The following is a 128,403-nucleotide window of genomic DNA, read 5'->3' on the forward strand; positions in this document are numbered from 1 at the left end:
TATAATAGCGATGTGTTATATGCAGTTAGCTTACGCTTAAGCCTTAGGTAGCTTGGGGTGGGTGATAGTGACTGATCTCAGTGGAAGCCAGACGTATTTAGGGCCCTAAAGGTATCGGTACTAATATATCGAAGAACTAGTTATCTAGGATAAAAGGAAACGATATAAATAAAATTCCGGGGATCTAATATCTATCTGCCAGGATCTGTAAGGTACATCTCTTCTTAGGAGGGTATACCCGTGCCCGCCCATAGTAGACAAGGCATTAAGGTTGATACGGGCTGCTTCGTGCTATTAAGGGTGGTAACCAGTTACCTATTCTTAAGTGTTTTCGACAATCGGGTTCGTATCGTGCTAAAGCTCTATCGCCCGAAACAGTATTTAGCAGTCAGCGCAGTAGATTATCTGTTTATTACCCTACTATAGGAGGCAAGTTCACCGCCCCGGTCGGCAAAGTAACCCTTAGTACTATAATAGGACCGTATATATAGCCGTTACCTGATTCGAGAACCCTATAATTAGCATACTACCTATTATTAGCTCCTCGGGAACCCCGGGCACTTGCCTTAGTGGCAGTATATAGGTTAGTAAGGTTGGGATATCGTACACCTATAGTAGTTAGTCCTTATGGAGTATCTATATACGACCTAACCTAAAAAAGGACCTAGAGCGTTATATTTTTGAGTTCGAGTTACACGCAGGAATCGGGGGGAAGTGGTCAGGCGTTAGCGTTTACAGCGTCGGGCGGAAGTGGAGTCACGGACCCAGGGCCCCGAACGTTGACTCGTCGGACCTGAGTGCTTATGTGACTCGTACGGCGACGTGACCGGTTGGTGATATCCTTAGCCCACGTGTATTAGCGGCTACAGTCTCCGACCTGGTTCCGGAGCTTTCAACACCCCTACTAACACCACCGGCCTCCGAGACTGGCTTAGCTCTTTCTATCCCCGTCTATATCGGCGGCTACGTGCTTATAGGCCCTAAAATCAGCCTTTCAATTTAGAAAATTCTCTATTAGATTTTTGTATTTTATGTTACTAATAGCTGACCTTCCTCGAGGTCGGAAACTGTAGATCTCCTTTAGGCTCCCACGGCGTCTAGAGATCCCTCGGCTCGCATATACCGCTCGCGGCCTCCGCCGGCGTCGCTAGCGCCCTTACGCTGCGCGCTGAGTCCCCGCTTAGAATAGGGAATTTTCAGAGCACGGGTTCTTATTCTATTAGGCTTTCTGAATATAATCTATTAGAACCTCTATCGCTTACTACTTTCCCTCGCGTATTCGGTAGTGTCACGAGTAAGCTAGTAATAACATATATAAGACATGAAGCTATAATATGTGGCATAATGAATTTATGATTTCTGATACTGAGCATGACGCTCTGATAAAGTCTGTTAGGGACGGTTAGCAGTTAGCGTAGTAGAGTACCTCTTCGTTACCCTATCGTAGGAGCCAGGTACACCCCGATACTAGCTATACGGGAAAGGACGGCACACGGGCAAGGCTTATAGCCTTAAGCTAATCCACACGTCTAACCTTAAGCTTAACAAGTGTCCGTGTTCCTCTATACAAGGCAATTATCGAAAATATACACCGGCTTAGAAGGCTAGAAAATAATATAGTATCCCGTTAATACGCGTTACTAATAACTATATCGCCCTTATATAATTATACTAGTAGTTCTATTCTTAGCGTTATACTATTACTAGCAGCTATACTATTATAATAGATATAACTAGTAGCTCTAACCTCGTATTTCTATATTACTAATAGCTAGCCTTCGTGTATAGTATATTACGAGTAATCCTACTCTTACGCTACTAGTAGTATCGTATCGTGGTATCTAATTACTAATAACCGCTCTTCGAATATTCCTAATTCTAATAGCTAGATAAATATTTATTTAAGTTACTTATAAGCCCTTATAAATAAGAGTTAGATATAGGGAGGTTATATTACCTAGCTACGAAAGGCCACCCTCACGACTTAACAGGCACGCTAACTATCTAATCCATTTAATCGTCGTCTAGAATCTCCCACCGTAGCCACTCTCTGAGCAAGGTCGCCGCGCGGGAGACCGTGATAGCGGAGGCGACCTATATCCTTACTAGCTCGACTAACGCCGTCGACGACGGTTACGACTATAGCGGTCTCCGGATTAATGCATGCCGCTAAGCACGAGGGAATCCTTATCAAGCCTAGGGTACGATTAGCAGACTAGTATAACAGGATATATGTCTCTTATAATCTTATAACTAAATACGCTAAGGCTAATATTAGCGTTAGCTTACCCAGGGCTATAGTAGTCTTCGATAATTCATGGATTCTTAGTAACTAGGTCTTTATTCTATTTTTACTATACGCGAGGACTCCCCACGTCTCGCGAACTATATTTCCTATATATAGTTCTTTTATATACTAGAGCTGCCACGTTTAAAATTGATGCAAATCCCGTAATAGAAATGAAAACCGAATCTTCGACTATAACTAATGCGTAGAATCTAAACCGACCGCGTAGCTGCCGTAAAGAATCTAAGTCCTAACTTCCGAGTTCTACTCAAAATCTGTTAAAAGCATCCACCCACCTTCCTAGGCAGAATAGGTGGAGAAGGCGATAGCGATAAGAGACGTCTTACTTAATAGCACGTGAATATAGAGGCACCCAGACTAAGGCCTACTCTCCTACTTAGCGCCCTTTACCGTTATTACCGCCCTTAGCGTACTATAATTCCGGGTCGCGCTTAGCACGTGCCTATAATTAGACACCTTTTCCTATATATTCGTCTCAGATATTTAATATAATTCTATGAGCCTGTATTAGCTAAACCGTTACGAAGCACCTGATACGACGTAAATTATAAGAGGACGGGAAGGCTTATAGTCGAAAAGCAGGAAATTAAATTCCGGTGGCTTAGCTGTCCCTGAAAACCCGGCCGTATAACGACATGTATTAGTGGCGTAGCATACAAACCTAGGCTCGGGAAATCACGCCACGAACCACGTCCGATCAATAGGCAGGAGCGAGTCAGATAATCTCCGAGAAACCTTAGAGCATATTCTATTTAGCTAATATTAGGAATAGGAAATAAGGAAAGCGATCATGAATACACCGACACGGTGATTACTTATATAATAGAGGGATCTATCGTGGGAGAGTTTCTGGGTAGCGAGGCGATACGCTATCTAAATAGAGAGCTTAGTACTCTATTATATAGATTCAATCTAGCATTAACATATTCTTTGGGTGCTTTAACGTGCTAGTAGTAGTCCTTCTATATAGTTTAGCGCTATCCCCTGGCCAGCTAACCGAAAGTCTATAAACGCCGCTTACTACGAAAAATAGAGCAGGAATAGTAAGCAGGTGCGTTATACTAAAACAGGCCTACGGGCCTTCGCGTATAGGCTAAGCGCTATAACTATCCGAGACAGCACACTCACAGGGCCTATCCGCCCTATATAAGGCCATCCCAACGTTAAATATAACCTCTCTGAATATGTCTTATAAATCTCTAACGCTTTCGAACGCTCTTATTCTATAGCGAGATTAAGATAATACCTAAAAGAAATGCCCTAGACTTATATCAGACGATAACGAGTATTTCCGGCCTATACGACGGTTACTCCGGCTACTAGCCAGAAAGCGACGTCGGATTAACTTTAGCAGCGAAGAGCTGGAGGAAACCGATACCCGTATCCCCTTACTCCGCGGAGTGGCCGAATAAACCCGTTAACGAGCTCAACCCATAGAGTCATTCATCCTAACATCGAGGACCCTAAACGTCGTTCCTTTTTTAGGCACATGTCTGACGATCTCTTTCGCAATATGCGTGATTTATATCACCAAATCAATGTCCACCTCTCGGCACATAGGAAGGATAAGAGCGTTGGGGCTCAAATTACTGTTCGTCTTATACCCCTACGCCCCCCTTTTTTTTTTTTCTCCTTTCCCCTTTCTCTCTTAACCATGACATAGGTCCTATCACACTAACAAGTTAATAGTCGTTCTGTGTTTATAGCTACGGGTTATTCACGATGTACCTGTGCAAGTATAGGAAATAAAGTATATTCGTAATTCTAGATTCTAAGATAAAAGGTCGGATGATTATTAACTAGACTAAGTTTGCTCCGATGAGTCTATTATCCGGGAAGGCCCTAACATGCTACAGCGCTGCATAAGCATTCTCATAGGTTCTAAAGAGGTCTAGCCACTTGCTTTAAGGTGGCTCGAGTCACTGCAACAATTCTCCAGAGACCCTAAAGCGGCTATTATAAGCCTGGAGCGCGGAATAGCTAATAGCATACGTGATAACTTCTCCTAATCCGTCAGGCCCATCGGAGCATAGCTGTAAACGCCGAAGCCGACCTATAAGATAAACGAGATCCGTCTACGGGTTACTCCTAAAGATAATAGACTAAGTATCTGCATTAATAAAATCCGTTATATAATACCGCATATACGTCGACGAGTCGCTAAGCCGGTGCCCTATCGCCTCGTTTCTCTCCTCTAGCATTAGCGCCTCTAGAATCGGTTAGTGGTTTCGCGCGTGTTCTTCTCTAATTAGGGGAGGTCTCACCATTCAGTCTTTTACCGGAGCCACGATGGATATTATAAAATTCAAGCTTCTTCGTATATACTAAGGCTCAACCGACGCGAATCAAATATCCATATATTTTCGAGTACGTAAAAGGCTTCTCGAGAGCCACCCGGATACTATTTAATTCACGGAGGATCGGTCGCTCCCGCTACTCTTTCTTCTATATAAGCGGTATCCGATCTATATAGGCTAGGACGACTATTCCGTAGATCTATACGGGGCGGGTAAACCCGTTCAGGAACGCGTTATCGGCGAAAGCCAGGGATATTATATAGAGGACCGGGTTATATAGCAGAGTATCCTCTTCGTGAAATCCGAAGATCTTTTTCTCTACGACCCCCGCCAACCTCTTCATATACTCTAAGTTCACGACCAGTCCATAGTCTCCGTCCGAGTCGGTCTCATAGTCAGATAGGGAGCTAAAGACCGAGTTATAGGCGTCATTCTAAACCGGATCAGTTCGGGGCCGCGTAACTTATACTATTATACGCGGGTTCTGGCTCGACTCTAACTAACTACTAGCTATAGCCTTATTACGATATACGTTACGTCGCTATATCGCGTATCTAGAAATTCTCGAGGGTTAAGGCATTATGCTCTCTACGAGTATTTAAAGCTGGCGGTGGAAGAGGTTACGAGTGGCTAAGCAGACGAACACATACACAGAGAGAGAGAGAGAGAGAGCAGTGGCCAGCCAGGGGAGAAGAGGGAGTAAGAGGTACGGGAGAAGCAACCCAGGATCCCTAAGGGCAGAGCTATATACATCTGAAAATATATTATAACGGTAGAAGCCAAGAACCGGAATTAGGGGTCATAATACGAAGGGAATAATACGGATAAGCTATTAAACGTCCGTTTCTTCAACACCAAACAGTCCATGAACTTAGCACTCAGGGGACGAGATATAGGACATCCATCAATTAGGTAGGCGGTCGGAGCCGGACAGGTTTTAGGACCTCAATAATTCGGCAAGCGGTTAGAATATTCGACCATTTCGGAAAGCGGTCAGGTGGACAGATAGGAAAGGCAGTGAAGTGAGACGACGTAAAGGGAAAGCGGTGACTTAGCTCATACAAAGATACCTAATATAAAGGCACTACGCAATATTGAAAAGCCACTATTATATAACGGGCACTGCTAGCCAAAAATAGCGGCGTTTACACAAAGAATCAGTTACTAGTAGGTATATTACCCTGTATAGAACTAAACTATCGGGACGGGTCGTTCTCTTAGATTAGACGCAGGTAACAGGCCCGTAACACCGTGTAAACTCTGATATATACTATAGTTCTCTATATATACGTAAGCTATAGTTATATAATACTCCGTCACTCCATAACCTAGTTATATATAATCTCTTATTCTATGTTTCTGCTTATATGTTCTAGGTTATCCCGAGATATCAAAGACCTATCGTATCTTACTTATTATCTGATTTTATTAGCTCTTATATCCAATGGTTAATCCGTCCCCGGACGAGCGGCATGCTCGGCCAGTCAGCCAACATCTCGACTACATTGCTTACTTCTATAGCTGCACGCAGGGAACGGGGCGACGAGAGACGTAGCTGAGTCTTGGGTGCGGCTTAATCGTGTGCAGGGGTTCTGTGTGATATCTAAGGGACGGCTATAGCAGCAGGTTAATAAACTAAAGTGTCTTCTTAGTAAATGATCGAGCTTGGGTTTTTTCTGACTACTGGGTTCTTTCGTTCCTACTTACGACTCACTCATTAGTATCCATTGGCAGAGGTCAGAGCGACTAGTAAGGGAGACGCCTCGCGTGCCTAGCCTGCGGAGAAACCTGGACAGGATACGGCTACGAGACTGGATAAGCTACTAACGTTACGTAACTTACGATGCTAGCTCAATTCATAACCCGCCTTTTACAGGCTCGATATCAAAGTATACGGGCTCCCCAGTATTCTCCTTTTTCTAACGCAAGCTTAGCTTCAATATCTAATCTGGAAAGCTTTGCGGAGTCTGGCTATGCCTCGGCTAAGGATAATCCAGACAAGGTGGCCGAGTATTACGGCCACCTGTTAGCCTAGTACGAAGCAGAAGGTCCTATAATGGCTAACCACGGAGATAACACGGAGAAAATAATAGCGCCGGAGGAAAAGCGATAGAACAGGTACGTCCCGCGCCGAGTCTCGTGCTAAAGGAGGTGCATTGAATATAATATGACTTAGGTTCTGCCATGCCGTGCGGATCGACCTAGAAGAATCCATCAAGGCATGCAAAGCCTCGATTTTTAAAGCCTATTTATACTGGCGCGTGAAGAACTCCAGAATTCGGAAAGAGTTATCTATTATAACGTACTAGAACGTGCTTAGCATAATCTATACCGCGAAAACCGCTTGGATAGATGGTGGAGTGTTGTTTAATATCGGTAATATCGGTATTCCCGTTATCGCCGGCTATCGAACACTTTGCAAGCCATACGGAAATGGAGCATGCCATTTATTTTCCACAGTCCGTCATTCTAAGGTAGCTTTAAGCGCCCTAGTAACCGACCTAATATGTCTCCGTATTATTCGGGAAGAAAGGATATCTTCGAATTCTTAATATTCAGTTAATATTATTCGAGGTATACGCTAGTAAGCCTACGCAGGGTTAGAGTCGTATATATATTTCCATAACAGAGATAGGAGTTAATTACACGGATCCTGCTTTTAAGACAATACGTTCGGAGATAGTTATTATAGCCTGGACCTTATTTTATATTAGACTAATATTAAGCACTTAGAGGACTATAGTTGTCTCAAAGGTTGAAATTATATATATAGGGGGTGGTGGTGGACTTATAAAAATCTATCACCGAAACTGACGCAAAGCTGACTTCAGTGGCTGCCTTATATAGGAGCCACTGGCTAACTCTTGTTGACCTACTGGTGGCTATCTATTGAAAGCCACTAGTTGACTTACGAAAGGCCACCTTGCCTTGGGCTCCAAGGATAAATATAAAGAGGCACCTTTGGAAGGACTCCAGGAGAGGAGTTCAACGAGCAATCTCAGCATAGTACCCCCTCCTAAGGGTAACCACTGCCTATCTTTTAGACACCTGTTATCCATCTATGATTCTGTAACAGCCTCTCTTTACTCCTCACTATAATACCTATAATAGTAGGGTACCTTACCCTTTATAGACACTGAAAGACAGCTAGGAGGATTAGCTAAGGAAATAGTGGCACGAGCTTACTCTGATTTCCTCTTGGTCTGGTCTGCTGATTACTGACCGCTTTCCTGACTTGTCGGCCTGACCGCCTTCCTGACTTATCGGCCTGACCGCCTTCCGAAGTACGCCTAAAACTTATCCTTATTAATTACTTTTATAGTATTCCTGCCGTTAACGATCGTTTGATCTCTAGAACCGGATATCTTTCAAATATCCATAATCCCTTCTGACATTTCTGGTTTATGGCTCTGTCGAGCCTAGTGGGATTCGTAACACGTGACTGAGGTACCCTTGTCGCTCAGGGATGTAATTTCCTTTATTTTACCTGGCCTTTTCGCACTATGTACATAGCATCAAGACAACAAATACAATAAGGCGGTGTCCACGGATCTCGCGGCTTAGAGGAACGAGGTTGAGAGGAAATGTCACAAACAGCGTAAAAGGATTAAATAGAAGATACTATCGACAACTGTAAAATAGGCTCCATCCGTTGATTCAATTGAAGCTGTAGAACTATAGTTGTAGGAGGGAAAAATATGCCCCTGCGCGCCCGTTCCCGTCCAACCCTGATAGCTGTTCTACGGCTGTTCTAGTGACTGGTATAATAGCCTTGGCGGGCGGTCTATGCGACAGGAAAGAGGTGTGGGTGTGGGGTTTCACCATCGTAATGCGATGCTGCCTGAAGTTCCCTGGCTCCACTCTTAGTGAGAAACGGCATAACGATTTCCAACCGAGACACCTTGTTTAATATGTTTAAAACATGATGATACATACTATATGGGTCCCCTCAGAGAAAGAGCTATATTCAGAAAGAGGAAGAAACATATATTCGTAACTATAACCAGGCTGCCACTCTTTAGTAATAGGTTTGACCTCCTGTGCGTGACGAAGGGGGGTAATGGTGTTAATGGTTTTCCGAGGGTCGATAATAATGAGATTGGCCGGTATGATGTTACCTTCCGGAAGTCCCTTCCTTTGCCCTCCCTTCTTATCGGCACGATCTTTGCTATTCTCCACGCTAAGAGAAGGTATACTTAGTTAAGTAAGCTAGTAAAGAGTTAGAAGAGTCGTTCCTGTAAAACTGGCTATAGCTCTCGCTATACCACTACTAAGTATACTATCCTCTCCCGGCGCCTTATATAGGCTTATTATAAATATCGCTCTACGTACGTTCTCTATAATAATTAGCTTAGCGTTAATCTAGATAGGTATTTCCCGTTTCGATTCTGTGGGTTCCGTGTCCGGCACCGGTAAGAAGAGGTCGGTAAGTATAGTTTACGCTATCTCCCTATTATTATTTATAATTATCCCGTTATTCTTTATAATTTCTAGAATCCTTATAATCCTAGTTATAGTTATTAGATCGAGATATTTCGCCGCTTACTATATATTCGCTTAATTATCTAAGAAGTCTTTCTAGTATTAGCGTTTTTATTAATAGGCCGTGTCGAAGAAGACCTTCTTCGCTTACCTGGCTTTATTCTTAAGTTCCTGGGTGCTTACTTAAGCTTTCCGTGCTGCTCTCGCCAGGTTAGCCAGTATATATAATCATTCCGAGCGTTAGTCAGTTCGAGAGTCCACCACCTCTTAGCGAAGGGTAAGGGCTTCGCCTTTAGAGTATATCGTGTAATCGCTTCCCGTACGATGTCTATAAGTCTATCGTGGAATGCTTTAATCTGAGTTACCGGCGGTAACTCTTTTAGTCGGTCCCTCACGTCCCTACGGATTCCCTCCTAGTTTGCATGCTTTAAAAAGCAGCCTCTGCTCCGGTTCTACCGCCGTGATCGTAGTGTCAAAGTGCGTTTGGATGGCTCGGTGGTCGGACCCGTTTATTCGGATCCGCAAGTACACCAAACACTATTTAACAGGGGTTAGACTGTACGTTCCTGAGCGATAGGCGTACCTTAGTTACGTGTTACGAATCCGACTAGGCTCCACACATCGAAGAGTGACTAGTTGCTGCTACATATATTAGATCCACCAGCTATCGCACAGACCGCCCGCCAAGGCTATTATACCAGCCACCTGTAACAGCCGTAGAATAGCTGTGAGGGTTGGACGGAACGGGCGCGCAGGGGGCAGATTTTCCCTCCTATAACTACAGTTCTACAGCTTCAATTGAATCAACGGATTGAGCGCCCATTTTTAGAGCTGTTTTGACAGTATCTTCTATTTGATCTATTTGATTAGTAACGCTGTTTGTGACACCAACTGCCCCTGTGACAATATACTAGGTTGCTTTCCCATACCTAGTATTCTTATGCGTATATCTAGGCTATCATCCGACACCCAGTATTTTTATGCGTATATCCGGGCTATTACCCGACAATTCCCACGGGCAATATAAGTGCGTGTTTTCCGCTTCCCACCTTAGAAAATCTCTTAAATCGCGGCCCAGGTTAGCCCCTATGCATAATGCGGCAGTCTCGCTGCCGTTCTAGATATCCCTCGGTTGTTCCTCGGCCACTAGAGTCGCCTGGGCTAACCCGGTGGCCGAAGCTACCGATAAGGGCGTCTCCAGCGATGGCGGACTCTTGATGCTGATAGATTTTAAGGGCATCTCCACTATCTCCATTGTATGCGCGCTCTGTGTGCTCTCCGTCTGCCTCTCGTTATCCTCCAAGGCCGATAGCTGTCCTGGGCTATCGTACCCGAACCCGTCGAACTAAAGAGTAAGCTCCTGGGCTTCGGCCTTTCCTGCTTGATCCGTAGGTCCGAAGGATCTAAGTCTGAAGGATCTAAGAAAATATTCCCTTCGCTACCTAAGATAGCGATTTGGAAAGCCGTCTAATCTGACGCACTATCCCTCGCCGGCTGCCGTTGTTATACGGTTTAGTTAGCCGGATGGGTCTATGCCGGAATATCAGCACGTTAAAGGTATACAGCGTCGAGTAGAGAATGATATAGTTGTTATCCATCGTGGGCATAGCGAGCTAATATAGTTAGGTCCGTATCCTATAATGCGGCTCGTGAATTCGGCTAATAGCAGGTAACGACACATATCGTTCTATAAGGCTAAAAGGTTATATGCCTTCCGACCGGGTGCCCACCGAAATACTCTCCTCCGCTCTCGTCTCCCGTGCTAGTCCTCTTATTCTCGGAGACCCGTCTTAGAGTCTCCGGTATTCCTCTAGTGCGGTGAGCCTGTCACTCCCGGCAGACGATGGTTTCCGTACTCTGGTATATATACTCCCCGCCGCGTCGTTTACTAATGCCTTAGAGCGGTGCTATAGGCAGTCTATATCGCGAAGTGTAGACCGGCGAGCTCCGACTTATCCGATAGGTAAGGCTACTATCCTTCCACGATCGTCCGACTAACTTCTTCCCTTACGAATTCGCGTGCTCCCACGAAGAACCCCACGTAAGCTTTGGAGGGAAGAGGGATAATTAATTCCTCGAAGAATCGCCCTGAACCCATCTTCGTTAATCCAAATCGTCCAGTTTTTCTTTCACTAACGTTTTATAACCGCTGGCGTAATCCTTGTCCTCTTCTTGCTCTGATATCTTCCCATCCCCGTTTAACGGGGCCCTGCCATCCTCCTGTTCGTTACCCTTCTCCTCTTTTGCATTATCCTTATCCTTCTTCTCGCCCAGAAAGACCCTATATATAGAATCCTCAAGGAGGCGTCCCATTAAGGATTTATTGTTCTTATCGTTATCCAACATCCTCTGGACCAAGTCTGTCTCTATCCTTTCTAACTCGTTTCTTTTCCGCTGGATTTCCTATAACTCTACTACCACCGTATCCTCCAGCGCGTTCTTGTTTAGCTCTATGGCTTTGATCTGTATATTAACGTTACACCTTACTTCGTCCAGCTAACCGGCACGGAGGTTTTCTTAGAGAATTTATGCTAGTTTCACGGCAGCGTCGAGTAATTGGCTGATACGCCGAGCGATTATAGGTAGCCGGTGGACGGCGGTGTGTCGTAGATACGTGATGGCGGTAAGTATCTTATAGGCCTCCTTAGACGCAAACTCTATAGGAATTATCTAAACCGCAAGCTTGCTTTTGCCTTTCCGGAAGAGTCTAGTCCATTTAGTTAGCTCTAATGCTATAGGATACTCCTAATTCTTTTCCTGGAGCACCCGTGGTATAGCAGCGGTAGTAAAGTAGAAATATCTTCGAGAACTCGCTAGGCGGTCGTAAGGATAATATACTGAGTCTGATACGGCAGGTACGATAGGTATAGCGAGGGTAAGTTATGCCTAGCTGGATATGTTTCGGTCGCTAATTCTGCTAGTAGGCAAGTTAGAATAAGGCATAACTAGACTTAAGTAAGCACGTATGAGCTAAAGTTTCGACTTTGTTTTCTCTATGCATGCACTAAGCTTATAAGCTCGTCATGCTTATCTGGCCCGCTATCCTCCTCGTTATCAATATCCAACCCCTTACTGTGGCGAGAGGTGATGCTTTCTAAGGTCTCCTCTATCAACCTGGCCGCGTGTTCCTCAGAGGCCTAGCACTGGATATCGCGGAGGGATAGCGGGAGGATAAGGTCGGGGAACTCTAGCTTTACGTCGGCCTCCGACTTAAAGATACGGCTTGTTAGCAGAGACCGGAGGATCTCCATAACTTAGTTCTGGCCGATATTATTAAGCAGCGGCTAGAGCGGCGCTATACTGCTATTAACAAGTTTCTCTATCTTTTTCTTCTTCCGCACCTATACATTAACCCCGTTAAAGATAGGGCGGCAGTGAATATAGACGCGGCGCCTTTAAGCCGTTTGAATGGGATCCGGCCATGATATGACGATACACTAGGTAGTCTACTTGCTAGGGAATATAAAAGGCAGAGAAAGAATCCCGCTAGGCTGCTCGGTAGTAGACCTACGGCGGTTGTTTAAAGTGTAGTCTTAGAGAGCTGTATCTTAGGTTATTACCCCGCCTTATGACTGGTGAGCAGGTAGTATAATTATAGGCACTGTCCCCACTTTCCCCTCTGATTAGGCATATCCGACTTTTCCGCATTATTCCATTTTAAGCTTAGTGCGGGGCTACACACGGATACGTCAACATTAAACGCTATTTCCCACGGAAGCGTGGCTCTTCCTGATTTTCTTCCTTAGCGTTCGATTCGCAGGAACAGAGTCATATTTTGCATTATCTCGGCTCTTAGACGTAAAACATACTATCCCTCAATCTAGCATAGATTAGCACATCCTCGTTCCTCACCACCACCGGTTCCGTACTAATACTCCCCGCCGCCGATTAGCTCGGCATCTCAACGCCCCGCTTAGATAGCGCCTCGCCCGCTCACACACGATATCCGCATAGTATACCGGCGTGCACACGCTTACCGCCTTTATAGCCCGCCCGTATATATAACATATGCTCTGCGTTAGCACCTCGAGCACGCCGGCCGCGTTCTGGAACCTTAGCGGGACCGCCTTGGCATATCGCGAACCGGACTTAGGGCAAGTCTTTTGTCTTTGTAGAAGATCTTAGGTTCCTCGAGTACTCGTTCTAGGACGGTGATCAGGTTAGGACTGACAGAGATGCCGAACTGGTTCTATAAGAAACAGGTTAGATTACCTCCAGCTCTGACTTTCGATACGGTAGGTGGATATTACTAGCAAGATATTCGAGTTAAGAGACCGATAATGCTTAAGCCCTCGTGGATAATCGAGTTAGTATATTATCTGCCGGCTTACGGACGGTAAATCGAATCATTTACTGGGTTTAGCCGGGGTCTAGCTCGGAATCGACGCTCTGCCCTGGCATAATAACGCAGACCTCGGGAGGGAGGTAGCTTAGCTTCTCCCTTATTCCGACGTTAATAATAGGGAGATCCGGCTTTTAGAGAGTTCTACTATACGCTATAAGGTGTAAGCGGGATCTGGATAAGTACACGCAGGATAAGGCCGTGGGGCCGCTTACTGTCTAAGAAAAAGTCGTAGACACGGATATAGCGTCCTCCCGATAAAGACGACGTAGCTGGAACGTTAGAACATCCTCCAGTATATGCCTATAACTGGTCACTATTTTCCCGGACACCTATATAGTTCTCCCGGTATTACATTTTCTGTGATCCTGTGTTAGACTAACCTTACGAAGCACCCGGATACGATATAAGGGCAGAGAGTCCTAGGATAAGAAGCAGGGGAAAAGTGGGTGGATATAAGGTTATCTATGACTCTACACGTAGGCGCCGACGAAGACCCCGGCTCGCCCGGCGTCGGAAATTAATATCCTATAGCTTAGCTAACCCGAGACCCCGGCCGTACGGCGACTAAGGGCCCTCTAGCTAAAAATCGTGATATCTGGCTACGAGTAACGTGGGTAAATATATATCTAGCTTCTAGTATTAAGAATAAACGAATCCTATACTGCCAGTAATACTAGAATAAAATATAGGCATTTCATCACAACATAAACTCAGCTATAAGTTACACAAAATACGAAGAACGGAGGTTTAGTTATATATATTATAACAGCATAGCTACTAGTAACATAACACCACGAACAGAACCACTAGCAGAGTGGTTCTAGCTTATACGGCGGCGTGTATTCGCTTCGTTGCCTGCCTGGTTTAAAGCGCGTATAAGCCGATAACAGAGAAAACGTTATATTAACTAGCCTTGACTCCTGCCTCCTACAGTGCTTTTCTAAGCATATAAATAGCTAGAGCTCCCGGCTCCTGTACTCGACTAATAATATAGTCCGGGAATCTTAGTATGCCCTAGGATTCCCGGAAAGGACGTCTCGTCTATTAAAGGAGGCATATCCTCAGGGTTTACGACGAATCTCGGCGCACTATATATTTCTGCTAAAGTGCCTGGTAGTTAGTGAGTGGTGATGCCTAGTGGCAGGTTCTGATATAATATTGCGGAGTTCCAGTCCGAGTCAGAACTAAAGAATATCAGTATCTAAGGTCTTCCGCTTCTCTTTCACTAATCTTAGTCACGCAAAGCAATATAACGCGTGGGAAATCCGATATAAAGCGCACCTCCCTTAAACTTTACCTAGCTGGATTTCCGGACCACTACTACCGAAGGTATAGGAATGCAGTGCTATCTGCGGGTCTAGACTCTCTCTTCTAGGCTCCTAGGGCTTTACTTCTAATAGTCTGGCTACCACTTCGAGCCTTATCCCTCCTAGAGTCTGTCCACTTAATCTGGTGCTTAATCCCTAAAGCGGGATTTCCTTCCTCGCGAAATTATATAGGCTTTGCCCACGAACTACTATAGGGCGCGTAGTCGATTCTGTAAGCACTATCTTAGTGCCCGTGGCCAAGGTTCTAATCACTCTAAGGTGTAGTATAAAATACTGCTAAAGCTCCTTTCGTCGACTATTATTTAATATTGCCCTAGGTGTATAAAGTATTAGTATACGGGCAGTTACGAATGAATGCAGCTTGGGTCTAGCCTATATTCGAAATTGCAGACGTTACTATTTAAGCCGGTATACCGTATAGTCTCCGTCTTTTACTCTGCAGTTATCCTAGAGAGGTATTAAATAGAGTGACTATGGCCCTTATTCCGGGCTCCGTTTAGATTGGGATGTTCGTGCAGGTATAATAATCAACCGCACCGGCTCGTTACCCAATGATTTCGTTGCCGAGATAGTCACTTCTATATCACTGACCGGTATAATATCCCCCACTTCGGTCATAACGGATAACTGACTGCGGGAAGCGATTAGGAAGCCGCTAATATAGAAAAGGTTCTGTCGGTAGCAAGTCAGCTCTGGTTAGCAGGCGATAGTGGAGGGCCTCTCGCAGAGCAGGAATATCCCGTGCAGCTAGGCTAAAAGCTCGAGCTATGCCTTATAACCATGTTTGTCGAATAGGGTGTGCTTATTTAGCAGCTATTCGAAAAACAAATACTTATAGTTATAGTCCGCCCTTATTATCGAGCCACCGGTTTATAGATCTTAAGTAATTTCTCTGTATAGGGGTTAGAAGGATAAGAGCTTCGGGGTTCTACTGCACCTTTGCTAAGAGGCCAGGATGGGTTTATTAGGCATGTTCGATTTAGTCTGTAGGTATGGACTCTCCCGGGTAGGTAGGCAAGTAACCGGTCGTGGATCGCGGCTCTGATTAAGCGTGTTATTGATATATCGTAATTGTCTAGAATAGCACTTAATACTAGTCCTGTCCGTAACGAAGCTCTGACTAAGATTAATGGAAAGTCTAAGGCCCGGAACGGTCTAGTTGAACACGAAAGTAGAGGCAGTGTATTGTCTTGACTTGCCGGAGATAAAAAGACAAGGAGGACTTTAATACCTGGCTCGTGATTATTAGACGTTTCTCGAAGTTAAAGTTAGAGGTTATGGAGGATACGACTAATGCACGTTTATCAACGATCTCACTAACAGTCACATACTAACCTAGCTAAACTTAGAACAACGCTAAGTGCCACGAACGTCCGGGAAACAGCCAATAATATAAATCGCTAAAGGCGTCCTAGAGATTTAGTACGCTAAGCGATACAGATAATAGCGCCTTAGATAGATAGACCAAAATATGCCAATTCGTGAGCTATACCTCGACTTAAGCACTATCGAGGTTATAGACTACGACTAAGCAGCCTTATAGCCCCCGCTCCGGGTAAGGCCTATCTTCCGAACTCGACTTTAGCTTACTAACGGCCCCCGTTATACCTCTAGCTAGCGGCTCGCGTACCGAGTAACCCCAGATCGGTATTTCCCCGGTGCGTGCTAATAAAAGCCTAACCACCTTAAGGCCCGTTAGAGCGGTTGGAGTAGATAGAGAACGCCGTCGACAGAACGGCCGCGTCGGTCGACGACCTCAGAACACAGCGGACAATATCCCAATAAATATAACCGGCTGAATAGAGACGATACAGGAAAGCGTCACGAAGCTCAGACGCATAGTCTTTTTCACGAGGGAGGTATTCGATAGGACGTTGCCTTAGCCATTAGTGCTAGTGCATATAACCGGTAGGATCTGCGGGAGGCGCTAAGACGTGCAGGCCAGGCTATCTATTAGTCTATTATTTATATTAGCTAAACCTTTACGAAGCACCCGATACGATATAAATTATAAGAGGACGGGAAAGCTTATAGTCGAGAAGCAGGAAATCAGATTCCGCTTAGCTATCCCTAAAACCCTGGCCGTATAGTAACGGCCGTTAGTATATCTTAGCCTAGTATGCATTAGTGGCGTAGCATATAAACCTAGGCCCGGGATATCACGCCACGAAGCAGTCCGTTTCGAAGAGATTTTATCCCTACTAGCTAAATACAAAGGCTCCTATACCATGAATATCGAAGGATGATTTAACGTTTGGCCGAACCTACCGACCCTATTAGCCCTTATAAGCGCCGGGGAAAGTGGAAACCGGGTTTCTGTTCTCCGGTTCTAGGTGCTACCGAGTTCGTCTATATAAACTGGCCCGCGCTGTTGACTTAGAGTATATCACTTATATATTCGCCTTGCCACCAGTATTATGTTATATTAGTGGCTAGTATTAGCAGGGTTTATTTCCATACCAACGATGCTACGTATCCATTATTTTAGACCTAGCCTTTTTTCCTATAAGGCCTCTGATGGCTCCGGCTGTAAGGTGGTAACTGTTAAGGGATGTTCCCTCTGACGAAGCGTGAATTGTGTTTCTCCTTATTAGGCCAGAATTTCCCTCCCCCGCCGAACGTGCTCCTAATAAGTGCTTATATTAGATATAGCAATGAACTAATGCTATACTATTCCGTGGTGCCAAACTATCAGGACAGCTCTGCTGTATAAAGCACTAACGTACGAGGGAGCCGTAACACAGTATAAATTTCGGCGATAATAGACCAGACTTTCTCCTCCGAGACTGTTAGGCTATACGCTGGACATAGGCGTATATTACCGCTTGAAGTCTAGAACGATGCTGTTCTTAGAAAGGGAAAGTGGTATACGGGTCGATGTTACGCGTAACGCAATTCTCCCCTTGCGCCACCAGCCCCAGTACAGCGTCCAGATCCAGACTGGTACTATATCTCTTCTATGATCCGGACTCTCCGGTGCTATTCTACTACCTACGTGCTGCCTAGGCTTAGGAGAAATGGAATCGAACTAATGGATTAGATATAATATTCGCCCGACCTTAACGATCGAAATCCTTGGAAGTGGCTGAAAGAGAGGGTCTGCGCGTAGTATACTAAGTTCTTGGATATAAAGAAAAACGCGGACTGTTTAAATCCAGCTATTTATCCTGGCTATAAATGGGCTTTACTATAAGAGGATAGGAGTCCCGTTAGCGTGTTATCAGAAGTTAAGGAAGTGCTAGACCGTATCTGCGGCAGAGACGAATCAGTCGGAATTAGAAGAAGAAGTGAAATATTATTCAGAAGATAGAAGCTCACAGAGCTCTGCGGCAGACGGCTGATAAATGATGTTGCCTCCTGTTGACTTATCTAAGATGGAATGGTAACTATGTACGTGTCTCGTGTCCTTACCTGCCGTCTAGCAGGAAGGCTTTTTGGAACGAGATCAAGGTATATAGCCTATCGATCTCTTAGATGAACTACGGTCTTGTCTAGGTAGATAGTGACTGATTATGTCTGGGCGTTCGCCGCTTACAGGACGGCCTTGAGTCTAGCTCTAGGCGATATTTATAAGGGTTAAAGGACTCCATCATCTTCTCCCGATATAGAATGATTTAGAAGTTCTTCTCCTTCTGGATCTCCTATACCGGAGTATTAGATAGTTTCTGATAGACCGGCTGGATATTTATTTGAATTAGATAGTGGTCCTTCATTAAAATCGGATGATTTATATACTGTTACATCGCAAAGAATATAGGAGGCTATAGCTAATTCTCGTACTGTAGTACTAAAAAATGTTTCTAATCGTCCTTTTGAATTATTAAAGGATAATACAAATAATAGTAATAATAATCGTCCTGTAGAACTATGAAATAATCCAGATAATTGAAAACCTGTTAATACAGATAGTAATCCTTCTATAGATCCAAGTTCAGATAATAGAAAACTTATTAGTGAAGACAATATTCGTCCTTCTATAGAAGATTCAAAAGATATAGAAATGCAAAATAGAGATAATGTAGAATCGCAAAATAGAGAAAACGCAAGACTTAGATCTAGTGATTTATATCTATCTACGAGCTAGTCTAGTATCTAATAGAGCTATAATCTAATCTGTATAGAAACCGTTATATTAAATTCGATTTTTTTTTCTGTATAGAAGAGAAATATATAATTTTATAATTCTTATCCGATAACGTTATCTCTATCCACCTATTCTTAATATAAAATACAAAAGCAAGGACGCCTTGTTAATCATAGGCGGTATATCTCGATAGTTATCACCATCAGACAAACCATCGGAAATACAAGAAAAACAACTCCCGCCGCTTTCCCTTAGCGCTAACTAGCAGGTAGAAGACCTAAGCCGGACCGACGAACGGGAAAGAACCAGTATAGTCTCGGTATAGCTAGTCCACGGAGGTGTAGATTTTATAAGCAGAAGTTAAAGATCTACGCTAGCAGGTTACCTCGCTTTAGTAGCAGAATACGGGCTATTATTAGGAGATAAGCCAGAAGAATCGCTTTATCATAGATCTCGCTAAAACTATTAGAGCGGCTTGTATAGCCTATCAGAAAGAGAATACGGCATAGGATCGCCTATCTTTATATTCTTCGACTAGGTCGGAAGGATTCGAAGGAATCCGCGTTTATAGCGAGTTCGACTTTAACGACGAATACTAAATAGAAGGCTAGTGCTAGCCCGGGCGCCTTGGGCGCGATGGACCAATATTCTTATTCCCTCCGCGTGTATCTACCGGTGCCCCACGTAGGGTCTAGGAGCGTTAAGCAATCCCGCACTATTTAACGAGTCTGGACGAAAGCTGCATTCGTTAGTGCAATTCTCTTTAGTGCAGATCGTATTTAGAGGATTAGTAATGGAGATATGCGAATAGTGAGATGTATTTTAAGAGGAGTGTTGAGTGATGGTGTTAAGGCAATTTGTGTATGGGTACAGGTACTTACGAAATAGTTTTATATACGTGGTTATATCGCGACCCGCAGGGTCCCTGTTGTCTTATGAGCTAGTTATATTGCGTTGTATACGCGCTATCCTTTAAAACCCCGGTAGAGGTGTAGGGGTAGGTGGCGTATTATGCCCGTATTGGGTTAAGCGCGTCCGGCAGTTCGGTACGGCTGCGTTAGGGTAGGTTAGCCCGTACACAAACTATGTATTATAACTGGCTAAAGACAACAGGGGGCTCCTTTGGGTCTTATTACAACGACATACATACTAAATATACCGATTTCATAAGTACCTATATCCATAATAAAAACACTTCCCTCCACACCACCGTTCAACATCAAAAATCAGCAGCCTCCCTATTTCTCTCAATACACTAACGCAACCGAGAAAGCATCGTACGAGCTGTATACGGTAGAGGGGATCTTACTGAATCTAGTTATAAATCCGCTACCCTACGGGCGTACGAATCCCCTTCTTCCGGGCCTTAGACCTCTAAGGTGTTACCTGTTATTGATAAGCAAGCTGGACTTAACATAGCGTAATCTCCTAGCGGAGAGTTTAAGAGCGTTATCTACTATCTGACGATAGGACTATCCTACGAAACGACGAAGACCCTGTAGCTCTAGCCTTAATTTCTGAAGAGCTCTAAAAATGCCACTCTATAATAAAGCGATTCTTACGGCTTATCTCACGACGATTCTGCTACTAAAGCAAGGTAACCTACTAGCGCAGATCTTGAACTTCTGCTTATAAGATCTGTATCTCCGTGGACTAGCTATGCCGAGACTATACTGATTTTGTCCCTTTTATCCGTCCGGCTTAGGGCTTCCTGCTTACTAGTTAGCGCTAAGAGGAAGCGGTGGGAGTGTTTTTCCTCGTATTTATAACGGTCTCCCTAATAGTAATAACTATCGAGATATACGGCCCGTGATTAACTAGGCGTCCTTGACTTTTTACTTTATAATAAAATATAGGTGGATAGAGATATAGGATAAGAATTATATCGTTATATATTATTCTTGTATATAGGAAATAAAATTCAGATTTAATGCTAGAGCTGCCACGTTTAAGATTAATGCTAATCACGTAACAGAAATAAAAGCCTAATCTTCGATTATAAATAATACGCAGAATCTAAACTGACCGCGTAGCCGCCGCGAAGAATCCAGGTCTTAACTTTCGAGTTCTATTTAAATTCTGTCGGAAGCGTCCACCCACTTTCCCGAGCAGGTAGGTAGAGAAGGCGATAGTAATAAGAGACGTCTCACTCAATAGCACGTGAATATGGACGCACGTAGACCAAGGCCTATACCTCCACTTAGCGCGCTTTGCCGTTGCTAGCGCCCTTAGTGTACTATAATACTGGGCCGCGCTTAGTATATGCCTCTGATTAAACACCTCTTCCCGGAACCACATAAAGTTATCGTAAATAAATTTCTGCGAGACTGTATTTACTAAACCTTTATAAAGCACCCGATACGACGTAAATTATAAGAGGACGGGAAGGTTTAAAGTCGAGAAGTAGAATAGAAAGATAGAATTTAAACTCGTACGGGAGCTAGCTACTCTATACCACCGGTTATACGCTCTGCTACTTACCCTGGATTTATAGACCCGGACTAATAACCCACTTCCCCCTCCGACAGCCGCCTTAATCCTCGGTATAGCTAGCCGTCACCGTCTAAAAGACCGTCAGGGTGGAGACGAGCGCGCTCGACACCAGGGAGGCCGACACCTCGGGCGCCTTACTAATATAAAAGAGCGAGCTAGAGAGGGGATCGCCTGACCCGGTCGGTTCCCTCGACGTCTTAGCCGGGGGAGCCCCGGAGCCTGTTAGAGGTGGTAACTCGTACGACCCTATACTTAAAAGTGTTACGGATACTGGCGGAGATAGGGGGGTCGAAGAGGTTAGACCGCCCGGTAGGGAAGGCGGCGGGCTAGGCTCCTCGAAACTCGTCGAGGCGTCTATCGCTAAGGTTAGCTTAGCGGAGAGGAAGGTAGAGGATAAGCGAGTTACGGTGATTAGGGTAGTACTATTCCGAACCGACTCTAAAACGTAGCTAATATCGGCTTTTATCTTATAGGGTATAAAGGGATTAACTTAGCTATAGGTGATTATAGCATAGGAATATATTAGCGTTATACCCTCGTAATGCCTATAACGGGTTTAGTGTGTATTCCTGGCGTATATTAGCATAGATAATCCGGATCCTACTATATAATATATATATCGCTATTAGGCACCCCCGGCGGCATTATAAACCTAGTAATACTATAGCTAGAATAGGGATAAACTTCGAATAAGTAACGGATAGGCAGAAAGTTAGGGTCCTTAAAGCGTAAGCTTGCCTCGTAGCGCGTTTGCCTAGGCCCGTCGATTCTAGAACCTGGTTAGTGCGATAATAAGGAGAGCACGGCGATATAGTATAGCTATACGCCGTCCGGGAGGGAGAGTAAAGGGTTTAGCTCTTACTCTAGTTCCAAACTCACACGGTAGATATAACCGAGCTGCCCGCCTTAATAGTTAGGACGGGACTCGATATATAGATATAAGGGCCCGTGTGTAGGGGGAAGGCGCCGATATAAAATAAGGCTAGCGGGAGAATAAGAGACTTTATAGTTCCTTAGAGTATATTCGTTATAGATATTAATAAAAAGAGCTAGCTCCTTTATAGACGTAAGGAGTTATCCAAAGTCGGGATATCCTGTAGACTAAATACGCGGCCCGGCGCTCGGAGCGGCTCCCGAGTCTATAATATCACGGATAAGGGAAGGCCGATAAGGAAATTTACAAGAGAAGATTGAAAATCGGAAATCTAAATTAAAAGGGAGATAAAATCCATCCCCTCTCGCGCTTTTATAGCTACTTAATAGACGCTTACTTAAAGCTTGCCCCTCTATCTACCGCCGGCGGCGCGCTAATACGGCTATTATACGAGACGAAGTCGGAAATTATCTAAAAGTGAGCGCGATAGCTTTATAAGAAGCCGTTAAACGGAATAAGCTTATAGTCACTAGCGGTGATATATAAGATATACACACATATTCCATGACTAGGCCGCTAGAACTATTGGTAATAATAGCTCCCTCGCCTCCTAATAGCATTATTACCGCCGGCGCTGTACTTACCACTACGACTACCCAGGAGCCGATAATCCACGTCGACTTAAGCGCCCTCGAGGCTATAAACTACGGCTAGACTGCGTACTAGGTAGCCCTCTAGACCCCTCCGAGCTAGGCCCGTTTTCCCGAACTCGACTTTAGCTTACCGATAGCCCCCGCCACCCCTCTAACCAGCGGCTCGCGTACCGAGCATATATATTAAGAGATTATACAGTAAGCCGGGTAACGGACTTAGTTCTAACCCTATGCTAGTATTCTACCCGGTACGTGCTAACGGAAATCTAGCTACCTTAAAGCTATATCCTCGCGGCTAGAACGGATAGAGGCCGCTATAGATAGGACGGCCGTGTCGCTCGAAGATCTTAGGGCGCTAGTAGACGGCGTCTTAATAAACGTGGCCGGCTGGATAAAGACGCTGCAAGAAAACGTCACGAAGCTTAGGCGATATATAGGTTTATTTATAAGGGAGATAGTAGAGTATTTGTTTAGTAATACGATATTGGCTGATATTAGGATACTAGGTGTAAGTGACGATTAGGATCGGGCTAGGGTATCTGTTTCGTAGCCCCGAATCTTAATTTACGGCCGTCGGCGTCTAACCGTTCGGGGTATATAATATCCCGCCCTCCCCCCTACCCTTTTTTAGCTCCTAGCCGCGAAGTGACGTAACGTGACGTGCTATGCCCCTACGTAAACACGTTTGCTATTATACCTATTATGCCGGAAAAGGAGCTCCCGCCTACCCCGTAGAAACTAAAGGAGACCGGGTACGCCCACGCCCACTAGCGGTGCTCCGCACAAACCGGATCCAGGGATACTAAGGCCAGCCTAGCTAAGCGTCGCCGACAAAGGGGCCGATAGACACGAGGGTTCTTATCTCCTCCCTGCAGAGGGAGAAGGACGCCTTATAACGGGAAGTCTTGGCCTTATATAAAAAATAAGCCTCCGATTAGCGCCGGCTGGACTTATTGCATTAACAGAACGCGCACCTTTATAGTATCGTGCAGGAATAGGACGACTAGGTAGTAGCTATTGCCCGCACTATTATAGAAGTCTTCGATAAGTATAAGGCGTCGATACGGCGGCGCGGGAGCGAAGAGGATAGTGATACCGGTAAGACCGATTCCGGCGACGGGCACGGATAGCGTTATCCGTATTTATAGCGCTTTTAGCGATAGCAATAGCAGTAGCGAGTATTCTATATAGCCGGCTACCCGCCTGTATCTCTGTTTCTCGACTCCTAGTCTCTTCACGTATCCCTTCAAAGTATAGTCTAGGGGCCGTGAGTGACCCTTAGGTAGACGTCGCATTCCGATGGTAAGTCGAACTGGCATGGGGCCTTGGCCCTTGCTACGTTATCCCGACCCCCTGGTCGTTTTCTATTACGACCATAGAGCCCCTTAGCGATTATCGCTAGTAAACCGTGGCATCTAGTCAGCAACCAATGGATAGCTGTGGGCAGAGGGGAGACTGATCTTGGGTTTAGGACCTTGCGGTCGATGGACCCACTTAAGGGGTGGGAAATCCACTACCTAAGTGGGTCTATCTAAATAGGCTCCCGTTGGCTCGGGAGGAGTGTTGCACACCTCCACAGGCCTTAAGGGGATTTCGCGTCAATTGTCGAGTTGCCAGAAAACTATCTCTTATCTGACAAACGTCTTCGCCTGATTACAATATAAACAGAATCATTATTAGCATTAGTGTGATCGGTCTCTCGACGACCGACGACGTCCTTTAGTTATTTATCTATTATTTCTCAGCCCTCGCGCCTTGCTCCTAGCGACGATGTCTCGAAAATAGTTCGGGTTGATTATAATAACTTAGAGCGGATAACGGAAGCAGTCGGGGCTTAGAGGCAGTGGAATAGTAACACGAAGGACTTATGGTTGCTTTAGGCCGTATATAAATAATCCCGACCGCGTTCCTATCTCTTATAGCTACTACGATAGTCTAGAGAGATTCTGTAAGTTCCCCCCTCCTTACCAGCCGTGGAGCTCGTGCTAGCGTGCGGGTCCGTAACTAACCCACTTCCCCCCCTCCCTGCCCTAGGAGATCGCTTTACTTATCCACCTTCTATTTTTCCATTATTCCATCACTGCATCACTTTATTATTTCACTCCACTTATTCCCACGCCGGATACCGAGGCCTGTATTTCTGTAGTGGAAAAGGAGCGTATTTACTTTACTAAGACGAAAATAATTCGCTAAACGTAACTTACTTCCCTTAAAAAGATCGTTAGCTTATTTAAGGAGGAGAATTCGACTCCTCTGCTAGTAGCGATAAAAAGCAGGTATAAAGTAGCCCGAACCCTTTTAAAAGATATTCGTTAATAACTATGCATTAAGGTCTTCTTATACGCTTTTACGCTGCTAATAACCAAGTTAGAGACTACTAAGGCGCTAAATGGCTTTATTAAAAGGCTTTAACGATGGTGGTTAAGCGTCGGGCACTGCATGCACCTCAGTGAGCTTATCCCCGAGCTCATTAATAAGTTGCTAACTATAGGTACGTAGTCACGGGCATGTTTGGTGCAGAAATTCATTATTTCATAGTGCGTTTTAAGACGGCTCATAAACGCAGATATTCGGATTCCTTGATAGGAGCGGGGGGCTTACTCTTGCCGAACCCGAATAAGCGTATGAGAAACTCGGGAACTGAAAAAGGGTAAATGCTAGCTCTGGACTCGGAGACTAAGGAGAGCGAAGAAGGCTATAAGAGCGAAGAGAGAGAGGAAGCTGAGTAACCAGATTAGTTCGAGGGTAGGTGCTGACTATAACGACTATATATGAATTGCACTGACCGTTATGTAGCGCTAATAAACGGAAATGCTTACTAACTTAACACCCTGGATATAATCCGCGTTCTGACTATAAGTAAAGCTGTTCCGATATTGACTATTCCTTACTATTAAGGAGTTAAACCGTTTATCACATTACGGGTTCCCGAGAAGATAGCAATACAGCTAATAATAGGTCGTAAATAGCTTTTATAGCTACTTCCTATTAGTTAACCAATTGACTGTCTATTTCTTGTTTGTTCTCGCTAAACTATCCTAGCCTTGTATAATCCGTAGCACACGAATTTTAGCCCCGTCGTCCAAAGTATAATGACCAGAGACCCTCTAAAATCTATCCCAACTATAACCATATATTCATCATTATTGTCGTGGATATACAAAGAGTTCTTGGAAGCAATGCGCATGTCCATAATTACCATAACGTCTTTTATCGGCTAGACTATATCGAGATCACTATAAGGTCTAACTTAGCTCTAAGCATTACTTCCGGTCTAGCGGCGCTTTAGCCTTAATAAATTATTAGCGCCGGGTCCTCTCGCACCTCTTGCTCGTATTTTTTGATAGTCTTGTCTCTAGAAGAGTTTTTAACGCGGATCTTTTTTATCCCCTTTAGCCTGTGCTCGACTATGCTCCTTAGGAGTGATTTTGGTGGTGTCGGGTGTAGTTCGCGGCTAGGTGCAGGGCGAACTGAGATGATATATTATAGTTAGTGACTCGGGCATAAGAATTACGGAATACTCAGTACCTACTATCACGTTATTAACTCTCTGGAGATGGATTTAATGTCTGACGATAAACCCCGTATCGGACTGGATAAAATGTGGGATGATGTACAGCCCTACTGGTACTCGGTCTTAGTGACGGCACTGAGCGGATAGAAGCAGATGGAAATGGAAGTGGAAAATGAAAATAAAAATGGAAGTGGAAAATAGCAGAGCTTTACTAGCAGGATAGGGGTTAAAGAGATATCTAACCCCTGAAGGTGAACTAGGCATATCGGGTGGCCACCTGATATGGCATAGCTTAGCCCTGCGTCTAGAGCAGGAGACATAGACCGCTTGGATCGCAAAGACAAGTGATACCTATAATGACTCGGGTATGTCTGCTCGGATCATATTCATTAAGCCTATCCGAGCGCCCGCATAGCTTATACCATTCCTACCCTATAGTTACCTTGTTGTTACATGTTCCACTTGCACTATGAGCCTGTCCACCGAACGTAGAGACTTAGAAGAGAGGCGAAAGCCACCCCTCTTTTCTCCCACTATAACGCAATCTTTATCAGGGGGGTCTCCTAAGACCACTACGCAGATCCCAGATATTACTGCTAATAAGCGGCGCACTCCTTTCTCTTTTCCTTCTCTCTCTCTTTTCTTTTATTTCCTTTCTCTTTCTTCTATTTTCTTTTTCTTCTTCTTTTTCTTTTTCTATTTCTTTTTTCCCTCCCTCTCGGTATTATTTAGTACCCGTCGTTATAGTTTCTCGTGATCCAGGATATACTAAGTCTCTTCCCCTTAGGCACTCGTAGTATGGTAACCCTAAACCCGGATATAGTATTCAGGGAAATCAGGAGGTAGCGGCCTCTCTAACGCTTAGTCTTAAAATCTAATCCCTGAGAGATTTACACCTACGACGTATCTCTGGTAACAAAGCTCCTTTCATCTATCTACTTAATCTTATATTTCTATGTGCGAGGTACCTAGGCATAACTCTTTACGCTATACTATAGATCTCATTGCCTGTATAAACCCTATATCCTTCTATACGTCGTCCGGCTCTAAGACGTAGGGCATACTATCCTCGTTATAGTCAGGGAACTCAGCTTCCTTATTGCTGACGAGTTTCGACTTTTTCCTCGGCCGAGTAGCAGATATATCCTGATCTGTCCCATATTTCTTTACCGTAGCTTATACGTTAATATGCATAGAGATAGCTCCGGGGATCTTCCCTTTACGGTGGGTATTCCTTAAGTGCTATATCCACTGAGGTTCGTCCTCGATTAGGTCGCCCTATGCTCCCTGCCGCTGGTATTCGGGGTATTAGAACGGCTTTCTAAAGTATCCGACGTTAATATAAGAGCGCTTAAAATGTAGATTAAACCCACTAGACGTGAAATTCTTCTTGTAGAGGGCGTAGTATGCCGTTTTTTCTGATCGTGGCCGTAGGTCTGGGGCATAAAGCTTACCGTGGCAACGTTCTACGTGTGCACTCTATGCCGATAGTCCCTCCGGGATTAAGTGGCTCTCTCCGCGACGACGGCACTCTAGGCAGAAGAACGGTTGGTTAAACGTTTTTATATGCTTATTTCGGACGTGCCTAGTAAGACTGGGTCGATCTCTAAATAAGCCGTAACTAAAGAGATATTACGATCGATCTGTTTGTTTTTTCTGTTCCGAGCTCGATTCCTGAAGGTTGAATAAAGACTCGTCCCTATATAGGTAGGCAAGAAGCCTGTCGGCAAAGAGCTGTCCGTTACTAGTAAACATCGACTTAGCTAGTATCGTTACCGAATTACTGCTTACCTGATATTACTTTAAGGATTTTTAGTGTTAATATAGTATAGGTGCTAAGTCGGTTTTCCCTTAGCACGAAGCCGATCCACTTCGGCAAAATATTCCCTTCTTATCTCGTCGAGTCTTAATTCTTATAACCGTTCCTTAATTGCTCGCACCTTAGCGTAAATTCGATTTACCTCTCTAGAGCTACGGTTTAGGAGACCCTGGACTTTCTAACGTAGCGTGATAATATCGTTTCGGGACTCGAACTTATCTAGATCCTCCTTCGTAACATAGATAGGAGCTCGCGTGTCCCGACCAGTGAATATATTATATAGCTTGGTTAAATTATCACGATTCTCACTAGCTAGCTCCCTAAATCTAATACCTATTAGGTCTGCTTTCTGATATACTGGCTAGTAGCTTACTAGAAAGACGTTGTCGGTGTTCCTAAAAATCTAACAACGCGACTCGGTGGTAAGATAACCTAGCTTATACTATTAGTAGCAGCTATACTAGTATAATAACGAGCACTCTTACTCGCTAGCCGACCGCTAGCCCTAACTCGAACTAAGTAGGGGCGGAAACGTTTATAAACGCCCGTAACTATTAAGACGCGGTTCTATATCCGTAGGTACTGTTTATATTTAACGGAATAATACACTTGTTTATCATTTTAGGTTTCTATTACAGCGGGACATAGTCGATACCGTCTTCTATCGGGCCCGGGCGCAGCACCTAAGCAGGCGCTATAAACCCTGCCTTAAAGGCATCGTCCGTAATGGCTCTACAAACCAGCTTTCGCAACAGGTATATCTGCCAGTATAATGCCTCTAAGATATCAAACTCGACTCTATTTATTAAAATTAGCGGCGTACGTTATAGGTAAGGAAGATAGTATAATATACTTCTCACGTTAATCGCGGTGTATGCGGTTTATGCCTAACTTGACTTAGTGGACTAGAATATTAGCTATGGGAGAAATCTTTATTAGATCGCGGGTATCGCGAAACCAGCCTAGTCTAACGTCTCTGTATTTCATGTTCAGCAGACTAGCTGTCCTCTAGCCACCTATGCTACCAAGCAAAATCACCGTATTAAAATCCAATCTATCCGACGGGCTGCATAGGATATCCGATGCCCTACTCCACAATATCTTAAGGAGCTTAATAATACCCTTATCTGTTATCTCTATCTTCTTAAAGGTTTAATAGCGCGTGAGTCTATATTTATTGGCGATCTCTGCTAGTTTCTTTGAGTATATTAATAGTTACGCTAAATACCGGTCTACCTAAAGGACCTTACCTCGCTAACCAGGCCTATAGGACCGGATACTCTACCGCTACGGGTTATATACCTAAGTATAAACGTGTGTGCTTTATCCGGATTTTATAGGCGTTTTGGCTCTATAATATATTTATCGGTAGCGTGTACTAAGGCGGCCTATATATCCTAAAGCGTGGCTGTAGACGTAATTATTCGTACCTCTTTATACTCCTCTAGCCTAAGATAGATTTAGCGTATAGTGGTCGACTCGATATAGACTTTAAGGAAGGAAATCGCCACGCTTATATTATCGTTCGAAGCTCCTAGGAATTTCACCCAGAATTCATTTTTATTAATGCCCGCGCGCTCCGCAAAGCTTTATCCCGTTAGTTAATATACCCAGGCCCCTATCTAAGGCTGAACTTACGAGGTCTATTCGTTCCAGAGCCTTTCGCGTAGTGCTTTAGCCTTTATAGATATACTAGGCTATAGTTCTTCGGATATCCGGGTCTAATTATGCTGCAGAATTGTATGAAAGCGACTATCGGAAACTCGGTTTACACGGCCCTTCCTCTTTATTATCTTACTAAAGCGAAGGTTGTGTAAGCAGGATAAGAAGAGATAGATCGTCTTTGCTAGTGTAATGGGTTATAGGAAGAGAAGGGAGGGGAGTAAAGCAGGAAAGGAGGATAAGTGCGGGTTATAAGGATAGAGAGAAGAAAGAAAGATGAAAAGGGAAATACGAGAGGCGGGCTCGGGCGTAGGTGGTCCGCGGCAAAGAGGGTAAAGGACGCGGCTGGCTATGCCTTAGCATAAGACGGAATTTGATTTCGAATTTTAACAGAACGCGCTGACTCTAATTTGATTTCAGAGACTCCTAGCGGCTGGTTAGGGGAGGGGGTAGTGGCAAGGAGGAGGGGTGGCCGGAAAGGAAAGAGTGTCGGCGCTTGGAAAACGTCGAGACGGACGGAGGTGGCCCCACTCGCCGTCCTCGCCGTCCCCGCGATGCTCCGGACTCCGTTTCTCCAGAAGCAAAAACGGCAGAGTGGACGGCTAAGGTACGGTATCGAGTTCGCATTGCCGATATTTCGCCGTAGCATGATAAAAGTCCGGGATCCCGTCCGCTCTCCCCTAGATAAGCCAGTGAGGGCCGGATTAGTAGTTGGGTCGGTGACGACCAGCGAATACCCGGTGTTGTATGTTTTTTTTTTTTTCCTTCCTTTTTAAGGGACCGTCTAGAGAGGCACCACACCTTAGCTAGAGAGACACCCAAAAATGGGGCCGTTCCACTGGACCCATATTTCGATGTCGAGGTACACCTGCCCTTGGCTGGATATTCGAACTCATGCGCAAATGCCATGAGGGCGCATTCTATTCCAGTCACATCGTGTATACTGCAGCTCGGCCAACGATCCCTTCTTGCCGTGGAGAGGCAAATCGCATCGATGGACGACGTTCAATCCCTCCAGGAAAAATGGGGAGGTCTAACGTCCTTCCCCCCCTATCTATCTATACCTCCGAATGCTTCTTTTCCGACACAAGAGCCGTGTTGTTGTTGTCGCTACCCAACGTAGCCACCACCTTCTCGGTCATATACTTCTCCGTATTCGGCGCGAACCAGGTCAACCCGACAGCGATGACGCTGAACGCGATGGTGGTGAGGTAGACGGTCTGGAACGCCTTGGCGTTGGCTTCCTGGTAGGCGCGCATGCCAGCGGCGATGACGGACTCGGTCGCGCCGACCACGCCCTCGAAGGAGCCGAGCGCCAGGCCGCCCATGAAGTCGGCGACGGAGGACTCGGGCAGGCCGGCCTCCAGGAGCGCGGCGGGGACGTACTTGGGGATGTTCTCGGTGAGGCGATTGCTCAGGATGACGGTGTAGATGGCCAGCAGGACGCCGCAGATGGCGGCGCGGAGGGAGCCGGCCATGCCGCCGGCGACGCCGATCTCGCGCTGGTCGTGCACGCAGATGGTGGCGTTGGAGAGGCAGATGGATTCGTTCCAGCCGACCCAGAAGCAGCCCAGCGTGACGAGCGCGATGGCCGCTGCTTTGTCCTCGGGGCGGGTGACGATGGAGGCGCCTAGTATTTGCTATTAGCTGTGGATCCTTGGTTGAAAAAGGGGGAGAGCGGAACAAAGAGCTGAAACGTACAGCCCATGAAGACACCGCCGATGAGGAAGACGATCATGCACTGGTACTTGGTCTTGCCAATCTTGGCCGCGAGCAGGCCGCCGGTGATCTGTCCTCCGGTCATAGCGAGGCCGATGATGTTGGCGATGGCGCCCATCTTGTGGATGTCGCCGTCGGTGTTGTACATGACAGCCACTTGCATGGGCCCTGAAATCAATGTCAGCTAACATGTCTGCGGCAGAATTCGTGCCACTTTTTTATACGCACAAAAAAAAAAAGACAAAAAAAAGGGAAAGAGAGAGCTGAGACTCACAGATAATGGCGAAAGCATAGTAGACACCAGCGCCGAGACCGAGCAGAACGATGGCAGCAACCCACTCAGTGTTCTTGAACAAGTGCATGGGCACCAAGGGCTCCTTGATAGGCGCATAAATCTCCCACAGAACAAAGGCGACGAGGGTCAAGAAGCCGATGACGATGGTCGAGATGGTCGCGGCCGAGGCCCAGGGGTACACGGCGCCACCCCAGCTCAGGCCGAGGAGGAAGACGACCAGACCGGCGCACGCGAGGAAGGTGCCGACGTAGTCGAACTGGCGGACCCAGTACCAGATGCTCGACTTGTCCTCGCCGTCCGACTGGTGCTTCTTCTGGAAGGTGGGTGGGAAGTAGAAAAGCGTCCAGAGGGCGAGGCCGAGGGCGTTGATGGCGAGGAGGAACCAGTACACGCCGCGCCAGCCGACCGAGGGGTGCCGGTCAATGAAGGCGTAGGCGACGGACGGACCGACGCCCGAACCGGCAACGGCGAAAAAGTACATCAGGCCGTTGCCGACGTAGCGGTACTTCATAGGGAGCAATTCACTGGGGGACGCGTTACCATGTTAGCGGTCGATCGAAGGTTTGGAGGGGAGTGAAGGTATGAGATGGAGAGAGAGAGAGAGGGGGGGAGAGAGAGACGAACCCGACGACGAAATGGAAGGAAAGCTGCGTCGCGCTCGCCACACCGAGGAATACGTTGCCTCCGATCAGCGCAGGGATCGACGTGGCCGTGGCACAAATGATGCTTCCAATGACGGCCAGGAGGGCTCCGCCGATGAAGTAGTATCGGCGTCCGAAGATATCGGACAGACGACCGACGGGGGCGAGACAGACAGCGAGGGCGGCATTGTAGACAAGGGAAATCCAAGTGTACCGGGGATCCGGGCCAAGATCTTGGTTGATTTGTGTGAGAATCGGGGCTGCGTAGGCCTGTAGGGGATATATATACCAGTCAGAGATCAGAGGACATCAATACAACAGGAGAGGAAGCGATAAGGGGTAAGGGGTAAGAATGCGACGCGACCCGACGTACAAAGGCTGCGGTTCCGGCCCAGAGACCAACGCCAGTAGCTAACATGGTACCGATGAAGAAGCGGCTGCGGAAGTAGCCCTTGGGCAACTCGTCGGACGTGGTCTCATAGCCGACGACCTCGTTGTCCGAGTCGGACATCTTGTCTGGATGGCTCACATGGTCGACAGACGACGACCGGGCTTCAACTTGGGGGGTATTCCCCTCCACCTTATCTGTGGATGCCATGGTATCGACTTGGCTGCGCGCGTGCTTCTCTTGACGGGACGAGGGCAAGGTGAGAGAAAGAGAGGCAGACAGACGAGTCCCAATCCTTGGAGGACTGGGACATGGTCTTGATTATAAAACCAGATCATAGGCATGGGGTGTTTGTGGGACTCTCTGTATTCCATCAGCTACCACGGAGAGCTGCCGGGGACTCGGAGAGTTGCGTTACGCGACGGGGAGCTTGATGAGATCACCCGCCATGTTTCCCCCTCTACCCCTTGTGGTTCTCCTGCCAGCACTAGAAGAAGAGAGCTAACTGAGATTGGTTTCTCGCATAATACGCTGTAACCCTGGCTCATAAAACCGAGCCAAAGCATCACCTAGGTATGCTCAACAGTTCCTGTGGCGACAGAAGCGGCGGGGGTTGCAAGGAACGGATAGAGATATCCGTTGGGGATATCCGTGGGGAGGAGGATATATGCGAGCACTAAGACGCGACCTGAGATTCACCATTCCCACGATGGATCGAATCGAACGAGCTACTACTCATTCAACTCGTTAGTGTTGTGACTGACTCGCGGTGTGGAGGTTGCTTAGGCCTTACCCCGTGGAGTTCTACCCCATAGCCCGGGATGTTGGTATTCTTATAAGGCGCGACGTTTTCCAGGTCCGGCATTCGTTACCCGGGGACCCAGTTCGGTGGCTTTGAAAACACAATCCGACAGATGATCTCCATGGCGTTGCGTTGCTCTTGGGCTTATAATAATACACATGCAGCCTTGACTCGGACAAGCGGGTAGCTGAGCGTTGCGTTGCGCACTCAACATTACCTTTTATTTTCACCGAATTGATGCACTAGACCCAAGAAGGACAGCAGAAGCCAAGCGAACCAAGCCTTGCCGCTCATTACTTGTATGTGCAATATCAGACACGCTAGAGGCCAGACCCCCGGAGGGGTTTCCTGAGAGGCTTTCGGCTCTCCTTGGGCTGGTAGCACAGGCCCCGTGGTCTCCAAAAACCGATAGCTTTTCTTCTGTTACCCCATGACGGGACCACAGGGCGCACGAATATCCATTGCCCCGTCGTATCAGTTTGCTCTCAGTCGGCCGTCAGTAGGGGGCCGTCTCTAACTAAGAACGGCCTAGCGAAGACCCCGTGCGTCTGGGAGATCTAGGTTAATGATATGCATACCGACCCGCTGGGCTGTTGGCCACCCGTTAGCTTCCTCGCTGTGGATTTTGTTTCTGTGAGTGCGAGAAAATTGCCTTTCATCACGGCGTCCCAAAGGAATATTTAGTGTTGGAATACCATGATTATATCGAATTTCGGGATCTGAAGTGCCCACTTCGAGCCGTTTCTTTGGCAATCAACAACCGAGTGACCCTTATTACCCATCGGAAGTGAAGAGGCGAAGGTGCACGGAGTCCTGGATGACGGCTAGGCAGACGAGACGGGATAGATCAGACCGATCATGCATTGGTACCTTATAAGCTCTGCGTCAAACTATCAGGGCGCCTCTGCTGGAGAGCCATCTTTTCACCATGAACGGAAGGGGATTTTTTTGGGCCAGGGACAGGCAACACAGCAGTCGCCTCGTCGTCGTCGTCGTCGTCGTCGTCGTCGTGGTCTACGGGTATATCAAGAATCGGAAGCCACTTGGTGCATGTCAACCGGTGAGAGAGGCACAGCTCTTCAGATATGGGCATGACGATGAGCCAGTATCAGGCAGTATCGGGCAGCATCATCGTTCGTTCTTTTGTTTGAGCTTCTTTTTTCGATCATCTCTGATGTACTGCTAGAGAGGGATGGGGGATGAAGTTGGAGACCCGGGTTCTCGACTGAGGATGTGGGTGGGGGCGTCATATAATTACGTCACGTGATCCATATCGGTGCAAACGAGGTGGGGCCAGGAAGGAACTTTGCCATAAGTCACGTGCCGCATCACGCTCTCCAAACTTCACATCACCAAACCACATCCATCGAAATATGGCCATCCGCCTTACCACCCTTCTCACCCACAACACGCCACCGATCCAACGCCCAAAGGTCCATGTCTCTCCAAGAATGGATAGCTGCGGCCTTTACATATCTGGCCCTGGTCTTTTTGGCAGCCAGCGGCGTCGGGACCGCCGTCATTGTCTTGTATAGACTGTTCCTCCACCCCCTTGCCAGTGTCCCCGGCCCCCGGTGGGCGGCCATCTCAAGCTTCTGGTACGCGATGCAAGTGCGGGACGGCCGTATGCTTGTGCTCGGAAAGACGCTCCATAAAAAATACGGCCCGGTTGTAAGGGTGGCCCCCAATGAGGTCTGGTTTGACAGTCCAGAGGCCTTCAGGGTCATATACCGTGCGTCGTGCAGTCCCATGTTCGCCCCATGGTCATCGGAGGGCTGACTTGTTTGATAGGAGCTGGTAGCGGATATCAGAAGTCTGATTTCTATTGTAAGAATGCTGCCATGTTCATGTTTCACGGAGATATGAATTGATGAACTCACTCACCCTCTTCTTACAGTGGCCACGATACTGCAAAGACCTACAATGGATTGGTGTCTTCGAATACACTTCCCAGACACTCTCGATTTCCTCTCTGAGCGAAATATTGATCGATACCGTCTGCAAAGACGACTGGTCGGACCACTATACCGCATGGACAGCGTCCAGAAGTACGAGGACGCTGTCGACGGCGTCCTGGAGCGAGTCGTCGCCCGCATCCACTCTCTCGATGGCGCCGAGGTCGATCTGAAGGAATGGATGCACATCATCGCGGTCGAGTGTCTCGGCGCGATCGTGCTCTCCTGGTCTCCTGGCTATCTGAGGGATAAGACTGACTGGGGCACCAGCAGTCACGGCTACCTCAGCTGGAGGCGCAAGAGCGTCTTTGGCTTATTCCCTGTCATCGTCAAGGCGGAGCTCATATCAAAGAAAGCCAGCCATGCGTTTGCCAGGATGATGGGACTGACGTACAGGAGCAGAAAGGATCTAAAGCCGTTCTTCCCGGTAAGACTAAGCTTTCTCTCCGGTGCCGCCCAACAATAACGGGACAGATAAGCTAAGCATGCGCTTTTTACTCCTTAGGGTGTATATCGGCATTCTTCACGTCGGATCGCGAATGCGTTGAACTCGAAACCCACAAAATCCTCCAAGCCCCCCAAAGCAGCACCCAAGGATGCGCGCGAGGATCTCCTAGCTGATCTGATCAAACTCCACAAGGAGAAACTCGAGTTCAACGAGACATACTTACGGCGCATGGCCGTCACAAACTTTGGCGCCGGCCACGAGACCATGTGCTCAGCATTAACTTCGATCATGGCCATGATCGGATCGCGGCCATCCGTGCAGCGGAGAGTCGCCGACGAGATCCGCAGCGCCGTCGACCCCGCCCGCTTCGACAACGCGATTTTTTTGCGCTACACCCAAGCCGTCATCAAGGAGGCCCAGCGCCTCCACTCCGTGCTCGGCATGTCGCTCTCCCGCACCGTGCCGCCCGAAGGCCTCCGCGTCCACGGCTACTTCTTCCCTGCCGGCACCACGGTAGGCTGTAACCCCGTGGCGCTCCATCGGAACCCGGAAATCGTCGGCGCCGACGCAGACGTCTTCGATCCGGACCGCTGGCTGGGGGATCCGGAGTTGCGGAGGCGCATGGAGCGGTACAATCTCACCTGGGGCGGCGGCGGGCGGACTTGTCCCGGCCGCCATCTGGCATACCTCGTGCTGTACAAAGTGGTTCCTACGCTTCTTCGGGAGTTTGAGCTCGAGGTTACTTTGCCGCCGGAAGAGGAGGTTCGTTATTACTTCATGGCCATGTTGACGGGGGTCAAGGCGCGGTTTCGTCCCCGAGGAGATGCCGCGTCACAACAGAAGCAAACATCCAGGTGAAAGATTGGCATCGGTGACCATATGGCTGCTATAGGAAGGCAAAGATAGTGAGAGAACATCCAAATCTCGTGGGATCTTATGCTCATTCATGACTTGAGCCTCCGTGGCTCGCCACGTTCGTAAAGCTTGACGCCTTGGGGCTTGAGTTTATTCGAGTGGCGTCTTTTAATGACGATGTACCAATGTACTCCGTAATGTGTGGATAGCCCGGAATCCGGGGAATAAAACACCCGTGACCCCACACTGACATCCCATCCCACCTTAGGTACCTAGACCTAGACCCTTGCTGTCATTCACCATCAATCGTGTCCACCTCCAACCCCCTACAACTTCCAGCGTCTCCTCGCATCGGCGACTCAACACCTTCGTTCTATCGGCTTACTAGCCGCAAACCGCCATCATGGTTCTTCAAGACCTCGGGCGCCGTATTAATACGGCCGTCTCGAATTTAACAAGAGAGCAGAACCTTGACGAAAAGGCAAGCAAGCCACCCACCCCATCACCATCCCTCCTATGTCCTCCTCCATAGCATGTGGCGGCGATTGAAACGGCACTTTTGTCCTTCTTATCATGCTAACCGAAGCTACTCGTTCAGGCCTTCGATGCAATGCTCAAAGAAATCAGCGCCGCCCTCCTCGAGGCCGACGTCAACGTGCGACTCGTCAGCCAACTCCGCAAATCCATCAAGTCGACCGTCAACTTCAAAGACCTCCCGCCCGCCGTGAACAAGAAGCGCCTCATCCAGAAAGCCGTCTTCGACGAGCTTGTCAAGCTCGTCGACCCGCACTCCGAGCCCTTCCGCCCCAAGAAGGGCAAGCCCAACGTCATCATGTTCGTCGGCCTGCAGGGCGCCGGCAAGACCACCACCTGCACCAAGCTCGCCCGCCACTACCAGGCCCGCGGCTTCAAGTCCTGCCTCGTCTGCGCCGACACCTTCCGCGCCGGCGCCTTCGACCAGCTCCGCCAGAACGCCACCAAGGCCAAGATCCCCTACTACGGCTCTCTGACCGAGACCGACCCGGCCGTCGTCGCCCGCGACGGCGTCGACAAGTTCAAGAAGGAACGCTTCGAGGTCATCATCGTCGACACCTCCGGCCGCCACCGGCAGGAGGAGGCCCTGTTCCAGGAGATGGTCGACATCCAGGCCGCCGTCCGCCCGGACGAGACCATCATGGTCCTCGACGCCTCCATCGGCCAGCAGGCCGAGGCCCAGGCCAAGGCCTTCAAGGAGGCCGCCGACTTCGGCGCCATCATCATCACCAAGACCGACGGCCACGCCCACGGCGGCGGCGCCATCTCCGCCGTCGCCGCCACCCGCACGCCCATCGTCTTCATCGGCACCGGCGAGCACATGCTCGACCTCGAGCGCTTCGCCCCGCAGCAGTTCGTCCAGAAGCTGCTCGGCATGGGCGACATGGCCGGCCTGGTCGAGCACGTGCAGTCCCTCAAGCTCGACCAGAAGGACACCATCAAGCACATCACCGAGGGCATCTTCACCGTGCGCGACCTGCGCGACCAGCTCTCCAACATCATGAAGATGGGGCCCCTCTCCAAGATGGCCGGCATGATCCCCGGCATGAGCGGCATGATGCAGGGCATGGACGACGACGAGGGCTCCCTCAAGCTCAAGCGCATGATCTACATCTGCGACTCCATGACCGACAAGGAGCTCGACTCGGACGGCAAGCTCTTCATCGACCAGCCCTCCCGCATGACCCGCGTCGCCCGCGGCTCCGGCACCTCCGTCCGCGAGGTCGAGGACCTCCTCACCCAGCAGCGCATGATGGCCGGCATGGCCAAGAAGATGGGCGGCAACATGAAGAACATGCAGCGCGCCCAGCAGGCCATGGCCGGGCCCAACAAGGCACAGCAGATGGCCGCCATGCAGAAGCGCCTCCAGAGCATGGGTGCCGGCGGCGGTGGCCTGCCCGGCATGGGCGGCATGGGAGGCATGCCCGACATGAGCAGCCTCATGAAGATGTTTGGCGCCGGCGGCGGCGGCGGCGCGGGCGGAGGCGGAATGCCGGATATGCAAGCCATGATGCGACAGATGGGCATGGGGGGGGGAGGAGCCGGCATGCCCGGGATGCCGGGTGGTTCGGGCAGGGGAAGAAGATGAGAAGACGAAAGGGAGGGCCCTGGTCCGGGAAGACGAGTATAATTTTTATTTTATTTTTTTAAGGGGTGTAGCAACTTTCGCGAATGGGTTGATCATCACGACGATTACGATCTAGGTGGGCGAACAGTCAAACAAACATATCACGGCGGTCAAAAGGATGGGACTGGTTTTTCCTTCACTGCACGTATTATTACCTAGCATATGGGATGGCGTTCAACGAGGCTTCGGAAACCAAACCAATTCTACCTTAAAACCCAACCTCCATGCCCACTATGGATCGATGATGACCCCGCCTGTTTTCTTTTACCAATGTTCAAATAAATACCCATCAAGATGCAATAGACAAGCATCGTTGCTTTTCCGAAGGACTCCGTGAGAACCAGTCTCACCCAGGATACCACGCCCAAAGCATGCATATAGTCCAGCAAAGATAAGGAAGCACCAACTGCAACCGCCAGTCTGTCTTGACTATTCCCAGACGGTATTGCGAAAAATCAACCCATCCCGTTCCCCTTGGATTCTAAGAGATGCATCAGAAAAAGAACAACATGGCACACAACTCCTCGTTTTCTGGAAGAGATACTCTCATATATGACCCTTCAAAACGGCAAAAAAAATAGAGAACACCCCGGGGTATCTCGAACGAAATTGAACGGACGAGAAGACTAATGGGAGAAGGCTATTATAAATTCGAAGCCTGCCTGGGGCCGATATCAGACAGCTCGGGTAGCATTGACCCCGCCGTCCAACCCGTCCGGTGCCCCGGAGGAATCGCCATCAGGCTGTTGCGGCAGCGGCCTGGATCGAGACCTCGATCGCGATCGAAAGCCATTCGTCGAGTCCTTCAGCGAGAAACTGGCCCACTCTTTAAAGCTGCTGAAGGTCATGGACTTCTTGAACGACGGGCCCAGGCCCTCTTCGCCCTGGTTGAAAATTTCGTCATGCCGTACGGGGGTCTGTTGTAGCAGCTGCAAGCGTCGCTTGACGAACTTCCACGCTTCAATGCCCACGACGAAGAGAAGAGTAAAAGCCACCGACACGGCCCATTCCCACGAGATGCCGGTGTGCTTGAAAAGCTCGGTGCTCACATAGGGGAGGTATACGGCCGGGAAGACGGAGAGACCGCCGATGATAACGGCCCAAAACAAGAACCTGTTGCTGTACAGGTCCTTGAACAGGGGGAAACGGCTCTCGTCGTCGGGGTCGAGCCGGAAGACAGAACGCCGCAGGCTCTTGAACTCCCAGGCCGACAGTAGAATCATCCAAGTAAGCTCGGCGAAGACGCAGGCCCGAGCACGGAAGACCGGAATACAAGCGTCCGAGTAGGTCTTGTTGCACTCAACGCCAAGGCGGCCGTCGTTGGCGCCCCAGATGACGATGCAGAAGCTGACCATGGTCAATCCTCCCATCATGGTTCCGTATACTAACATGTCGACGATGATTTGGTCCGTGAATATGCCTCGCTTCTTGTCATGGGGTGGCCTTCGCATCACATCCGGCGCCGCCTCCTCCCTGCCAAGCCCAAAGGCAGGGAACGAAGATGTCACCATGTTGATCCAGAGGACCTCGAGCGGCGATATGGGGAACACAGCCAGGCCCGTGCTATCCCGGAAACCTAGACCTGCCACGAGGAGGATCACTTCGCCAACGTTGGACGTGAGTAGGTGAAGAATGAACTTTTGGATGTTGTCGAACATGCGGCGACCCTGGCGGATCGCGGAGACGATTGAGTTGAATTGATCATCCGTTAGCACAATCTTGGAAGCTCCCTTGGCCACGTCAGATCCAGACCCCATGGCTATTCCGACGTCGGCGCGGGCCAGGGAAGGCGCGTCGTTGACGCCGTCCCCGGTCATCGCCATGAATGCGTGTCGGCGTCGGAGGGCGTCAATCATGCGCGACTTGGTCTCGGGAGCACATCGAGCGATAACGAGAGGCAGTTCCGGTAGGCGGTCGATCTCCTCCTTAGTCATGCGGTCGAAATCGGTGGCCTTGAGGACAGCGGCCCGGGCCACGGCCTCTGGCCATATGCCCATATTCCTGGGGATGATGCCGACCTCCTTCGCGATAGCCTTAGCCGTCTCGGGATGGTCACCGGTGAGCATGTGGACCCTGATCCCTGCGGTCGCGCACTCTGCAATGGAAGCCTTGGTCTCCCGGCGGGGCGGATCATAGATGCCAGCCAGCCCAAGCAGGGTGAGACCTTGCTCAACTTCGGCGCGAATGGCAATGTCGCTATCCGAGCCCGAGCCCCCGTAGGAGTGAGGCATGACGAACCTGCCCTTCTCCCACTCCCGGTAGGCGATACCAAGAACCCGTTGACCCTGCGACGCCAGATGGTTCATTTGCTTCAAAACTTCTTCTCTGAGTTCATCGGTAAGGACTTGACTCGAGGTGCCAAAGCCCAGGTGACTGCAGAGGTCAAGGATCCGTTCAACAGCACCCTTGGTGAAGACGACGCTCCTATCGTTCGGGAAGACCTGAGATGCGCCTCCTTGGGGCGCATTGTAGACAACTGACATGCGCTTGATGGAGCTGTCGAAGGGGAATTCGCCTACTTGTTTCCACCCCTCCCTCTCGAGAGACTTCTTGCCGAGCTCGAACCGGTGCGCGAATACCTGGAGGGCAATCTCGGTGGGCTCACCGGTCACCTGCCACTCGGACTCCTCTCGGTCATACCGGACGGTAGCCAGGTTGCACAAGGCGGCTGACAGCAGGAATGCCCGAAGAGCGGGCGTCAAGACGGCGTCAACTTCGGGCGCTGTGGCGGGTAGGGGAATTTTCTCTTTTGGCTCGGGCAGGTCGAAGCGGAGGGTAGCCGCAGACCGTTCGCGGTCGTAATCACATCGGGAATCGTCCTCCTTCTCGTCTACCTCCATCGTCGCGGCGTATCCCACTCGCCCCTGAGTTGGGTCACTAGGACTCCGCGAGTCGTGAACAGTATAGGTGTGGTTCATCGGAAGCCAGGCTTTGCGAACAATCATGGCGCCCTGAGTGAGGGTGCCAGTCTTGTCAGAGCAGATGTTGGTGACACCGCCGAGGGCCTCAAGGGCTGACAAGTCTCGGACGACAACGTTGGCTTTACGCATGACTGTGACGGCCACTACCATGGTGATGGTGAGGACACTGCTGACTGTTAGCATAGATTCCTTTTTTTTTTCTTCTTCTTTTTCTCTTCCTCTTCTCATCGGCCGCCTTTTTTGTTGGGGGGGGGAATGGGAGGTTGAGGATAAAGTAGAACACTTACGCAACAAGAGACTCGGGGATGATGGCAATGCCCAGGGATACGGCATAGATGACGACTTCTCCGGTCAGCACGAAATGGTGGGCGCCAAAGACGATGATGGCGAGGATCACGGCGCATCCGAACAGGTAGTAGGCAAGTGCGGCAAGCTTTCGCTGCAAGGGCGTACCCTCGGTGAGGCCGAGGAACTTGCCAATGGCATCCCAAGTCCGCTTCGAGGCGCCGACGAAAGGCTGCTTCATGCCGTACTTCTTGTAGTTCAAGGAACGACCGGGCTTGCGCTTGCGCTTCGTGGTCGAAGCGGCGATCTCACCAACGGCGGTTTTCATGCCGGTGAAAACCACGATGCCTCGGCCACGACCCTTCCTGACGATGGTGGTTGCGTAAGCGATATTCAAGCGGTCGCCGACACCGACTTGGTCGGCCGAGGTGGCAATCTGATCGGATCCGGGAACGAGTATGTCGGCTTCGATGGACTTGTCGGCGGGGACCGACTCGCCGGTGAGGGATTGCTCGTCGCACGACAAATTCATAGCCTCGTAGATACGAAGATCAGCCGGAACTGTGTCACCCATCTTAAGGAGGACAATGTCCCCGGGTACGACCTGGGCACTGTGAACAGACGTAGGTTAGCAATTGGCGCTTTGGAAACAAGTGGAACTGATAACAGCCGATGCCGGGCAACCAACGGGTTTACTTACTTTGGGACGACCTGGGTCTTTCCATCTCGGAGAACGGTTGCGGAGGGAGATGAAAGGGCTCGCAACGCATCCATGCGCTTTTCGGCACGGAACTCTTGGTAGAAGCCAATGGTAACATTGACGACGACTACAATGGCGAGGACAACTCCCTCGATATAGTCGCCTATACCGAAGCTTAAACCCATGGCGAATATCAGGACCTAAAAAAGGCCAGGCGCGGCGAACGATTAGCAAATTGTCACTTTGGCGTCGGGACTTTGCATGACTTCCTTGTAACACACACGACCATTGTCTGGACAGAATTACAGCGTGTAACACTGACGTTCCGTATTCTTTGCGGTCTGTACAGGAGAGGTGTGGGGAGTGAAAGGGAGTGGGAAATGAACGGGGTGATGTGATCCGGAGTCAGGAGATGGAAGACAGCAGACAGGAGAAAGGAGGTTATAGAACTTACCAGGATCATGGCATTGAAGACCTGCTTGCTGAGTATGATGTACCAGGTAATGGACTTGGAGACCTCGAATTCATTCGGCGGATATTTCTCCTGGGCTTCATTGACCTGTTCGGGGCTGAGGCCTTTCTCGATGTTGACGCCGAGGGTCGCAACGACCTCGTCCACATGCAAGAGAAAGGGATGTTTGGGATATTCGGCCGACATGATGGCGAATGATTCCACGAAATATTCTTTCTTAATGAAATCGTGGGTCAAATTCGATAGGTGCAATATATCTGGGGGTCCAGAGAAGGGGTCCAGAGAAGAGATGGAAGACTTTGTAGAAGCGAGTCCAGGCAGGGTTGGAAGTTGGTTACCATGGACGTAAGCAAGCGCTCACCAGTCGTCTCTCTAGTATAAGGTAGGTGAAGTTGGTTGGATTAGATAGGGGACTGTTGGAAGAAGAACCTGCAGGGAATATGTTCTAAGGAAAGGGATGAAGCAGAAGAACTTGGGCGAACAAGTGGTGTGCCCGGTGTGGTGTGGTGTTGATGACGAGGATGGCGGTAGAAGATACGGAATCTGGGATGCGGCTTCTTGAGGTACCTTATATACCTTCTGAAGAGAAAGAGGGGACAGGAAGGTAAGAGGTACATGCCAGCAGCTACCTTACGTTACCTTATATATACGCCTTCGAGCCTTCCTTGACTGATTATTCCCTTAGGGTCTTATCATCGTGGCGGGTATTGGCATGAAGGTTACCTTAGACAGGTCAAGTTGGAAAATAGACTTCGGTCTTCGGCCATGTCATGGCTTCTGATTAGCGACTACCCCGGAACGGATACCTCCCGCTACTTGCTTTAGTCACGTATGACCTTGATGGGAACGCCATGGAAGCCACTTCCGCTTGTAGTGGTTGTAGTGCAGCGCACGAGTACCTTATACACTTCGTACCTTGCTGGCGGACCGTATCCTGGTGTGTACAAGTTGAATTTCGTTATAGGTACGAAGGACAGTAAGTACGAGTACCGCTTCTCTGCGGTACATTGGCTGGATAAGTGGCAGATGTGGAGAGAAAGGGAACCTTCGGTACGCGCCGCACGTGTAAAGTCAGAAGACCAGACCGGCCCTTTTCGAGATCTCATTGTTTGTGGCGCCATGCGATGAATCGGTGGCGAGACACATATCTGAGTAATGGTCGTCTGTACCTGTCGTATATTGCACCTCGCTGCCCGGAGTTATTCCAACTCATCCTATGGATACTTGATTGAGGATGTAATGTGTGAAGTGCCTTACGATGAAGTATAGAGGCTCATACATCCCGGAGATCCTCATTCCCGACCCTCTCCCTGCCCAAACCTCCGTCAACATTGACCCCTGCGCTCCTCTGCGCCTTGATCTTTTCTCGGGCATCAGCCTGTTCCCTCTTTTTCCTATGACAAGGGTTAGCTATGTTGAAATCAATCCATCACACCGCAGCTCGAGACAAATCATAGAGACGGTTGAGAAGTGGCTCAATAGAAGAGACAGAAAGAAAAGGGGCACTGCAATTGGACGAACCTATCAAGCTCCTCGGTAAAGTCGTGCTCGACAACTTCTTCCCCGGGCGCCTTCTGCGTCCCGCTCTTTCGTTGGACAGCATGAGCAACATCTCCCTCGGCGAACGTCTCGAGCTGTTCGTCGGCATCCTCGTTTTCGTTCTGAAGTTGGAAATTTTCGTCAACGTTCTCCTGCTGGGTGGTGTTTCTTGCTTCGGTTGCGTCGGAGGGGCCAGACGACCGGATCCCCTGACCTTGTGGTTGGTGGGTAACTTCGTCGTGTGAGTATGGGGCATAGCCCGAGGCGTTCCTATTCTCGGACGACATGGTGCGTGATTTGTATCCGTAAATCTCTCTTTTCTCGAGTCGTACGTTCGTAAGTTTGAAGAGATGGAGAGACAATAAAATGGTCGGCGAATTCGCGTAGTTTGTAGATGGGCAGAGAGCGATATGTGTGTGGCGCGTTGAGGCGTGGGAATGAGATGTGATGGAGGATAGCTTACCTTAAGGTAGCCTTGCGTTATCACCCATACGTTGCTATGACGTCATCTTGAAAGTGCATTGTACTCGAGGGGTTGGCAGTGGCAGTGGCAGTGGCAGTTCGGATGATCGGGGCCGGTCCTCACACCGGCCGTCTCTTGCTCCGAGTGGGTAGGACCCCTATGTCTCCGTCTCTTTTCTACGGAGTAATTGAGTAGTTCGTGACTTTCTTGTCGCCATGACTGTCGATCATGCTATATCTTGTCAACAAACGATCTGAACGTGGAAATCGCTGACCTCGGTGGCCCCCACGTGTCGTTGCAACCTCGAGGAGAGAGACGTTGAGTAGACGAGTGCTCGTGATCCGGTCCAAAATCACACCACTTCGATATGTGCTTCTCAATCCACCTTTCTCGATGCTTCGCCACAATGACTTTCTGTTGCACCGACCTACGCGTGCACCATCAATTTGTAATCGCCGACCGCTATCGGGTCTCGTGGCGAAGAGTCGAAAAATGAGACCGGGGTGGTGATGATCTCCATGTGCCTGGAAGCAGGCATGATTCGTCGATTGGACTTTGCGGGGTTGGTCGTCACGACCTCTTATCCCGCGACAATAGACGCGTCGTCACGTATTCTCATGGGGGAGCATAATCTCGAAGCGAATGATTGGTGTCTGGAGTAGTGAACGAGTGAACTGTGCCAAATTGACTCGAACTGATACTGAGACTTCAACCAAAAGCCTTTTGCATCTCTGCAAGTTAAGACAATGGCTCCATCTGCCACCGAGACGCCCCAAACCGCGGCTGAGAGTGTTCAGGTGAAGCAAGTTCCCGCGGCCGAGAGAGAAGCCGACAGTGGTTGAGGCATCGGAGGTGCAAGAGGAGCAGCTGCCCGAGCTGCGAACCGGGCACAAAGAACCCCTCCAACTGAGCGGCGCCCTGGATAAGTATGAGCACTTCGAAGTGACCCCCGTGATCGGGCGCGAGTACGTCGACGTCAACCTCGTCGAGTTGCTAAGAGCTCCCAACTCGGACGAACTGCTCCGTGACCTTGCTATCACCAGTAAGCACAGACAACTCACTGCCATCGCAATGCAATGTATCCATTTACCCTCCATGCTGAACCCCCCCGGGGGAAACCCCCCTGATGCATAGTTTCGCAGCAGGCGTCGTGTTCTTCCGGGAGCAAGACGACGTGACCAACGACATCCAGAAGGAGCTGGTCCAGCGCCTGGGCGAGCTCAGTGGCAACCCGGCCACCTCCAAGCTGCACATCCACCCCATCAACAATGCCGGCCGGGGCGACGACAAGGATGACGAGATCAGTGTCATCTCGTCGGTGCGGCAGAAGGAGCTGTACCTGGATTGCTTCCTCAACTATACCAAGAAGCAGAGCCAGAAGACGCAGTGGCATTCGGACATTACCTTTGAGCCGATTCCTAGCGACTATGCTCTCCTCCGTCTGACGCAGCTGCCGAAGACGGGCGGCGGTAGGTTTCCTTTTTTTTCTTTTCTTCTTCTTCCCCTCTCCTTTTTTTCTTCTTCTCTACTCCCTCCCCCTGTTTTCAAGGGGTACTGGCAAGACTAACCGTGTATTTCGAACTGGGCATGTAGACACACTCTGAGCTTCCGGCTATGAAGTGTACGACCCGCATCTCAGCGCCGCTGCAAAAGTTCCTGGAGACACTAACGGCGACATACGCGCAACCCGGGTTCAACCGAGCCGCCGAGCGCAACGAGTTCCAGATCTACAGCGGCGAGCGCGGCGCGCCGGAAAACGTCGGCGAGGTGCTGGAGGCGATCCACCCGGTAATCCGGACGAACCCGGTCACGGGCTGGAAGAGCGTCTTCGCGGTAGGCCACCACGTCCAGAAGATCAACGGGCTGAGAGACGACGAGTCCAAGCACTTCCTCGACTGGTTCGTGCGGCTGGTGGTCGACAACCACGACCTGCAGGTGCGGTACAAGTGGCAGAACGCCAACGACGTCGGCATCTGGGACAAACCGCTCGGTCTACCACGCCGCCACGCCCGACTACATCTCCGAGCCGGGCTTGGGCGAGAAGCAGGGCGCGCGGTCTGTCAGTCTGGGTGAGCGGCCGTATTTTGACCCGCAAAGCACTAGCAGGCGCGAGGCTCTCAGGGACCAGGCTATCGCTCTTGTGCGAGAGAAGGGGATTGAGGCGCTGCAGGTGTAGATGTGGTTCGAGCGTGACTACTCGGTCGTCAAGTACGGATAGGTAGCAATGTCATTGAACTGGTTGTCCATGGCGAGAATTTGTTTTGCAATAAGCACAGTTTCTGATTTCCGGAGTCTCAAAAGGGTCCAGTGTGAAAATGATAAATCCGGGGAATAACGACGGAACCTGGAGTGGGTAAAGTTGTGGATTGTGCCGACGATTTGGCGATGTATTAATGTATCGGGAGTAAGACGGCCCGGTGGCCCCTTAAGCCCCTTGCTTCGTTTGTCCACCGACTGTAAGTAGAATCTCCCCCGGTTCCCTTCCCCGCGGATAAGGTATCGTGGCTTGGGTAACATCCAATCCTTGGGCACAACTGCCAATTATAAACCGTCAAGCATAAAAGACACTGTAAAGAGCATGGATAGTATTCCATTTGTTTGGGGAAGGCGATCTAGTTACTTTCTCAATACTATAGCGAGAATATAGTATAAAAAGGTGGCTGAACACTATACACCCTAAGGTATGTTTGTCTCCTGACCTGGTGTCGTATTCCCAAATTGCTTGATCCTTGTCTCCTGGAGTAGTATCCTTACGTACTTTGGACGCTTAATATGCGGTACTCGCAGTAAAGCGGAGGAGCTTGGTCCAAACCCGCACTGCCTCGCTGTGTCTTTGGGCAGAGGATTTTCTCTCTTGTCCTCCGCATTGCTCAGCGAAGGCCATTGGCAGATGCGATGCGAGGGCTCTCGGTGAATTGGGTCGTACTGAGATCAGAAAGCCGTCGCTGTTAACCGATTGTGTCCCTGTGTCATCTCAGCCTGGGGTTCGTTCATTGGGGTCCGACTCACGCCTTGCAGATTCACTCATTGTGGATCTCGATTCTCGATTACCAGGAGACGTAGAGTATGAGACGCGTAACACGGCCATCACCATCGGCGTCAGGGACCCTGTCAGCTCTCTACCCTTTCCTGGCCCTCCTTGCGGCAAGCAGCACCATGGCGATGGCGGGCATCGCGCCAGCGCAACCAGCTGTCAACTCGGCCGCCTTCCTCTCCGTCCCAACCCCAACTCCCATCGTGATGACCTTGGAGCCAATTCGGGTCCTCGACGCCCGCGCCCCGCAGCCCAGCACCGTCTCCCTGGCCGGCTACTCGGCGGTCGGCTGCTTCCAACACGGCAGCAATCACATCCTGACCATCACATCGCTGACCGACACCGGCATGACGCCGCAGTTGTGCCGCAACTTCTGCTCGGTCGAATCGGCCTCCATATTCGGGGTCGAGTGGGGTATGAGGTGCTACTGCGGCAATGAGCTCGAGCCCTTTGCTGCTCGGGCTCCCGACGACGAGTGTACCGCGTCATGTTACGGCGCTACTAGCTACGTCTGTGGTGCGAGAAGTCGGATGAATCTCTATGCCCACACCGACATTCATATCTCTGGTGCGTCACTCTTTGCTGCTACTGTTACTGGCAATGGTACTAGCTCTTCCTACCTACCGTCACTGCATCCGAAGGGGATCGCGGGGAAGGAGGGGATAGGGCGGGTGCGTGCCGACAACAAGTATTAATGTTGCCGCTGCAGGTGGCACTTCCGCAACCGCGACCGGCGACAGCAACACTCCTCCGAGTCCTACAGCCGGTTCCAGTTCGGGATCTAGCAGTGACGACGGCAGTATAGACGAGGATGGGAACGACGCCGCCGCCGGACCCGACCCCGGCACCGACCCCAGTGTCAGTCCCGACACAAGCGCGGGCACGTCGCCCGGTCATGACGAAGACGAGCCACCCACCACTTCCGCCCCAGGAGGGGCCAACCTCTCGGTGGGAGCCGTGGTCGGCATTGCCATTGGTGCCGCAGCGATATCCGGTTCCATCACCGCCGCCGTCATGTTCTTCTTCTGCCGCCGACGCGGATTCCGCAATAAAAACGCTGCCGTCTCTTACCCGGCTGCCAGTTCGTCTGGAGGTCCTATGGCCGGGTCCTCTCCCGAGCTGGAGTACGCCCAGGTGACGACGACGCAGTCTGGGAGGCCGCGGGATCATCGGCCGTCAATGGCGATGCCGTATTCGCCGCAGAGCCGCACTCATGAGTTGGGCCATGAAACCTACGAGATGCCGGGTAACAGGTGGCAGGACGAGACGAGAGTGACCGATATCGGGAATTATAAAGAGGCGTAGTCGAAGAGTTGAAGAGCGCAGGGATAAGGAGGAGGGCTGAATTCCCGTGTTGTTCACGATTTTACGGAATCATCATCTGCGTAAACCGTGCCGCCCAGCGCTGCATCTTGTAGAGACGTCATGCAGACCGGAAAACAGGACCGCAACCTGTTCTCCTTTTGACTGTCATGTCATGCTCGTCCGTGACAACGTTGAGTCAACGGTGATTTGAGAACGAAAAAAGGTATCAAAGTACCTTATCCTTATTGGTACTCCGTACCTTAGGTACTCGGTAACTGCGGGTTATACGACGTATTCGGAATACGGGTTGTCATGTGTTCCGGCTGAGTAATCATTTCGGAGGTTCATGAGCCGCAACACCCAAAAAGGGAAAGTCCCCCCACTTCGCACAACTGTAATTTCCCACTTTCGGCGAACGTTCCACATTTCACATTCCCCATTCCACACGCGACGTCCACCCCCCTCGTCCCTCGTCCCTCGTTCCTCTTTTCTCATCCTTCACGATTCTAGCTCCGATGGAAGTCTTGTCAGACAGCCTGCCAAGGCTCTCCATAAGGCAATCGACCTTCACTTCAGCTCCGACAAGTCTGCGCCACGCATTAGGGGCGGCAAGGAAAATGATATTGGGCTTGCATTCGGACATGCGGAACTAATACCGGCGTCTGAAGCGAATGCTATCACGATGAGTACAACTGACATTGACAGTTCATTATACCTAGTGCATTTGCTGGTCTCGGGAGATTATCGAGTCCCCTGATTCCGGGCCTGGGATCTGGCGTACCAGGGACGTCAAAAGGATCGGCTTTCAGGGCTTGACCCCGCGCATTGCGTCTTCTTCTTTCTTCTTTTTTTCTTTCTTTTTTCACGTGGCGCTTGTTGCTCTGGATCATTCTATGGACCGTCAATCACATCCATCCCATGGTCCCCAAAATCTAATTATCTATCACGTGGAGGGGCGCCGGCTGGTCGACTCGCCCGAAAGTCACCCGCCGTGGGCCTAATATGGGGGATTGGGCAATAAGTCCGTGATTGACGACAGTGCGAAAGTGGAACACGTCGAATCCATCAGAACCTCTTGGCCTGCCGAGCCGGGCTTGTCGTTCTATCTCCGGTCCTCTTTCTCCACCAGAGTTCTGGTCTTCGAGAAGAGTACGAGGAAATTAACGAAGTACGTTGGAAGGAGACTCGGAGACTGCTCTTTCATCACCGATGAGGGAACAAATCGTCTAGGCTAGTGCCGACTCCTCCGCCGTGGCAGACGGAGACGCCAACATCCTGACAACCACCGTCTTCCTAAACTCACTGCCGGCCTATGTTCGGGCTTTCCTACTCACACGTTACTTCGTACCACTTCTCGAATCCGGGGTACATGTGGAGAGAGATGACCAACGTGTCTCTCCCGAGTGGAAGTCGTATAGACTGCTCCATGAAATGCCATTGTCTGGTTATGCCCAGCTGTCTATATTGCAAGGCATCCCATACTCTGTATTCAACCCACTCTTACAGCGCGATTCGCTCGATCCGTCCTCCTCGTCGGCTTATTCGATCATGACCAAACCAGAGTCTCAGTTTCTCCGTATCTTACAGAGTTCGAATGCATCCGCTTCCGTTGGCGGGTGCCCATGGGGCCCCACCCCGGGCAGCCACCTACCGAAGTTGCCTTTTTGACGAGTAGCTTAATTCTTCGCTTCGATGGGTTTCCCTCCGGCGCCTCCACTACCTTAGCCACCCAAGTCCCGACCTCTATCGACCTCTGGAAGCCCTGATGGCTACTGGGGGGCCTGCATGAAGTACGGATACTCCATGCGGAGTGCAGCAACCCTCCATCTTTCCTGTTTCAGTCACCAGTCCTTGTTCCCGTGGTTCATTACGGGACCTAGGCGCCAGCTTCCTCTTCGGGGGGTCAGGGTCCGTTCTTTTAGCCTGAACGCAGGCTGAGGAACCTCCCCCCCTTCGAGTCGCCGCTTTTTGCCTGGTTCCCAGACGTGGTCACCAGATGTCTGGATATTTTCCCCCTTGATCGCGGGCCAAGCCTCTTGGATCGGGCTTTGGTTTCTCTCCTACGGACCGTCAATGCGGTGGATGCCTCGTCTCAGTTCGCGTCAGTCCTCGTCATTTGCGCATTGCCTCAACCGGCTTGGGCGAGCCGCCCAGTAGTCCCTCTTACCCAATGGGACGCCGGGGTTTTCTGTCCAGGCAATATGGACCATCGTGGGGACGCCCCGATGACAACGACGAGCCCGTTTACCTACCTAGGTACTTGCCATCCGGTGCCTTGCGTTGTTGAGCCTGGGAACCTGGGCCATCCAGGTTTGTCGGACCGCTTCTCTTGCAGGGGGGGGCCGGTGGCAATGTGACTACCACATGCCCTTCGAAAGAAGAATGGGGGGCGCATTTCTAACTAGCCAGTCGAGGGGCGATCAGAGAGCTCGAGAGAAATATATAAAGGTCGCTCATCATTTCCTCCTTGGTCTTCTCGTTCGGCAGGGAACTCCTTAGAGATCGTCGCTGTCAACAAGTCAATCTCCTCCTTCTCCGTGTCGATCCCTCCTCGTACCTACCGCCTTCTCTCAACAATCAGACAAGATGGTTCTCAGCAAGCTCGCTGGCCTCTTCACGGCCCTCGCCGCCGTCGGACAGGTTGCTGGCCACGGCTACGTGTCCAACATCATCATCAACGGCGTCTCGTACACCAACTACAACCCCAACAGCGATTGGTACCAGCCTCCTGCCAGCCGCCCCGTCCGGTATGTGATCACCAGTCAAAGAGAGAGCCCGGCTGCAACTTGTCGACCTCCTCCCCCGATGTTACGGGACGCAAATATTTCTCTCTCCCCGTCCCAGGAACTCGGAACGCTAACGCTGACTTGTCTATTAGTGCCGGCTGGGCTGCTGAGCAGATGGATCTCGGCTTCGTTGCCCCCAACGCCTATGGATCCCCCGATATCATCTGCCATCGTCAGGCCACCCCCGGCCAGGGCCATATCCGCGTCGCCGCCGGCGATGTCATCACCCTCCAGTGGACTGACTGGCCCGAGTCGCACAAGGGCCCCGTCTTCGACCACCTGGCTCGTTGCGACGGCCACTGCTCGACCGCCAACAAGCAGGACCTCCGCTGGTTCAAGATTGACGGTGCCGGCCTTGTCTCGGCCCCCAACACCTTCGCTGCCGATCTCCTGGTCCAGAACAGCGACCAGTGGTCCGTCCGCATCCCCTCCAACGTTGCCCCGGGCCACTACGTCCTCCGCCACGAGATCCTGGCTCTCCACTCCGCCAGCCAGCCTAACGGTGCCCAGTCGTACCCCCAGTGCATCAACCTCGAGATCACTGGCTCCGGCTCCTCCACCTTCCCCGGCACTGCCGGCACCCAGCTCCTGTCCCCCAACGAGGCCGGCGTCGTCTTCAACGTCTGGGCCCCGGTCTCCAGCTACCCCGTTCCCGGCGGTGCCATCGTTCAGGGCGGCACCAGCATGATCCCCCAGTCCGTTGTCCGGGCCACCGCCACCGGCACCGTTACCCCGGCCGGTCAGGCTACTCCTCCCCCCGGCCCCCCTCCTACCAACCCCCCTCCCACCAACCCTCCTCCCACCAACCCTCCTCCTACCAACCCTCCTCCCACCAACCCTCCTCCTACCAACCCTCCCCCCTCCTCCGGCGGCGCTCCTCACTGGGGCCAGTGCGGTGGCCAGGGCTGGCCGGGCCCCCACACCTGCCAGTCGGGCGCTACCTGCACTCCTCTTAACGACTACTACCACCAGTGCATTCCCAACTAAGCGCCGCGCCAGGTCCCGGGCGAGAAAGTGGTTGACGGAGATGGCAACAACGGTTCAACGCTTCTATGTGTCTAAGCTTTGATGATGAAACGGGGAAAGGTTCACATGGCTAGAGATCTTTTTCTGCTGTGGCCTTCCCACAACTGTACATAACTTTGCATACATAGAGCACATCTACATAAATAATCCCAGTTAGGGTGCTCAATCTTCTACTGCTCGCCTATGAGTCTCTGCTGTGTTTCTGGTGATGTTTGTTCCCGATACGAGAGACGTGACTATGAAAGCAGTATGTGGTTAATTGCTTGAGCCCTCGGGCATAAATCAGTCGAGCGAAGGGGCTTTTGAGGATCCCCGATGTCTGTTCGAACAGTTGCCCCCTGAAGACCTCGCCCTGCCATCATCCCTGGGCCTGCCACTTGCACAATGTTGTCAATCGCACTTATGTCCAACCAACAAGGCATGATGGGATCGATGGGTAAATACCTCTCTGGGAAGGTCGATAAACCGCCACGGGGCAGGATTGTCGGACACAACCCACTCTTCTCACCACATACATCCCTCTTTCTGCTAATAACCCAGGAATCAGGTGGTCCACCACCGACCGCACATTGTCGAATGAAGCCATTCCCGGCCCACCACATCTTTCTTCCAAGCACTGCCAGAGAAAACCCCAGATTTCGGATCATGTCGTCCCATTTTTGCTGCTGGTAAACAAGGTCACTTCATCCGGTTGAAGTTACAAATTCGAAAGTAAGGAGTATCCCTACCGCGATGCGACTGCAAGTACGTGATCTATAGCTATACCGTTAACTCCCGCCGCGGCAAGTGGGTGTGTTCCTGTCGACGGTACGACCAACATGGAATTCTCAGTTGGCTTCGTTTCGAAGGATGAATGGGGGATGGGGATGTACTGGAAGTCATGGACGAGAAGACAAACTCGGTACTGACAGGAGAGATCCTTCGCCAACGAAGGAAGACCGATAACGAGAGTGTAGATCGCTATAATGGAAAGACGTCCCAACGTACAGAAGTGGTTGGGAGTTAGCTTCGCAGGGTTTGACACGCCTTGCAACGGAGCATTCCCGGAACTCGGAAGCATTGTTGAGACGCGATATATGAACATGTTCTCTTATACGGTATCAACAGACCCTACATATGTGACTCTTCGGTTTAGCACTCGGGAATCATTTCTGTGATCCCGGAGTCTTGCCCTCCCCCCCCCCTCTCTTCCCAGCACCCAAAGCGTCGTCTCCCTTATTTCTTGCCAGTTGGGATGGCAAACAAGACAAGCTTATCACCCTCGTTTAGGCTCTTGTCAACGCGGTAGAATCCCCGCCTCTCGAGCTGAATAATGTCGTCCTTCTTCAGCTGCGCAGTCCCCTCATCGCACCAGGCGTTCTCACTCCACGCGGTGTTGGGGTTGAGGAAATCCTCCAACTTGTCGTCCTCCTCCAGCTTGTCCTTCGTCAGGAGGTAGTCAAAGTCCCAGAGCTCGGCCGGTATGAGCTTGGTGCCCTTCGCCGACAGCCACGTCACCTTCTTCTTGGTGCTCTTGAAGTCGCCCTTCAGGTTCAGCTCGGCCGTGATGCCGGCGACCGGGTCGCTGCCCGTGATCTCCCGGATGATGACGTTGCCCCACGACATGGCCGTGATCTCCTCGTCCTTCGTGAACGTCTTGGCGTCCGCCTGGTCCAGCCAGATCTCGTCGGAGAACACCACGTTCTTCTTCCCGACCTCGGCGTTCTTGGGGTGCTTGGGACGCTCCTCGGTCCGCGGGGCCTCCGGCACGTCGGCGCCCGTGAGGGTCACCTTGACCCTGTCCTTCTCGGCGATGGCGGTGTGACGCGGCGCGATCGGGTCGATGACCTTCTTGTTCAGCGCCCAGAGGCCAGCCCAGTCCATGTTCACGACGTTGCGGCTGGGTCCCTGCTTGATGATAAACTCGCGGAGGGCCGGGATGGTCAGGCCACGACGACGGATACCGCGGATCGTGGGGAACCTCGGGTCGTCCCAGCCAGACACCTTGCCCGCGTCCACGAGGGAAGCCAGTTTCCGCTTGGAGAGGAACGTGCGGACGAAGTTGATACGGGAGAAATCCCACATGTAGACTTTGCGAATCTTCAGCGTGTCGATGAACCACTGGTACAGCGGGTTGCGATCCGTGTACTCGGTAGAGCGAAGGGCGTGGGTCACGCCCTCCAGTGAGTCGACCAGCGGGCAGGCGAGGTCGTAGGTGGGGTATACCTTCCAGGTGGTGCCCGTCCGGTGATGCGCGTCGTCGACGTTGCAGCGGTAGATGACGGGGTCCCGCAGGGCCTTGTTGGGATCGTCTACGGACACCTTGGCGCGGATGCAGTTCTTGAGCCCTTCCTCGGAGCCCTTGGTCATCTCCTCGAAGATACGCAGGTTTTCCTCGACAGTTCGCTTCCGGCGCTTCGATTCAATGCCGTCCATACGCTCGGCTCTCATGGTCTCCTGGTCGGTATCATCGGCGTAAGCGCGCCCTTCGGAGATGAGGCGCTTACACATATCGTATAGGTACTGGAAGTAGTCGGACGTATAGGTCAGGGTGTCGTGTGTGATGCCCATGAGATGCAGATCCTCGACGATGGAGTCTTGGAACTCTTCCTTCTCCTTCGAGGGATTGGTGTCATCGAGACGGAGGCGAAGTTGGCCCTTGTAGGCCTCGTGGGCGAAGTAATCGCTTAATAGAGCAGCCTTGGCGTGGCCGATGTGAAGATAACCGGACGGCTCGGGCAGGAACCGGGTAACAACGCCCTGATCGACATTCTGAAGCGCGAGATCGAAGTTTCCACCTGCCTTGCTGCCCGCCACGATCTTTGCCTTCCTGGCAGCTTCGGCGGCTTGGATTTCAGCCTGAATCTCGGGATGTGTTTGTTCGATGAAATTGAACCTGGGAAGCAAGCAACCGAGTTAGGAGGAATTGTCCTGGAGTAAGGACTGGCTTGGATCAAGGGATGCAATCTTGCGCAGTCTGTCAATTCGATTTGACGCACCATCTGGTCAGGTTGGCAAGAGTACCCTTCCGCAGGATTCCGACGGTAGCCTTGTTCGTCTTAAGGGTCTGCCAAATCTTCGTTTCAAGCTCGCTCAGCTTGTAGCCCTCAATGTACGTTCGCAAGGTCAAGTGTTTGTCGAGGGCGCGAAGGTGCGGTTCAATGGACCTGAAATCCCCCGCGAGAATCGTCGGCAAGGCTTGAAGCTCGTCGGGCGTCATGGTGGGCCAGTCGAGGGTGCGTGGAGGAAAGGAGATGGGGGTTGAAAGGGATCAGAAGGGGAAAAGGAGTGGTCACGAATGTCTCGTGCGTTGGCGCGGGGTGTTGTGTTGGTTAATGTCGGGAGTGACACGACTGATATTTTGTGGCGGGGTCGAAAACCCAATGGAGGGGTAAGTGCTGTGCTTTGCGTACCAGCCAGTCACTAGGTACCTAGCCTGCGGAACAGCCCACTTTGCCGATAAGAAATAAGATAACCACGATAAGCAGCTAGTAGCTCCTTCGTACCTTACCAAGGAGGTTACTAATAAACTGATATTAAACTCGGTGGCTGAGCTAAGGGTAGGTATAGGGCTAGTAGGGCGACTTATTAAGCTAAGGATAGGTGTAGGGGGTAGTTAGTGCTAGGTTATATAATATACGTGTATGCCTTAACTAATCTTTAGGTATTAATAGAGGGGTAAATAAGTAAGGGGTAGTATAGTAAAAGATAGTGATAAATTAAGGCGATAGGAAACGATTCGGAAACGATTCGGAAACGTTTCGAAAAGTTTAAATAATTTCTTTAGTATAGATCTCGACTCGGAAATACATCCTAATAGTGAGATTTAGTAAAGGGAGGACTTACTAGAGCCAGAAAGTTAAGAAGACGACTTTTATAACTTAAGATTTATTAAAAATAAGAATCTAAGACTATATCTTTATAGACTATATCCTAATCGTTAACCTCCTCTAGATATAATCTAAAGGAATTAAGTATAGCAGGTATATATATAATAAATCATACTTTATAGTATTCTTTACTAACTAAGATTAAATTCTATTAGATATATAAAACGACCTTATTCTTATTTCTATAGCCGCGTATACTAATAGAAGACTTACCCCGGGTACTCGAGCTATAAAAGTGTAAAAAATCCTATATATAGCTAGGATTTCTAAGATGCCTAAAAGCTGTGTTAGAGGTATAGCGATTATTATCCTATTAGATATTTTAAGTAACGAAGAGAAAAATACTCTATAGAAAGTAGTAGGTAATACCTTTTATCGCGTTATTTATTATTAGTACTAATATACTCTACTCTAGATTTAGTACGAAATAGCTTAAAAATATCCTACCTTATAAACTATAAGTGCTGCACTTAGAGACACACCGGTATAACGACATATATACACCTATTAAGGGGGGAAAGCTTATTAATATCTTCCTACTATAGACTTCTATCACGATCGCGTCTTTAGTTAGCTACTTAATTAGATTAGTTAACGAAGAGTATAAATAAAAGACCTTACTTTATAGAAAAAGGCCGTTAGGTAAGTTAGAAAGCGTATTAGAATACCTTTTAAAGCAGAACTAATAGAGTCTTAGATAAACGCAGGTAATATAATTAAGATTTAGTAAAAAGTCTACGTATTTTAAGCCGGAGGAAACTTATACGCTTATAGTAGATTCTAGCGGCTACCACGTTAGTATTACCTATAAGACCTAAGATTATTTTAAGGTATTTCTAATTAATTAAAGTATCTTACGGATTTCTAATAATATCGTGTACGGTGCTAGTCTTAGACCTTAGCGGATACGACGCGTCGTTATCTAGTTACTATTATTCCCTCGATTTTTTACCCTTATCTTAATCTTATTCGATAGACTCTTAATCCCACTTTACATGGTATTCTTATAAATCCCGATAAGATATACTATTTTTTCGTATCGAATCGTAGAAAACGCCGGATATATAGTACGTTAGCCTGGAAACGTTTCGGAAACGATTCTAAAGACCTATCCTGATATTTCTAAATAGACGAAGTGTATATCGTGGGCCCTAGCGAAATCCAAATACGATAATACGATATCTAGTTTAGATTTTTTATTCTATACGATTTTAATATAATACTATAGGTTATTATAACCTCCTATAGAATATACACCTATCTTCCCCTACCTCCTTTAAAGGCTCCCCCGTCTATTATTAATAGAATTACTCGAGTCCTCGCGAAAATTAAGAATCCGATAATTATATTAAATATATTCCTTAAATTAAGTGAACTAAAAGAGTTTATTACTAAGTATAAAAGGAAAATAATTATAGATATTTATATAAGTCTTACGAATACGGACTACCTTCGATATATTATTCGTAAATAATAGATTATTCCTTTCCCTTAAGGCGGTCGGAGTCTTACTTTAGCTCTAGAGCAGACTAAAAAGGCTAACTAACAGTTATACGTAAGATTCCGCTACTATCTTAAGATATATATATACTAATCTATATACTATATTCTAGTATATCTAGTACTTATACTAATCCGAGCGTAACTATATAGTAATCTGTTTTTTTTATAAGTAAGTAAAATAATAGACTTTTCCCGATATAAAGTCTTTTTTTATCGATACTAACTATAAACACGTTAATAGTGTAGAGTAAAAGGAAATTATTTAGGCCTAGTATAGTTAAAACTCAGAAAGAGATTAGTCCCCGAATTATTACTAAATCGTTTTGGAATCGTTTCTAAACCGTTTCTAATACCTTTTAGTGCTTCCTCTAGCTAAATACTATACTAACTCCGAGATAGCAGAGATATATCTTTATATATTCTACCAGGTTTTTAAGATCCTTGGGGATAAGTATAATATATACGTAAAGTGGAAATACCTTCACGGAACTAGACTTCTTAGGGTAACCTTAGATTAGGCTTTACTAGTAATCCAGGGGTTTAGTAGATACCTCTAGTAAAAATACCAGCTAAACGAATCCTAGGAAATATAAGTCTTTTATAGTCTACGTCTTTATATAGTTTATTTTAGGCATAGTATTAAGAGTATTCTAGGCGGTAATCTAGTAAGAGGAGAAGGCTTTACCTACCGGATTATAATAACTCTACTAGAATACCGGACACGGGAGGACTATAATAAGTTATATAACGCGATTAGCCGTGAGTTTTATCTTTAAATAATTCAGAAACGACTAGGAAATGTTTTAGAAACGATTCGGAAACTATTTAGGATACTTATATATCTTCTAGGGATAATACCGTAGTTCCGAGACTAGACTACTTATAAGCGCCTCCTATGTATCGCGATAGGCTTTTATTAAGCTACCTCGAATATCCCGTATAAGGATTAGAGACTTATTTCTGATAATTCGAATACGGTCGAGGTTATATATTAAGCCTTATACGCGTGGACTAGGCGAAATATTTATATCCTTAAGGTTATTAAGGGGTAAGTTTAATATAATCTCTCGTATACCTACCTTTTAACCTTACTAGATATCACGATTACGATTAGAATCTTATCTTAAGAGATTTTACGACGCGTTCGCTATAAATCCCCGGCTTATAGAGAAATACTAGTATTAGCGGTCGGCTTAAGAGTTAAATGAATCGGAATAGTAAGTTCTATTCTTTTCTACTATATAAGGGAAAAGTCCCTAACCTAAGAATATTATAGAAAGAAAATTTCTTTAGGTGGATACCGACTATAATAAGGCTATTCGTGATCGTTTACGTAGTCGTCCTTTAACTATTAGCCGATTAATTTCGAGATTACCTTTTAACCCTCCTAGCGATTTTAGGGGCTTTAATAATAATAGTATAGAATCAGATTCGCGAAGTTCTCTAGTAAGAAGCGTAAGGAGTATATCGTTAAGTGGAGTTCCTTTAAGACGCTCTCGAAGTTAACGCTAAAATACACGTAATCTTTACTAGCAGGCTACCCTTAGGCAGGTTTAGGCTTTATAAGCTTCCTTATCCTATAAGGAGAGAAATCTTACTATAGAGGAATACCATCGCGAAATAGAACGAAAAGATCGTGAATTATAAGCGTAAATTAAGAGGCAAAGGCTTAAAGATAAGCGGCGTTTCTAGCTAGAATTAAGGTGTATTAAGCTAGAGAGGGAATTATTACTTTATTCCGATAGTTAGAGGTAAATAGAAGGAAATTCTTTAGGTATCGTAATCGTGGTTTATATTCTTATAAGAACGTAAAATAAAAAAAGACCTATTATAAGTAAAAAACTCCTCTATATATACTAAATTATTATTACCGTCGCTATAAAAATAGAAGCTCGGCAGCTTAGAAACGTTTCCTAAATATTTCTAGGATATCTAGTTACTCCTTATTATTAGGAGTACAAGGACGGGCTCTATTAACCCGATAGTTATAAGGGGGGGGGCGGGCAGGAGCCGGGAATTCAAATATAAGAATTATTAGCTAAAGACGTCTAATTTATATAGGAGTTACTAACTTACTAGACACTATTTCCCTATCCGCTATATCTTTATAGCGATATTTAGCCTAGACCTTATAAAAGTGGTCGTAGTTAGAAGGAGGGTAGTCTAGAGAATATATCCTATTAGTTAAGTATAGTATTAGGGTAAGGAAAGATAATATACTACGGCCGATAGAGTTCTAGTCTGTATAAGCCTAGTAACGTTTATCGTTCTGCTAGCTAAAAACGTCTATTTTTATATAAACGATATCGGGCTAAGATTTCAGATATATTAATAATAGTCTCTAAATCGTTTCGGAATCGTTTCCTATATTTCTATTATTATCTTTTAGGATAACCCTAAGATATATATCCTTAGCCACTACTTTAGCCTTATAAGAGGTATTAAGCTATTTATTAATACTAAGGGCGAGGTTCTATATAGTCTTATAATATTAAGCGGTGCGAGAATCATTATAAGCGTTAAGAGAGCCCGACACGGAAGGAGTAGCTTAAGTATAGTAGGTATAGTAAATATATTTCTTAAAGGCACCTAATAACGAGAATTTAAAGCGCTAAACAGATACTATTAGCTAAAGCTTTTAAGCTATCTCGTAAATAATAAGCGACTTATATTAAAACAGAGCTCTCTATTTTCCTTTAGGTATCAGTAAAACAGCTCTCCCGCTACTATAATAACCTTACCTGTCTTAAGAGGACGTTAGTATAGGATAAGGTATTAGAATACTATATATACTTATACTATTAGTCTTAAACTCAGGAAGACTATTATAGCGTTAGCCACTATCCTCCTTAGCTATATACTATTAGTATATAGCCGTGCGTTTATAGTTCGAGGGTATCTTACTAAAGATAATAGACGTGGGTATTAGAGGGAATAAGGGTGGTTAGCGTCTAGATCAGAATCGTTTCCTAATCGTTTCCTAATCGTTTCCTAATTATTTCTAACGAATTTCGTTCAGAAACCTAGTTCGAGTAAGAAAATATACCTAATTATAATAGATAAACTAAAAAAAGTGATAGAGTTAATAGAAAAACTATTAAAAAATAGATATTATAATACTATAAAATCACTATATATAAAGATATAGAGTGGTGATAATAGGAAAAGGTCACGAAGACGTGTAGGCTACGAAAAAGAGGGGAAAAACACGTTAACCTGTTATAACGCGACTCGTGGCTATTAAGAAAACGTTTCCCTATTACCCGAGCTAATCAGAATTTACCCCACACCTATCCTCAGCTTAACAAGTCGCCCCACTAGCCCCACACCTACCCTTAGCTCAGCCACCGAGTTCAACATCAGTTTACATATAGTCTCCTTACCTAGGTAGGTACCTGAGTCTATTTGCGAAAAGATCGATACATAGGTACATACTGTACCTTATTAGGTACTGACCGAGTTATGGGTTCATTCCTCAAGCCTTAGTAGGTAAGGTTACCTTAGGTACGATTCGATATTAATACATTCCATAATGTATTATACCTTGGGTCTCACGAGGTACTTATTAATAAAGAAGTTATCCTCGCTACCTGGTATATTCGGCGCACACAAGAAGGCTTTGTGGGACATAAAAAAAAGCATAGAGTATGTACACCTTGCAGTATGGGGCAGGCCTTTGAAGTATTGCTACGCGCGCCACGCGCAATAGGCATTGAGAAGAAGAAAAGTAAAACCCAACTCCCCCACGGGCTGAGCCCTGATCTCTACCTTATGCTGCCCATATTTCCTCCGGCAATGTCTGTCGACATGCCTTTACGCAGGCCTGCCAAAGAATAGCTCACCCCTCAGTTCCACAGCTCCGGCCCGGGGAAGGGGTACTCGGTCAACCCGCTGTAGACGTTGATGTGCATTCCCGGCTCGGCGGGATCATAGAAGGTCGTCGGGGAAGTCCCCTCGGTCATCTTCCTAGTTCCGCCGTTGGTGACGTTGAGGTTGATGCACTGCGGGTACGCCTGGGCACCGTTGACGTCCCAGGCGCTGTGCAGGGCAATGATCTCATGTCGCAAGACGTAGGTGCCGGACTCGATCTCGGCGGGGATCTCGACGTCCCAGAGGAAGTCGTTCTTGATGAAGTCGTCGACGACCCAGGCCTCCAGCCAGTTGGTCTCCCAGGTGACGTTGGGCTTGAGGCCGGCCTGGGCGATCTTGACGAAGCGCAGGCTGGTCTTGTCGTCCGAGGCGCAGCCGTTGGCGGAGCAGGGCGCCAGGTAGTCGAAGATGGGGCCGACGTGGCTCTCGGGCCAGGTGAACCAGTGCAGCCTGATGGTCGAGCCGGCTTCTACCTGCACGTACTCCTGGCCGGGAACGGCCGACTTGTGGCAGATGATGTCGGGGTGGCCGAAGCTCTGCGGCTCCACGAAGCCGATGTCGGGGTTGTCGGCGGACCAGCCCGGGATGCTGGGCAACGGGTCCTGGTACCGGAAGCCCGGGTCCCATCCGAGGTACTGGGTGGAGGCGGAGGTGATGTATTGCACGAAGCCGTGGGCCGCGACTGTGGAGCTGAGGGCCAAAGCCGCGCCCGAAATCCGCAGGAGCTTGGTCATCTTGTCGTGGAGTGGTGCCTGATTGACTAATAAGGTACCTAGCTAGCTGCTGAAGTCCCCGGGGAAAATGGATGCGGGAAGAAGAGCCACGGACTTTATAGGAGTCCATGGCCCATTTCATCCCCTTCTCTGAGGCCGTTCGGGATACCAAGCATTGCCATCTTTGATCTCGACATGGACAAATCGAGCTACGGACGACAGCGCTCCCGAGTTGCCCATAAGAACCAGGTCTCCGTGACGCAATGGGCTGGATGCGACACCAAAATGGACACAAGTGCAAACGTCGGCGTCGTGATGTTGTCGAAAACTGGAGGACACAAGGTCCGTCCACAACTGCCGATAATCGAGCACGGGGCAAGTCAAAAGCGTTTAACCCGACTTGGACAGCGCCCCCGAGGAGCGGGAAAATGGCGCTGTAAAATCACGGCGACTGGCGGAAAATCAATCCTCGATAAAGTGTTAATATATTGTACACGTACCTGTAGGACGTCTTGGTGGAGGAGGAACGGGTCGAAGTGTGTGTGTCAACCATCTTGATTCTGCCTTCTTTCTGGGGAATGATTAAATGATCATCCGTGTGCATGTGACAGCAGAGCCTGCCAACTCGTTCCAAACGCCTTGCGTCCCTGAAGCGTTATTACGTTACGTTATCCACTCGATGCCAACCCCATTACCTACCTTGTCAGCGACTGACCGCAGCTCAAAGCCGAACCAGAGCCTACATTATGGGAAAGACGGAACCACCCACCGAGACTCATCCACCCCCCCTAAATTGGTACCAGGTAATTATACTGGGCTCCTCCACTCCTCAGGACCCAGCACCCAGTTGCTGTCATTCATGGCTCGCCATAGTAGGGCGCATGATATCTGACCTGCGCAAGGTGCATATATATCACAGAAGGTCGATGTTTCTCAGACCTTCCATGAGCACGGCCTGATGAGTGCGTAGGTTAAGTAGATAGAGGGCATCAGTGGACGGAGTGCCCTTTTGGAGACCTATGTTCGTATACCCTTTCGCCAGAGAAATATATGTCTCGATGTGTGGATGGAGGTGTTCTTCTCGATTCTACGACATTTTATAGCGCTGGTTATTTAGAATGTATAGTCTTTATAGTTGATAAGGCGCAGTGTCCGGTGCGTATACGTGTCAGGGGGTAGTGAGGACCGCGTAAGAGAACGTGGTCAGTGATTTGGTTTCGATCTGATTTCTGGCCCCAGGTGTATGTATAGGCGCTCTATACTCTCTTCATCACTCATGCCGAGGGCATATATGGGTCCTAATCAATCTCTCTCGCCGAGCTAGTTGCACTGAGAAGTTGCCCAGACGGTTAACAGGGCATTGAGGGATTTATTGCCTTCTCCGGGAAAGGGCATTCGTTTACCTGTCTAACATGTCTTGACATCGCTTCGTTATCATGTCCTGCGGGTTATGTGGGTATGCACCAGCCTCCCCAAAAAAGAAACCACGAGTTTTCCCCTTCTCGCCCCCCCCCAACGGCAAACGACGGGACCGGAACCTTTGTCCATGGGGTCGTAAATTCAAACTCCTGCGAGATCGCTTTAATTTCAACAGACGCTCCTTGTTTGCTTGCTTCCCAGCCCACCATCATCTCATCTTCGGTCCACTAGGGAGACCGCCTCCCCTATGCCCCCCCGTGCTCCAAGGCGCGTTCGCCCCGACGTAAGGCCTATCACCACCGCTGCCCGCCGCTCCTCCTCCCCCGGGGCCATACCCGCTAGACCCAGAGCTAGGTGGCTGAAAGGGACCTTGCGTCCCGGACCCCGGGCTCGTCGTCCTCGACCCCGAACCCCAAAGCCGCTGCTTCAGCCTATCCTGCGCCGACCCGCTGCCCGAAGGGTTCGTCGGCGGCGCCGTAGCCGTAGCCGTGTCTCGTCCATATATATCACCCCCCGAGCTAGCCCGGTCGAAGGGGCTCGGCCGCGACGCCGGAGACGCCGCAACCCGGCCGTGACGCAGGCTCTGCGAACCTGGCAATGGTCCTTGCTGCTGTTGTTGTGCTTGGGTCGGGTTCGAGTCCCACAGAGAGCTGAGCGAGGCGGACGGGTTCTGCTGGTGCGTGAGACCCCCGTAGCGGGATCCCACTTGTTGTTGTTGTTGTTGTTGTTGTTGCTGCTGCTGCGAGGCGACGGGGGCGGCGGGCGGCGGGGCTTTCGGGTCGGGGGGCAGCCAGGGCGGGAAGGGCCGGCCTTGCTCGGTGTAGTATTGCCTTAGCACGCGGCACACATGGGTGTCGTCTTCGGTGTCGCCGTCGTTTTCGCTCGCGAGGAGGCGGCTCTGGAGGCTGCTGATTTGGGAGGTGGTGTTGGTCAGGATCTTGCTGTACCACGACATCGTTTTGTCTTGCTCGCCCTCCAAGGGGCGTTTCTGCGGGGTCAGACAAGAATGATGTTCAGACGTTTGGGGGGGGGATCAGCTGAGTGGTTTGTAGTCGTATAAGGCGTAGTAACGTATTGGTATGATTGATTGTGTAATGGGTAGCGTAGTGTGGAGGAAACTTTGGTTTTAGAAGTTGAGATGCAAGCAAAGAAGGGCGAGGGGTTGTGGGCAAGATGATTATCGGTGTTTCAGTGTTCATTAAGGCGCAAGCGGTACGTACTCCTTAGCGTATCCGCAGCTACCAAGGTACGTATTTACCTGACGTCCCTTAGCAGGCAACGGAGAACGAACGTCATGATGGATGGACACCACGCCGACAACCAGATTATTTCCTGAATGAAAGACGTAAAGGCAGGCAAGTTAAACTCGTATTCAGTCGAAGAAGTTCAGGCGCGCCTTTTGCGACTCGTTTTACGATCCCTCAGTGGCTTCTTCCACCGGCGTCTGGAGGCACATGGAAACCTCAGAGGCATGAAGACGTCCCTATAGCATCGCACCACTAACACCAAAGGAGTGTACATGGCTGAACGAACATTGACAACCCGAAAGCCCAGAGACAAATCATTCGTTACGGGTATAATTTGCAAGGCCAACGAAGAAGGAAAAAGAAAGAAAAGAGAAAAGAAAAAAAAAAGATTTGCAATGCCCTCCCACTTTTGTTACGCCAGGTGTATAACGAGTTCCTAACATAATTCGGAATACCACCTCTTACCAGGTCAACTCCTGGGCAATCTTGGGCCGCTCGAGTGCCTTCTGCTTGGCTCGCTTGTTGTTCATCTTGATAGCCTTGCCACGCTTGCGCTTGTCTCCCGCCTTGCGCTTGGCGTCCTCCTCGTCCTCGTCCTCGTCCTCTTCGTCCTCGTCATCATCATCGTGCTCCTCGTCGCTGCCAAGCCAGTCCTCAATGTCCTCAAGTCCCTCGTCCTCGCTCTCCTCAAAGTCGGACACGTACTCAACCTCCTTCTCAAAGTCGTCCTCGGACTCGGCCTCGCTGTCCCTCTCGTCTTCCTCCTCCTCCTCCGACTCGATGCCAGGGTCCATGTCCTTGTCCCGCTTGGCCTGGCCCTCCTTCTCCATGGCGCCCAGGACGCGCTTCCAGATGGACTCGCTGACGTTGAGCGGCTGGTCGCCGTAGGCGCCGGACCGTAACCGCTCCACGAGCTCCCGCTCAATGGTGCGCTCCAGCCGGGCCGCCGCCTCGGCCTTGCGCTCCCTCGCCTCCTCCCGGTTCCGCACCTTGTTCGGCAGCTTGGGCACCAGCTTCTCGCCCAGCCGCGCCTCCTCGGACGCGATCTTGCGCATGCGGATGTTGACCTGCGTCAGGCGCGTGAGGCGCTGCTTGCACTTGTGGACCATGAACTTGGGCCAGTAGATCAGGCGCTCGTCGATCATCTCCAGCGCCTTGGCGTAGTTCCGCGGCAGCTTGATCTTCTCCCAGAGCCGCGACGGCATGTGCGCACGCTCGATCGTCTTCATGTACAGGTAGAGAGTGTCCTTGGTCGGATGTCTCCTGACGGTGGCATACCGGGAATTGGCAAGCGGGCAGGATTGCCTGTTGCAGAAGCCAGTGACGTTCATCTCATTGCGGCAGAATGTCTGTTTCTTGTCCGTGCTAAGGCATTGTGTCAGCAAAGAAATAGGTGGCTGGCAACCCAGGACGAGACGATCAAAACTTACTGGATCTTGAAGGCACAGAACTGGTTGTTTATAATCTCCCAAATCACGCTGTCGCTCGCCATGGTGGTGGTATTTGAGGCGTATGAAAGATTAAAGAGGAGAAGAGTAAAAAGAGAGAGCAAAGAGGGTTTCGTATATGTATACTGGAACAGGAACAAATCTGCCGCTGTCAAACTGTTAGAATGTTTAATTGTGAGAAATGAATTATTTTGTTGCCCACCTCGACAGTACGGAGTAGAGTAGGTAGAGGTGCCAGAGATTTTTCTCGCTGGAGGCTGGACTGAACGGGCCAAGCAAGTAATTAGGTACTAGAAATTTTCGAGAGCTCACAAGACAGTGTCAAAATGATTGCTTGGAGATAAGATAAGGATAAGATACAGGATAAGATAGAGGCGAAGCGGACCAACCATCCAATGAAGACGACCAGAGGCTGGAGCTCTCCACAAATACAAAGGTACCTATGATGTGCTTCACCAACATCGAGTGTCCACGAGTTTCATCCTCGTCCAAGTTAATGCTGTTTATATAATATATTTTCTTCCTTTTTTCTTCTCCTTTTTTCAAGCGATTGGGCTGCGAACCGCGGTCAATGCTGTCCTCCCGTTGCTGGACGCTGAGTCTCGGCCGGATCGGGAACACCTCTCAGCAGGCATGGCGATCTATGAGCATCGCATCAAACTCTATACCCGGAGTATCTTCGAATTCTAGACAAACTAGACGGGTTGCTTCAAAGACGACGGCAACATGGGCAGTTCGTTTTCTAGTAGGAACATTAAGAGGAACACGGGCTGCACCATCGTCAACATATTCTCTGCGGAACTATAGACGCAATTATTCAACGCTCCCGGCCAAGCAGAGCTTCGCCGAGGACACTATATATGCTTTATCTACGGCCCAGGGACGGGCTGGCATCGCCATAATCCGTATTTCAGGTCCAGCTTGCCTCGACGTAGGTTTTGCCCAACTGCTAACTCATTGTCAAAGACATACCTCACACTCTTTAACTTAGATCTATCGGAGCCTCTGCCCATCCAAGGCGCCGCTCAAGCCCCGTTATGCCACTCTTCGGACTCTCATCGACAGTCATGCGCAAGACGGCCCGAATGTCCTCGATTCTGACGCCATCGTGCTCTACTTTCCGGCCCCGAAGACCGTGACGGGCGAAGATGTACTGGAACTGCACGTCCACGGCGGCCCAGCCACCATCAAGGCCGTACTAGCCGCCATCCCCAAGTGCGCCGAGGGCGTCCGCTACGCCGAACCGGGCGAATTCACCCGCCGCGCCTTCCTCAACGACCGCCTCGACCTAGCCCAGGTCGAGAGCCTGGCCGACACCCTCTCCGCCGACACGGAGCAGCAACGCCGCGCCGCCGTCCGCGGCACCTCGGGCGCCCTGGGCCGCACCTACGAGTCGTGGCGCGCCCAACTACTGCTGGCGCGCGGCGAGATCGAGGCCCTGATCGACTTCTCCGAAGACCAGCACTTCGACGAGCCCCCCGCCGAGCTCCTCCGGAACGTCACCGCCCTCGTGGACGGCATGCTGCGCGGCATCCGCCACCACGAGGCCGCCAGCGCGCGCGGGGAGCTGCTGCGCGGCGGCATCCGCATCGCCCTCGTGGGCCCGCCCAACGTGGGGAAGAGCTCGCTCATGAACCTCGTCGTCGGGCGCGAGGCGTCCATCGTCTCCGTCGAGGCGGGCACCACGCGCGATATCGTCGAGGTGAGCCTCGACATTCGCGGGTACCTGTGCTCCTTCGCCGACACGGCCGGGTTCAGGGGCGGGTCGTCATCCTCATCCGGATCGGGCGCCGCCGAGCCGATCGGTATCGTTGAGGAAGAGGGCATCCGTCGCGCGAAGCAGAAGGCGCTCGAATCCGACCTTGTCGTCGTGCTGGCCGCCGTCGAGCCGACTGTCGAAGGCGGGTTCGGCATCGCGTACGACGAAGAGACACTGGAAATTGCGGCGCAGGCGCCGGAGTCCCTTTTGGTGGTCAACAAGCGGGACGCCGTGGATGAGACGACGTTCTTTGCCCTTCTTGAGAAGTTCCGTGCCGTCGTACGTGCTCGAGCGCCGGCGCTGGAGAAGACCGAAGTGATGGCCATATCGTGCAAAGAGGCCCAGGCCGGCTCGTCGGTGGACAGTGGCGGCGTGCACGCGTTGACCGACGAACTGGCAGGCTCGTTTGCCGGCATGACGTCCATGCCTGCCGACATGCAAGATCTTCTGGGTGTCACCGAAAGGCAAAGGCAACTGCTGGAGCAATGCCGGAACTGGCTCGAGGAGTATCGCAGGGTGACGCAGCCATCGGACCAAGCAGAGGAGGAGCCGGACATTGTACTTGCGGCGGAGTACCTGAGATATGCTGCCGACTGTCTCGCCAAGATCACGGGCCGAGGAGAGTCTGGTGATGTTGAGGAGGTACTAGGAGTTATATTCGAAAAGTAAGTCTCAACCCCCTTCCTTTTCTTTTTCTTTTCTTTTCTTTATTTTTTCTCCCGGATTTTGGGACCTGACGGATCAACAATTTGCAGATTTTGCGTGGGAAAATAAAATTAAAAAAAGAATAAAGAATATGTAAGATATAATGGAAATCTATAATTCTATGAGGAATTAGATTCTGTGAACCGGGGACGGTGGCGTCCTCACAGATCTAGCTCTACATGTCTATCTATGCTCCTGCGCCACCCATGCTTCGACCGCCTCATGAAAGTGCAAGCAAACGCCGAGTTTTGCGCCCAAGAGAAGACAGAACTCCGCCGTTTCGCGCCGTTGCTTATCCCCTCCATCCATGCAAAGGCAAGAGCTCAAAAACCAAACGTAATCCAGGCGTTGAACAATAGAAAGAAGACAACATGAGAAAGGGAGTGGAGGAAAAACTTTTTTGGCGTCTGGACAGTCTTGGTGTCCTGGTAGTCTTTGGCCTCTCCTCCTGGGAGCGTGGGAGGAAATGCTGCAGGACGCTAAGACGGCTCTCCCTCGGGGAGACCAGCAGACTGAGGAGATGCGACATCGTGTGGGTGTATAAGTCGAGAGGCGGCAAGGGAGGGAAAAGGAGATGCCGTTCTGAGTTGAGAAGCGGGTGAAGGGGGGCAGAGGAGGTCCTGAGGTGCCTCAATGCCGTGACATGTATCGAGGGTTCAGATGTTCATTCGTCGTCATCGTCGCCGTCGCCCTTGTTATAGCCAGAGCGGCCTCGGTTCTGACGTTCATCGTCGTCTCCGTCTCGGTTATAGCCGCTACGTCCATAGACGGCCACTGTGGGAGCAGACTTAAAAGCGAATGCAGCCATTGTGTCTGAAGTAGGGAGATATATGGGATTCGATGTGTGGAGTTGGATTGTTAAGCCTTTGGTCTAACTGGGAGAGGAGCAGATGGGTAATATGTCTTCAGTCGTTGCTTGGGAAGAGTGAAGGAAGATGAAATTCCGTAAAGGCTTTGATGATGGGGTGAAGGTATGATGGTTGTCGTGTGTGTGTGTGTGTGTGTGTGTGTGTGTGTGTGTGCGTGTGTGAGAGAGAGAGAGAGTGAGGATATATTCTGAGGAGCGGTAGGAGAAGCTTAAGACTTGAAGCTGAGTGAAGGCTGTGATGTTGTTGGTGATAGGGATATCTTTTCTCGTCTGGAGGGGGCCATCTCGGGATATTATATAGACGAGATGGATGATCAAGCATCTTCTCTGACGACCTGGACCCTTGATGTACGGTATGTACCTCATCCGTGAAGTCATCGCCTCGCGTCTAGGAAATAGGGCCGGGGACATTGATCGGGAGGAAGAGGTTCTGGCCCCCGCGGCCACGGCCACGGTCACAACACGGTAGATCCCGAGCGCGAGACGTCATGGCAAGGATGCCACGAGCCAGGCAGAGAAGTCCTATCGGTAGCGAGCGGTCAAGATGCTAAGCCCTGTACTCTGGAGTGGTGGCTCCTGCTCACCCAACCTAGAATCCGCGGATGCGGGTCGTCCGGTTGGATTTCGAAGAGCCCCAAAATGGAACATGGGGCCCAGGCCCTTGGGAAGGGTAGGGGGTCGGTCCCTGAAAGGGTAACACACCCGCGCCATGGTACGGCAGGCGGCCTGCGGTCTGCGGTCGGTAAGGATGGAAAAGGGGGGGCTCGGGATTACGGCTACTCGAGCGGGATGACAGGGAGCAGGGGTTTGAAATGCCGTGAGGAAGTTGACTAAGGGTTGACTCCCTCGAAGCTAATAAGCAGAGTCCTGAGAAATGTGAGGAATCCCAGAGGGTGCAGGTTGACGGACAGGCATGGTGTGAGATTCGACTGGTCCGCTGCAGATGAGAAGGGTGAGGCCAAGACCAGCAGGTAGGCAGAAGGAACAGAAAGAACCCAATCACTAATCGCAGGGCATAGGGCTGAATGAAGGTGAGAAGTCGAGTCATGGGTAATTTAGGTGGCAACAGACAAGGGAAGGGGAAGGACAACGTCTAGTCGCACCATGATAGGCGGTGCAGAGACCAGGATGCGAAAGTGCTAAATACGGACAAGGTGCTCTAAACGCGTTTCCGTAGTATGACGTCGGATAAGACCAAAGAGAAAAACTTATCAGAAAAGAAGCCGAAAATAATAACTATACTTAGTAGATGGTGTCGTAGGCAGCAATGAGCCAAGAAAGAAAAGAAAAGAAGAAGAAAAAAGGGACCCCAAGGACATGGCCACATGAGATGTTTCCTTTTCGGTTGTTTGTAAGGTTTGCCACAGATCTACAACTTCGTGACAAGTCAGATGTTCGGTGTTGCAGCAGACGTTGGTACGTTGTGTAAGCTTGCGATCTATGCTTACTTCAGCGGGCTTCGACAATGCCGAATTTAGAGGAAGTCGAAGGAAAAGCATAGGCTGATAAATGTCGCATACAATAGGTAGGTAATAACCCGGGATTTGCGCCATTGGATTCGGGATTTGAGATGACTGAATTGATGCATTTGTCTGGAAAACTTTGGAAAGAGTGACAAAGAGAAACAAAGGGAAGGGCGAAGAGTACCTACGGTAAGGTACCTTAGGTAGGTATGTAATTACTGATAAATCCGGAGCCTGCCATAAGGTACCGGTACCTAGGTAGTCGCGAGTGCACGGCCGAAGCTTAGTCGCGAGGTACGGCCGAAACCACGGAATGGAGGTAACTAAATCCGAACCCACTCACTTGAAGTCCTGCCAGATACAGATGGATTTACCGGTATTCGTTGCACACAAGAGGTCGAGTTTATTCTCGGTGCCTGGATGGGAATTCATTACCCAAGACGAGCATCAAGGACGTCACGCGACAAACTGCAGATCGGTGGGATACCGAGTCGGCCGGTGACACGAAGAGTCAGATCCACACCTTGATCGAGGCACCGATCCTCGTCCGAGACAACTCTGGACGTACACTACATTACAACGTATGTACTCTGAAGATGGCGCACCAGATGACTGCAAGTTGTCTATTTTCTTTTCTTCCCAGTCTCTACGTTCTCGGTCTTCGCCGTCACATGATGACAATAGGCACCGCATCAACGTTGGCTCGATGCATCTACGAGGGAGGAGATGCGCTGCTGTTGACCGCCTCAATTCGATGACGGACTCGCATTAGATCAGCCAAGGAGGCGGTACATTGGAAATCCCCGGAAGACCGGAGGCCTGGTGAAGATGTTCTTCGTCATTGCGGTGGCAGTTAACGGGGACACTCCAATAACGAGGGGAATACCCAACCAGTGGGGATCTCAAACAAGGCGCAGCCAAGGGAAAGTGATGGTACTTCGTAAGCGCTTGGCAGAATCCCAGTCAGAACAGCCCAATCCGCTGGCGAGGGGAAAATAGGTAGATTGTTTGGATTCATGATGGATGGTGATGGTGGTAGGTATGGTAATAGTGGCATGCCATGCACGGCTTCATCCGCGTACTTGGGACGGAAGGGTCCATTGTCCATTTCCAGGCCAAGTACAAGTACACTTACTCTGGTCATACATAGGTGAATAATAGCGGTCTACTTTACACGTGTAGATGCAGACGGCATACAAGTGAAGAGATGGAAAAAGCCCGGTTCGTCCATTGGATTGGATCGACGTCAAAATCCCCCCTCCCCTTGTCGGTGGGTCCACCAACGACCTCTTTGCCATTTCAGGAGAGGTTCCACCTCGGCAAGGGGGATATGGCGTCTAACAATAGGAACTCTCGAGAGTCGCGACGCCATTGGCCAGGGAAGCATCGCGACTAATTTGGGTAGTACCAAACATTAAGTACCTTACCTTACTTACACTACAACGTACTGTAATCTTAAGGTACACGTTATCAAGTATTTCTCGTCAATATTCGGCGTAAAAAGCATGGGAGCGACTTGCTGTTAAGTACCTACCTGATCTGAACAGCTATCCGTCATAGCTGACAAGAACCCTGTAATGGCACTGCAACGGTCATCACAGGACCTTTTTATTTATTTATTTTTTATTGTCGTTTGTCCGGCTCCATCCGTCTCCATGACTTCTATTCTCCGTTCTGTTTTACGAGCAATCGCCTCACCAGCAGATTCAGGAACCAAACTTGACACTCGTAACATCCGCAGCATCCGTCCCCTGAGTCACACGTTGACGCTCCAAACAGAACGCCATCTTCGCATCCATCCGTTCCGTCCCCCTTCTCTGCATCCACAATATATTTCCGGGTGGTAGTTTATCGACGCCCACTTCACGAACTACCTTAGTATAGAACGAACCGAACCATGAGGCCCTGGCCCCCAATCCCATCTTAGTGTTTCTTCGAAACGTGAGGAGGGCCTTCCAGAAGGCTTCGGTACTGCTCGCCACATGGAATTCCTGTGGATCGACCCCTGGTAGGATTCGCCAAGCCACACCGATCAGATCCCTTCCCAACCAAGTTTCATCCTGGTACACGTGTACTGCCATGAGTACGCGTACAAAGTACAACGCAACAGAGAACGGACGATTTCGTTCGTACGACCCATGTTGGTCGACTCTAGCTCTGATTTGCGTCGTTTTGATTAGACCGGCTTCCGCCGTCCGCGCGTCTACGACGACATCTAACTAGGGAGTTTACCGCGATCACCGGCCCACACGCATCTGTATCGCCCGCCCTCATGTTGAACGCTTTTGGAGCATCAGGATTCCGCCACAACCTATTTCAGGTGAAAAAGCCCCGAGCCCTTTTTTGTCCGTCTCTGGTTGAATCACTTGGGAGGATTCGCATCGCAATCGCCCCGGATGCCCTTGTCGACTTCTTTCTTTACGTCTTTCGTGGGAGTGTCTTCGTTCCCGCACAACTTTGATGAGATTGAGGTCCGAGTGTGTCGTGCGTTGAATGCCCCCCATGCGGCTTATCCACCACGTGGAAGTGCGACGGTATCAGCGAGACAGTGCTGCATTTCCCCGGGAGGGAAGAGGAAGCTCCCCAACTCCTAATGGGTTCCCTCCTCATTTCATCGATCGTCCAACCCCATCGTGCAGTTTACTGGCAATCATTCTAAGCCCAGACCCCGGTCATCTCACCCGCTGCATTAGCGTCACTTCTCTCTGCTTCAACCCCTTGGCACTTCATCACATCGGCCTCAAACTGGCACCTTACTGTACACGTACAGGCGGAAGCCCACAAGACCCTGAGTGTTCCCGATAACCTGCCTCCGTTCCATCTTCCTCACCTCACAGCGGTCCTAAAGAGGATCTTCTTCTCACCCCTGGCCCGGCCGAGTTTTCGGATGCCTACCTCTGCTGATAGCTATTGGTTCAGTGGAAGTCTCCGTACTGCCCCCAACCCACGTGAGCACTAATGCTGCTGTCGACAATACGCGGGTAGTATCCGTAATCTTATTGTCATCACTGTGAACCGGGGTATAGGCAGCAGCAGTGCTTGCAGGCAGGCAAACCCTCCTCCCCAGAACAATACGCAGAGATTTAGATTTCTGCAGGGCCCTCCAGGCTTCTAGGTTTCTAGGCTTCCATTCCGAAGTCAAGGGTCTGGGAAGCACCCCCCTTTTCACCGGTTAAGGGCGCTGGAGCCCATTGAGACAGTTTCGCTCCTCGTGTCGGCGCAATCTTGTCAGCCTCAAGTTCTGCTTGTTTTGATGGCTTTGCGTCTAGCGAAAACTCCGTTCATCGGTTCTTGACTATGTGGACTTCAGCTGTGTCTAGGCAATTGCCCAACGACTTCTCTAAGGTTTTCTTCCACTTTTTGGTGTTCATGGGGACGAGTAAGCAGTCAGTCTTCAAAAGGGGTTGAAGAAAGGAGCCGCCCGTAAGCAGAGACATGGTTCCCCTGACGCCGCGGCTTCTTGCATAAGGTAGCATGGGGCCTAGCAAGGGAACGCAAACTTCTCTGCAAGTTGCCCTTAGTCCTACGCTCGAATGAACCCGATTACGGCCTCAGACTCCGAAACGAGTGTCACTGGTAGGGTTACGACTACGCACACGGCCGAAATACCAGTGACGCCAGGGAAACCCCAGTCGTCCTCGATACGCGGTTAAGACCTTTTATAGATGCACCAGGATACACAGACAACGCCACAGCCAGGCTTCACCTGCTACAGGCTCTGTAGTGCGACCCATACGCCAATTCAGACGTAGGGGCAAGACCTGCGCAACAGCAGTCACAAATTCAGGGGCAGAGACACACTCACCAAGAACTTGAATGAGGCCCCAACCTAGACAAGGGGAACATATGATGGCACTCGGGGGCCCTCTCCGCTCTCGGCTGACGGCTTCAGATCCTCAGGGTTTGCACCACACCCGGCGCTCCCAAACGGCCGGGCCACAGGGCCCATGCTGTGCAGTGCAGGCCTACCTTCCCAGATCCCCAAGGGGGACCTGGTTCGGCGCGATCGAGCCGAGAGCAGCCCTACCTCGGTCAGATACAGCCGAGTGCTATGTACCTGAATGTACAGGGGTTTTCCTGGAAACTCGTACCTTTTCCGCGTATTTCTCGCTGTCATTCATGCTTTGTGCAGTTTCCGGGGCCGCCTCATCGGGCCAAACCACGTCCATTGGGTGTGCCCGGGACCGTTCTTTTCATTCGGATTGCTTCACGTGTTATGAGTGTAGACGCACCAGCGAAACACCAGTTTCCTTTTCACATACATGCCCAAGTTGTTATTCTCCTGGTATAGCCACATATATCAGAAGCGTTTCCCGTCGACCTCCCAGTAACCTTCCGTCACTCATCCAGGGAGTAGCGATATCTGAAAGGGCGGCACAGCCCTAGAAGCTCCACCTACGCATTCCTCAAAAGCTCTAGAGGTCAACGGCGCCCACGGGTAACCCCCTATTACAACTACAACTAAGACTCAGGAACATCATTCATCATGAAATGTGCGTCAAATCATTCGGTCACCTATTTCCGGTGACATGGTCTATGTCCAGGCTTCCCATGCCAGCAATGTGAAATGTGTATACGCCCAGAGATTGGCTCTCTTGCTGAAGCCCCTTTCTCATCCAAACCCCGTTTTACAGCTCATCTCTAACGTGTCCTGCTTCGCCAAGGTCATCCATGGCCATGATCGAGACGACAAGACTGGTCCAGCCAGTGAAGTGCTGCGTCCTCTGGCCTTTGCCGTTCTCGGGGTTGTACTGCTCCCAGGCAAAGCCAGTCTCCTGCCAATTCTTGAATACGTTGTCCACGACATTCTTGCGGAGGCGGGTGTATAGGTCCTTGGCTCGGTCCTGGAAGGGGCCTTCTTGGGTGGCGACGTTCTGCGGATAATGTATTAGAATCCAACCTCGTCCCGCGCAGAGAAGGGTGTTACTTATACAATACGTACCTTGAGTTGAACGATGACCATGTAGTTGATGTTGATCCAGATCGGACTCTTCCAGTAATTCTCCCCAGTTCCGTAGAGCTCGTGCTTCTTGCTCAGGCTTCTAATTCCGTAGGGGCTGAATAGTTCTTTCTCATCGCCGATGAGATCCAACAGCCTGCCCAGTTTAGGATCATCGGGCTGCAGAAGGCCGACGAGGAACGGGAACAGAGAGATATAGCCCCTATGGCACACCAGGGCGTGTTCCTCGAATTCGTCGATGGTTGCATCGCAGTAGCAGCCTTCGTCCTCGGACCAATGCAGGTCGTTGAGATTGTGTTGAATGGCAGTCAGAATCTTCTCGTACTCCGCTGCCTCATCTGTGAGGCCAAGAGCACCGGCAATGTTCATGAGCGACTTGGCCATCAAACCCACCCAGGACATCAAGTCAACGTGCAGCTCGCCGGGATGAGGAGGCAGCGGACGGGGATAGTCATCCAGGCCGCTGGTCAGGAGGTGGCTTTCGGTCCGGCCGCGCCATCGGTAAGCCTCCTTGCTCGAGAATGCTTCACGGTCATAACCCTTGACCTCACCGCGCTGCGTATCTCTAAACCAGAAGAACTGGCGTCGAAGCAGTGGGTACAGATGGCGCAGGTACGATTCGCCGAGCTCGACATTATCGAGAAGAGCAGTTCGCAAGTTCCCCGCTGTCAAGGGCTCCTCTTTTGCCACTGGCTGTGTCCCATTTGCCCTGCGCACGCGTTCCATGAAACTCTCGATGATGAGGAAAAGGGTGGGCGGATTAGCGTAGTGAGGGTACTGAACCTGAAATTCCTCCGGAACCCTGCTTCGGGCTTCGTGTCCAAGGATCATTTCCCGGCCAATCCAGCCATCCTCATCCATGAGATTGTACCAGCTACTGACAATATCAAGCGTCAGATCTATGTCCCACTCGGCGATGGGGACCAAATGGAAGCCCTCATCCCAGAGAAAACCACGGGGAAAGAATGGGCGAGAAGGGACACTGGTGTAAAGTTCGAATGGACCTTCGGTGACCGGGCGGTTGCTGGCTCTGGCGGCCGCGGCCTCCTCCCAGAAACCTTCATTCTCCTCCTCGTATTCGGGGGCATTGGACCGGTCAACCAGATGGTCGCCATAGAAGTATCCGATGCCGCCCATCAGGTTGGAGAGCATGGTCTTGCCGAATGTTTGATATTTCTCGGCAGTAAAGGGAGCTTTCAAATCGAAGATGGAAGAGAACCTGCTGCCGAAGAATTCGCTGTTGGTTTTGATCTCACGAGTCACATCCGCGCTCGTCAATTCGGACCCAGCAGAGGCAGATGAGAAGATGAAGTCAAACTCGAAAGCGCCCTCGAACATTTTCTGCACAATGTGCACATTGCCCTTTCCTGGGCTATTTTCCAGCTGGTATGTGACCCAGGGAGGGAGAGGTTTTTCCAACTCGTAGTCAGTCTGCAGCGCTTTGACCGAATCTTGAATCTGCCGGTACACGACGCCGCGTGCCTGCCAGATTAGTTCCGGAGGAAAGTTGAGGGATCGGACTGTTGTCAAGGCACCGTTCCTAGTCTTCGCGAGAGGGTGATCGTTAGGTGGGCGGCCGCCCTCGCCACGGGTGACGACAAGCTTGTAATTGCCTAGCTTGTCCGATCGACCTTGAAAAGTGACATCGCCCTCGAAGCCAGGCCCGCTAGCTTTCTCGTTGACGAATAGCTCAGAATCAGGCTCTTCTTGAGCAATGTAGTAATGGACCATGGTCTTTAAGTCGGCAGAAGCACCCTCTCTGGGAACGCCTTTGATTCTTGCTGCCCAGCTGCCGCCATGAGCACCAGCAGGGACCTTGACGAACGAGGTAGTGATGTCAATCTGGTTGTTTTCGTCGTGGATCGACTGAATTCCGCCTCGTCGGGCATCATATTCGTCCCATCCGTAGCCGTCAATTTCGTGCTGCTCGCAGGTGTACCGGAAGCCTGGGAGAGGAAATGTCAGCCATGACCAAGGTGGGTTGCCTAGGAATAACAACCAACAGAAGAGACCGACCTTTTTGAACATCCTGGTAGTCATCAACCTTGGACCACATCAATCCGGTCCAAAGAGCCTTAGGGATGCGGGGCTGAACACCAAAGTACAAGTTCGGCTTGTAAGGACCCCAGAAAAGACTCTCATTGTTCAGGCGCGCAATTTCGCTGTTCAAGATGGAGGCCGGCCCAGGTCCTGCCTCAGAAGCATCCCAATCCAGCTCAGCACCATCAGCAGTCCCCGCTGCCAGGGAAAGGTGCAGTCCATTGATGTGGAGGAGGATGAAAGCCAGGAAAGCGGCCAACCGTCGCCTTTGGGCCATGTTCACGGCTGCGCAGGAAATCAAATAGGCAACATGTGAGCTCTTTAGTTGTGTGCGTAAACCCAAGAATCTTCACAGACTCAGGTTTTGGTTGTACGCGTTAAGGTGTTGGGAATTGATAGAGCTCAAGATTGGGGGAACACGTTCAGCAAGAGCTCCAAGGAAGGAAGGCACGAGGCTAGAAGGTGGTATGTGACCAAGGTACCTAGGGCAAGGCTGACCAATCAAGTTCCAGTTTGAGAGCTGAGCTCATCGTAAGGCGAGGGCCTAGGTACCTTAGTGGAATCCAAGCTTATCGATAAGACTATCCCTGATTCCTTTAATTCTGAGGTCGTTTTTGGTGTGAGACTACCAAGCTCGGGCCCCCAGGACTCGATGCAGCATAATGCGAGAGATCCTAGTAGCCTCGTCGCATCGCGTGAACACAGTCCAGATCGCAACACATCGATCAGGAAGACATTCGCCCAATTTTCGCCGACGGATCCTATCACTCTGCACATACTGCATATTTCTTGCAAGCCGGGTTCCGTTTTATTCCTTTAACGAAAGACGCTGCGCTGCCATCCTGGAGCAGCAAAACACGTACACCGACTTCTGCGATATGACCAGATAATTTCGTGATAGCTGTGCTGGACGAAGATGCTGTTGGGCATACACCTATCCTAGGATGAGCTCGGATCCCCTGCTTCCCATTGCCCCCGCCAGGGTTAGGGCATTGGCTTTGCCCGTCGGCCGCATCAAGACCGAGCGCTTCGCATCTTTCGTCGAACGGCTTCGAGAAGAACATGTTGTCTACTTACGCGATGTCAGCCCGGACGGGCGTCCGAATAGAAGTCTGCCTTCTCCCTGGACCTTCCCCTATGTGATAAAGATGATAGGACCCTGGGCTGATTATTCCGACCTGCAGACATGTTTTCACCCTTGGCCTTCCCGGACGGTGCCATGTTCTACGACGTTGTCACCCACCTACCGCCCCCCTCACACCTCGCCTTGTCACCCTTCGACCTATACCGAGAGCCCCTTGCAGTTATCGCGATAGCAGACGGCGCTGAACTCGATCGGGGCGTCTTCAACAAGCGCAACTCGCCTATGGCGCCGACCACTTTCGAACAAAATATTCGGGCGCTGTATCAAGACCTTGAAGACCTCCGCGATGGCTACGCGAAGGCGCTGGTTCATAATGTCGTTATATTCGATTATATGCCCTCCACCGAGCAGCCGCTACCCCTGCCGGAAGGCATCATGACTATTCCGCCGCCGGAACACTGCAAACGGACGACCATGAAAACCGTCATGTGCGACGTGTCGTCCCTTCTATTGGCGGAAATGACGACGCTGGCCAAATCCTTCGAGGCCATGACCGTGATCGAGTCCCCAGGCTATGCCTCGTCTGCTAGGCCCACGAATGGTTCGGCATGGGGGGGGGATGAATCTGCCTCGGCCATGAGACGGAATTCCCAATATTCCCTGCCGTCCAATCCACAGCGATCGAACTCCACAAGCGGCTTGCCCGATCGAAGCCAGGCTCGCATGTCCATGCCCCCAGTCCCCTCCAAAGGGTCCCCGTTGCCGTCGAGCAGCTCGACGCCCCTTCGTCCCTCTACCCCCGTCCGAAGCGGGCTATCTAACCCACCGACGACTTTCGACGAGATATCGGGCGGTAGTTTCAGCAATCCCCCGAGTCCCGAGCAGAAGGGCGGTCCGCGCCCGGGATCTGGTGAATACGCCGGTAAAGCAGCGATTCAGGACAGGGTCTCAGTTCAAGGCTTTGGGCCTGGTGGGTTGAATGAACGCTGGAGGAACAAGGGCCGGGGAAGAGTCCTTGTCATTCTGGGTTCGCTCTACCTCCAGGCTGGTCGTTGGAGCGACGCATTGAAAGAACTCTCAGACGGTGCCACCGTTGCGAGATCAATAAACGACCATATTTGGCATGGCAAAGCTCTGGAGCTGATCGTGGTCAGCTTGTTACTTCTGGGATGGGCGAAAATCGAGTTCCAAATCCCAACAGTCTGTCTGCCCCAAGACAAAGCTAGCACGGCGATCCTGGCGGCGCAGGAAGCTGCTGTGCCCGAGGATCCATTGCAGCCGAAGCACCTGCGGCGCCTACAGCTTGCTTTGCCTGACCTCCTGGACCGCATCGTTGGCCTGTACTCGCGACTTACTGCTGAGCACCTACCCCCCCTCCCCATGGCAGAAGTCACTATTCGATGTTGCAAGCTCATGTCGGCACTTCATCTGGCGGACGGGAAACTGGGGGATCGTGCATTCGAAACGATGGTTCTCGGCAGGCTGCCGACTCAGTCCCTGACGACGTCTCCTCGGCTGACGATAAACCCCAGCCGCCAGCAGATTGTGACTTTGCTCTTCCGCGCATTCCCTTCGTCGGCGTCGGAACTTTTGACAATTGTCGACAGGGCGACCATATTAGCGGGCATTGCTTCAGTCCTAGGACCACTTGGCCATCAGCGAAAGAAGGCAATGGTCATACGCGAGCTCGTCTCTGTGCTCATCAGTGGTCTTGTGGAGGCGCGAACGCGCGGCGCGGCAGACGTCGGCATCCATCCTGCCGCGGGCTTGGTGGCCCTCAATGCCGCTATCGGGCGCGGCAACGGCTCCCTTGCCCTTGAGCTCGGTGAAGGCGACGTGGAGCAGGGCGTGGATGCCTTTCTCGGCATGCTCTGCAAATCTTATGGTGTCGTGGGCTTTGACATGGCGCGGAAACTTGCGCAGAAATCTCCGCCCGAGGACGGTGATCAAGGCGACGATTCCAACCAGGCTGTTATTGCTAGGATTGAGGGACAATCGGCAGCCCGGTTTTTTGGTTTCACGGGGGTTAAGCTCAACATCCTCAGAGCATGCATCAACTTCTCTGAGGCTCTCCCTGATTTCAACGGGGTATTGAAATACTCCAGCGATCTGCTTCGCTCTGCAGGTTCGGGTATCGCTCCAGGTCCGCGAAGGGAAGATGCGTCACCGTGCATCGCAAGGGAAGAGCAAGTCCGCCTTGCCACCAACATTTCGAGGACGTTCTCTCTAGCCAACCGATTGGGACTTCATCATCTGGTGGCGGAGTATTGGGACGAGTTCTTAGTACGGGGGGTAACATTGGTAGCGCGCCCAAGCACGAGGGTGCCAGTTCCACATGCCAAGGCCATCTTGCCCGGGGCATCGGGCGCTCGCACATCTCAAGACGTGGACCCTTTCATATATAATCCTTTCCTCAAGAAGCCCGATGACGCCGTCGTCGAGCACATACTCGTCGCCAATGAGCCGGCGACGTTCAAGGTCACTTTACAGAACCCTTTTGACATTGAAGTGGAAATCGAAAGCATCCGTCTTGACGCCCAGGGCGTCGAGTTTGAGTCCTACGCCCAGGCCCTAGTCCTTGGACCCTATCGGACCCAAGTCGTCAAGCTGGTAGGAGTGCCCAAACAAGTGGGCGCTCTCACAATCACGGGTGCCGTGGTTCGCGTCCATGGCTGCCGGGAGAGAAGCTTCCCCATCTTCCAGCAGCCTTTCACCCCCAAGAACGAAGCAAAGGTCAAGGCTATTGGGCTGGGCGCTTTGGAAGAAAACGTCTCCACCGCCCTGTCTCGGGAACCTTTGTTGACGGCGGAGAAGATCGGCTTGACTGTCATCAGCCAACAACCGGTTGTCGTAGTGAAGTCCACGACCTTGCCGCAATCCTCCATGATGGTCCTTGAGGGCGAGAGGCAGCTCTTCTCCACCACGCTGGAAAACCTGTCGACAACAGTGGCAGCCGACTTTATGCTTTTTTCTTTCGAGGACTCTACGCAAAGCCCGTTACAAGCCGCCATCAACAATCGAGAGGCATCGCCTGCCGAGCTGTATGAATACGAGTATATCCTTATGAAGCGACCGGCTCTGAGGAAAGTGACGAAAAATAGCGCAGAAAAGCGGTACATCGCTCCTGGAAGGACGGCCACGTTTGACTTTGAAATCCTCGGCAAGCCCGGATTGACAAAGGCGACTTTGCAAGTCGACTATGCGCATCTTGGGGTCCCCCCCGACGAGGTCGTGGACAAATTCCACACACGACGGGTGTCCCTGGACCTGACCGTCACGGTCAACGCAAGCGTCGAGGTTGCTAGGTTCGACGTGCTACCACTTCACGGTGTCATTCCACGCAACGTGTGGGCAATGGCGGGATGCGAAGGCGGCTCGCAGAAGGAGGCCTCGCCTGAGGATTACTGTCTACTAACAATGGATCTCCGGAACGCATGGCCCAGCCAGATGCAGGTCCGGATTGAAGGAGAAGACGGCGTCGCAATACAGGAGCACATCCTTCCGGGAAACACCACTCGAGTCATGGTCCCCGTCCGACGACTGCACTTGGAAGACCCCCATGCCTCCATACCAGCGCTGAACCCATCGCGACAGCGCCAGTTCGTTGTCAGCAGCAGCAAGATATCCCCAGACATGGAGCGAGCGAACCGGGAAGCGTTCTGGTTCAGGGAGAAGCTGCTTGACAACCTCTCGGCCAAGTGGGAGACGGTGTCGGGGCCCAAACGAGCGGGTTTCGTCGAGCTGCGGATGATCCGGCTCATACCTCGTATGTTGGAAGCCCTGAAGGTGGAAGAGGTCGGAATCGACATTTCCGTGGCCAGTCAAGCTGCGCAGGCGTCGGAAGTGTACGTCGACGAATTCGTTCCGCTCAAAGTCCGAGTAACGAACCGGACAAACCGCCCTATCTACCCTATGCTACGACTCATGCCTGCGCTCTGCCATCGGCCGCTCAACGTCGCTCTCGACTTTACACGGAAGTTGGGGTGGAACGGCACGCTTCAACAGCCACTCCCGCTGCTCGATGCGAGGTCGAGCACAGACGTCGAACTCTGCATCACGACGCTGTGTAGGGGCGAATTCGAAATCACGGCATCGGTCGAGGAGATCCAGGTCTGGGAGGAGCAGCCGAAGAAGGAGGAGAAGGAGGAGAGCGGACGCCCAAGATCGGATACGCAGACCATGTTAGAGGCCGCCTTGGGTACTAAAGAGCGTCGTGTCTGGCACTCTCGGCAGCCGTGTATTATCACGGTCAAGGACCGCCCGTAGATGGTCCTATTTTCGAGCGATGACACCTGCCTTGGGATTGCCGGGGGATGAGATGAATATACCCTAATCTCAAAATTCCCTACCACGACGTCCACGCACGATACAGCTTCTGTGCTTCAGCATTGCAACAAGCAAGGGGCGTGATATGACATGATTCACCTTGTGAATTGCCCAACTCTCTTACTAAGCAGGATAAGGTAGCTCAGACAATTTATTACCTACCGTAGGTACTTTGATGATTCCGAACTCGGGCCCGCGGGAACAGAACCACAAAAATCCCCCGCCCTGTCTGTCACGTTATCGTTCCGGTGCTAGCCGATTGATAAGATACGCCAAGGGACTTCCGGGTTCGCCCCCCTGGACCCGGAGATTTCATCTCAAAAAGTTCTGATAAGACGCGCATGCTTCATATGTGCATTACAGGACGTAGGGTCCCCAGGGATAGCAACTTGACATCCTCGCCGCTCGCGAATCAAGGGCATGTCAACGTAATTTCTTTTTCCTCCCTAAAGGGTCAAACAGGACGATTCGGCCCGCCATAGATTAAAAGGTACAAAAAATGTCTAGGCCTCAGGTCCTGTTCCTCGATGCGTACGACTCGTTCACCAACAACATCGTCTCGCTTCTGACGACCTTGCTACATGCCGATGTCCACGTCCTCCCGATTGATAACCCCTCACTCGACCAGAACTCGCCGGATTTCGAACGTCTTCTCCGCCTGGAGCTCGCGCAGTACCATGCTGTAGTTTGCGGGCCCGGTCCAGGGTCTCCGGAAATCGATCGCGATGTGGGGCTCATGAGGCAGATCTGGAGTCTAAACGAGGACGATCTCCTTCCCGTTCTTGGTGTATGTCTTGGTTTTCAGAGTTTGGTGGTTGCTTCAGGCGGGAAGGTAAGGAGGCTGCGGAGGGGCCTCCACGGCATGGTGCGGGATATCGAGCACCAGAAACCACCAACGGCACCGTGGTCTCTCAAACGAGGAGACATTTTCCACGGTGTTGATGCATTCAAGGCAACCATCTATCACAGCTTGTGTGCCGATGTCGGCCAAGACGTCCTTTCCGAGGATGAGTGGAGGGTCAAGAAGTGGGAGGCTCCCAGCGACACTCCTGATTTGCTGCCCCTGGCATGGACTCTTGAGGATCGAGAGGATGGCACTGAGCGTATCTTGATGGCGGTCAAGCACCGGACGAAACCTTTTTGGGGGCTGCAATATCACCCAGAATCCATCTGCACCGAAGTCGAGGGCCATGCTGCCATCAGGAACTGGTTTCGAGAAGCTCTCAGGTGGAATGTGGAAGCCGGTCGGAAGGTCGTGACGGGAGAATCCAGCTTGGCACGAAACGCCACGAGAGCAAGCCTCTTGTCCGAGGTGCGACTCCTGCGGGATACTACGGCAGCAACTGGCTCGGCGAAAGGCGCACCGTGGACCGAGTCCATGTCTCCAGTTGCAGCTGTCGGTCTAGATTGCGGGTATACGCACCGGACGATTCCACTGCCGGCGCATATCAAGATCCCCGATGTAGTTGAGATCCTCCGTCGCGAGGCGTCGTCGGAGCATATCATCCTGGATTCGGCGAATGCAGACAAGATGGCTACGGGGGCTGCGGACGTCAGAGGCCGCTACAGTATCATTGCCCTGGATGTCGCGGAAGCGTTGCGGATCGAGTACCATGTGGGGGACGACTTCGCCACGGCTCGAATACCCGCCATTCAGGGTGTCGCTGTTGATCTTAAGGAGACCATACCGTTCACCTACCATCAGAATATCTGGCAATTGCTAGCTGATTTTCTGGAGAAGCGGCAGCTAACGGAGAGCATCCCCGTGGAATCGCCGTTTAAGGGCGGATTCATGGGCTACATCACATACGAGATGGGGCTCCAGGGTATGGATGTCGAGGTTGGAGACCGAGGACACAGGAGACCTGACTTGTGCTTCGCATGGGTCACGAAGAGTATCGTCATGGACCATTTGCGAAATGTGGTGCACGTCCAGCACTTGCAGAAGAAAAAGCTCATTCACGACTTTTGGGTCGATTCCATTGTGGAGTCGCTACAAACCTCAGATCTGTGGCGGGATACCAACCACGACCTGAACGGTTTATCCACGAATGGCGGTATCGAGACCTCACGTGCGGTCATCACGACCCCCATGGCGCACGAATATGAGGAGAAAGTCCGTCAATGCCAGGATTACATCGCGGCGGGGGAATCCTACGAGCTGTGCTTGACCGACCAGACCACAATCACGTTGCCGGCGGCGATGACGGGAGCTCCAGCCATGCGCTGCCATCCGAGAGCAGCGAACGGCCAGACCCAACCTTGCACGAAACCCCCAACCTCGGACACCGCGTGGAACCTCTATCGCACCCTGCGCACGCGCCAACCAGCGCCCTTCGGCTCGTTCCTACGCCTCGGCGGCGCCACCATCGTCAGCTCCTCGCCCGAGCGGTTCCTCGAGTACTCCTGCGGCGGGCTGTGTTCGATGCGACCCATGAAGGGCACGGTCCGCAAATCGCCCGCCGTGTCGACACTTGCGCAGGCGGAGGAGATTCTGCATGTGCCCAAGGAGGAAGCCGAGAACCTGATGATCGTGGACCTGGTCCGGCACGACCTCCATGGCGTGTGTGGGTCCGGTAACGTCACCGTGCCGCATCTGATGAAGGTCGAGGAATACGCGAGCGTCTTCCAGATGATCACCGTCGTCAACGGACAGCTCCCGGAACCCGAGAAACAGGGCCATGGAGGAGCGAGGGGGGAGTGGTATACGGGACTCGACGTGCTGGCGGCGAGCTTGCCGCCGGGGAGCATGACCGGGGCGCCGAAGAAGCGGAGCTGCGAGCTGCTGCAGGAGATTGAGGGGCTCAAGGAACGAAGCATCTATTCCGGCGTGGTGGGGTACATGGATGTCACAGGCAAAGGAGACTGGAGCGTGACCATCAGGACGATGTTCCGCTGGGATGACGAAGTGGCGGCTCCCGGAGAAGGAGAATCGGAAGGCACGGAGGTGTGGCACATCGGGGCAGGTGGTGCTGTGACTATACTCAGCACCCCCGAGGGAGAACGAGAAGAGATGTTCACCAAGCTGACCGGGCCCTTGGGAGTGTTCTCGTCGGGCTCATAGGCCGACGATTCCGAAGCACGCTCTTTTCTTAGAAAATTACTGTGTGGCGCTTTAGATGCGGTACGAAGATGGCGGGGACTTTAGATATTGGGGTTTTCAACCATGTTCGGGGGGGGTATGGCGAGGGGAGCATTGCATGGCGTTATAACGGAAGGATACCTCAACGTATCGAGCTCCTGGTTCGAATTAGATGGGATAATGCCAATCAGCTCACGCAAAATATCGCATTCCCAAGCGAAGTGTCGTTCGAAGGAATTGATGCTTGGTATTGCTTCCACACCTGGTCCGCGTCAATTAATCCAGTCATGAATTATCATGGCATACCCCCCCCTTGCAACTGATGACTATGCCCGCCTGTCCCTCCAGCCATTCTGTTCCCCACCACAAAACCAGAAGTCGCAACAACAAAAGCGGTGTTCCGTATTGTACAGGCTCCCTCCTCTTGGATTGTCGCCAGAGTCCCCTTTCTCTGACTCCTACAGCACGAATCACGGTGTCTGAGAGACACGGTTCACAGTGTCCTTTGCCTTTTCATCCTCGAGCCCCGATTTGCGCCAGGTATTAGAATTAGAACTCCTGATCCTCCTGGAAGAACATGCCGAAGCTGATGATGGTGCCGTAAATGAGCAAGCCACCGGCTATGGACATGATCATGGCCTCGACTCGGATAAGGTCGGAGTGCGCAAGGACGACGGGCAGAGCTGAAAGCGAGGGTGTGTTAGCAAAACATGACTAGGCGTACGAAGCGAGACGAGACCTCGTGGTGACATGGAGTTGTGCAGAGCCAGCATCACGCAGGAGCAGGAAGTGTGTGCAATGACGAACCAATGCCCATGACAACGAGGAAGCCAGTGCAGAAGCGGCCGAGATCGATGATGGCTCCGCCGGAGCTCTCAACGAAATCATCCGGGTTGGCGCAGCGAGAACAGATCCAGTTGGGGAGGGGCGCGATCACGTAGGTCGCGACGACGATGAGGGGATAGTAGACCTTCCATAGGGCGCAGGAGAGGATGACGAGGAGGAAGCCGATGGCGAGGACGAAGGAGAGGGCGATGATGGTCTTGAGGCCTGCGTTGGGCATGGTGGGCGGATGGAAAACCCCCTTGGTAGGGGTGCGAGACCTATTGAGGCTATGTGATTTTGTGTTCTTCGAAGAAATGGAGACGACGAGATTCGAATGGTAGTGGTTCTGTGTTGTTTGATTGTTCGCCTTTCGTGGGTTGAATGGATTAGAATGTTGACGACATATGCGAGACCGGCGGTTCTGGTGCGAGTAAGAAGACCAGAAGACCAGGCAGGCGATCAACAAGGTCCCGGGTCCGAAAGAGGCGGCCGGAGTCGTCACAGTGCAGTTGCATAAGTGGGTAAGGTACGTACCATAATTGCACGGACCACAATCTTGGGCACTTCTGCCGCCAGCCCGGTAAACTCATATCGCTAAGGTGCATACGGAGTACGCAGGGGCACCTCCGAGTTGGGATTTGAGGTCCATAAGGTAGTTGGCACTGTTACTCTGTATATTGCCTAAATATATTATACAAAAGGGAGATATTTGAACTACTTCGTAAAAAACGCACGGAATGACATTGTTCTTTCAGCAAGTAAAAGTGTATCGTATCATCCCAGCCCAGATTACGACGTATAATGTATAATCGGTTATCCCCCATATGCACTACCAGCTTTGCAACAACAAAGCTCTATGCAGATAATGGGGCACTAATACTACTTCGGTATGGTCACCCCACGACCAGCACCCCCCTGCACCAGGCTGAAGGTGCAACGCAAAGCTCAAGCTGCCTGCTGCTGAGAACCAACCACTTACGGTGATGGAACGAACCCCCCAAGCTCTATCAACCATCACCACCGACTACTACAACAACCCAAGTTAACGCCCGACTGTCGCTGCACCCGGACCACACGACCTTCAAATTCAACGAACAAATATTCGCTTTCGATAAACGCTTAGTAGGCCGCAGGGAAGAGGACCAGGATGTTCAGGAACAATTACGACAACGACTCGGTCACATTGTATGTCCTCCTTCCGTCGGCCCTCTCGAATAGCCTCCTGGGGAGCAATCCGCTAACGGGGAGCCCTCTGTGCGCCTTGACTTCTAGCTCGCCGCAAGGCAGGATATTCCAAATCGAGTATGCGGCCGAAGCCGTGAAGCAGGGTTCAGTGGTCGTCGGTCTCGTCAGCAAAACACACGCCGTCCTAGTAGCAGTCAAGGTATGCATAATCTCCGGTCTTTTGTGTTTCGCGCCTATCTAACACTGCCGTTTCCTTTCCTCCTTCACAGCGCAATGCCGAAGAACTATCCTCCTACCAAAAGAAGCTCTTCGCCGTCGACGAGCACGCCGGCATCGCCATCGCAGGCCTCACCTCCGACGCCCGCGTCCTCTCCAACTTCATGAAGCAGCAGTGCCTCGGCCACCGCATGACCTACGGCCGGTCCATGCCGCTGCGCACCCTCGTCGACCTGATCGGCGAGAAGGCCCAGATGAACACCCAAGTCTACGGCAAGCGGCCGTACGGCGTGGGGCTCCTCGTCGCGGGCGTGGACGAGACGGGCCCGCACCTCTTTGAGTTCCAACCGTCGGGCATGACCGAGGAGATGTCCGCCTTCGCCATCGGCGCCCGGTCCCAGATGGCCCGCACCTACCTCGAGCGCAACGTCGAGTCCTTCGCCGACTGCAGCCGCGAGGAGCTCGTCCGCCACGGCCTGCTCGCCCTCCGCGAGAGTCTCGTGCAGGACCGCGAGCTCACCGTCGATAATACCAGCATTGCCATCGTGGGGCTGGAGGAACCTGCCGATGCCGAGAAGACGAAGAAGAAGACCCTGCGCCCGTTCCAGTTGCTCGATGGGCAAGATGTCAAGGAGTGGATTGATGCCTCTAACGTGCCGGCTGAGGGAGAGGGTGAACAAAGCGGTGACGGCGATCGTATGAATGTTGATGAGTGAAAGACAAGCGGAAAAAGAAGAGCGTTGGGGAAGTAGAAGAGGACAGTAGGTTTGGCCAGGGCAAGGCGAGGTTGTCAAAGAGACGCTGATATCTCGAGCGATTGGTACCACTAGATGAGGCTGTCGCGCTTCTGCGTCCTATCAATGCAAGCATGCATTACTACGGCCCATTCCTGCGCAAAGCAGGTGGAAAGAAGGAGTCGGGGAAACTCGAAAGGCCCCCATAGGGTCTAAATCTGTCAACTATGTTCTGCGATGAAGGCTGATCAGAGACATCGGGACCGGACGTTGACCGTGGTAGCCTGATGCGCTTTCGTGTTGCTAACCGTCTTCTCTCGCGGTCTTCCATATACACTTGTCCCCGTTCCCGACTATCGGGGATGGACATGCAGCCTGACAGCCTGACAGCTATCTAGATGAATCAAAGAAGATGATGCTACCAGACCCAGGCCTGACCCCGGTGCAAAGTACAAGTCTCATAAAGCACCCCTTCTATTTTCCCGTCTTATATCGTTGCGCCTTTTGCCATATACATCTAGTAAGCGTTACAGAAAAGAAGGAATAACCCAGAGAGTTAAGACGGACCGAGGAGCACAATGCGGTGGCATAACACGACCTTCACCTCTACCGCCGCCTGATAAAAGCACCCAGATGCATGCCCAAACATGATCTAATCCCATCTCATCCTATCTCACCATGCTGGTACTTCGCCAATGGATTCGGACAGATCCAGGGAGACCTCTAAATACTGACCATCTAAGTCTTGTTCCACTCGAGCTTCATTGTCGATGACGGCACCTGGTATACCTGCAAGGCGCGAACAGCCTCTTCGGCGGTTGAGGCAGTCACGAGGATGTCAGCGTTGCCACCCTTGATGAAGCCCTCGTCGACGGCGCGACGGACCCACGCCAGGATGCCATCGAAGAAGCCGTCAATGTTGAGGAGACAGATCCCGCGCTCGTGGATGCCGAGCTGAACCCAGGTGGTCGTCTCGAGGACCTCCTCGATGGTGCCAAAGCCGCCGGAGAGGGCGATGAAGCCGGAGCCGGGGCCGCCGGCGATGACTTCCTGGGCCATCATGCGCTTGCGGGTGTGCATGTCCTTCACGACGGTGGTGCGTCCGTAGACGGACTCCTCGGGGATCTGCATTTCGTTGGCATCGACGCTCTGGTAGGTCCCGTCACGTTCGTACTTGACGAGGGCTTCGGGGATGATGCCGTGGGCCCAGTCAGGGCCGGATAGGGCCACGAGGGTTTTGGCGACCTCCCCCATCAGACCTACGGTTCCGCCGCCATAGACTGAAATTTGTATCTTGTCAGCTGAGGTCAAGTGGGTGCAAAAGGTGTACACATTGGGTCACCCCGGGATGGATGTCGAGGTGCCAAAGGAAAGAAAACGATAAAGAAGAAAAGAAGAAAGAAGAAAAAGAAGAAGAAAAAGAAAAAGAAAAGAAAAAAGCAAGGCCTTGACATGTCCACTACCGTGGGTTTGGTCTGCTAGCGAAGGGGAAGAGCGATAAGGGCGAGAGGAACATTACCCAGAGCGATTTTGTTTGCTGCCATAACTCTCGCCAGCTGACGAGCCGCTTCCATGTGCGCCGGGTTGTAACCAGCCGATGCTCCGCAGTACACACAGATCTTTGTCCTCGGCGTTGTGCCATTGTCGGCCACCGTGGTTTCGCTTGGGTTGACTTGCGATGCCGCCGCGGACGACCCGTTGGTTGCCATGTTGAATTTTTGCTTAGGTATAGTGCAGCTTGAGATTGGTGAAATAAGACGAACAGATCCAATAAAAGTAAAGCTGGATTGGAACGAGCAAGATTGTTCGCGACTGCGGGTGGCGATTCTAGTGTGTTTGGGAGGGGGGGGGTGAGGTCTTGAAAGTGGTAAACACGTCCAACCCCTGCGCAATGGACAACCAACCACACTTCTGGCTATAGAAAAGGGGTATCTGAACTGACGGAAGCCGGCTTGCGTCGCTGCGGGAGCTGGTTTCCCAAAGTGAACTCTGGCTGAGAGAGAGGTTCGATGGTGAGGTAGAGTGATGTGGAGGAGATACGGGGACACGCAGAGTGAGTCAGAGTGAGCAGTGTCAGGCAGAAAGGGGGGATAGTAAGCCGCGAGTGAGGTAAGGGCTTCTGAGACGGGAGTTTCGTGAGAGCCAGGCAACCCTGCAAAATGATAACAAGTCCCTGGATGCTTAGCCGTTAGAAGGTGTCAGAGAGGAAAGGTGAGTAGTCGTAGCTCTAGCGGTGAACGGACTTGATTTGTCGCAGGGTAATTACACATTTAGGCCGTGGATACCCAGTGAATAAGTTGTTGGTTGAAGAAAACGGGCGGTCAGATCAAGTGTGAGAGGACAAGGTTCTGGCTAAATGGCACGTTTCGTAATTGAGAGACGAGTCTTTTTCAGAAATGTTATTGCCTAAGAGTTATTTCTTGATTGTCTTGCCGTCGGGGTTCAGAGGTAAGAGAGTGAGAGACTTCTATGAAGTATCGGGACAGTGACGTCGCCATCTCGGTGTAATTATCGCACTCGAAGGCCCGGGTTTTGTGGAGACAAAGGCACCGAGCAATGCAAGGTACAGTACCCCGGATTAGGTACCTATTGTTGATATTACCTAGGTAGTTTAATGGTCCTAGCACAGGGCTCGATTCAACCCACAGTCGAGACCTTTATTAATCGGGTTCAAAGCTACTACTACATCTACAGTTGTCGGTGATGAAGCATCGGGAGTCAACGGTCGAAGTTTGATCCTCTGGTTTAAGAAAATTACAAACCGCCAAAAGGGTATCGGTCTTGCCGAGCAAGGTGCCACCGCTGATTAGACGTCGGTCGGGTGGTGTTTCGACTGTGTAACTGGACGCCCCTGAAGGAGCACAGTTGCGTGGATGATTCGGTATTAGCCAGTTTACGTTCGGTATTCCCGGACTCTGCTGTGCTTGTAGCGGCTCCGCAAAACCGTCCTCGTCCTGCTCTTCCTCATTCATCAGGAACCGGAGGATGGGTAGGGCGATGGTCCCCTGGGAAATTGGTAGGTGTTGTGTCGAGTTCACGGCGGGATCCCGGAACTGATTGGCCCCGCCCCACGTGCAAACGAGCGGGCGACCTATAGGTACGTATTTATCGATCCTGGTCCGTGCGAGCATGCATCGAATGACGCTAGGTATACCCGATACGCATGGGCGTTTTTCCTGGATTGCAGCAGCATGTTTCTTCCTGCATTACAACATACGAATACAACGTGCCTCCAGAACAACGCTTGGCCGTTCTTTTCATCGCAACGTACCTATTTCACGACGACAAGCGATCGGTACCGGCCTAGGTATCGTTCATCTGGCTGTCGGCAACCGCTATAGACCAACTTTACGAATTGTCAAGCTGCTTTGCCGCAACTGGGTCTAAACCATGCCTCAACCGAACAACCCGGCTGCAGCTGGCCAGCAGCAGCAGCAGCAGCAGCAGCAACAACAAGAGCAGCCATGGGTGCGTTTTCTCTGCTCCGAGACCTCCTCGTACCTCGTAGCAGGCGTTTTCCTAAGCTGATACTGATTCTGATGGTCGTCCGCAAACAGGGTATCAGCAACACTCAAAAGCTCATCATCGGTGGCGTGCTCTGGCTCGGCATGAACATCGCGAGCAATGTTTACTTCAAGAAGCCTGTTGGTGTCGGCACCCAGGTCACCGACCCCAACGGCAAGGTCTACACCGTTCCGGACAACATCGACGATATTCCTCCCTATCTCCTTCGCCCTCGGACCCTGAATGAAGGCGCAACCTACAGTGCGGTGCCCCGAAAGCTGGCGCCCATGTGGCCCATGGACAGCTACATCGACATCACCGTGACGGTCTCCGAGTCGCCCAGGCCCCGGCCCCTCGAGGCCACCCCGTCCGAGAAGGTTGTCATGCAGGAAACCCGTTTCCACATGGGAGATTCCAGCGATAAACGATCCGTCGACACGACCATCGATCTGCCCCAGTCTGTTCAGAACAATGGCACGCTGTGGGGCCATTTCTATGTGGGCCTCACGGGAAGCCCTCTCGATCCTCTCGGCCCCGGCTTCGACTTGGCCTCTGCCTATCATTTTGCCTACCCCCTGACGCAATATCTCCCCAAGAAGAAGGAAGTCAAGGCAAGGTCTTTGCTCGAGGGTGTCCCGGAAGATGCCAGCGAGGCGGGAGAGCAAGAGAAAGAGATTGACCGGGAGGAGAACGTCGGCCCTATCATCGCCAACTATTATCACCCCAACTTTACCCTGTCCATCATTCCCGACTCGGGCGTCTTGGACTACCGGACTCTCCATCCTGCGACCCGTCACTTCTTGCGAACAGAGCCCACCGGCGCTCGGGACGGCACGGGTCAGAATTCGTGGTACTGTAGGTTTTGATTTTGATTTTGAGTGGTTGTGGACCCAACCACACGCACACACACACACACACACACACACACACAATGTTCACTCGCCTCCCTGGTGCGAATCCTTGTGCTGACTCAAGAAATGCTTAGATCCCGTCCTCTTCGTCAACAACTTCTGGCAATTGAAGAACCATATGATGTTGCTCAACGAGACTGTCACGACCGTCCCCATGCACATCGACCTCGGCAACCTCCGCCACTTCCTATTCGGCATAATGTCGTCCCTCGAGCTCAGCAGCAAGGAGAGCGCGCGCCAGGTCGCCTTCGGCCAGTCCGTGCCGGGCGGCGGCGACGGCTCCGAAATGGAGATGGTGAAGACGATTTTCCTCGACTCGAACCCGTACCTCCTGGCCATAACGGCGGTCGTCTCCGTGGCGCACATCATCTTGGAGATGCTCGCCTTCGGGTCGGACATTGCGCACTACCGCAAGAAGAAGGACAACGTCGGCATCTCGGTCCGCTCGATCCTGGCCAACGCCTTCATGCAGGCGGTCATCCTGCTGTACCTCATCGACAACTCGGAGAACACGAGCTGGATCATCCTCGGGTCGCAGGGCATGGGCATCGTCATCGAGCTCTGGAAGATCACCACCGTGGTCGACGTCAAGGTGGAGCCCGGCGGCCCGGGCTCCTGGCTGCCGTTCAAGATTGTGTTCGCCGACAAGTACAAGCTGAGCGAGACGGAAGAGAAGACCAAGGAGTACGACGAGATTGCGTTCCGCTACATGTACGTGGCCGCCGTGCCGCTGCTCATCGCCTACGCCATCTACTCGCTGGTCTACGAGACGCACAAGTCGTGGTACTCGTACATCATCACGAGCCTGGTCGGGTCGGTGTACGCGTACGGGTTCCTCATGATGGTGCCGTCGCTGTACATCAACTACCGGCTCAAGAGCGTGGCGCACATGCCGGGCAAGGCCATGATGTACAAGTTCCTCAACACGTTCATCGACGACCTCTTTGCGTTCACCATCAAGATGCCCGTCCTGCACCGGCTGGCGACGTTCCGGGACGATGTCATCTTCTTCATTTACCTCTACCAGCGCTGGGCGTACCGCGTCGACTACACGCGGGTGAACGAGTTTGGGCAGGGTGGTGATGAAGAGGTCACTGCGGCGGAGAAGGCCAAGGTGCAGGAACTGTTGGAGCAGGATGCGGCCGCGCAGGAGGGAGAGAAGGAAGCCCGGGAGGGAACGGCGAAGAAGGCGACGGGGGCTGACACGGGGAAGGCGAAGAAGAGGAGAGCGTGAGGTTGAAGGAAGCAAGGGGAAAGAAAACATGTTCCAATTTCCCCCATTGGGTTATTTCTGGTGGTTGAGAAAAGTAATGGCATAACAGGGGGGATTTCTGCACCATATTTATAGACTAAGGTAGGTAGGCGGTCATTGTAGAAGAGGAGGGATTGTGCCTTATGGAGCTAGACAGACGGCAAGGCAATGTGCTGCAAGCTGATATTCTTTGCATATAAAGACCACCTCTGAAGCCACATGCACGTTTCAAGTGTGGCTCAGCACCACCCGCAAGAAACGGGCCTACCTTAGCTACTGGTCCTGGGAGGATGTACCAGGTAATTAAGGTAGGTACCTACCTTATTTAAGGCAAGGTACCTAGGTACCTACCTTACCTGATGTGGGTTACTGAACGTGGTACCTTAGGTAGTCCGTAAAGACGGAGACTGAAGGGACAGAATCGAAGGTGTTGACGATCAGAGCGACAGTTGTCTCCTCGACTTCACTCACGTCCCATAGCTTCATGTCCAATATTGCTGCGCCGCCACCGCTCCACCATCCGGGCGGTGCAACAGACGGCAGGTACCGCTATACTATAAGGACCCAACTACCTTAGGAATACAAACTACTCAGTAATTACTGCGTATCTTGTACCCCATACCTTCCTCTTACTCTGTAATCTAATTAAGGCTGCGGGTTCGTCATCTTCCCCACCCGCCTGTCAGACGACAGGAACGGATCCTGACACCGAAGGGGACGTTAGCATTGAGCTCAGAGCTAAGCACAAATCTGCTCCGACTCGGGAAGCGAACTCCCTCCTCGCTCCTCCCTCCTCGCTCCCCCCTCCCCTTTCTCCTTCGTCCGTTTGGTTTTCTCGTCTTGTTGACTCCTTATTCACCCCTTACTCTATCCTCTCCCAGTCTCTGCCACGATCCCCATACCCAGTCCTCTCTCTCTCTCTAATTACACCAGACGTCCATCTGGCTCCACGACAACACGGCCGCCTAGCGAGGGGCCCGTGGCCCACAATCACGCCCTCCTTTCCCTCAGCATGAGCAAGGCCACCGTCGGGTCCTTGCTAGCTGACACTGCAAATTCCATTACCGACAGTCTACGCATTCTCGATGGGTCCGACAAGAGCCAATGGGGCGCCGACGAACATGAACAGCTCCGACGCCTCGAACATGCCCTCGACGAGGCCAGGAAGGATTTCCAGGAGCTTTCTCCCTTCCTTGATGGCCAGCGCTACTATATGAACGACCGCCGACGTGAGTCTTTACCTACTGTTTTGCTTTGCTTTGCTTTGCTTTGCTTTTATCGCCCCACCTTCCAGTTTCACTGCCTCGTCGACAGTCGAATGCGCCCAGCTAACCCTTTCCACCAACTCCTCTAGCCCAGTCGATTGAAGAGCTATCCATCTTGAATACCAAGTTCCAACACCACGCCGAAAGCTTCCGCCACTGGGCGCATCAGGGCGGGCCCATCAATCCCCTCTGGGCCGTCGAGACCTCCACCCTCAGCCGCGAACTGCACCGCGCTCAGTGTCGCGCGGCTCGTCGTATTTTCGCGTCGAAACAAGAGCAGGCCGCCCCGCGCTGTCTCGGCGCCTTCCTCGTCTTCCGCAAGCAGCGCGAATGGGCCCTCAGGCGAGCGCAGAGGAGACGTCAGCAGCAGAAAAGGTCCAGCGGTGGAGATGCCAGTCACGACCAGGTTCCGGTCCAACAACAGCAACAACAGCAACAACAGCAACAACAGCAACAACAACAACAACAACAACAACAACAACAACAACAACAACAACAACAACAACAACGACCCCCGCCCACCCCAACAGCTAGGGAGCTTCACCGGCATCGGAGGAAAGGGTCGAGCTTGGTCCCCGCCGACGATCGCGCCGCCGATAGCGCAGCGGACGATGAGTACGAGGAACAACGTTTCCGCATGGAGGAGCTAGCACTGTGCAATTCCATCGGTAAATTCCAGCGGTTCGGCGACCGCGACATTGCTTTCGTTTGCGACTTTTGCGACGGGCACATCATATGGGAGGACCTCGAGACCATGCCGTCGATGCGAACCGTGGACGAAGAGACCGCGGCGGCGGCGGCGGAGGCGCATCCGGGAGCCGTCGACGGCGGTCCCGCGACGCAGGGGCACGATAGTACGGCCGTCCCCCGCGCCACGCGACCGCTGCCGCCCGAACCGCCGGGGATCCTGCATTGGCAGGCCACGGGGTTCACCGTGTCGGGACACGGGGAGAAGAGCGTGGTGTTTCCGCCGCTGGCGATCGCGAACCATGTTGCGCCGACGACGCAGATCGATTGGGTCGCGCAGCTGCGGTGTCCCGCCTGCGATGAGCCGCCGGCCGAGGGCGGGGAGGACGAGGGGACGGGCGTCTGGCGGATGGACGACGAACTTGTTTTCGATGACTTGGCGGCGTTCGAGGAGCATTTATACTGGCAGCACACACCTACATACGTGCCGAGTATACCCGTGTCGTTACCGCTTCCATCGACGAGCTGCCTGTTAATGTGACCAGAGCGGAGGAGGGATGACTCTACGCCGAGACGGATGGAGCGGGAATGTTACGGAAAGGTGCCCGTTATCGACAAGCAACTCACCTGAGGGACACGTTTACTAATGGGCGGGGTAAGACAAATTCGGGAATTCGCTGGCGACACGGCGTTCTGAGGGTTAAAAGGGAGGGGAAGGCTTGTGGAGAGAAGGGACATGAAGCCCCGCCCTGTGCTGTGACAGGGCGGGAAAGGAATGGCTATTTATGATGTTTTTGACGCTTCACGTTGTGACGACTGGGCTTTTTGTGAAGAAGCATTGCATACATGGGTCTTTTAGAGGAGGGCCGCTGTGGAGGACTGTCCATATACCCCTGTAGTCGATTTTTGATCAAGATTTTTGTTCCTCTGTATTTCATGACCGAATAGACAGCGTACTTCGGAGTATTTATTTTCCTCTCCTGCTTTTGCAGCCCGTTGGATAAGAGGAGACAGCCGCTGGTGTCCGGTTTACGAACCCAGCTGTACATTTTTCGTTCCATGGTAAACAGAAACAGAAGGCAAGAATGTCTCCTGTGATGATGCAGAACTATATGCAACCTGTTGAAGCACAAAGATTCGTATACTCGCTTGCCCAAATCTTCCCGCCATCCGCCCTTGCCGAAAACAAGAAACAACAGACTCGTTACACTTCAAAACACCTGAACCAGACAGGGGATCCCATAGGCTATATAGTAGGGCAGTGGTGGAGGAGTCTCCAGATCCCCCCCGGACGAAAAGACGCGCAACACTACAAAAACCGCCACCACAAAAAGAGAATGATAAAAAAGCCTAGCCCGGCCACGGGACCGTATTGCTTCAGAAGAAGCTCCCAGTTAATGCGCACGGCGGCGCGTCGGTACTTCTTGCTGTCATCACGGAGGCGGGAGCTGATCTCGCCCATGCGCTCGAGCGAGTCGCCGCGGTAGAGGAGGTCCTCGATATTCTTGGTCATGATCTTGGTGACGTCGCGGAGCTCGGTGTTGAGGCGGTCGAGGTTGTTGGCGGCGCGGGCGTCGGCGTAGGTGGCCTTGGTGCGGGAGATGAAGGTGTCGAAGTCCATGAAGGCGTAGGGGCGGAGGGTGGGGCTCTGGACCTGGGCGGCCGGGTGGGTCTGGTGGAACTCGCGGGCGAGGTCGGCGAGGTAGGTGAAGGCCAGCTCGCGCGGGTAGGAGCGGTCGGTGATGGTGAGGAAGATGACGTCCCCGTCGATGAAGTAGTGGAGGGTCGCCTGGCCCAGCTCGAGGCTCGCGCGGGGTTCGGATTTGCGGGTGACCTTGCGCAGCACGGCGCGGATTTGGTCCTTGATCTCTATCACGTCGTCTTCTTGGTGCTCGTCGTCGACGGAGGCGCAGAGCATTAGACCTGGAAAGGGGGAGGTCGGAATGGAGCCCGAAGGTTAGCTTGGTTCCATGGCTCATGGATGGTGCGATAATAGGAGGGCGGAGAAAGGGAAAGAAGAAAGAAAGAAAAATTGGGAGATCGGAGCTATGGCATGGCCTACATACCATCGAGCCTTGCTATTTGTGTCGACCGGATAGCTCTCGACATGATGGGCTATGGGCGTAGATAGAAGAGTGCGACAAGATCGATTCCCTTTGGGGGGGGCAGAGCGTCGGTTGAGGGAACTGAGGCCGACGTTGCGGGTATCGCGTGTCGTGGGATATTCCCTGACTGTCGACAAAAAAAGATGAACGGGAGAGAAAGAAGTAAAATATATGACGTGTCCTCAAGGCTGGAGAAGCTATGTGTCTTCCGCTGCGTACCTAGGTAGAAGCTAGAGTTGAGATATGATCCGCGTTTTGTAGGCAGCCAGATGAATACCGTCGCCTGGCACGTGTCGTGCTGTGTAAGGTACTAAGGTGTGGCTTCTGTTGAAATGGTGATTTCTTGTCGATGGGCGCAATTGAAGACGTCCTGCCTTTATTAGCATCTACGAAGTGGTACGGGGGTGGGGGGTGGGTACTGGTGGTAAGGTACCTTATTATCCATGCAAGTGAGGCTGATGCGGAGTTTTATACAATACCGTACCGTAGTTGTGGCTTGTAATGAAGCTTTCCCAGCCTCCATTTGCGACAACGGCGGACAGGAGCTCAGAGCTCTCCCCTCAATCGCCAGAGCTGTCCCCGAGACAAGAAGGAACATCTCAGATCTCACCATTTTTCAATATCTGCTCAATCTTTTTCCGAAGCTTTCATTTCCTTATGCTTTATAGTTGATTCAATGTGGCCAGTTCTTATACACCCTGGGAATTGTTAATCGGGGTTTTCTTCTGGCTTTCACCACACATCCATGCCCTTGCTTTCCCCAAGTCTCAAGTTCTCAATATCAGCGGATCAACGGTCTCTGGCGTCTACCTTATATTGGCGAACGTACTACCAACGGATTTCTCATTAGGCTTCTCATTCGTCCGAGTCTTATGGAGGCTCAAAGTTCGATGCTGAGATCATATTCCTGCCACCGACCTACCCTCGGGTAACTATGCTTGCCCCTTGGGCCCCCAGGATTCTACGTGAAACCTCTTTAGCGACACCGGGCCTTAGAGACACAATGAACAGCATAAACAACGCAATGGAGACGCAACACAACATAGAAAGGCCCGATGACAACATGGCCCGGCCTCCAAGCCCTACCTCCAGGTCTTCTAGTCTTTCTCCGCCACCATCTTCACCTTTGGACGAATTGCCCATACCCTCACCCCCACAGAGCCCTTCCCCTGAACGCCACGATATATCTCTCGATAGTATTACAATATCATCGCCGAAATCCACCATCGGTCTCCCGGATATGGCACCAGTAACACGAAGCGCTTCGCGGAAACTCGTCGCCCAGATAGACCCTCAAGAGCCCCACGAAGTGGAACAGGAAAAGGACACTAGGGACACGACTTCCATGTCCAAGCCTAAAAGCAGCGGAAAGGGCATTATCAAGAAGATTACCAATAAGGTTCCGCGACAGAAATGGACACCAGAAAGGCTCCTGGCTGACCCAAAGTCTCCGGTTGCGCGAGCGGACATCAGAGTACGTCACCCCTCTCAAGGCCTGTCATTCTCAGCGTCGTAATCGTAATTATAATTATTTCTTTACTTGTCTCAAGTCTGGGTCCGTCTCCATTACGTTGGCTTCACTTGATCCACGCCGATGACTAACTTCAACAAAGAGCCTCCTCTGCAATAACCCACCGGCATGGGACATCCTGACTCCGCAGGAGAAGACTGAAATTCTTGCCCTCTTTCCGTCGGGGACCCCTATCATCAATGCCGGTACACCTGACGCCCGACCCGACATGGCTCTTCTCGCTTCAGACGACAACTTCCGGCACGACTGCGCACGATACGCCGAGAACCTGGCCGAGGGAAAGCACGATCCCCAGTGGTTAGCCGAGGCTTGGGCCGCCTCCGAGCAACGTCGGGTCGGGGAGTTCGAGAAGTACCTCGAAGAGAAGTTTGAGGAGGAATGGGGCGTCAAGTTGCCGGACCACATGAGGCGTAGTACGGATCGCCCAGCCACTTCACAGGCGGGCAGTCAGGACTCTGCGCCCTCTAGCCACCCGGGCAGCCAAAATGCCGACAATGCGCCAGACGATAGGAACGATGCGGGGGATGCTGGAAGGGGAGAGGTGAATGGTGACTGTGAATCGGGCGGCTCTTACGCGGCAAGATCTCCCGCTGCCGAAGGTGCTTCCCCTGCTAAGAAGCAGAGGATCTCCTAGGGGGTTGCGGGAAAACGGCTACTGCTCTGAAGTTTTTGGAGATAGTTATCGCTATACGAGGTTTCGCCAGGGCACAATGAAGTAAGAGCATTTGATGGCCGAGTTCTGAGACCGAGGACTGTTTTAAGGGAGGTGTGGACACCCAGCACAATGTAGCGATCATATGAAGCACTAATGCTAATTTTCGACAGATTGATGTTCTCCTGAACGGTTCCCAATGCGCCACCAGAGAACTACCAACCCCGGGGGTGGCTTAGATTCAATATCCGAGCTTGTGACCCTGGACCGCTGGTATTCCCACGCTTCTTCGCTGGCGCTTACATGGCCCGCTTCCCATTGCAAAATTCTGGGCGCCATGTTCGTCACCGGGGGGGCTTGTGAGGGCTATGAGCATCTAGAACTAACTTTTGACAGTATGCTATGGACCGTCACGATACGAATTCGCTGGAGGATAATGGCAGACGCTAGAGAATGTCCGCTACCCCTGGGTAGCGTCCGGTAGGATATGGTTACCTTGGCCTTCGTGTATCAATGAACTGTTCAGTCCATGTGTCCACGTGAAGGAGCAAAATTGGCCTGGCCGTTTGGGTTTGCATTTGCTTTGTTTGTTTGGCAGGACCTATAAGTCGCACAGTTCTTTATTTCCCTGTATCGAACGCGCCGAGGCACAATCAAGTGACGTTGCTGAGGAAAGACCAGAGATCTTTATGCTTTTTCGAGGGTATCGTATATTAAAGTCTGTTCGGAACGTCTTTGACAGGCATCTCTACGGTAAGCCGCAGGGGGCTATGTTTGACCTTCTAAAAATAGTAATCCGTGTATGTATCTAAGGTAGGTGATCGTGCGTCGATCTCCGCCTTTGTACCAACCGTCCAAGCCCCCCCGCACCCCTGTTGTCTGACCATGATCGCATCTTCAAAGTTCTAGATCACCTACTTCAGACTCCGAGGGATAGGTATTTCATACTTCGCTTCGTAGCCTCAGCCTCATTCTCTGTTATTCATCTGTGAGCCTTGTCAACACAGGCTTCGGCCGATGTGCCCTCCTTCCATCAACTCCTAAACATATTGAATGAAGACGCTGGTTGTGGAATATAACAATGCAAGAATGCAACGTTTCGCAGCCCGGATCCGGTCTCGTCTCTCTAGATTCGCTGATTCCACCTCGTCCCAAGAGCCAGCCATGCCCGTGTTGCTTTGATTTGGATGCGCCGACTGCTCTTCAAAACACCAACGACTTGGCTTGGAGCCAGAGCGAGTCCGTCATCCGTCTAAGCCGGAGTCGGAGAAACCTCGAGAGCTCGGCAAGATACGGCTGTCCAATATGCTCGGTTCTTCTCGAGGTATTGATGTTCTTTGGCTTGGACTCCCCAGGTGACGACAGGGCCCGTAACATAGAGCTGAGAGTGCCTACCGACTCGGGAAACGTGGAGATATCGGTCGACGTCTACTACATGGAAGTCTACGTGCAGTTATATATGTGTACGCGGCTCTGCTTCTCTTTGGCTTGGGGAATACGGTAGCTATGCTGACACGGGTAGTTTGCAGCTCATCAGAAGTCATGGAATCGGATTCGACCCCTGCCAGACTTAAGTACTGATTATCTGTCGGAAGAAAGTCTATCGTTTATCAAGTCTCACCTACAGACATGCCTTGCTAGCCACCGCCTCTGTTGCCAGGGCGACGGTAGCCTGCCAGCTCGGCTTCTCGAAGTAGGCCATCGTGGCGATAGCCACATACGTCTTATTGACACCGACAGCGTTTCCTCTGCAAGGTACATTGCTCTTAGCTATTGTTGGGGCAATGCTATCACTGTGAGGACTACATTGGCTAGTTTAGAGGATATGCAGTCGGGTATTGACGTCTCCATGCTGCCACAAGTGTACGTGGACGCCATCGCCTTGACGCGAGAACTTGGAATTCAGTATCTCTGGGTCGACGCACTCTGCATTATCCAGGATAGTATCGAAGACTGGGAGGCCGAATCCGCAAACATGTCCGACATCTACGCCGGCGCCTATCTCACCATTGCGGCGGCGTCGTCTGGGTCGGCCGACAGAACCGTCCTTCGTCGCCATCCTCGCGCTGAGTCGTATGCCGACCAATACTACGGGCGAGTGTTCACGAAACGGGTAGCAGACGAAGAAGGCGCCCACATGCTGAAGGCGAGGGTCATCCCGGAAGTCGGCGTCCATTCCAAGTGGCAAGACCGCTCCGATGAGCGTATTCCAAGAGAGCCATGGTCAAGGCGAACATGGACCCTGCAGGAACAGCTGCTTTCGACGCGGTTGCTCTCTTTCTCCACGGCAGAGATGCAGTGGACCTGTCTGGAGGCCGTGGCCTGCGAGTGTCGCTCCCAACTAAACCACCGTCGCCTGTTCGGCCCGAATCCGGTTTCGCAGATCACGCGACCTGCCGATGCCTTCCGGTTCTGGCACAAGCTCATCGAGAACTGTTCCGACCGGGACCTGACGGATGCGCGGGACAAACTGACGGCGATATCCGGGATCGCCGCGATATTGCATCGGAAAACACGATCCCGCTACGCTGCGGGCTTGTGGGCGGACAACATTGACGCGGATCTCCTTTGGCGGAGGGCCCACCCGACGACGACTGAGCCACCTCGGCCTGGGTACGTTGCGCCGTCTTTCTCGTGGGCCTCGGTCGAGGGGGAGGTGGATTACTGCTGCTTCAAGAACGGCAAATTGCCTTACCATAAAAGTGCATCTGTCGAGGCCGTTGAAACGGTCGCTAGTCGGAACGCTCCCTTGGGTCGCGTAGAGGGTGGACGGCTTACGATTCGCGGACCGCTCATTCAGGGATGCATGGAAGAGTCGTCCCGTCCCGGGGTGTATGTTGTGAGGCTGTGTCAGATGCGGTTGGTGGAAGTACTCGCCGACGGCGTTCTTCAGCAAGTTGTAGTGGCAGGACCAGATGGCAGCCTTGAGACGACTGTCTGCAGATGGAGTCCTTCGGGGTCCGGGTCCACCCAGAACTTGTCAACTGACACGGAAGGAGATCCAGGCACGGAAGAGGAAGAAGTGGAAGCGACTGGTCAAATACTCATCGCCGCCAAACCAGATGTCGCGGGTCCGAGGATGAGGTGCTGGGTGATGAGACTCGGTTATTTCTCTTCCGCATCAGATCTAGCAAGTCCACAGATCAGGGACCACGAATTGTTGATACTAGGCAAGTCGCCGAGGAGTCCAGGGAATTTTGAGAGGGTTGGCCTCGCCACATATCCTGTTAAAGAGGGAAGAAGTTCAGTGCTTGAGGAAGTGAGCGAACAGGAACATATAGCCACCATCACGATAGTGTGAGTTGGTTCATGACATACTGTACGGACATCATATAGTGGAGGAGTATAGGTAGTCCTGTTCAGCATAAGAATAAAAAAACGGCCGGAAATAGAGAGACTGATGAATTATTCCACCGTTTGAAACGCGCAGTAAGTGATGATTTCTGAGTAAATTATCTTGACAAAAATATACTTGGAATGTGTGAGGATTGACAACTACGTACGGTGAGCACTTCCGTACCTTTACGCTACGGTACTACGCTGAAACAGTTGCGGCGAAACCCAACATCCTCCTCTGTTCCAAAGGGTTCGTTTCTTCAACAAGTCAAGCCAACCAACTCATCCTCTATTCAGTTGCCCGACGACCAAGCTCCAGGCATCTTAAAACTCTTCATACCAGAATGGTTTCTTCTACTCGATCTCATAGTAGATCCCACAGTCTCCTTCTGATCCAGAAATTACTAAATTTGCGCGACAGTGCGAGTCCCTTGACTCTGGTATTAGATACTCTAGAGCAGGGCGCAGCACCCGTGGTTCGAGAGTATATTTCCAGGGCGAAGGTGAGAAACACCCTCGGTCACTGGACGTTGGGGAGCATATGCCTCCCTCCCGCTCTCGTCGTGGCAAAAAACATCCTCTTTACCCGGGCCCATTTCTCACGCCTGTCATTTCCATAGGCCTCAAAGACAAAAGTCATATTCCTCTCGTTTGCTACCCTGCGAAAACCTCGAGATGCGGATGTGTTCGTGAAGGGCCGAGGAAAACCCCTCACGTCGCTGAGAAAAGAGCTGGTCTCTCACTATCCAAAACCTGGAAAGTCTGCGGGTAGCGTCAAAGAGAAACTTTCCATGCAGAGTGAGTACACGGTGCGCCCTCTCTGGCTCTTGTGGAGCCGAATGATGCAGAGGAAGAAGAGGAGAAAAGGAGAAAAGGGGCGTCATGCTACATGTATTATGATACTTACTCACACAACTTCCGCAGGAGTGCTCCTCATAGTCGACTCGCTCAACGAGCTTGCCACGACAGCCCCCCACTCTCTCCCCGGCTTTCTCTCCAGCGTCATCGGCCCGGCCGTCTCGATGGTGGGCGTATATCACACGGATGTCCCTCTCGTTCTCCCGAGGACAGTGAGCGAATACGAGCCTCACCCTCTCACCCTTCTCTGCCACCTGGCCACCTCCATCCTCCGGTTGTCTAGCCTACGGCAGGAGATTGAGCGACAAAAAGCACGGAACAGGAGCCTACAGGAGCCGGAATGGGGGTTACAGGAGGAACGGGAGGGCGTGCTGATCGGGCTGAAGGGGGAGATCAAGTCTGGAGACTATGGGGGAGTGGTGCTGGACATGGAGCTCCGACGACGTAGCGGCCGGGCGGTGAAGGAGAAGTTTGCACTGTTTCCTGGAACACGGGGACCGCCGGGGGGATCGCACCTGGCGGCGGCGGCAGCAGCAGCAGCAGCAGCAAAACTGCCACCACCATCAGGTGTAGGCCAGGACAAAGGCACGCCGTCTAGGCTGATGCTGCTTTCAGACCACCATGCATTCGCACCCTCGGACGAGAGTGGCCAGTCTGGCGGAGGGGCTGGCGGCGATGAGGGACCGGAGAGTACCTTCAATCTAGGCCTGACGGAGAAGCAGAGACGAGACCGAGAAGGCATTGTACTGCCGTACTTTGATGCGCAGACGGATATAGGGGCTGGTGAGGGAGGCCGGATTCTGTACGAGATGGGCCGGGAGGACGATTTCGATGACGAGGAAGACGAGATTTGAGTTGGCGGATAGATAGCATCGATATGTCAGTCAAACACTCATTTTCGGTATCATTTCGTGCAACCTAGCAGTCTACCCTACCCATTGCTGGACGATACTGTCAATTCATGGATTCCACGCGTCGGGATCGCAGAGGCCATGATTTCCTTACGTGCCCCCGAGGTATGCACCTTGGCGCAAACCCAGTGGGCCATGGTTCCTAACATCAAATCCAGAGACCTATTGCGGAATGACATGACTTTCACCAAGCTGGATCAACCCAGAGGGTAGCATTGATGAGGAAAACCAGCAGTCCATCTTCTTCACAACACCACATCAAGCAGCGTCACAATGAAAATAGGAAATGCAAAATCAAAAATTGCGCCCACGATGGCCCCGAAGGACAATCGAAGGAGGCCGACTCCGCGATGTGCAATGCAGGCCTTCCTCCTTACTCCGCGGCCTTCTTGAGCGCCCCAGAGTTGGACAAGGTAAGTATGAAGAAGAAAAAGAGAAGAAAACAAAACATAAAACTTGGGTAGGGTTGGGGGTATTTATACTCCCCAGGGCAGCTGGGAAACGGGGAGTGCACGGTCCATCAAATATTGATTACGTAGCTCGCACAGGCAGCAGCGCTTTCCCTTGCTCATGGACCGTTGTTGCCACCTTCAACGGGTCTTACCTAATGCATCGGGACGCCTTGTTGAAACATCAAGGTACTTGTACTATGTACCTTCCTAATCGTCCTGATACGGTCACTGACGGCGTCAGTCTGCATTGGCCTTGCCGAATAGGCTGCTACATACCTACCTACCTTATGATTGCCTACTTCGGAGGTATCTTGGGATGCATCTTTCCGTTGATCCAAGTTCAGCATACTTTGTCCAAAAGGCCCCTACCCCTTCCTTCCGCCAAATGTCTCTTCATTGTCACCATATGAAACCCTGTCAAAACCATTAGAACCGGCTTCTAGACGACACATCCCTCCCGATTTCTCTCTGTTCTCCCCAACCAACCAATGCATCCGCACTCACGACTCTCCACGGACTCTTCCCCTTCAACTCCAGCGTCCCGCTTCGCCGACTCTCCTCGAAGCATCGCACCTGCTTAGGCTTCCCTTCGTCAGCCCTCAGTCGGACCAGAAACAACGGTGCGGGATGCCACCGTCCACTTCCCAATCCACCGCCGATCCCCCAGGCTCTCCGACACATGACTCCGACTCTGATCTAGACCTCGACCTACACGAGCTCGATCCAGCGACGTCTTCTCATCGATCTTTCAACCGTTCAGGACATAATCGCGACTCCTCCGATCAGAGGGCTCCGAGAATTGCCCTCCGCAATCTTCGTATGGGGGGCTTGCGACGGGCCAAGCGGTCCAGGGGATACGGGGAGCTGGGGCAGGACCTGGATAACACCGGCGACGACGCCGAAGCTCTACTAGACGATGCAGAAAGACACGGGTCTCGTTCCATGGACCGGGACCATGCTTCGGGGGATGACGCGCCCCTTCTCCCAGGAGGCTCGTCGTCCTCACGGCGCCGATCCTTCGCGCAGGAGGGCCTGGGAAGGTTATCGGCCTTACGGTCTAACTTGCGACTTCCTGGGTTCATGGGGGGTTCGGGGGAGCAACAGTCAGGCAGGGACACGAGCGACGACCAGGACGAAGAAGAGGAAGACGACCCCTCGGCGTCACGACTTGTTCCCGTCGGGTTTGCCGACCCATCGAGATTCCCGCCGAATAGAATATCCAACGCGAAGTATACCGCTTTCACCTTCCTCCCCGTCACACTCTACAATGAGTTCTCCTTCTTCTTCAACATGTATTTCCTACTTGTCGCGCTTTCCCAGGCGATACCCGCCCTGCGGATCGGATACCTCACGACTTACATCGCCCCCCTGGCCTTCGTCTTGGTGATTACAATGGGAAAGGAGGCCTACGACGACATCGGGAGGCGAAAGAGGGATAACGAAGCCAATGCGGAAGAGTATACCGTGCTCCATTTTGAAGAGCCCGGACAAGCTATGGCGGCGGCCTCCCAGCGCTCCCACAGAAAACTCAAATCAGACTCGGTGAAGAGGAGGCGGAGGAGGCTTCTCAAAAATGGAGAAAGGTTATCGGACATTCGCGAGGAGGAGGAGCGCATCGAGGGTCAAGGGTTGTTGCAGTCGCAGCCTTCCTCCGTGGTCCGCGAGTTGCCCCGAAAATCTCGCGACTTGAAGGTCGGCGATGTTTTGAAGCTCAGCAAGGGTCAGCGGGTGCCGGCCGATGTTGTGATTCTCAAATGCGAGACCCCGGAGACTGCACACGATACGGTGGCACACGAAGACGTGCCAACAGGAGAGGAGGATCTTCTCGTCGACCCAGAGCGAGAACCCCATTCGTCTAACAAAGGCAAAGGCCCCGATGTCCGGGACATTGTCCAAGACAATGTCCAAGACAACGATGTTGGTGGACCTGGGGGTGAGACGTTCATTCGAACCGACCAACTGGACGGTGAAACCGATTGGAAGTTACGCCTGGCCTGCCCGCTGTCGCAAAATCTACCCGCGGAAGAGTTCGTTCGCTTGCGTGTCACGGGCGGGAAGCCGGATAAGAGGGTGAACGAGTTTCTGGGGTCCATCGAACTTCTACCCACCAAGGAAGATGCGCAGGTCCTCTCCAGCACTCTTCCAGGGGTTGGCGATGCTTCCAAATCTGCGGCTTTGTCCGTTGATAACACGGCCTGGGCCAACACCGTCATTGCGTCGCAAGCCACGACGTTTGCCGTCATCGTGTACACCGGCGTGCAGACCAGATCTGCGCTCTCCACCGCTCCCTCGAGGTCCAAGACCGGCCTCCTGGAATATGAGATCAACTCGTTGACCAAGATTCTCTGCGCCATCACCCTCGCTCTATCGGTCATCTTGGTCGCCATTGAGGGTTTCGAGAATACCGAGGGCAACGTCTGGTATGTCAAGATCATGCGCTTCCTCGTCTTGTTCTCCACCATCGTGCCTATTAGCCTGCGAGTCAACCTTGATCTCGGGAAAAGTGCGTACTCCTGGTTCATTCATCGCGACCCTGGTATCCCGGGCGCCGTGGTACGGACAAGCACGATACCCGAGGATCTCGGCCGTATCGAGTACTTGCTTAGCGACAAGACGGGCACCTTGACGCAGAACGACATGGAGATGAAGAAGATCCATGTCGGTACCGTATCGTACGCCAACGAAGCCATGGACGAAGTCGTCTCCTACGTTAGGCAGGGTTTTCATGTCCAGCCGACTGTCGACCCGGCATCCAGAAAGGCCCTCATCACGCCCTCTTCGACCTTTGCGACTACCGCGAATATAGGCACGACGCGTACACGACGAGAGATCGGGACTCGGGTTAGGGACGTTGTGCTAGCGCTCGCGCTGTGCCACAACGTGACCCCGACTACCGAGGAGGAGGGTGGCAAGACGGTCACGTCGTACCAGGCATCTTCGCCTGACGAGATCGCCATCGTACGGTGGACCGAATATGTCGGCCTTCGCCTTGCCCACAGAGATCGCAAGGCCATGGTGCTCGAGTCCACCGAGACGGGTAGGACGGTGGTGCAAGTTCGCATTCTGGACGTTTTCCCCTTCACCTCGGAGGGTAAGCGGATGGGCGTCATCGTCCAGTTTTACGAGTCGATGCAGTCCGGAATCCCCGACCTCGACAGCGGCGAGATTTGGTTCTACCAGAAAGGCGCAGATACCGTCATGGGCTCCATCGTCGTCGAGAATGACTGGTTGGACGAGGAGACGGCCAACATGGCCCGTGAAGGTCTGCGGACGCTCGTCGTCGGGCGCAAGCGGCTCTCCCATCAGCAGTATCGGGAATTCTCCCGGGACTACCAAGAGGCATCTCTCGTCATCAACGGGCGCGATGCGAGCATGCAGCGCGTCGTTTCGGAACACCTCGAGCGGAGCCTGGAGCTCCTCGGCGTCACGGGCGTCGAGGACAAGCTGCAGAAAGACGTCAAGCCCTCGTTGGAGCTCCTCCGAAACGCCGGCATCAAGATTTGGATGTTGACGGGCGACAAGGTCGAGACGGCCAGGTGCGTGGCCGTCAGCTCGAAGCTTGTGGCGCGGGGACAGTTCATCTACACGGTGGCCAAGCTCAAGCGGAAGGACAACGCGCGGGACCACCTGGACTTTCTGCGGAGCAAGACGGACTCGTGCCTCCTCATCGACGGCGAGAGCTTGGCCCTCTTCCTGACGCATTTCCGCGTCGAGTTCATCTCGGTGGCCGTGCAGCTGCCGACCGTCGTGGCCTGCCGCTGTTCCCCGACGCAGAAGGCCGAGGTCGCCGAGCTGATCAAGGAACACACGAAGAAGAGGGTCTGCTGTATCGGCGACGGCGGCAACGACGTGTCCATGATCCAGGCGGCGGACGTCGGGGTGGGTATTGTGGGCAAGGAAGGGCGGCAGGCGAGTTTGGCGGCCGATTTCTCCATCGAACAGTTCCACCACTTGACCAAGTTGCTGGTGTGGCATGGCCGCAACAGCTACAAGCGCAGCGCCAAATTGGCTCAGTTTGTCATTCATCGTGGTCTCATCATCGCCGTGTGCCAGACCATGTACAGCATTGCCATCGATTTCGAGCCTGAGGGTCTTTACAAGGTGAGACCCCCCTACTTCCTCCTCCGCCTTCTCCTTTTCCCTTGTTTTCAGTCTTCTCTAACACAAAGTGCAGGATTGGCTCCTCGTAGGATATGCGACGATTTACACGGCAGCGCCTGTGCTCTCCCTAGTGCTCGACAAGGACGTCGACGAGAACCTGGCGAACCTCTATCCGGAGCTCTACAAGGAACTCACCTCGGGCCGGTCCCTCTCGTACCGGACATTCTTCGTCTGGGTCCTCGTCTCCGTCTACCAAGGCTGCGTGATCCAGGGCCTATCCCAGCTTCTCGTCGAGGTGGACGGGCCGAAGATGGTGGCCGTCTCATACACCGTGCTCGTCCTCAACGAGCTGCTCATGGTGGCTATCGAGATCACCACCTGGCATCCGGTCATGATTGTGTCTATCCTGGGAACCTTCCTCGCCTTCGTCGGCTCTATACCGTTCCTGGGCGGTTACTACGATTTGGAATTCATCATCACTCTGTAAGTGGTCTCCTACTCTCTTTCGTGTTGCAATGCATTGGGCTATGCTCTAGCAACAGCTGCTGACGAGTGTAAAGGGGATTCTACTGGCGCATCCTGGCCATCGGGGCCATATCGCTCGTCCCACCGTACGCGGCGAAACTCATCGGGAGGGCATTGAAGCCGCCTTCCTACAGAAAAGTGCAGAGCTCATAAATCGTCTTCTAAGCCTCCCGTTGGGGTCGTTCATTGACAAAAGGAGTTATTGAATGGGGTTTTGGGGGGCATATGGGGGGGTTTTTTTTTTTTTTTTTTTTTTTCCTTCTCGAAGCGGTCACATTGTTAGCAAACATGATAAATCATTGGCATTTGGGATTGTATTTTGCTACGTCTCCCGGAATCCAAGGTGAGAGACTCCTGAATGGATATCCACCCCTATTTACATGCAAGAAGCGCCATTGTAGGCTTTTCTATATTCAATGCTGGGGTATATGACATATGTTGAATGTGGTCGTCGTCGTTGTCATGGTAATGGTAGCGGTAGGTGTGGTCGTGGCAGTGGCAGTGGTAGTCGAAGAGGGAGGGGGGAATGAGAGGGCAAGGCGAATCGCTTCTTCTCACATCTTAAGAACGATCCAATCCTTCAGCAGGCCCGGATCCCTCCTCTCCAATTCCCCCAGGACACCGCCCACAGTGCCCTGAACCTGGGCGCCGCCCTCCCACGGCCTGGGCCCCACGTAGGCGGCGATGAAGCCGTCCGGGCCCGACACAAGCAGCAGGTTCTTCCCCGGCGCGTCCTCGGGAGGACAGCGGCAGGCCTCGCGGGAGGCGAGGTCCTTTCGGCCCTGGTTGGGGGCGCCATCTGGCATGTTCGCCTGCAGAGGCTGGGAATGGAACTCGCACGGCGGCGGCGGCGTCGACGTCGACGTCGACGTCTTCGACAGCGATACTGCAGCGGCGGGGGCGGGGGCCGGGGCGGTTCCCTTTGAGGCGCCGCTGCCGTGGCGCAGAGCTCCCAGCAAGTCCTTCGGGGTGATGGCGGTGCCCTCGTCATCCACGACGGAATGCACGCGTACCCTATCCCCGTGGCGCGCCTTCATGGAAAGGAGCTGGGCGGTGATGCTCGTCGGGGCGGCGAAGTCCGGGCCCCTGATTTCTTCCGCTTCGTCGTCGCTCGCGAAACTGCCTGATAGAAAACTCCTCCACCAGGGGCGTGATCCAGAGCTCGATTTCCCCCCGGTCGAGGCGGAGAGATCCTGCATGTCGGATCTGGACCGCATGGCCCACAGGATCTTGACGTTCGGCTTCGCGTCGTCGTCGTCGTCGTCGTCGTCGTCTTCGAGGACAGAATGGGCGGCTTGCAGGGCCGTCGCGATGCCGGTCCCGCCGGCGAGGAAGACGACTTGCTTTCCTCCCTGCTCGCGCTGCGGCTCTTCCCCTCCGGCAGCTGACACGCCGTCTATTTCCTCTTTGCCGTAGAGGCCGAGACGCGAGTGCAGATCGAACCCGCCGTGAGGTCCACGCAGCTCTACGCGGCTCCCGACCGGTAAGCGGCTCAGATAGGTAGAGACCTCTCCTCCGTCTACCGCACGAACAAGCAGACGTACAACCGCTGCGTGGTCGGGAGCAGACGATAAGGGGGGAAGCGGGGTGTATTCCCGCGCAATTTGGAGTTGGGGCTGCTTCACTTCGACGGACCAGAGGTCGAAAGTGCGCCACGGATCTGCGAGCTGGGACGCGATGTCGGAGGAGGTGAGAGACGGGAAATCGGAGGGGGAGGGGCGGAGAGTCAGGACGAAGGAGGTGGGAGAGACCTGGTCGCGGGATACGAGCTCGAATGGGGTGAAGACGTCTCTGGAGAGGATTTGGTTTCGGGGTGGAGATGGTGTAGAGGCGAGATAGTAGAAGACCGATGCGCTTGCGAATGTGAAAATAAAGAAGAGCGTCAATGGTCGGTAAGACCGTCTACGTGGTGGAGTGTTGGTATTGGCGTTGGAAGTCTTCTTTTTGGCGTTGGGAGAAGTGCGTCTGGTCGTCGTCGAAGTGGATAGGGATGAGCGCTGCTGCTGGGTGCCTGGTTTACACACCGAGCCGGCTATAGTTTGCCATTGAGAACGGAGACCATGGTTGGCTGAGGACCGTGAGATGAGCGTCTTGGATGGAGCGAGACAGAAGACACCCCTTCTCCCTGTTCGTCCCGTGGTGAGGAGAATGGGCGTCGGTGACCCTCGTAAAGTCGAGGCTATGAAGATGCGTTGAGATGACATGATAATTCCGGGAATTGCTAGCTTATCTCCATGATTTGTGGTGAGGTATTATGAGGAAGAATGTAAGAGGGTATGAGAGATGGTTCACGGCAATAATGTACGGGTGAGATGGGGTTGGATGAGAGAACGTTGGATTCAAGTAAAATGAGTGGAAGACGGAGTATAAACCGAGGTGCAAAACGCACGCGATCACGTGACATCGCGAGGGAGCTCATTCTCATTGGCGGTACAACATGTGCGAATGCTCGGCTCCGAGTCCGGGCTTCGTGTCTAAGGTCCTTAAGGCATCCTAGGTAAGGTACGTACCTAGATTGACCAAAGATACAATGTATAAGAGAATATGACAATACCTTATACATAGAAGCTGTCGACAATCCATCATATTCTCAAGATCTTCCTGTCCTGGTCGATCCCGCCACGGAACATATCCTGAATCACCTTCCCTTCCAAGATGGTCTCCCTGATGATGCCGTCCACATGCTTTGGCTCGACTCGACCATACCAAATACCTCTTCCCGCCAGCGGATGGTCTCCGCCGTCTCGTGTTTTTGTTCCGGGGGGAATATATACGATCACATTGCCCGCAAACTTGTGACCACCAATATGGCTAATGGCTCCAACCCTCGCCGCCACACCCTCCCCAACCGTCACCGTCTCCCCATCGCTTTCAGTCGTAGCAAACTCTTCCGCGTCCTTTCCAGCATTCTCCTCCTCTTCCACAACCACAGGCCCCTTACCAACAGGAACCCCCAACCGGGGCAGGCTCGCCTCGAACTCAGCCCTCAAGACCGGCCCAGCGACCCCGCACCGCATGTCCCGTCCGCCATGCCCGCAGATCAGAACCATGACCTCCCTCACGTCCCGCACGCCGCGGAGCAGCTTCCGGGAAGCCGGCTTCCGCGTGAGCCGGTCGCGGTGCGCAGGCGGCAGCGCGTCGTGCGCGGGGTGTGGCTTCGTCGGGAGGAGATAGCCCTCTACAAGGGCACGCACGCTGTCGGTGGACTCGCGTGACACCCAGGGGATGTACGTGAAGCTGGGGAGGAGGTAGACGGAGGTCGACGTCGTGGTCTGCTGGTCTGTAGCAGTCCGTTGGGGGACTGGCGAGGAGGGGAAAGATGCGTTTAGGACTGAGGTGTTATGAAAGGGCTGGTGTCAAATCTGTCAGGCAACGTATCTTCATTATAGACATGTCGGGTGAGAAGGGGAAAGGTGAAAGGGGGAAAGAGAGATGAAAGTCATTTGCAGGACCACTTACATCGCTGTACATGCCACCACGACCATACAGACCCTTAAGCCCGGCAGCGAGGTTCTCCCCGCCATCCTCCTCCTCAATCCGCGAAGGCCAGTCGTCACGACCCGTACAGACAAGCACCTGCTCGGCATACCCGGACATGACGCCGTTCAGCGGACTGCTCCGATCGATCTCCAACCCCGCCGGCGGCTGCGGGGTGGCAGCACAGGCGCACGTCGGCGGGGGACATGTCGGCACCGTGGGGAACGACGGCGGCGGTCTCACGGCAGATAGCCAGGAGGGGCGTTTGCGGGGGGGGCCGTGGTCTTTGTTGTCGTCCCCGCCAACAGCAACGGCACCGCTACTTCTGGGGCTCCGGGACTTGGTCGTGGTGCTGAAACGTGCCCTGCATAACTGTGCAGGCGACCTGGCAAGATGGTGCCGGGTCCAGTACGAGGACGGGGAGGATGGGGAGGATGACAGTGACAGTGGCAGTGACAGTGGCAGTGAGAGGGGGTGTGAGACCTGCACTGAAGTTGCCGCTGAAGTCACGGCCCTCGGTAAGCGGTGTCCACGCATCTTTTCGCGGGCCCCGTAATCGCCTCTTTTTACCCTTTCCTTACCCCCCAGTCAGTCCGTGTAATTGAGTATTCATTGGAGATTATTATGCGGTGAGCAGGGTTTCGCAAACAGTACCGAACTTGGGGGAAAGGGGGTTCGCCAAGATCAGGCAGACGCGATACGATGTTTTCCTGGGAACGATAAAAGGAGAAGACATCGAGTAATTACTTTGTCTTTGTACTTTGTACAAAGATGGGGGAAAAAGAAAGGATCCAACGGTCGGAACATCGGGCCGTTCTCTCAATGACTCAGCAGATGAATTCTCGGGTGCACAGCATGTACAGATGTTCAATAAGATCGGAGCCGGCAGCGGAGCTTGGCAACCTTATCTCGGCCGGCAGTTATTGCGTTCTGTCGGCCCGGTTCCCGCTACTCCGATATGTAGTTCGGTTTTAATTCGTCCATCCCGACCATCCATACGACAACGTTGGTGCCAAGAACTGGAAGCGGAAGTACAACATAACCTCTCTCCTACGGAGGATCCGTAAGCCGTACTCATACCTGATACCTACTGATCTGCCTTTGTTTGAAGATGTACGCGTAACCGAACATCTGTTGGTATTTTTCTTTGGTAAGAGAGACGAGTCCATCTGCATTGTCGGCTATTGCTCCTTGGCAGCATCACACTCCTCCAGTGCTAATCGATGACACATAAAACACCATCGCACATGTTAGGCTGACACCCTGGGCAGTACCTCGAAACCCACGGGGCAGTGGTTGGCTTGTTGCGTTGGTGATCTTGGTCTCACGTTTGAATCATCACTTTTCATTCGACAAGAGCAAGGGGGGTTGCGGTAATTAAGAAGCGGCTTCTTCCTCGCGCAAAATGGTTATGGCCATCCGGGCCATCATGCCAGCTACCTAGTCCATCCATCCAAGACGCAGAACTCGGCTCGTTCCTGCTTGTCCCATACTCCTATGGCTTGTTGAGGCTGAACAAAACCCCCGAAAGAAATAGTGAAAGATATAGACAGGGGGTCCAAATATAGACAGGAAGAAAAGAAAAAATACAAATGGCCAATGAAGAAATGGAGGATGCGTCAAACAATAGTACCCAATACGCTCGCCTCCTCGCGTAAAGTAAGAATGCCTGAGGAAAGGCTGAACCAATAAAAAGGGCAACAAAATGCCGGCGGCGAAAAGGTAAAGCCCCCCCCCCCCCCAATGGACCGCTTCGGGAGAAGCCCTGGCGACCATCATCTCTCACCTCACCCCTTCCCAAATATGAAACCACAGCCAAAAGACCAACGCCTGGTAACTCCACGCAATGCTCATGAAATCCATGGATTATGCCCCCAACCCCAGTCCTTCCCTTTCGTCGCCCTGCAGCGTGCGAAATATGTAGTAGTTGACATTCATCTTCACCATCTCCATGTAGCCACCCTCGGCGGCCTTGAGACATGAGGGGAATGCAACAAAAAAGTTGAAGAATACTTAGGTAGCAGGAAGGAAAAGTAGGTTTGCCGACAAAAGTGCCCCCGATAAACGGAAGCAAGTGCACTAAATTTCGCGCGTCGGGCTTAACGTAGAAATTGGCCGGGTCTTGTTCGAATGTCATGGACGGGAGACGGATCTTCTGACGGAGACTGGTAGCCGTTGTCCCCCGTCTTTCTAAGCAAGCAGTGAAGCGTACGAGTCAACGTGCCAAGGGCGATTGAGTACACCCTCGTGGATCCGGGGCAGCTCAATGATCGGGCGGTGCTGGTGCCAGGATAGGCTCGATTTCCTGCTGTCTAGCGGATGACCAGTCGCCTGTGATGACTCCTGGCCCACTGGGGAGTACGTGTCGAAGCCAAGCCGTAGCCTCTTGGGCGGCGAAGTGGCCTCCGGGCTACGCTGACGGACCGTGCTCCCACGCGGAGAAGTCGACCCACTCGAGTCTGACCCAGATCGACGGCCATCAGTCAATGCCGAGGATGCGCCAGACCGCCTCACACCATCCACATCTGCGGACGGAGGCGATGACGCTGTGTTGTTGTTGCTGCTTCCGTGACTGCTGCTGTGTCCTCCCCGTGGCCTAAAGAATCCCAGTTAGCTCATGAACTTCGAGTGAAAAGACGGCCGCCGAAGGGAGTGGGGGTGGGGGGATTGTTTCCCAACTTACGCATTCTTGAACTTGCAAACCCGACCGAATTTCTCGCATTGAACGCAACGTGGGTAGTCCGGGTCGCATTTGATCTTCTTCTCCCGGCAGGTAATGCAGGCAATGGCAAGCCTCTTCCTCGGCTTACCCGCCTTCGTCACGCCCCAGTGGGCGTTGACAGCCTCACCGTCGATGACCGTCTTGCAGTGGCTCCCGTCGTCGTAAAAATAGCACATGCCCTCTCCCGGGACCTCGGCCGCTCGCACGAAGCGTGGGAGGAAATGCGTCCCAGTCCAGATCTTGGGACCCAGGCCGTCTTTGGATGGCACACCTTCGGCGACCGCCGTGCTAGTCGAGGTCCTGCGCGGAGTAGCTGCCGTCTCGGTCGGTGACCTTTGCTCGCGCCCCCCTGATCGAGCGTCCGGCCCAGCCGAGAACGGGAATGGTAACCGTTCGTGCGGGGACCGCAGCGGCGCCGAGGCGTCTCTGCCTCCCAGGGCATACTCGTGCCTTCCCGTCTCCTGCTGCAACGACCACCGTCCACCTAGTCCTGCACCAGACCTGGTTTCCGGGCGGCCCTGTTCAGAGTCCCGGTGGTCAGAGGATCCAGAACCGGAGAAAGAGCGAGTCATGGAGTGCAACGCCGGTCGATCGTGGTCGAATCTTGCCTCGTAGGCCGTCAATGATGGGATGAAAGGAGAGAAGAAGGATGCCGGGTAAGGTCCGTCCGGGTGGACTGGCGAAATGCGGGGCCGGTCGAGGGGCGACGTCGCCGGATAGGAACCCGGGCGTTCTGATGAGGGCGAAAATAGAGGGCGGGCCGAAGGGGGAGGCCCAAACAGACTGCTGATGGGAGGAAGTTGCTGTCGGGGTGCCTGCGGGGCAGACTTCTCGGCTTCATCCACATCTTTGCTCCCGTGCGAAGACACGCTGCTCGTTGCGCTATGGTCATAGGTGGACATGGACGGAGAGGTGGAGGCGGTGGTTGAAGAAGCCCAGGATTGAAGATCGGCCGGTGGTGATGGCCTTGACGAGTAGGAGGATGAAGACGGGCTCACCAGTTCGGGAGGGGAATCTGGGAGGGGGGCCAAGCGAGGGTGGGGTTCCAAAGTTAACATTCCCATCGAGAACTGCGGGTTTGGCCAGGTGGCCGTCGTGAGTCGTCAATAGATCAGAGAGGCTTCCTGCCGAAGGCTTCGAAGGAAGAGCGACGACGAGCGACAAGTGAAGCCGAGTTGGGAGTGATTCGCGGTCAGCTACTGGAGGTGTCGATGGTGGAGGCGTTGATTTGATATGCTCGGTAGGAACCTCGGAGAAGATGAAACCGTCACGACCAACAGGACTCTAGTCTCTAACTATGTGAAGTGTAGAGAGACGGGAAGAGGGAAGGTATGAAGTAAGTTTGAGTAGGGCGAGGTTGAGAAACGTGTGTAAAAAGGGAAGTCTCGAGGGGATGCCCCTCGAAGCATGGACATTGATCTTCATTATGTATGAATATACGGAGTGTACACCCGGCTTCGTCTGTCTGGCAAGGGGTAGGGTGTACGTTGTAGGGAAATCCGTCTAGTTTCGTACCCTCTTCTTGTTGGAGCCGAAGCAGGGGGACCAACGGGCTGGGTTGGCTTGGCTTGAGTAGCACCTGGGGGGGTGGCTCGATGCGGCCATATGGGGGTGTAAGTGAGGAAGTGAGGCGCCCGATAGGACGCTGCAAGTATGTATTATGTACGTTGTATGTTCCTCCTCGATATGCACTGGGACTCTGGGAGGGCCAGCGACTCCACGTGCTGCTGTCCATATCAGCTGCTTCAGGCGGCTAGTAGGATGTGTCTCAGTGAGAAATACCGATCCATTCGTACGGATATTTCCTATGCCATACAAAATAAGAAGGGAGGAGGCCGAGGAGGAACCTACCGTCGCCGAATACACGGTCTCTCGGCGGAGGGACAAGGCGCACACACCCGCAAAACGAGAGAGGGAGAGAGAGAGAGAGAGAGAGAGGGTGAACGCGAGAGCGAGAGTGTTCCTGTACTGGCCGGCAAATGCCGTCGACGCTCATCAGCCACAGAGATGCCACGAGGAACTTGCCGTGCCCCATATGCAAATTCATACATAGCAGGAATGAGCTCCACACAGCCCTCTACTAGTCCGCCCGCCCACCTGGGGTGTGGTGCAAAGGGGTGCCGGGGACTCGGAGTTACATAGATAGGGGTACCCTGGAGGGACGGAAGGGATAAAAAGAAAAGTTGGCGCCAAGGATCGGTAAAACGTGCGTGGCATGGACCAGGGCATTACCGGCTTCTCACTGTCGAGGCTTCCAATGAGCGAGATTGGAGGCTTAGGTAGCCCGGCCGAATGACGGCATCCACCTTAGGAAACGCGTGTGCGGATTATTTCGTACGAATAACCGAAATGGACAATTCCTGGGGGGTGAACCTGGGAGAGCGTGCGGATCGTGTCCACCTGGGGTTAAAGATAGGAATAGAAGAAGAAATATTTGACGGGCGGACCAGATGCACGACATGTAAGTGCCGCAACGCCAAAGGCTCTCCAGTTGATTTGGGCCAAACAACGGGCGTGTGGTGAGGTGATGATAGACCGTTTGAATAGCATCCACAGGAAACCGTCCAATGTTTACGCATAATAGTCTCCCACTACCTTGGGCGTGGCGCCAAGGACTCTTTCAGACAAAGTGACCGTACCGTGATGGCGGTAGAAGGCGCCTTGGGATCGTGCTGTGGCGTTGTCCCAAGAAAAGAAATTCGCGAGACCTGCCTTTCTGGTACATTATGAATAATGTTCCGAATCGTCTCCTCGGAAAGGTGGTTGGTCGGATATAGATAAGGAATACCTATTCGTACAGCTGGCATGTCATCTTACGAAATAACGACCGAATATTGAGGCGAGGGAACACCACGCTTGCAGAGTGTATGTATGATCTAGGTTGACCGGAAGCCTGGTCGGTGCCATCTCCCTGGGTACGTTGTGGGGAAGATATTTGCCGCACGTGGATCGTGTGCGCTCTCGAATGTTGGAATATGCCGAGATACTGCGGAACGGAGGGGGCCATATCACGCATCCTGGGGTGAGCCGTGAGGGGGAAGTCACGCCTCGCAGGTACTTCGTCATCATCATCGTACGAAGTAGCATCGTGGCAGGCAACTCGCCCCCTTGCTAAACCGCAGGATTGCAGCACCCACCTGCCCCAGAATGGCTCTCCGGCACACTTGTCCCGTTAGGCATGGGCGACAGATGGAGTAGGTATGAATGAATACGGAGTATGTCGAACCTCCCCAGGCATTCGAGGAGATGGGAAATACTTGGGTGGTGTGGTTGAGGATAGGCATCTACATTCCTCTCAGTGCTGATTCGTACTTTTAGTTGGCAGCACACAGGAATGAGGGAGCACCTTTGCTTGAGGCATAGCAAGCCACAGAATGCCTGTCAAGAACATGTTACCACACCTGAGCGGGACTTCCCATGGCATGTCGCGGGTGTCCGAGCGGCACCATGGTAGAAAAGCCGTCAGGCAGTTCTAGCACACCACCATGATTCGCACCATGATCTTAGATGCGTATGTATGTATGTTGTATGTAAATGGACGTTCGCAGGAGAGTCGATCTATGTACCTTGTGGAGAAGGACGAGGGAGAGAAAAAATGGAGCGAAGAGGCGATCTTGTTGTCTAGCGTCGCCCGCGGCGGCAAGCTAGTGCCCCGGTTACCGACTCATTGGAGTCGATGGGACGAGGCCGTCAGTGCAACCATCGATATTTCACTCATATTTCACCGTTTCCCCTGGATGCCTGTGCGTGCATGGGCCTTGCGAGTACCCTTGCACGGGGATAAGAGGAATGTGGGCGATGGAATCGGTAATTATCCTGCAATATCAACGACTCGGTACGGAGTGAGAGCGGAGCGCGAAGGGCGGGGAAACGAATATCAGTACGAAGTAAAGAACTGACTGGCAAAACCTCAACATATCGATCGCAAGATATGGTATTGGTGCAAACGGAGTCTTATCTTTTTCTTTCTTGATTTTGTGGGCTTTTTTTGGTGTATGCCAAGGCAGAAAAGACAAAGGACGACTGATAACCAACAAAAGACGGCTTTTGTGTACGGATAAGGGTAGGGTAGGGTAGTGGGCAGTGGGCGATAGGCGATGAATCATCGTGGTCTTGTTGATCGGGTGGTGTCGGCTAGTCGGAAAAAAACATGTCTGGTTCGTGCTCGTGGTACAAAGTCATAAGTACGGGATGTTCCGCCACACCCAAGAATGGTAACAAGGTACTATGTAGTAAATCTCCATACGGATAATACGTAATTATGAAGTATTGGACGCTGTACATACTTGTATGGGCGATGTTGGATCGGACCCCAGCGAGACAGGTAGCTAAGGTCAAGGACGCTGTTGTAAGAGGGGCGTAACGGATACTAATCACAATCCGTCCGTTCCTCGCTATCTGTCGCCCGGTGGCCGTTTGGGGGAGTACCGTATTGTTACGAAGTAGATACGTATTTAATTTCCGGGCTTCGTGATGAAGAGAACAACACAACGTACAACACGGGTTGCACAGACCCGATCTCGACACAGCTCGCTGTTGTTTTCCGTATCAGGAGCCGGTCCCGTTACGTAGTACCGAGGACGCTCTTAATTGCATTATCCAGCAGTATATACGCACATGTTTCAGATAAGGTGGTTCTTAACATCGGGACATGGATCCGAGACCCAAACGGCTAACAAGAACGGCGGAAACGGGCTGATTTCTGGGGGAAATCATTTATTCGTAGAGCCCTGCCGGCTATTAGGACCTGCTAAGGTTGGATGGAGAGTGGAGGTGGCGGCGGGTCGTGGGATATTCCGTCGGCAGTGGCAGAACGATACGACCCAAGTGTCCGTACAGGAAAAGACAGGCGAGGTGGAAAATGCCGTCCATTCCCTGGCCCTCCAATGTACGTTGTACAAGGTAGTGTACCACCTACGAAGTACCTACGTACGGCGAATAGATCTCGGGGGAGGCGCTGCGGCGCACCAACCGGGCGGAATTCTGGGGCCCATGGCTCGCTTAATTGGACCGAACCAAGCCTGCCCCTTGCGGAAACCAAAGTGCGCCTGGGTACGTACCCGTTGGTTCTGAGATGCAGGGTGTGAGGACGGGTGTCGTGCCATCCCGTCCCGTGTCGCACTCTCGATACCGTAAAGGTAAGAAGATGCAATGAGTGTATATAAGGTAGGTAGGGAGGTCAGGGTCGGGGTATATATATAGTCCGAGGGTCTCGTAGGTTGATAGAGGGTTGCACGAATCCTCGATCACTGATCAACGACAAGAGTTGGCGGCTGTAGCTGGGCATCGTGAGATTGAGAGTCGAGTTGAAACATGAAGTACCTACCCACAAAGTACGAATATTACTCGTAATTATTTCGTAGAGGGAAGGTCCTCCGCGGCAGGCAAGTCAGACAAAAACGGTCCTGTCTTGTATATAGCGGACCTGTGCCCCCGTGAGACGGGGGGAAGCAGCGTATCGATGTACCTTGTACTTCGTTCATACCGATTTAAGTGCAGTTTCAAGACCCTACCAAACATGAATGGCCTCGGTAGTTGCCAGTCTGGTTCATGCCTGCAGGTTAGACTTGCCCATGTGTACGTGTAAACACCAGGTTCTGTAGCGAGTGCCAAGCATCATATTTGGCATGTACAAAAGATATCACCCCATCTTCCCCTCTTTTCCCTTCCTCCTCGACTCCTCCATCATATATCACTGATTTCCTGGGTTCTTAATCAGGAGTCAACAACGGATGTGTCCGTATTACTGCGTCACCAAGCACGCATGGAAATTTCAGCGTCGCTTGCAACATTCGTAATAACAACGCAGGCGTCTATTCCATCCATTGTACATTGGTAGTCTACCACATATATGTCTTGGTACTGTACCGTTTATCATGGGCCGGTCACCAAGTCTGGAGATGGTACGATGTTTCGTAGTTTCGTCGTATTTCTGCAGTCCTGAAGCAATGATCTGTACTCCATACCCGGGTACTACAGGTACCGTAATTAATTACCTTACAGGCAAGACTGCGTGTCAGCGAATCCTTTCTCGTTCACCAAATCCCGAAGTTCATCCAGTGCCAAGGCATCGGCAATACCACCGCACACACCTCGCGTTCTCGCGCTTTCGCGTGTTCTGCGGAGTCCCAACCGTACGCTATAGGCACCCCAGCAAAGTGTCCCGCACTTCTTTCAACAGGGCTCGCTCGTTGGTTGGATGAAGTCGGGGTTTAGAGACGCAGCTCGTCGAAAAGAATAACAATCATCTCTAAACTTCGTAATCGTCCTATTCGTAGTGTTAGGTCTCACCCATCTTGATTTCGTATTGCCTTCGTCGATTTCAATACACACGCATATATATGTATGCCGGAGTAGGGCTTCCCACGGGCCGGATTTGAAACACTTACCGTAAAGCCTCACGGTGAGTATTGGGATTTCCCGTCTTCCCGTGGAGCCTCCGGGCACTGACCGGCAAATCGGCCGGCCAGTTCAGCGAGGCACGCGAATCCCCGCCGCAGATAAGCACCGAGGATGCGGAGTTTACCGTCTGGGACATTCTCCATTTCAGGTACCTTACCTATTCAAGAACACATTCCTCGTGGCATGTGTCCAGCGCCGAAAAGGAAGCACTTCGTATTTCGCACTATTCGATAACTAGGTCTGCTGTCGTCCAAACGTAGGTAATCTTTTTATTTTATTTTTCAACTTGGTACGCCATTATTATGACCTGGGATTCCTGTCAAGGGAAATATGTCGTATTTTGGCAAGAACCTCACAACTAAGTACGTACCGAGTAAATCAGTGACTGCTTTACCTAACACGGGTCGAATAGGCATCGAATTCTACCTTACGAAGTAGAATCCGCCCATTGTTCATAACCCTATCGTCTCGTTGGCGCCGCGATGTTGCTCCTTTCGCTTGCTTCCCAGGTGAGACGGGACCAGCTTCTCAACCAACCCCTGGCCTCCAGCTCCTGAAATGCGGCAGCCCTGCCACAGAAACCAGCCACCGCATATCGATGCGACGGAACCAAATTGCCAGTCGCAGATATCCTGCACAGTGCTAGCCCCTGTGTGAAATAATGGCTTGGTCAGATTCCACCGACATCTGAAATAAGCGAAAATGACCAAGTGCCGTAGCCCAAGTGGGCTCGATCGATGATTACCTTAGGTATGTACATACGTTGTACGCTTGCAAGTGCACCACATATTACTCCGTACTATGGAAAGAAATCGGCTCCTGGAAGATTCCGGCCTACCTACAACGTACCTTATCCTACGGAGTAAGTAATCAGCACCCAGCCTGCTGGACACGTTCCCGGGAAAACCCCCTCACCCCGCTTTGCAGACGGCAATAGCGCGTCCCACGTCGTGGGTGCGATCTGCTATAGGCAAGGATGCGACATAAGGTGATCATCTCCCAAAGCCATGGGGAACACGTTCATGCGTGTATACATATACGGAATTAATAGTCGAAGTACGTCGTAGATAATGAAGGATCCTGGATGTATGTTGTATCGAATGTTTTCTATCCCTGCCCAACTATTAACTCACACTCCAAAGAAAAGAGGGAAAAGGAATGATGGGGACACACCCGTCAAACCAGCGTAGCATCGTAATTGATTACTTCGCAAGAGCCGTCATTACTCTCTTATTGAAAGCATATTTCGTTTCTTTGGACTTGACCCGATGAATGAAGCACACAGGGCGGGGTTTGGTCCCCGAGCCCCGATCCGGCATCCAAGCTCCAATTGCGTGATAGGAACTAGGAGACTCCCCCCGCTCTTCTCCAACATCGACAAAGACGTCTGATCGTCATGTGACCGACCCGACGCGACCCGATCCGACCATGCAAAGGACACCCTTCCCAGTATATAAAGCAGCACTTAAGGGCTATCGCCTCCCGGATTCCTATTCCAGTTCTGCCGACTGACTCTCTGGGAGGTAGGTAGTGAGTGGTGAGTACTCAGTAATGAATGCGGACAAAGGCAGTTAGGCCGATGACGACGTTCTTGAGGCTCGTTCTTGTCAACTCAACTGTGACAGAGGATAAGCCCAAGCCAATGCTCCAAATCATCTCTGCACCAGACTGGGACTGGGTATGTCCAGTGGATCGATGAACTGTTAAATGCTGATCTGCTATCTGGCAGCTTTGTGTCTTCGGGCTCCTTAACAGGTGTCAATTGAGCGCTGGATCGTCACCGGTCCGGTAGTCGTCCCAAGATCTACGAAATCATTACTGAACTAGATTCCGTCGCAGTGCACTAGCCATAAATAGTAGGCACACGAACCCGATTCTAATTTTAGGGGCACCACACTGGAGGACGCCTGCCAGGTCCCCTGCCCTCCCTTGGTACATTACGCTATGTACCGTTGTGCCTATTCCAGATTGGACGGAGGATTCCGTCTTGTCGCGAGGCTCGGTGTAACCAAAGCGGAGGTATTGGAGATTTCCGTGTTTCTTCTCAGAGGGGCCCTGTCCACTTAATCGTTTCGCTCCTTGCGCCGGATTTGGCATGTTATCTCCCGCATAGGATAGGACAGCCTCCCTCACTCAGTGCGTGTCCTTATCATGTGTGGCTTTACACATTGTAGCTACCTAGGTAATTAACATAAAGGGCCGGCTATGTACATCCGTACTTCTAGTTCACACCTACGGATGGGTCTTTATTAGTCGGATAGCCTTGGCTTACCGAGATAAATTCAGCGTGGCTCGGGCTTGGTCTCAGCAGTCCCAAAATACTGTTTTATATAAAGTACGAACTGGATAGTGGTCCTAGCCACTACGCAATGAACAGGTCATTGTTCTTGACGTTATCCGTTTGGCTTGTTCGTCAAAAGACAACCTTGGGTTCCGTTAAACGAATCGGCAATTTTATACCTTAACGTTGTGCAAATCGGAATGGAGATCGATAAACAGGGGAGCTACCTACGTGTACTACACACACCGTATTATCCGTAGATTCCGTACAGCAGGTAGATCGGCACGCGTGCGAGTGTCAGGAGATATCGAGTCAAGAACGAAAAGCAAAAACAACCAGTTCCTGAGGCTACCTAAGGTAAGGTATGCGAAGAGGTACGCTTTATCTTATCGCGTTAGGTTCGGTATTTCTCTCGAAACCCCCATCCCTGCCGATGTCTCCTCGATTTAGGTAGTAGAACG

At 51.8% G+C, this 128,403-nt stretch overlaps 37 protein-coding genes across 37 annotated transcripts; 16 read left to right on the forward strand and 21 right to left on the reverse strand.

Annotated features, from left to right (window-relative positions):
• Positions 1-10,204: 10,204 nt before the first annotated feature.
• On the reverse strand, positions 10,205-10,685 carry SODALDRAFT_323548 (hypothetical protein; the record flags this gene model as incomplete). The annotated part of the gene is made up of 2 exons (XM_028609810.1): positions 10,205-10,399; positions 10,569-10,685. 2 exons carry the CDS (start codon positions 10,683-10,685, stop codon positions 10,205-10,207), a joined length of 312 nt encoding a protein of 103 aa, XP_028466894.1.
• Positions 10,686-30,878: 20,193 nt separating this feature from the next.
• Positions 30,879-33,089, reverse strand: SODALDRAFT_294325 (MFS general substrate transporter). Its single transcript, XM_028608745.1, has 5 exons — positions 32,888-33,089; positions 32,498-32,784; positions 31,853-32,397; positions 31,561-31,746; positions 30,879-31,489 (listed from the first exon to the last, which is right to left on the reverse strand). The coding sequence occupies exons 1-5, from the start codon at positions 33,023-33,025 to the stop codon at positions 30,918-30,920; spliced, it is 1,728 nt and encodes a 575-aa protein (XP_028466895.1). The 5' UTR covers positions 33,026-33,089; the 3' UTR covers positions 30,879-30,917.
• A 1,434-nt stretch (positions 33,090-34,523) lies between these two features.
• On the reverse strand, positions 34,524-34,875 carry SODALDRAFT_332518 (hypothetical protein). Its single transcript, XM_028611739.1, has one exon. It carries the CDS (start codon positions 34,795-34,797, stop codon positions 34,576-34,578), a length of 222 nt encoding a protein of 73 aa, XP_028466896.1. The 5' UTR covers positions 34,798-34,875; the 3' UTR covers positions 34,524-34,575.
• Positions 34,876-35,071: 196 nt separating this feature from the next.
• SODALDRAFT_350322 (cytochrome P450 76C2) lies at positions 35,072-37,185 on the forward strand. Its single transcript, XM_028613473.1, has 4 exons — positions 35,072-35,436; positions 35,496-35,531; positions 35,602-36,086; positions 36,165-37,185. The coding sequence occupies exons 1-4, from the start codon at positions 35,142-35,144 to the stop codon at positions 36,963-36,965; spliced, it is 1,617 nt and encodes a 538-aa protein (XP_028466897.1). The 5' UTR covers positions 35,072-35,141; the 3' UTR covers positions 36,966-37,185.
• Positions 37,186-37,269: 84 nt separating this feature from the next.
• SODALDRAFT_378209 (signal recognition particle protein) lies at positions 37,270-39,486 on the forward strand. The gene is made up of 2 exons (XM_028614964.1): positions 37,270-37,443; positions 37,561-39,486. Exons 1-2 carry the CDS (start codon positions 37,366-37,368, stop codon positions 39,082-39,084), a joined length of 1,602 nt encoding a protein of 533 aa, XP_028466898.1. The 5' UTR covers positions 37,270-37,365; the 3' UTR covers positions 39,085-39,486.
• Positions 39,487-39,797: 311 nt separating this feature from the next.
• On the reverse strand, positions 39,798-43,906 carry SODALDRAFT_310333 (calcium-transporting ATPase; the record flags this gene model as incomplete). The annotated part of the gene is made up of 4 exons (XM_028609135.1): positions 43,484-43,906; positions 43,030-43,229; positions 42,332-42,940; positions 39,798-42,210 (listed from the first exon to the last, which is right to left on the reverse strand). Exons 1-4 carry the CDS (start codon positions 43,685-43,687, stop codon positions 39,798-39,800), a joined length of 3,426 nt encoding a protein of 1,141 aa, XP_028466899.1. The 5' UTR covers positions 43,688-43,906.
• An 868-nt stretch (positions 43,907-44,774) lies between these two features.
• Positions 44,775-45,327, reverse strand: SODALDRAFT_323553 (hypothetical protein; the record flags this gene model as incomplete). Its single annotated transcript, XM_028609811.1, has 2 exons — positions 44,775-44,895; positions 45,023-45,327. The coding sequence occupies 2 exons, from the start codon at positions 45,325-45,327 to the stop codon at positions 44,775-44,777; spliced, it is 426 nt and encodes a 141-aa protein (XP_028466900.1).
• A 922-nt stretch (positions 45,328-46,249) lies between these two features.
• SODALDRAFT_339556 (TfdA family taurine catabolism dioxygenase TauD) lies at positions 46,250-47,679 on the forward strand (the record flags this gene model as incomplete). The annotated part of the gene is made up of 5 exons (XM_028612867.1): positions 46,250-46,300; positions 46,332-46,527; positions 46,646-46,972; positions 47,143-47,468; positions 47,530-47,679. The coding sequence occupies 5 exons, from the start codon at positions 46,250-46,252 to the stop codon at positions 47,677-47,679; spliced, it is 1,050 nt and encodes a 349-aa protein (XP_028466901.1).
• Positions 47,680-48,288: 609 nt separating this feature from the next.
• Positions 48,289-49,971, forward strand: SODALDRAFT_350326 (hypothetical protein). The gene is made up of 2 exons (XM_028613474.1): positions 48,289-49,104; positions 49,247-49,971. Exons 1-2 carry the CDS (start codon positions 48,570-48,572, stop codon positions 49,840-49,842), a joined length of 1,131 nt encoding a protein of 376 aa, XP_028466902.1. The 5' UTR covers positions 48,289-48,569; the 3' UTR covers positions 49,843-49,971.
• A 2,457-nt stretch (positions 49,972-52,428) lies between these two features.
• Positions 52,429-53,615, forward strand: SODALDRAFT_276181 (endoglucanase-4; the record flags this gene model as incomplete). The annotated part of the gene is made up of 2 exons (XM_028608005.1): positions 52,429-52,589; positions 52,721-53,615. The coding sequence occupies 2 exons, from the start codon at positions 52,429-52,431 to the stop codon at positions 53,613-53,615; spliced, it is 1,056 nt and encodes a 351-aa protein (XP_028466903.1).
• An 812-nt stretch (positions 53,616-54,427) lies between these two features.
• On the reverse strand, positions 54,428-56,976 carry SODALDRAFT_332525 (glutamyl-tRNA synthetase). Its single transcript, XM_028611740.1, has 2 exons — positions 56,633-56,976; positions 54,428-56,529 (listed from the first exon to the last, which is right to left on the reverse strand). Exons 1-2 carry the CDS (start codon positions 56,851-56,853, stop codon positions 54,870-54,872), a joined length of 1,881 nt encoding a protein of 626 aa, XP_028466904.1. The 5' UTR covers positions 56,854-56,976; the 3' UTR covers positions 54,428-54,869.
• Positions 56,977-62,871: 5,895 nt separating this feature from the next.
• SODALDRAFT_358965 (family 61 glycosyl hydrolase) lies at positions 62,872-63,630 on the reverse strand (the record flags this gene model as incomplete). The annotated part of the gene is made up of 1 exon (XM_028614136.1): positions 62,872-63,630. The coding sequence occupies one exon, from the start codon at positions 63,628-63,630 to the stop codon at positions 62,872-62,874; it is 759 nt and encodes a 252-aa protein (XP_028466905.1).
• Positions 63,631-64,808: 1,178 nt separating this feature from the next.
• On the reverse strand, positions 64,809-66,324 carry SODALDRAFT_378216 (hypothetical protein; the record flags this gene model as incomplete). The annotated part of the gene is made up of 2 exons (XM_028614965.1): positions 64,809-66,016; positions 66,292-66,324. The coding sequence occupies 2 exons, from the start codon at positions 66,322-66,324 to the stop codon at positions 65,237-65,239; spliced, it is 813 nt and encodes a 270-aa protein (XP_028466906.1). The 3' UTR covers positions 64,809-65,236.
• Positions 66,325-66,378: 54 nt separating this feature from the next.
• On the reverse strand, positions 66,379-67,974 carry SODALDRAFT_294340 (Mak16 protein). Its single transcript, XM_028608746.1, has 2 exons — positions 67,706-67,974; positions 66,379-67,640 (listed from the first exon to the last, which is right to left on the reverse strand). The coding sequence occupies exons 1-2, from the start codon at positions 67,765-67,767 to the stop codon at positions 66,737-66,739; spliced, it is 966 nt and encodes a 321-aa protein (XP_028466907.1). The 5' UTR covers positions 67,768-67,974; the 3' UTR covers positions 66,379-66,736.
• A 392-nt stretch (positions 67,975-68,366) lies between these two features.
• Positions 68,367-70,151, forward strand: SODALDRAFT_275887 (P-loop containing nucleoside triphosphate hydrolase protein; the record flags this gene model as incomplete). The annotated part of the gene is made up of 2 exons (XM_028607996.1): positions 68,367-68,654; positions 68,715-70,151. The coding sequence occupies 2 exons, from the start codon at positions 68,367-68,369 to the stop codon at positions 70,149-70,151; spliced, it is 1,725 nt and encodes a 574-aa protein (XP_028466908.1).
• A 736-nt stretch (positions 70,152-70,887) lies between these two features.
• Positions 70,888-71,555, reverse strand: SODALDRAFT_152245 (hypothetical protein). Its single transcript, XM_028606871.1, has one exon. The coding sequence runs from the start codon at positions 71,464-71,466 to the stop codon at positions 71,059-71,061; it is 408 nt and encodes a 135-aa protein (XP_028466909.1). The 5' UTR covers positions 71,467-71,555; the 3' UTR covers positions 70,888-71,058.
• Positions 71,556-72,267, reverse strand: SODALDRAFT_152259 (hypothetical protein). Its single transcript, XM_028606873.1, has one exon. It carries the CDS (start codon positions 72,101-72,103, stop codon positions 71,645-71,647), a length of 459 nt encoding a protein of 152 aa, XP_028466910.1. The 5' UTR covers positions 72,104-72,267; the 3' UTR covers positions 71,556-71,644.
• SODALDRAFT_152247 (hypothetical protein) lies at positions 72,186-72,644 on the reverse strand. The gene has a single exon (XM_028606872.1). It carries the CDS (start codon positions 72,606-72,608, stop codon positions 72,267-72,269), a length of 342 nt encoding a protein of 113 aa, XP_028466911.1. The 5' UTR covers positions 72,609-72,644; the 3' UTR covers positions 72,186-72,266.
• Positions 72,645-74,173: 1,529 nt separating this feature from the next.
• SODALDRAFT_378219 (hypothetical protein) lies at positions 74,174-76,849 on the forward strand (the record flags this gene model as incomplete). Its single annotated transcript, XM_028614966.1, has 15 exons — positions 74,174-74,324; positions 74,421-74,526; positions 74,572-74,647; positions 74,742-74,838; positions 74,892-74,995; positions 75,046-75,151; positions 75,212-75,466; positions 75,662-75,745; positions 75,829-75,904; positions 75,992-76,028; positions 76,099-76,152; positions 76,243-76,292; positions 76,419-76,549; positions 76,651-76,690; positions 76,765-76,849. 15 exons carry the CDS (start codon positions 74,174-74,176, stop codon positions 76,847-76,849), a joined length of 1,452 nt encoding a protein of 483 aa, XP_028466912.1.
• Positions 76,784-79,930, reverse strand: SODALDRAFT_294346 (mannosyl-oligosaccharide glucosidase). The gene is made up of 3 exons (XM_028608747.1): positions 79,495-79,930; positions 77,461-79,424; positions 76,784-77,392 (listed from the first exon to the last, which is right to left on the reverse strand). The coding sequence occupies exons 1-3, from the start codon at positions 79,793-79,795 to the stop codon at positions 77,147-77,149; spliced, it is 2,511 nt and encodes an 836-aa protein (XP_028466913.1). The 5' UTR covers positions 79,796-79,930; the 3' UTR covers positions 76,784-77,146.
• Positions 79,931-80,170: 240 nt separating this feature from the next.
• SODALDRAFT_310355 (Trs120-domain-containing protein) lies at positions 80,171-85,112 on the forward strand. Its single transcript, XM_028609136.1, has 2 exons — positions 80,171-80,628; positions 80,703-85,112. The coding sequence occupies exons 1-2, from the start codon at positions 80,463-80,465 to the stop codon at positions 84,866-84,868; spliced, it is 4,332 nt and encodes a 1,443-aa protein (XP_028466914.1). The 5' UTR covers positions 80,171-80,462; the 3' UTR covers positions 84,869-85,112.
• Positions 85,113-85,279: 167 nt separating this feature from the next.
• Positions 85,280-88,208, forward strand: SODALDRAFT_332532 (aminodeoxychorismate synthase). Its single transcript, XM_028611741.1, has one exon. The coding sequence runs from the start codon at positions 85,428-85,430 to the stop codon at positions 87,990-87,992; it is 2,565 nt and encodes an 854-aa protein (XP_028466915.1). The 5' UTR covers positions 85,280-85,427; the 3' UTR covers positions 87,993-88,208.
• Positions 88,209-88,341: 133 nt separating this feature from the next.
• SODALDRAFT_310361 (vacuolar protein sorting 55) lies at positions 88,342-89,249 on the reverse strand. Its single transcript, XM_028609137.1, has 2 exons — positions 88,818-89,249; positions 88,342-88,693 (listed from the first exon to the last, which is right to left on the reverse strand). The coding sequence occupies exons 1-2, from the start codon at positions 89,071-89,073 to the stop codon at positions 88,560-88,562; spliced, it is 390 nt and encodes a 129-aa protein (XP_028466916.1). The 5' UTR covers positions 89,074-89,249; the 3' UTR covers positions 88,342-88,559.
• A 554-nt stretch (positions 89,250-89,803) lies between these two features.
• SODALDRAFT_332534 (proteasome A-type and B-type) lies at positions 89,804-91,001 on the forward strand. The gene is made up of 3 exons (XM_028611742.1): positions 89,804-90,020; positions 90,108-90,219; positions 90,290-91,001. Exons 1-3 carry the CDS (start codon positions 89,983-89,985, stop codon positions 90,950-90,952), a joined length of 813 nt encoding a protein of 270 aa, XP_028466917.1. The 5' UTR covers positions 89,804-89,982; the 3' UTR covers positions 90,953-91,001.
• A 490-nt stretch (positions 91,002-91,491) lies between these two features.
• On the reverse strand, positions 91,492-92,782 carry SODALDRAFT_152359 (hypothetical protein). Its single transcript, XM_028606874.1, has 3 exons — positions 92,490-92,782; positions 91,760-92,250; positions 91,492-91,700 (listed from the first exon to the last, which is right to left on the reverse strand). The coding sequence occupies exons 1-3, from the start codon at positions 92,677-92,679 to the stop codon at positions 91,644-91,646; spliced, it is 738 nt and encodes a 245-aa protein (XP_028466918.1). The 5' UTR covers positions 92,680-92,782; the 3' UTR covers positions 91,492-91,643.
• A 15-nt stretch (positions 92,783-92,797) lies between these two features.
• Positions 92,798-94,231, reverse strand: SODALDRAFT_358979 (hypothetical protein; the record flags this gene model as incomplete). Its single annotated transcript, XM_028614137.1, has 5 exons — positions 92,798-92,854; positions 92,913-93,122; positions 93,733-93,821; positions 93,885-94,084; positions 94,188-94,231. The coding sequence occupies 5 exons, from the start codon at positions 94,229-94,231 to the stop codon at positions 92,798-92,800; spliced, it is 600 nt and encodes a 199-aa protein (XP_028466919.1).
• Positions 94,185-96,853, forward strand: SODALDRAFT_332536 (cleft lip and palate transmembrane protein 1). Its single transcript, XM_028611743.1, has 3 exons — positions 94,185-94,438; positions 94,528-95,329; positions 95,460-96,853. Exons 1-3 carry the CDS (start codon positions 94,361-94,363, stop codon positions 96,617-96,619), a joined length of 2,040 nt encoding a protein of 679 aa, XP_028466920.1. The 5' UTR covers positions 94,185-94,360; the 3' UTR covers positions 96,620-96,853.
• A 796-nt stretch (positions 96,854-97,649) lies between these two features.
• Positions 97,650-99,130, forward strand: SODALDRAFT_339569 (hypothetical protein; the record flags this gene model as incomplete). Its single annotated transcript, XM_028612868.1, has 2 exons — positions 97,650-97,866; positions 97,992-99,130. 2 exons carry the CDS (start codon positions 97,650-97,652, stop codon positions 99,128-99,130), a joined length of 1,356 nt encoding a protein of 451 aa, XP_028466921.1.
• Positions 99,131-99,473: 343 nt separating this feature from the next.
• On the reverse strand, positions 99,474-100,967 carry SODALDRAFT_294372 (transport protein sec22). The gene is made up of 2 exons (XM_028608748.1): positions 100,656-100,967; positions 99,474-100,512 (listed from the first exon to the last, which is right to left on the reverse strand). Exons 1-2 carry the CDS (start codon positions 100,696-100,698, stop codon positions 99,899-99,901), a joined length of 657 nt encoding a protein of 218 aa, XP_028466922.1. The 5' UTR covers positions 100,699-100,967; the 3' UTR covers positions 99,474-99,898.
• A 530-nt stretch (positions 100,968-101,497) lies between these two features.
• Positions 101,498-103,241, forward strand: SODALDRAFT_152445 (hypothetical protein). Its single transcript, XM_028606876.1, has 3 exons — positions 101,498-102,168; positions 102,308-102,991; positions 103,051-103,241. Exons 1-2 carry the CDS (start codon positions 101,629-101,631, stop codon positions 102,857-102,859), a joined length of 1,092 nt encoding a protein of 363 aa, XP_028466923.1. The 5' UTR covers positions 101,498-101,628; the 3' UTR covers positions 102,860-102,991; positions 103,051-103,241.
• A 508-nt stretch (positions 103,242-103,749) lies between these two features.
• Positions 103,750-106,305, forward strand: SODALDRAFT_332540 (HET-domain-containing protein). The gene is made up of 2 exons (XM_028611744.1): positions 103,750-104,340; positions 104,407-106,305. Exons 1-2 carry the CDS (start codon positions 103,959-103,961, stop codon positions 106,176-106,178), a joined length of 2,154 nt encoding a protein of 717 aa, XP_028466924.1. The 5' UTR covers positions 103,750-103,958; the 3' UTR covers positions 106,179-106,305.
• Positions 106,306-106,494: 189 nt separating this feature from the next.
• On the forward strand, positions 106,495-107,852 carry SODALDRAFT_332541 (hypothetical protein; the record flags this gene model as incomplete). Its single annotated transcript, XM_028611745.1, has 3 exons — positions 106,495-106,716; positions 106,834-107,011; positions 107,138-107,852. Coding segments are annotated over exons 1-3 (1,052 nt in total), but the record flags the coding sequence as incomplete, so codon positions are not given.
• A 1,111-nt stretch (positions 107,853-108,963) lies between these two features.
• SODALDRAFT_152537 (phospholipid-translocating P-type ATPase) lies at positions 108,964-113,154 on the forward strand. Its single transcript, XM_028606877.1, has 2 exons — positions 108,964-112,535; positions 112,609-113,154. Exons 1-2 carry the CDS (start codon positions 109,062-109,064, stop codon positions 113,020-113,022), a joined length of 3,888 nt encoding a protein of 1,295 aa, XP_028466926.1. The 5' UTR covers positions 108,964-109,061; the 3' UTR covers positions 113,023-113,154.
• A 200-nt stretch (positions 113,155-113,354) lies between these two features.
• Positions 113,355-115,382, reverse strand: SODALDRAFT_332543 (hypothetical protein). Its single transcript, XM_028611746.1, has one exon. It carries the CDS (start codon positions 115,262-115,264, stop codon positions 113,615-113,617), a length of 1,650 nt encoding a protein of 549 aa, XP_028466927.1. The 5' UTR covers positions 115,265-115,382; the 3' UTR covers positions 113,355-113,614.
• A 41-nt stretch (positions 115,383-115,423) lies between these two features.
• Positions 115,424-117,273, reverse strand: SODALDRAFT_344130 (hypothetical protein; the record flags this gene model as incomplete). The annotated part of the gene is made up of 4 exons (XM_028613147.1): positions 115,424-116,410; positions 116,520-116,775; positions 116,844-116,909; positions 117,239-117,273. 4 exons carry the CDS (start codon positions 117,271-117,273, stop codon positions 115,643-115,645), a joined length of 1,125 nt encoding a protein of 374 aa, XP_028466928.1. The 3' UTR covers positions 115,424-115,642.
• Positions 117,274-118,253: 980 nt separating this feature from the next.
• On the reverse strand, positions 118,254-120,802 carry SODALDRAFT_332545 (hypothetical protein). The gene is made up of 2 exons (XM_028611747.1): positions 119,221-120,802; positions 118,254-119,133 (listed from the first exon to the last, which is right to left on the reverse strand). The coding sequence occupies exons 1-2, from the start codon at positions 120,315-120,317 to the stop codon at positions 118,728-118,730; spliced, it is 1,503 nt and encodes a 500-aa protein (XP_028466929.1). The 5' UTR covers positions 120,318-120,802; the 3' UTR covers positions 118,254-118,727.
• A 3,197-nt stretch (positions 120,803-123,999) lies between these two features.
• SODALDRAFT_358988 (hypothetical protein) lies at positions 124,000-125,804 on the reverse strand (the record flags this gene model as incomplete). Its single annotated transcript, XM_028614138.1, has 8 exons — positions 124,000-124,140; positions 124,193-124,328; positions 124,510-124,581; positions 125,015-125,072; positions 125,149-125,191; positions 125,352-125,446; positions 125,551-125,570; positions 125,662-125,804. 8 exons carry the CDS (start codon positions 125,802-125,804, stop codon positions 124,000-124,002), a joined length of 708 nt encoding a protein of 235 aa, XP_028466930.1.
• Positions 125,805-128,403: the final 2,599 nt, after the last annotated feature.

This window comes from Sodiomyces alkalinus, assembly GCF_003711515.1.
Source record: "Sodiomyces alkalinus F11 unplaced genomic scaffold SODALscaffold_4, whole genome shotgun sequence".
Lineage (NCBI taxonomy): Eukaryota > Fungi > Ascomycota > Sordariomycetes > Glomerellales > Plectosphaerellaceae > Sodiomyces > Sodiomyces alkalinus.

Coding starts and splice junctions, on each gene's coding strand:
- SODALDRAFT_332545 (XM_028611747.1), bottom strand. CDS start 120,317: ATGTTAACTTTGGAACCCCACCCTCGCTTGGCCCCCCTCCCAGATTCC. Junction 119,134..119,220: donor GTTTGCAAGTTCAAGAATGC/GTAAGTTGGGAA, acceptor GGGATTCTTTAG/GCCACGGGGAGGACACAGCA.
- SODALDRAFT_152445 (XM_028606876.1), top strand. CDS start 101,629: ATGCTTGCCCCTTGGGCCCCCAGGATTCTACGTGAAACCTCTTTAGCG. Junction 102,169..102,307: donor TTGCGCGAGCGGACATCAGA/GTACGTCACCCC, acceptor ACTTCAACAAAG/AGCCTCCTCTGCAATAACCC.
- SODALDRAFT_152359 (XM_028606874.1), bottom strand. CDS start 92,679: ATGGCAACCAACGGGTCGTCCGCGGCGGCATCGCAAGTCAACCCAAGC. Junction 92,251..92,489: donor AGCAAACAAAATCGCTCTGG/GTAATGTTCCTC, acceptor TACAAATTTCAG/TCTATGGCGGCGGAACCGTA. Junction 91,701..91,759: donor AGGCTGTTCGCGCCTTGCAG/GTATACCAGGTG, acceptor TTAGATGGTCAG/TATTTAGAGGTCTCCCTGGA.
- SODALDRAFT_294340 (XM_028608746.1), bottom strand. CDS start 67,767: ATGGCGAGCGACAGCGTGATTTGGGAGATTATAAACAACCAGTTCTGT. Junction 67,641..67,705: donor TTCTGTGCCTTCAAGATCCA/GTAAGTTTTGAT, acceptor ACAATGCCTTAG/CACGGACAAGAAACAGACAT.
- SODALDRAFT_152247 (XM_028606872.1), bottom strand. CDS start 72,608: ATGGCGCAAATCCCGGGTTATTACCTACCTATTGTATGCGACATTTAT.
- SODALDRAFT_332543 (XM_028611746.1), bottom strand. CDS start 115,264: ATGTCATCTCAACGCATCTTCATAGCCTCGACTTTACGAGGGTCACCG.
- SODALDRAFT_350326 (XM_028613474.1), top strand. CDS start 48,570: ATGAGACGCGTAACACGGCCATCACCATCGGCGTCAGGGACCCTGTCA. Junction 49,105..49,246: donor CACCGACATTCATATCTCTG/GTGCGTCACTCT, acceptor TTGCCGCTGCAG/GTGGCACTTCCGCAACCGCG.
- SODALDRAFT_378209 (XM_028614964.1), top strand. CDS start 37,366: ATGGTTCTTCAAGACCTCGGGCGCCGTATTAATACGGCCGTCTCGAAT. Junction 37,444..37,560: donor AGCAGAACCTTGACGAAAAG/GCAAGCAAGCCA, acceptor CTACTCGTTCAG/GCCTTCGATGCAATGCTCAA.
- SODALDRAFT_332534 (XM_028611742.1), top strand. CDS start 89,983: ATGTTCAGGAACAATTACGACAACGACTCGGTCACATT. Junction 90,021..90,107: donor GACAACGACTCGGTCACATT/GTATGTCCTCCT, acceptor CTTGACTTCTAG/CTCGCCGCAAGGCAGGATAT. Junction 90,220..90,289: donor CCGTCCTAGTAGCAGTCAAG/GTATGCATAATC, acceptor CCTCCTTCACAG/CGCAATGCCGAAGAACTATC.
- SODALDRAFT_350322 (XM_028613473.1), top strand. CDS start 35,142: ATGTCTCTCCAAGAATGGATAGCTGCGGCCTTTACATATCTGGCCCTG. Junction 35,437..35,495: donor GGCCTTCAGGGTCATATACC/GTGCGTCGTGCA, acceptor CTTGTTTGATAG/GAGCTGGTAGCGGATATCAG. Junction 35,532..35,601: donor TCAGAAGTCTGATTTCTATT/GTAAGAATGCTG, acceptor CTCTTCTTACAG/TGGCCACGATACTGCAAAGA.
- SODALDRAFT_332540 (XM_028611744.1), top strand. CDS start 103,959: ATGCAAGAATGCAACGTTTCGCAGCCCGGATCCGGTCTCGTCTCTCTA. Junction 104,341..104,406: donor CTACGTGCAGTTATATATGT/GTACGCGGCTCT, acceptor GGTAGTTTGCAG/CTCATCAGAAGTCATGGAAT.
- SODALDRAFT_310361 (XM_028609137.1), bottom strand. CDS start 89,073: ATGCCCAACGCAGGCCTCAAGACCATCATCGCCCTCTCCTTCGTCCTC. Junction 88,694..88,817: donor CCTCGTTGTCATGGGCATTG/GTTCGTCATTGC, acceptor CCTCGCTTTCAG/CTCTGCCCGTCGTCCTTGCG.
- SODALDRAFT_332518 (XM_028611739.1), bottom strand. CDS start 34,797: ATGCCCATATCTGAAGAGCTGTGCCTCTCTCACCGGTTGACATGCACC.
- SODALDRAFT_294346 (XM_028608747.1), bottom strand. CDS start 79,795: ATGGCCCAAAGGCGACGGTTGGCCGCTTTCCTGGCTTTCATCCTCCTC. Junction 79,425..79,494: donor CTACCAGGATGTTCAAAAAG/GTCGGTCTCTTC, acceptor TTCCTCTCCCAG/GCTTCCGGTACACCTGCGAG. Junction 77,393..77,460: donor TGGTCATCGTTCAACTCAAG/GTACGTATTGTA, acceptor CATTATCCGCAG/AACGTCGCCACCCAAGAAGG.
- SODALDRAFT_294372 (XM_028608748.1), bottom strand. CDS start 100,698: ATGTCGAGAGCTATCCGGTCGACACAAATAGCAAGGCTCGATG. Junction 100,513..100,655: donor ACAAATAGCAAGGCTCGATG/GTATGTAGGCCA, acceptor CCCCCTTTCCAG/GTCTAATGCTCTGCGCCTCC.
- SODALDRAFT_152537 (XM_028606877.1), top strand. CDS start 109,062: ATGCCACCGTCCACTTCCCAATCCACCGCCGATCCCCCAGGCTCTCCG. Junction 112,536..112,608: donor AGCCTGAGGGTCTTTACAAG/GTGAGACCCCCC, acceptor CACAAAGTGCAG/GATTGGCTCCTCGTAGGATA.
- SODALDRAFT_152245 (XM_028606871.1), bottom strand. CDS start 71,466: ATGTCCCCGGCCCTATTTCCTAGACGCGAGGCGATGACTTCACGGATG.
- SODALDRAFT_152259 (XM_028606873.1), bottom strand. CDS start 72,103: ATGACTCGACTTCTCACCTTCATTCAGCCCTATGCCCTGCGATTAGTG.
- SODALDRAFT_332536 (XM_028611743.1), top strand. CDS start 94,361: ATGCCTCAACCGAACAACCCGGCTGCAGCTGGCCAGCAGCAGCAGCAG. Junction 94,439..94,527: donor AACAACAAGAGCAGCCATGG/GTGCGTTTTCTC, acceptor GTCCGCAAACAG/GGTATCAGCAACACTCAAAA. Junction 95,330..95,459: donor GGGTCAGAATTCGTGGTACT/GTAGGTTTTGAT, acceptor AGAAATGCTTAG/ATCCCGTCCTCTTCGTCAAC.
- SODALDRAFT_332525 (XM_028611740.1), bottom strand. CDS start 56,853: ATGACGCCCGACGAGCTTCAAGCCTTGCCGACGATTCTCGCGGGGGAT. Junction 56,530..56,632: donor CTTGCCAACCTGACCAGATG/GTGCGTCAAATC, acceptor CTTGCTTCCCAG/GTTCAATTTCATCGAACAAA.
- SODALDRAFT_310355 (XM_028609136.1), top strand. CDS start 80,463: ATGAGCTCGGATCCCCTGCTTCCCATTGCCCCCGCCAGGGTTAGGGCA. Junction 80,629..80,702: donor GGACGGGCGTCCGAATAGAA/GTCTGCCTTCTC, acceptor TCCGACCTGCAG/ACATGTTTTCACCCTTGGCC.
- SODALDRAFT_294325 (XM_028608745.1), bottom strand. CDS start 33,025: ATGTCCGACTCGGACAACGAGGTCGTCGGCTATGAGACCACGTCCGAC. Junction 32,785..32,887: donor GGGCCGGAACCGCAGCCTTT/GTACGTCGGGTC, acceptor TATCCCCTACAG/GCCTACGCAGCCCCGATTCT. Junction 31,747..31,852: donor CTATGCTTTCGCCATTATCT/GTGAGTCTCAGC, acceptor CATTGATTTCAG/GGCCCATGCAAGTGGCTGTC.
- SODALDRAFT_332532 (XM_028611741.1), top strand. CDS start 85,428: ATGTCTAGGCCTCAGGTCCTGTTCCTCGATGCGTACGACTCGTTCACC.